The sequence below is a fragment of the Cyrtonyx montezumae genome, unplaced genomic scaffold, assembly GCF_038088225.1.
Source record: "Cyrtonyx montezumae isolate F1298 unplaced genomic scaffold, pur_monq_1.0 scaffold_8, whole genome shotgun sequence".
Classification (NCBI taxonomy): Eukaryota; Metazoa; Chordata; class Aves; order Galliformes; family Odontophoridae; genus Cyrtonyx; species Cyrtonyx montezumae.
Genome location: NW_027072089.1, coordinates 105,494,152 through 105,638,330, shown reverse-complemented (window position 1 = coordinate 105,638,330; position 144,179 = coordinate 105,494,152). Strand labels below are relative to the sequence as shown.

The 144,179-nt window shown below is 37.3% G+C and overlaps 2 protein-coding genes across 2 annotated transcripts; one reads left to right on the top strand and one right to left on the bottom strand.

Moving 5' to 3' along the window:
- The first annotated feature begins 28,542 nt into the window (after window positions 1-28,542).
- Window positions 28,543-71,847, top strand: CMC1 (C-X9-C motif containing 1). Its single transcript, XM_065752351.1, has 4 exons — window positions 28,543-28,634; window positions 38,128-38,220; window positions 68,442-68,532; window positions 70,866-71,847. Exons 1-4 carry the CDS (start codon window positions 28,610-28,612, stop codon window positions 70,978-70,980), a joined length of 324 nt encoding a protein of 107 aa, XP_065608423.1. The 5' UTR covers window positions 28,543-28,609; the 3' UTR covers window positions 70,981-71,847.
- Window positions 71,848-77,149: 5,302 nt separating this feature from the next.
- AZI2 (5-azacytidine induced 2) lies at window positions 77,150-96,643 on the bottom strand. The gene is made up of 8 exons (XM_065753695.1): window positions 96,474-96,643; window positions 90,030-90,253; window positions 89,153-89,278; window positions 88,766-88,865; window positions 87,331-87,479; window positions 83,981-84,042; window positions 80,616-80,731; window positions 77,150-78,016 (listed from the first exon to the last, which is right to left on the bottom strand). Exons 2-8 carry the CDS (start codon window positions 90,246-90,248, stop codon window positions 77,649-77,651), a joined length of 1,140 nt encoding a protein of 379 aa, XP_065609767.1. The 5' UTR covers window positions 90,249-90,253; window positions 96,474-96,643; the 3' UTR covers window positions 77,150-77,648.
- Between the last annotated feature and the right edge of the window lie 47,536 nt (window positions 96,644-144,179).

The window sequence follows — 144,179 nt, the reverse complement described above, 5'->3', positions numbered from 1 at the left end:
TCACAGGAGCTCTGCATTTCCACTCTAAACTTTCTTCTCTGGGAGCCAGTTGTTCCGCATCAAATCAAAGGCTGAACATGAGCTGCCAGTGGGTACTTCTGGGGTTTGCAATCAAAGGTGTGAGCTTGCAATCTAAATCATCGTGACAGCACAGAGAGCAGTATTAAGTCTAATCAGGTTCTTACTCTGAAATAACTTCTGTTTATATCCACACCAAGGTTCCCTTAGCCCATAGTATCCAAACTTTTGGCTTGCGTGTGCTGCATTGAGTGAAGAGGAATTGTCTTGGGCTGCATATAAAGTATATAATGTAGTTAATGTAAACAACATATTTTAAATATCTATTTACTATTAAAATACTAAAAAAAAAAAGATAACATAGAACTAGTAGGATATTTTAACTTGTTTTTGTGAAACTAACACATCAGTTTGGTTCAATGGAAGTGGTTGCAATTCTTAATGAGCTCTCAAGGTGTTCAACAGAGATTTTTGATGAAATTTTACTCTTCCTGTGATTCATCCTTGAAAATTTTACAAATGTACATACTGCCAAAAAGCAATGGCATTAACAAGGTGTGATTGTGAAGAGAGGGGTATTCCTCTCTGATAAGAGAGGTCTTATAAAAATCTGGTCAAATTTTAACTTGAGTTGAATATCTGACTGCAACTATATACATTTCATTTGAAAATTTGCAGGTCATGTGTTTCTGTCAACTGAAAATGGAGTTGCAAATACATCAAAAAACTAATGATTTTTTCAGCATTATTTAAATCTATTCTTTAATTCCTTTATCAAAATGCAAAACATGACTGCGTATGTTTCACTCTTCACAGGACTATGTTTAGCCAATGTATCAAAATGCATACAATTATTTGACATCACCTGAGTTAGCACTGCACTTCACTCTCCTTGTGTCCTGATTTCAGCTCAGGCAGTGCTGATCATACACTCCTGTGAGATTGGTGTGAATGATGGGCACACACTCAGGGCCTGGCCAGGCTGACTGGCAGAGCAGAGCTGCACTGTGTGCAACCTGCAGGCCATAGGTTGGACATGCTTGTCTTAATAATTTCTTTACAGTCAAGAACCAAACCAAGATTCCACCACAGCCAGTTCAGTCATTTGACCATTCAACTATATATTATCATTTTTGTTGCAAACACGTTAAAGAAATAGTTGTTCATTCTGTTTTACACAGCAGCTTTGGCATGCATTTCAATACCACACATCCTGCATATTTTCTAGAACAACCACCATAGAAAATCCATTATAATATAGATAATTTTAGTATAATTAATACACAGACAGTGGTTAATTGGAAAAGAAGGACAAGAGTAGAAAGAACAATTTAAAGGAACAATGAAAAAAGTGTTTTAATTGATTTTATCCGTCACCAGACTTGCACTCGAGGTGACTTTAATGACTCAGTTAACACACATTCATAATATTAGATTATAACAGACCCACCACATCCTGGCACTCATTTTCCTATATGAGTATTCTATTTCCTAGACAACTGCCTTGTTAAAATACTACTGGTGCTAAATAGTAATTCATAGACTATTATAAAGGTGTTGATGCTAAGTACTGATGTTCTGCACTAACTATAGCCGAGAATCAGGTTCTGCATTGCTTCTGAATTGTCAACTGCTGCCATTATGTTCCATGACTATTATTGCCAAATATTTATTTAAAGCCAATTCAATATATAATTAATTAGTTTTTCAGGTCTTCATCATTTCAGTACGAAATGGTGGGAAAACAAAAACATCACAAAGTTCCAGTCAACAGGAAGCTTTCTAGCAGTCACAGGAAGTGCTTGTCTTCAGCAAGCAGTCAGATAAGGCAAAGAGCATACAGTAGCAAAATACTAATTCACATGAGTAGGGTCACACTGACATCAAGAAATACTAACAATTCAACTGGGAACACAAGCAGATTGTTAGCTCACAAAAACTTAATTCATTTAATATTAATCTGTTATTTATTGAATGCAATTTGTCCAAATGTTTCTTTCTCTCAGGTATCCATAATGGTCCCTTGAGCTTACAAAATTACAAAATCCCGTGCATTCACTGTGTACATTTCTATCATAAATCATTTCCAATTAAGTGATATATTTTCCTGCACTGGGCCTTTATCTAGGAAAAAGTAGTCAAATGTGCTTAAACTTAGGTATCACTGCTGAAATCACTCCTACTAGTATTAGTTTTAAGACTTGTTTCACCTGAGCATGCAATAAATAAATAAATATATAAAGTAAATGATACAGGTGAAGACAATTACTTAGAGTGACAATTATTTGAAATACAATGAAAGCAACACAGAAGGAACTAGGAAATATCAATTACCCAGTATACGAAAGTAGAAGGTTAGTGTTATGAAATATACCCAAGAAAAAACAAAATCTAATGAAGCAGTTCTGGATTCCGTATTGGTATTCACAATGGATCCTAAACCAAATTAATTCAAGAGGCTAAAATACAGTAGGATTATCACTAAGATTAATAAACAAAAGATGTAAGAAATGCAATCTCATCTCCTCTTACTTTCTCTTCTGTTGAGGAAAACAGAAATCATGATCCAAAATGTTTGCTTTTTCCTTATTTGGGGGAAATTCCAAATGAGCACAAGCTGGAAACCCACGGGAGAAAACTTTAAAAAAAATATATAATCATTAGGTTGTAATAATTCAAGACATGGATGGCACTGCTTTATTGATGTAGGCAGGCAACTGAGGAGGGCTGCTGTGAATAGTCTCTTATGAACATGGGAGGGTTTTGACAAGGTAAGTAAAGATGGCTATATCTATATTTGGTGCCTTCAAATAAGTAAATGTAAATATGAAGTAGAATATGTTTATTGAAAAATCACAGATACGTAATTTGTTATGTAGAATTATCCCATTCAAAGTCTACATAAAGCCAAAATCAAAAGTCAACTACTATTGCCGCAACAACCATTCATTTCTGTCTACTTTTTTGAAAAGCAGATGGCAATAATGATAAAAATATAACACATTACTTATTCTTCCTTAGCTGACACTGGAAGCCGTAAGAAAGTAAGTTGAATACTTCTGCATATAAGCTGATTGACTTTGAACATGAGGAAGAGTGGTTGCTGACTCTCTTTTAATGACACAGTCATCTAAGAAAAAATGCAATGCCTTTTTATTTATTTGACATGTTGGCCTGGTTTATACCAGATACAAATAATTTGCTCACAGTGATGACGGAAGTGAATGAAATGTGATCTGACGCAATACATACAAATAAGACAACATATGCCACAGTGAATCGATCAAAATTATATACCTGTTCTTAATCAGCAGATGAAACTTATTAAAAAGCATGTTTCAAGTTAACTGAGAAATGCTCAGGTAATTGACTATATATGTATTTCAGAATATTTTTATTTCACAACTCACAGCACTGTTTCCAACCTACAAAAGTCACAATACTAATATAGTAAAAGAATGTTATTATTTTTAATGAAGAAAAAATATATACAAGCAGAGGGATAGGAATAAAAAACTTTTTGTTTATTTCATTATCACAGGAGGAAAAGGCTCAAAATAATAAATGATCTCAGTCCAGTCTTCTGTATTCCCTTTTGTCAAGAAATATGGTGAGATAAACAAACATAGCATTTCAACCAAAAAGACATTTTATGCATTCAGCACAGAAATGACATTTGGGCCCACAAATTATGAAAGAAATCAACAACTAAATTAGTTACCTTATTAGTAATATGCTTTTTGTCTTATTCTTTATTTAATTATATTTTATAGAGGAATAAAATTTATAATACTTATAAGTTATTATTCTACATAAATTAGCACCAGCTGCTTGATACACATTTTTTCTCTTTTATCTTGGGCAACCAATGTTTACCTATGGCTTCTGCTACACACAGCACAACATGCATATAGGTCATTGTGTTGAGATTCAACTCCATTACATCTTGATGAATGGGATCTACAATATAGCAATGAACAAAAGACAAGAAATAGTGTGGGCTTTTTTCCAGTTTGTTTTTTTTTCCCCAAGGACTCACAATAGGTCCCATTGCCTAGCTTTGGCCAAACTCACATAGGTTACAAATGAATAAGAGAAATAGCTCTGTATGTACAGTTTTCAAAGTTCAAAAGCATCTTTATGTTTAAAACAGAGTTTGAGTCTATGAAGTCTGCGGTTTTGGATAATTGTGGTTGTTTAGCTAAGTGAACTCAAAGATACGTGAGAAAAAAATTGCAAAATGTCAATGGGAGAGCATTTATACCACTTCCTCTGCCATAGTCAGTAAATATTTTTCTTAAAATATGATAAAGAAAATTCAAGTATCTGCAGTAACATCAGTAACTCTGCTGAGTTACTGTGTTGTTTGGAGACTGAATTCATTCTTTAATGTGTAAAACAGTAGGATTATAACTTTGCTTTAAAAGCAAGTATCAACAGGATTTAATTATGGAATTGCTTATGATGCTCCATTTATACTGACTTTACCATATAATGCAAAACAAAAGATTATCTAACAAGTAAGGAATTATCAGATATCTTGGCTTGGATCTAGAATAAAAATACTGTGACCATTTTGTACGCAACTTCAGAAGATATTATCTATCATAGAATCTGTGCTCTCAAAACCTCGTAAAGCACCAATCTGATTAACATTTTTTTTCAGGAAAAGCCCTGATAGAAGGAAAATCACTGAGAGAAAGAAAGCCATCAAAGATTCAAGTTAACCCAGCTTCACTATTCAGTAAGTCAGAATCTAAACTGTAACAAATAAACCCTAGTTAATTGTGGGAAATAACAAACCATTTGGCATTATGCTACTGTACTTGCTCATCATTGATCCAGAATTTGGGAAATGCTGCAGCAAGTCACACAAAAGGGCTAAAGGTTATCAGCCACACAGGTAGCCTGCTGTGAAAAGTTAGAGCCAAAAGATTACACTCCTGTGTGTAGGACACCTGTGGGTGAATCCACCAAAAGCTGCTAGCGGGCAATCAAATTCAAACACCTGATCACTAGATAAATGTGACCATCTGCGGCACAGAACATGTGCCAGAAGTTTCACTGAAGGTGAATAAGAAAGGAACAAAATGTGTGTTTAGAAAACACTCTGTTCGCAGATTTCCACTAAGAATTGTATTACTTTTCTTATTAACAATCAAAACGCACCACAGGCAATGGAAACATTGGATTTCCATTTATGGCCAAAGGGATTTAGAAGCAATACTATTATTATTATTATGTTTTGGAGACTGATGTTACTGTACTTTTCTCAAAACCCTTATAATATCACAGTATGAGAAACCTATGAAAAAACAAAGCTGAAGTGAATAATTCCCTTACTGATTCATAAATATTAAATCTGTCAGAATGTGTTCAAAAGTCAGATGAGTGGCACATGCAAACTTCCTGGTGCATATGGGTGAGAGGAGATCTAATGTATGATGGAATAAAAAACTGCCAGTCTTGTTAAAAATGGGGATTAATCTGAACTTCACTGAAGCTAATGGGACTTCCCATTACCTTCTACAGTCTTTGGATCAGGTACTATAGTTTATTTTTCTCTCTCCTTTTATCTTCTCTCCCTTTCAGATTTGTTTTTCTCCTTTATATGTTACAAGAGCAGCACTGAGAGCTGAAATGGACAATGCTTAGCTGGCAGTCATTCTCTGGTAATTAGACTGAGTCTCAAACACCTGACCTGCACATCTATGGATATCAAGCACATATGAGTGCCCAATTACCCAGGAGTATTAAGAAATAGGTTTGGAGGATGGGCAAATGATTTGATTCTTAAACTCTTCTGTCGTTGACGCTGTGTGTGCCGCTTCTTCAGCATAGCCTAGAAGACCCAAAGAGAGACTGAAGGTCAAATCCTGCCTGAACCATCATGTACTGTGAACAATTTCTTCAGTCTGTTTAGGATCTTTGACCTTTAGAAAGTCTACAGCATTCATAATTATATCTAAAGCAGCTCTGATGATGTCTTCCTCTATAATGGATTCACAGACACGAATAATACTCCTTAATTTTCAAGTATTTCTTTTTCAAATTAATATTTCAAAGAGAAAAACCCTTATCTTGTTAAGAAGATGAGTTTTTAGGTTGTAGCTCTTGCATAGGATGATACAGTTTGGTGGCCTCTCTTGTTAAAAATGTTCTAGTACCCATCTAATGCCCACTTATTTATGGATTTTAGACTAAAAGCCCCTTTTTTGCCAGTTTTCTTCACAAGCACTTATCTCAACACCCTCATTAGATGGTTTTTCTCTTTTCTTTTTTTCAAGGCCTATCCATGCCCTTGGTACTTTCTTTTGTTCCATTCTGCAAAAGAAATGGCTTTAAAGGATCTCTCTCCACCAGTTTCAACTTTTTTCCTTTGTAATTAGCCTTATTTGAGGAGCAGAAAAGTAGAAGACCAGAAAGAAATAATAATAATAAAAAACCTGGTGAACAAAGGAGATGATGTTCTTTACTTCAGTCATATGCTGTATAGCTTGAGTCAAAGAACTTGCGCATCCTTTTTTTCTATTATTATTTTTTATTTTAAATTTGACTCAGTTGGTACATATGATCCCGATGAAGTAAAATTTCAGAGCTAAGGAAGAGAAATATTTTATTCAGTTGATTACAATAATTACCCAGAACATACTTAAACATAATTCAATAATCATTTTGATACAGTGATATAGAAAAGAAAGATGTTTGCTGTCATCTGTTATGAAGGAATATATTGGCAATATTAATGTGGTATGTGAACAGAGAAAAATATATTTTTTTATGTTAATGCAGAAGTGTATGTATATGCATATTTGAAGCGCACTGAAGCAGTGAAATAATACATCTGAACTAGAGTGGAACCTGAATATACAATACTGCAGCAGTCTAGAACCACTTGTATCATTACCATAGCTAACTGTAGTGTCAGTTTTAATTTAAAGAATCAGGGAGAAGATACTGGCATTTTATTTCAAGATGAAATAAATACTGAATTGTGTGCTTGTAGTTCTGATGAATCTTAAGCTTTAGAAGTCATTTCAGGATGCATAAAACATTTACATATCTGGAAATATAAATAAATCTGAATTTGGAGTGGTTCTGAGACTCACTTCTGAATGAATCAGAAGAACAAGGAAAATGATTGGTTGCCTTTATTTATGAAGAAAGTGAAGAGATTTGTATTTTAATGGTTTTTTTGGTTGTTTGTTTGTTTTTATTTTTATTTTTAAATTTCCCTTATAAAAATAAAGAACAATTTTTATCCGGTCTTCACTTTCCCAGGTTTTGTTTGCTAATGTTATCATTTTCCCTTGGTATACAGTTCTTGCAAGGCAAAAATATATAAATAAAGGAACATCTACCACCTGAAATGATAGACGAATCTCCTAGACTGCTCTAAGAAAAGCTTCCAAGTATTTCAATTAAGATGCATAGAACACCTTTTACTATTGGAGGTCTACAACAACATTTTTTTTTCTATTATCATCGTTATTATTAGAGAGGTATGTATTTTTTCATTACTAATATGACTGAAAATCTTCATGAAATTTCATCTGACTTTCACCAAGAAGTGGATTAGGTAACAGAATCACAGAACAGGTGAGGTTGGAAAGGATTCTAGAAGCCATGTGGTCCAACCTTCTCTCAAGCAGAGACACCCACAGCAAGTTGCCTGGGACCACATCTAGGTGGCTTTTTTTCCAGATCTCTGAGGAGATCTTGCAACTTTGTTGGGCAACTTGTGCCAGTCACCTGTACAGTATTATGTTTCAGTTTTTGCCTATTGCCTCTTGTTCTGTCTCTGGCAGAATAGAAATGCATTTTTATCTACAAGCAAGAGAGGAAATCTACAGAAGGATTTATGGCTTTTTCCTTAATAGTGTCAATCTAATGTGCATAGCATGAACAAAGTAATTTTTTAAATTCTGTTTTGAGAGATGAACCATAATTGCATCTAACTTTTTTTTCTCAAAATCTTTTTCATTTGTATTGGACAATAAAGTTTCATGTAGCAGTATATCATTGATAAAATGTGTTAAATATTTTATTTTATTTTATTTTATTTTATTTTATTTTATTTTATTTTATTTTATTTTATTTTATTTTATTTTATTTTATTTTATTTTATTTTATTTTATTTTATTTATTTTATTTTTCTTTAAGTTGTTTCACTGTTTAGTTATGCTTTGGAAAAGAGGCAAAACTTGTTGAGCATTTGAAGCAGTACCATATTTAACTCTAACCATGCTGGCACTTCAGACCAGTATCATCACACCAAGCGTTTCCCTAGCACCTCTTCTCTAGATTTAAAATCTTGTAAAACAAGACTTTCAGGTGCCACAGAGAAGCAGGAAAGAAATATACTTCTGAATTTTGCATGTATAGAGCATCTATATGAATCAGTCTCAGCCCTTCATACTAGCTGTCACATCATCAACATTAATTTTACAAAGACACTCTTCAACCCTCATAGTATCACCATTGGCCTGAAACCATACACAGTAAACCTTATGCAGTAAAGTCTGAGATGCAGACATACACTGCCAATCTGTCCTCACCATGCTTTACAAATCTTGTAGATACCTAAAAGGGTTATCTCAAGTCCTCCTCACAGTAAATAAAATATTTTCTAAAAGGCTTTTGGGGATCCTCAGGGCATTCCAGTATTGCCAAGAAAATGCTTTAGCCTACCTAGTAGGGAAATACATAACAATGTGCTTTAAAAATTAAAAATTTAGAAGAATCTGTCAATTATCTAGGTTGACATTGTGTAATTCAAGAGTGAACTATCTCAACAAATCCATTTGGAAATGTCTGTGTAGCCTGTGGAAAAGCTATGTAAAACTGTGTACAAAGCACAATATATAATCAAGTTTACACTTGCTTTGGGTTTGTCCTGAGGAACATACAGCAATTCTGACATGTTATCTGTCACTGTTACAAGATGCAGCCTAACAGCAGAGGAATTTATTTCCAAATCAAAGATGAAAACAAAAATATAAGTTAAATAGATAGGTACAAGTCAGATAATTCAAAATATGAGCATTTGGTTCTCTTTGAAAATAAATAAGTAACTGTGTCCTCTGAATAAAGGAAAAACAAAGAGTTGTTATATGGATACTCAAACTCAGGATGGATATTAGGAAAGACTGCTTCTCAGTAAGAGTGGCAAGGCATTGGAACAGGGAAGTAGTGGAGTCCTGGGAGGTTTTCAAGAAACTGATGTATGTGGCAATTAGGGACATAGTGGGTATGGTGGTGATGTAACGGTTGGACTGGATGATCATAGAAGTCTTTTCCAAATTAAATAATTTCACGATTCTATGAAACTATGTCAGGACAAAAAAAAAATCACAGTGAATTCAGTGCTTTTTTATTTGCTTTTCTATGTGTGCATATGCTATATTCTCAGACCAAGTCCATTCATTTTGATTATAGGAATGAGTGATGCTAAATTCATGCTGATTTTTTCAAATAATTGCATAGAGTTTTCTGACTTGCGCCAACAAGAACTGTGTGCAGAGGTAGAGATGAATATACCAATAAACAAAAAGATTCCTGTGTATTTCTTTACCAATCTGGTTCTTGGAAATAGAACTTCGGAAAGAAAGTGAATCGTTAAGACATATCTGTTTAAAGCATACCTTCCTTAGATGCATGCACCAACTAAATGCCACTGAACTTAAACAGATTTGTACATAGCAAAACCTTTGAAAATTGCAAACTGCTGTTCACAGACATCGAGGTAATGGATTTGTCACCAAAGGAACAGTTAAGAAAACAGACAAATAAACACAGTGAAAATAATATTTTTATCTACTCTTCTTCCAGAAAACAGATGGATTTTGGTTTTTTTTGCAACTTATTTTAAAAAGCAAGCCTTAAAGATGATCCTAACAGGGAAGAATTTCAAAATGTATGGCTTTCTACATCTCAAAGTTAAAGGCATGCCTGACGGTCCTAAATGGAAGCACATCTGCCCAGTGACAAGAATACTATACACAGCAAGACATTCCTGCTGTGACTGTAGTATAAATAAGATTTGTATTAACCTGGAACAATGTTAAAGACTTCAGAAAAAAAACTGTGCCTAAATAAAATGTAGATAAGACTGTAACAGGGTTTTCTCAAGAGCTGTAGATACATCTCTACTTATACAAGTATTGTCAGATCTCATGTTCAAGGTGTGTAAGTAATCTAGTGCAGGTTATACACATTCTTCCTTAGTTTAATATATTTATACATATATTTTTAGGGAATTGTTCTGACTACTGTGGCTGACTTCCTATACAAAAAGACTACAACTTCTGTTTGAACAGCATCATAGGAAGTAAAAAAATAACTATTATGATTGAAAACTTGTCAATTCTGAACCCATTTCTTAGCTTGTTAAAAACTGGAGCACACCACTCATTTTCATTTGACTTACTTTGGCTTTTAGTCTCTGACTCCTGTAATGAATTTCTCTAGTGGGTACATCCAGCATGAATCACTTCATATTATCTCCAAACCTCTTAGTTTTCTTTTTCTGAAAAGATAAATATACCAAGGTATTCATAACTACCATTATGAAATAGTTGCTGTTAATTTCAAATATGATTATGGCTTTTAAAAATCCTCTCCAATTGTTAATATTAAAAAATACCAACAAGTAAAATGGACACAAGCTACCCAGATTCTCTATCACACTATCTCTTCACTCCGTTCCTATCTTCGAATTGTCTTCCCATTTTTCATCTATGCCATGAACAATGCCATGAACAAAAATCATTCCACACCTGCAATAATTCAATATTTCTCAGTACACTTTTCAGCTATTGGAATGGCCAAGTGTTGCACAGGATAGTTGTGTTTAATAATTGTAGTAGATATCCATGCAATATAATATAAATTTACTAATCAACCAAATCAACTTTGAAATACTTGACAGATCTTGGCCTTAGCTATTAATCCTATTTGAAATGAACCTAGGGAAATACAACTCAAGAAAATCCTCGTCTTGAATCCCTGCTAGTATGTTACTATATTAAATGTATTCATTTCAAATTTTGATGTTATTTAATTTCTGCCTGGTAATATTTTACCAGACAATAAGCTGGAGATTTCCCAGAAGTCAGCTCAAATCTCAGTAGAAGTCAAAATTTCCCTACAGCTATTCACAATTTGGCTGTTCAGTGTATGCCTCATTCAGAAACAATACTTTTTAGAAGATGTTCTGCCTCTTCATATATTTTAACTAAAAAAATCGGAAACAACACTTGTGAATCAGTATAAATATCATGAATAATTTAGAAATGGGCTATAAAAATTGTTAAAATTATGACTGTTAGAGGTTTTGAATAAGCAATACTTTTAAAGCAATACTCAACTCATAACCTTGACATCTTGGATATTACTATTTATACTATGCATAAGAAGAGTTCAACAAAAAAGAAAGAAAACAAAGGGGAAGAGAGAAATGACCTCATCACTTTCCAAAGAAAGGAAGAGTAGAAGTGAAAGTTCAAGAACACTGTCTTTTAGGGGATCAGAGTGGGAAAACATTGTTTAATCTTTTTCTGTTGATCCCTCAGAGCTTAGTGCTCCTAGCTTCAAGGCAACATGGGCAGAACTCAGTCACAAGCCATACAGGGACGCCCACTAACTATACTCAAAACAGTGTTATTTATCCCTTTCTCATAGTTCTATGTAGTACATCCTGTATTTAAAACTTATAGTTTTCTCTGCAAAAGCCCTGTTGGAAAGCCAGAAGGCATCCTGCAGAGAAGCACAGCTCTTCTGTGCCCATAGTCCGAACACTGAGGCCCCTACTCAGTCTTGTGTACTAACAGGTGTACCCTTGCAGCTCCTTAACATTTCCCTTAAGTACTTCTCTACCATCTATCGACTCTCTTGAATCTCCTACCCAGCACTGGCAGCAGCTTCATGTTGACTCTCCTCAGCCTGCCTCAGAACATTCCTTAGGTGCAATGTGCCACAAACACGTTTTAGGATAATGGCCCATCTTTGCACACTTGTAGAAAATGTTTCAGAGAAATTATGAATCGTAAATGTATGACTGTCTCCTGATTCATCTGACCCCCAAGTCTAGCTACATTTAATGATAAAACACCTCCAAAGAATTATTTTGCAAACATTAAATTGAGACTTCTAGTTCAAGAAGGGAAATTTGAACTCCCACTTTTATCCAAAGCCAAGCTCGTCAGCCAGGAAGACTGTAGTAACCCTGATATCTGGAGCTCACTTCTTTTTTAATATATTTTATAGTTTGTATTTAGTTCAGAGGCACAAAAGCAAACAAGGTGGTCCACCATAGTGTGTATAATTATATCAGCGGGTGCTATGCTCATACGTAACTAAGTTAAGATCACCTCCTACAAGGAATGCTTTTTAAATTGGAAACTACACCCACTAACAGCAATGCCAGAAACTGGAGAACTAAGTAAAGAAACAAGAAATAAATTTACACAAAATTTGAGTTTATAGAATACATGAAACCTTTATAAATAACTTGAGCAGTTTCTTTATTATTTTATTAGACATTTGGAATGCATGCAGATGGCAAAAAAAAAAAGAGCCAATACTTCTTTTTAAGTTAACATAAAGTTGTTAATGTTTAATTTTGAACTCTACCTGTGTGCTTTAGCAGATTTGAAGACAGAGCTTGACAAACTGGAGTATTTATCCAGACAAAAATAGCCACTCAGCTGTGCTTTAGTGCCATTTTCTGTCACACCAGCATGACAGCACTAAGTGTTTAGTTCAAATAAGTGGTTCCATGTCCTCTGACAATACAACATGGTTCCAGCATTCTGTTCACTACAATTTCAGCTCCATCAGGGGTGGCACAAGACAGCTCAGTATTCCCAGAGATTTTCAAACTGTGGTGCATGTGTTCTATTATGCACTCAACCTGTCTGGTCCATTTGGACTGGATTCACCAGGGAATACAATTAACTGGCCATTTTATTTACACAGTCCAGCCTGCCAATTCATCTGGAGTTTCAGTTATTTTTCTTCTTTTTTCTTGCAGTTTGGAATTGTTTTTGATGTGGTAACTATCTGCAGTACCAACTCCTTTTCTACTGGGTATTCATGTGTAATGCAACCAACTACTGGGGACTCATCTTGGGATGGTTAGGATCTTCAGATTAGAAACAGTAATTTCCTCACCACACACAAGTACACTGCTTCTTTTTAAATGATCCAGTAGATAAGACTTTTATCTAATATGCTGCCAAACGGAAAACAGAAAATAGGGAGGCATGGCAACAGAAGAGTTAACATACAGAAACAAATTTTGCTCCTGACTGTATGACAAATCAGTGGTCACAAATCAGGGTGCTATCGTTGCACTGGAGATCAGAAGTGCTATTCAGCATTTTTGGAAAACAGATATTCCAAAAATGAGATAAAAAATGATCTTATCCATAGGATACAGAATTTAAGTAATTTCAGCTAGCCACCATTGTTACCACACTTTAAGAACACTTTCCAAAGTTCACATAGCAAGTGTAACACAAAAAATAAGGTATGTAAAAAAAATAAGGACAGATGGAGCCAGATAAATATAAAACTAATTCTCGATGCACTCTTCAAATTTGAAACGGTTAATTTATGAAAATCCTGTGCACTTACCCAAACTGGGAGGTTCCTACATTACCTGATTTTACGATATCAAATATTGTTTTCTGCAAATATGTTCACTAGTTAAGATATTTTTCACTATTCTTCTCTTCCTCTTTCCCTTACCCCTACCCCCTTCATATCAAACAAAAATCTGTTAGCCTCCCAAATTTTTATCCTGAGTCAATACAAGGACAGTTGTATGCAATTAAAGTAAGAAGAAAAGTTGTACCATCTTTCATCAGACACTGTTTATTCCCATTCTGCCACTCAACACAAATAGCTGGAATTACTTATGACTTTTTTCTAACTATCCTGATTATCTTTTTCTGAAAATGTGCTATCTCTGGATGAGCCCGTAAAACATGTCCTAAACTAACCTCTTGTCAGTTTTCTTCCACCAGTTTTGCTAAACAGCTTTGTGTAAATTTATCAATTTTGCAACAGTTTATAAATTAACTTTGATAGGAAGACTACACTTTGGCAAGTTGACCATAAACAATTCAAATTACTAAAACCAAAGTTTTAGTAATCCACTGTAAACACAAAATGACTGATCAGATTACATAACCTCTCTTTCAAGTCTGAATGTTTCCATCACTAAGCCTTTCAAATGAGTAATTATGAATGAAACTGAAACTAACACAAAATTAATGTTAATAATAAAAAAGTTATTGGTGCATTTGTGCTGGCAAACAGCCATAAGCTCACTAGAATGCATGAAATGTTCAGTCTCCATACCAAAGCAGCATGTTCCCATTTATATTAAGATCTCCGTGAGAAAGAAGCTTGAGTGTTTATCTCAAGTGTCCCTGATTCCTGAAGTCATTTCACTATTTGTTGTAATGTTTTCCCTAAGCAGTGCAGGTTACTAGCCATAGATCAGGGAAAAAGAAATTCCTAAAATAGCTTTTCTCCATTCTGTAACTTCCTATTGTGTTCAAAAAATACTGTTTATTTTATTAAATCCTCAGCTATGCTTTTTCACAGTCCAGTGTTCCTCCCAGCCATTCTCCTGACCTGCCAGGTAGAATTCTTTATTCAGTCTTAAAGACACTACATTCAACTCTTCTGCATTTGAAAACATTCAGATATTTTAAGCAGCCAGGGAAAATTAAAAAGCAAGAGGAATGAAGGATGCATGCAAGACTACAGGGGCACAGCAACCAGCTTCATGCACTACGAGGACATTCTCATGCCTATGATGGAAGCATTCAGCAGTGGAATCTGACTGCGAAATAAACATGGGAAAATAATCAACAGCTGCAGAACTTTCCAAAGATGAATGGCCATTTCTCTGAAATTTTGAGATTCTCAACCTAGCCTCTGCTCTCCAGATCAGTCCTTAAAATGTGTCCTTTCTGTAGCAGGGCAACTTCTCTGAAACTGTCATTGATTTGTCTGGAAAGGTGACTAGCACTAGCATCAGAGGGCCTTTACAAAAGCTGTTTCAGGCTGTTTTTTATACGCTGGTAGAGTTTCAAAGATGATAGCCCTCAGACGATATCAGTTCACTTTTAGTAACACAGTAGCCCAGCTAGTGAAACTATGCAAGTTCACTATTTCCAGGGCAGTTGCTGTTTGCATGGACTGATCTAGCAGCTGGAACCAAACTCCTGTTGCTTCCTGCTGCATATTAGGTTTAAAACATTGGTGAAGCCACAGGAGGAGAAGGGCAGATACATACAGTCAGTACAAATTGAGTGATTGCTCCGGCAGAGCACAGAAATGCTGTGAGGTCTTAAGAGCAGTGACAATGTGTTACAGTCAAGCAACATATCTCTTAAGATTAGTTTTTGCAACTTCATGGATACACTTGCCTTGGCATGTTCTAGATTTTAGATCTATATTTGTAAATTTAACATGCAGTAAAGACTGCCCTCGCTTAAAGACAAATGAAAGAACCCAGACAGCTGCTAAAGGTGGGCAGTTTACCTTGCTGTTGGATTCTCTAAAACAATGGTGTTGTCAAATCTCCTTCCCAAGCAGTCAAGAATAAACATACCCATTTTATTCTGTGGGTTGTACTGTAAGTTCCTTAGGAAGGTTTGAATAGCTTTAAAGGATCTCATTCTACTGAGGTCCTCTTACCAAAGAATCACTTGCTGGCCTGCATTTCTGGATTTGCAAAATATGCCATGCTATTCAACGGAGAGAGGATAGTTTTCCCACCCAGAATGGCAGTCAGTGCTGCCTAATGCGGTGGCTTTTAATGTGCATCTGTTGGTTTTCTTTCTTTCTATTTTTTTTTCCATAGGACTGTGGCAGTTCTTTCCTACCCCAGCTTCTATGGTGAAGCTCAATGCAGACTTATTAATAGAACTGTGACACAGTTGAGTTTGTATTGTCTCTCTTCCGATAGGCTGTGATTCTCCATAACTTTTAATAAACTAAACATCAACACAAACCTAAACATTGTGTCTGGCCGCTTTGAGTGGCTTCATTTAAATGCCTCATTACAGCATGCTAACAAGAGGAGTATTCACAAAAAAACAATGGGAAAATCAAAGGTGCCTTCAGTTGCCCCTGTAAGGCACAAACCAAGATCAGAAAGAACTGAGTTTGAAAGTCATGTGATTAGTGTTGGAATACTTTTTAAACAACAAATATAATAGCAGAAAAGCACTCATAGTGCCAGCCTGTGCATGCTAGGCAAGGGAGTTTAACTCACCTGAAATAAATTTGAGGTTTCTTTCACACAACAAATGCAAGCATGTGACCACTAACGTTCTCAAGCTTTAGCAGTAAAATTTGAAAGAGTAAACCTGACCCAACTGGGTCAAGTGCTGCATTTCAAATCCATCCATGGTACCTTAAAACCCTTCATTAAGTTTTTATTAGCTAAAATGTTTAATTAACTTTATCATTTTCTTCCCCAGTAATACAAAAATAGCACAAGTTTAGTAGAATATAAGGTATTTCCTTGCAAATATGGGTGAGAACTTTAACTCTACTGTAAGATTTGGACAGAAATTTATTTAGCTAAAAGCTTTTCATAAAACCTTCAAAGTTTTCTACATTTCTGATTTATTTATACAAATATTAAAGATAATATCATTTCATTCTTACAGACTTCAATAGTTTGACATATTTTTCTCATCAGTCATCATCATTTCTGCAAGAGAATAACCTTCCCTCTCTTGATGTCATTTTTTTTTTCTTGAAGTCACTAATACTATCATTCCAGGAATTATCTGATTATAATAAAATAGCAAAAGAAAAAGTAAGTCGTTTATTGAGTTTATCTTGGAAATATCAAAAAGAGAAAGAGAAAAAAAAAAGGTTATACATGTGAACTTTCTATTTTCTAAACTTCTTTGAACAACGTTAAATCTGGTTACATAAAAACAGGAGGGCACTTCTGTTTCTCTGGCAAAATCACCTATCTCTGCCCTGCACATCCCAAATACTGGGTTCTTCAATACCCATACCAACCCAGGAAGAGACCTAAAACTTGACATTGACAAGAACAACATCTGATAGTTCAGAAATCAATAAGAGCAGTGACCTGCTTTCATGTGAGAAACAGGAAGGATCTCTCCCAGAGGCCCCAATGGCTATATGTCTTTCCAACTAATGGTCAAAAAACAAGAAAAATGTAGAAGCTTCATACATGTCTAAGGAATGGAAAGAAGAAGTAAAAATTTCTTGCTTTAAGCAAGTATTGTTCATGTTTATATACACAACAAGTTTTTTACCACTGAAGTCAGAAGTGTTCTGAATTAAGTGATGGAACAGAGAGAAACAGAATGAAAAAGTGCTAAAGGAGTTTACGGCAAAAACATCTTGGCAGCATAGCACAGCACTTACAGAATTACTGTTGTCCTCTGACTGTGTGAGAAGCTGGGAGAAAAAAGGGTATTTCTGATGTACATCAAACACTGATGTACTGAAACGAGACCACAAAGCTTTTTTTCTGAAACAGGATATGAATTGAAGTCTGCAGAAATGTAACTGGTGTGTGCATGTCTTCTAAGGGGGGCCTTGAAGATGCTTCCTAGAAAATGAAGGTTTCTTTACAGAATACAGCTTTTAAGTCCAATGAGATGCAGTAAGTCAAAGCCCTAAGATATGCTAGTGTTGCCAGACTCTCTTCACAGTGGAATCCAGCTCCTTTAAAAGGAGTCAGATTGAATGCATCTCTTTGACACAACTACTGAGACAGTCAGTTCATCCTTTCTCAGGGTCTAACGCAATTTTCAGAGCCTCTCTATGCACTCTAAGGAACATATTATATCCAGAATATGCCTGGAACCAACAATTACCAATTTTTCCCTCCTCTGTTCTCTCCCTGTTTCAGCATCAGATTCTCATTCTTGTAAATGCAAGTATCCTTCACAATAAGTAATAAAATCATCTCTTCATTTCCAACAAGACTGTTACAAATGATCACCAATTCTGGCTTCATATTGGATATTACCATTGCTCTTCAAAGCAAATTTGATACTTTCTCAGCAGTAGCATCAAATTTCTTTAATGCATATTGACAGACAGGTCAGTAACCAGTGACTTTTTTTAATGACTGTATTCTTTTGTTCTCTTTGCAGTACCCACAAGGACTTGAGTGACAGAAAGTTCATTTTTCTCCGACTGAACATCTGATTAGAGTAGCCCATGCTTTACCCCCCTTTGGGATACATGCTGTCAGCCAGCAAAGCCATGGTGGTTGTGGTAACTGTCACTGCATATCCAACAGCTGCTCTGTTACACATTCCCTAACCTGGCAAGGACTGTGCTGCAGAGATTCTGCCACTTTCTTCCACTCTGGCTCTGTGCTACCACAGCCCCATACCTCCAGCAGGTAGGTTGGCGAGCAGCACTCACTGCAGCTGCTTCTCAGCTTCATAGCGCTGGTTCACAACCAGCAGGAGCTCTCCCTGAGGTGTCTCCCATGGCCTTCACCCTGGAGGCCCCTGTCAAGAAACCAGAGCTCCTCATCTAGACACCTGCAGGGGCCTAACCTAGTTGGTACTCAGATTTTGCAGACAGCAGTACACTGTGGGATTTTTTTTTTTTTGCTATATCATTAGAATGAAATTATGAGAAAACATTATGCATAAGTGGGCAACTTGAATCCTTTAGTCTCACAGAAGAACATGGGCTGCTGAGTAGGAAGTAAATAAACTGAACAGTCTATGTTCACTGATAGCAAAATAATTTTGTTCTCATGTTCTAACTGAGATTTAGCTCAGGCAGAACTTCAGCTATGTAAGACATAATTCAGTGTCTGTAGGTAGACATTCTCATTACCACCTGAATGGTCATATTAACTTTAAAACTAAATTATTCAAAACATTCTTAATGATAAAAATCTAAGTGCAGTAATATGATCTTTGGAACAATATATTTCCATTTCTGTTGAAGACATGGTAGGAACATGAATGGGGCTTAAACTGACAAAGCTGGTTACATCTTCCTACAAGGTCTTTGCTTGCACTTACACAGGATGGTGCTAGTAGCTCCGTCTTTCGCAAGGAAGTCTACAACTGAAATTAGTATCAAACATGCTAGAGCATCATGATATTCTAGGAGCTTAAATATACAGCAGACAACTCCAAATATGGAGTTGTCGGTACAGGAGAGACACAGACCTGCTGAAGTGTGTCCAGAGGAGGGCCATACAAGTGACTCAAGGGATGGAACACCCCTCCTATGAGGACAGGCTGAGAGCACTGGAGCTGTTCAGCCTGGAGAAGAGAAGGCCCTGAGGTGATCTGATAGCAGCCTTTAAGTATCTAAAGGGGAACTACAGGAAAGAAGGGAACAGACTCTTCAGTAGGGTCTGTGGTGATAGGACAAGAGGAAATGGTTTCAAACTTAATGAGGGGAGATTTAGGTTGATGCAAGGAAAACATCTTTTACAGTGAGGGTGGTGAGGCACTGGAAATGGTTCCCCAGAGAGGTAGTGTATGCCCCATCCCTGGAGACATTGAAGGTCAGGCTGGATGGGGCTCTGAGCACCTGATCTAGGCATGGAAGTCCATGATCATTGCAGAAGAGTGGACTAGAAGACCTCTGAAGGACCCTTCCAACTCTAAGGATTATGTGATTCTATGATTCTACATATTTCTGCTTGTGCAAACCATAATCATGAACTTAAAATAATAATAATAATAATAAATCTAAATCCCAATTTTCCCCCATTTTTTTCACCATCTAGTCTTAATTTCTTGTCAATTCAAGGAATGCAGGAGCTGAATGAAAAGATTACTTATTTACTCTCAGTTACAGCTGAACCAGTGCACTCAAAATTGGAACCATAATGAGAACAACATTTGCTAGAGATTTTAGATCAAGTTTTGCCATACACTGCTTCTTCTCCCACTAAAATTGGCAAAAAGTGATTGTTATGCATTACAAAGTGCCAAGCTGTTCCAGTAGCAATAAAAAGAAAAAGAGTAATAAACATTTTAATGCATGAAATAGCAATGGAAGGGAGATGAATGAGAAATCCATAAGGAGGTAATGATAAAACAAAATATTGTGATTATCCAAAAGTGATATGATTTCTCTAGCTAACTTGGCTGCCTCCATTTTGCTATGATTTTCTAGCTGAGGAAATAAACACTGAGCTAAGTAAATTTCTACTGTGGAAAATCTTTTCTAAACAGAGAGAAAGAACCTTCAAAACAAGCAAAACCTTTATCTCTATAGATGCTACCAACATAATACAGCACAGCCAAGTGAAAAATAGTTATTCTGAAATTATAACTGGTTTTTTTTAGAACACGAGGGTTAAAATCTTGTTGTTACTCATAACCTACTGTTCCTTATTAGACAAGGATAAAATTCATATATTCATATATTCATAGAAACACTAGGTTGGAAAGGATCTACAAGATCACCTAGCCCAACCATCCTCCTATCACCATCCCTACCCACTAAGCTACTAAATCATTCAAACTTCAACTTCCCCTTGCCACAGCTTATTTCAGCATGGTGATTGATTCATCACATTTTTCAATCAATTTTTTGTATTTTACTGAATATAAATTATGATACTGAGGGAGATTTTATGTGTTACCAGTGCTAGGGGGAAAAAAAAAAGATGATTTAACCTCTAAAGTGGATTAAGTCATAGTTCCAAATTCCTATTCAAAGTAAAAGACAGAATGATTTGGAGTATGGGTGTTTTCATTGATTTTCTATTCTTTACATCTTTTCAATGCTAATTTATATAATTAATATTTTTTATAGAATAATTTTGTTTGTTTCAAGCCTTTGACTTACCACAAATGTGAAATTTTCTCCTCCATAATTTTGTTGTTGAACTTCTGGGAAGTGTCAGAGATGTTTTCTGAACCTTACTGAAACGTTAGAACATAGTAGTCTTTTCTCTAAAATCTGAATCAGTCACTTAAACTAAATAGAAGTTGTTACAAAAAGTGGGGTGAAAAAACTGACAAGAAACAATCAGTCTGAAATAGCCTGACCAAAAAATCCCTGTTCTTCTGAGCTGATTAACGCTTAGCCCTGGTTATGTGAAATCATGACAGAAAGCTCAACCTTGGTTACACTTTTTTTTTACACATTTCTGTTCAGTCATGTCTTTTTTGGTGCTATGCTCCTTTCCTAAATTCTATGGGATATGTATAAGAGAATTATATACCTATATGTAAAGCACATACATTACTTTTTACTTGTATTACTTATACAGAATGTTAAAAGATAAGCAGTAGATTTATTCATACTGAATACAGAATTTGTAATGCTTTTTTCTTTTTTTGCCACCAGCTGTCTTCTCAATCATTTTCACAATGAGATTTTTCAAATAGATATGCAGATGCCTGAGGAAACACATTCCAATCCCAATTTTGACAAATTAATACATTAATATTGTGCAATGATCACACTAATCCAGAATGTAGACAAAAAGAAGTACTTAAGAACAATTTGTAACTCCAAACTGCAGTTTGTTATTAAGTTGAGAAATTAAATACCTTGAACCTCTATTTAACTGAGCAAACAGACAGACTATGAAATCCCAAATCATACTATTTGCATTCAACTGCCAGTTGCACTTTGCCAAAAGTTAAAACTGCCTCTCAAATTTCAGAACTGTCCAGCACTTCCAAGATCTCATAAGATTTGTTAACTAACTTTGCCAAGGCTTTACAGTGAGTCTGCATTTTTGAGTACAGCACCATTACATTATATATCCTCAAACACCTTTTAGTCTACCTTTTAGTGAACAAAGGTTGAACATACTTTTGTAAAGCATAAGAGATGGTTAACCAAAAGCTTTGTAGCAAATGATCCAAAATAAACTTCAAATCAATTTGAAGCTGTCAGACTCTTTACAACCTACTAAAACCAACCGCAGTTAACTGAGATATGTCTTCTGAGCTTTCAGTTGGATTCTATGTATTACAGTGTAACTTTAATCAATATAAAAAAAATCACAAGATTCTAAAAATGACACTATAGTTTGCCATAGTAACTGCAATTAACCCTTGCTGCCACCTTGCCAACAAACCATCAGAACTTGAGTTGTACAAAACATCTACTACTTCAGAATGCAAATATCCCCAGTAAGACTGATACTGAAAAACATGCCAGAATCATATTATGGGGAAACATAAGTCAAGAGCTGGGTTTTGAAATCAGACCTTCCCTCTCTCAATGTGGTAATCTCTTAGCACTGAAGTATCAGAAGACAAAAGTACAGCAGATATAAAACCATACTCAGGAAAATAAAGAACATTAGGAAGGGATAGAAATTGCATTCATTTGCAACCAAAGGGAGGGAAAAATCTTTTATAAAAACAACACATTTTGATTATATCAGTCATGGAAGGAAATGCATCTTCTTCTACTCACATCCTGTTTATCTGTCTTTAAATGCCAAGTTGGAATTTGTAACAAGAAAGTGCACTGATATATTTAAATATTATAAGCATTAAGAAATTTAAATCATAGTATCTTTCAGCTATTACTGGTCTAACTGTTTCTTTTTCCATACCATTAACAAATCCGGACACCAGTGATGGACTTATAACACACGTATGCTGAGGAATAGATCAGAAAGCAGCTTTGGATTTCAGAGCTTGCCTACGTAAACATATTCTCCGCTGTGGCACAAAGAAACCAAAATTATTTCAGGGAAGGATTAAGAAATGTTCAGGCCAGTAGCAATAAAAAGAAAGTTAGATGGCTCAACTCCAAGCTCATATACAACGAACTATACCAGGCAGTGTTTATTGCTGCAAAGAAGCCAGACTGAAATTGGCCTTTAAGCATTTATTGTGAGGAAGTAGTCCTTCTCTGTATGGCATTTAAAAAAATGTGGAAGCATAATGCAAAAGAACTGCTAAGTCGCTTTGTAAAGAAAATAATGAACAGAAGGAGAACTTTGCAGAAAGAAAGAAAAACAAAGTAACAACTTAAAAATGTCTAAATTAAACCTCCAATGCAATTGAGAGTTGCCCTATGATTGACGTGACTGTTAAGAGTCTGAAAAGTCATTGTTCTTGTAAGAAGGGTAGATCAGACAATGACAGATTATAAAAACTGTCTCATTTTAGTAGTGGATCTTCCCTCCTTTTCATGTTACTGAAGTACTATTATTTGGAAATCTAGATGTTGATCCAGTTACCTGTATCAGGCATTTGTTTTTTAGCTTTGGGTTATATCTGAATTTGTTGAGGTAAAAGAGGCAGTTTTAAGGAAACAAACGCCAGAGAATGATTGTGCTTCTCTACACAGACTTTGCAGAAGGAAGGAAATAAAAGTGTTTTTCTCTCTAGCAATTGTATCTAGTAGTAACTGGAAAATGTAATTATTATTTGATGCGTTTTTTTCTAGTTGAGCAGATGGCCAGCTCCCTAGATACTACTTCAGCAACTTCTTGCTAGGACAACAAACAGAAATGATGGTAAATAGTCACATTGACAAGATGCTTCCAACTTCCCTAAAACATGAGTAGAAAGGCCTACCCTATGAAGGAAAATGTTTCATTTTTGAAGAAGTGATAAGAGACAAGGCACAGAGGTCTGGAAACAGTGCCACTGAAGAGCTTGCCACCCGATGACATGTCAACTGCTGTTCTTGGAGCAAGAGAGAGGCCAAAGTTACACAGCACTAATGTTTGCACTGTAAAGATATCATTCCAAGAGTCTTGTGTGTAACTTCACAGCCCTGTTGGCTCAGAGGTCTGCAAGCTGCTAGAACAAGCAGAATAAAAGACTGATTGAACAGGACAGAAGTAATTCAAAACTCCTAGTGCTTCCTCCTCCTTCAATAGCATATTCTGCTAAAAAGGTCACTGGTCCTTAAAAATTTAGAAAGCAAGTATTCAAATAGGATTAATTTTCTGTGAGTGAATAGCTTTACAGTGTTGGAATATGCACTACAAAAGAGACTACAAAATTATCTCTTTTTCTCTTCTAGAATAGATGCCTCTAGTCAGCAAAAATCTCAGAACATAACTGCAAACGAGACAACTTGAACAACTTTATAGTGGCTTTTGTAAAAGTATGCCATTCTTAAGCAGAAAAAGAAATGTTTTATTTGATTCTAAATGTTAATTCTCATTTAAAATTCCCTCACTTTTCTCACCTATCAGTGAACATTTATTTCACAGGGGTAAGTGTAGCAAAGTATCACAGCCTTTTACTGTAAGTTACATTTCATGGAACAAGATCAAAAATGTTAACAGCAAACACGCTGAAGAGGTGCCATTTGAAAATATTCATCTGAACTAATTTGACAAGGCTATTGTTTGGAGCTTAAAAAAAAATCACACCTGTGTGCAGAAAGATTGAGAGTCTTTATCTGGTAAAAAAATGGTGTGGAGACTTGTGCGACAGATAATTAATCTCTATTGTTATTTATAGTTTCATTGTTAACACTGTCTTGGTTGATGTGTGAAAATATGTTCACACCTCTGAAAACGGGCGATTAACTAATCAAATGACAATATGAATCTTAGAAATACAGAACTGACTGCAATCCAGCATTACTTATGACTATTTTTAATCTTTTAAGAACTGCTGAAAACCAAACATCCCCATTATCTCTACCATCCTTCAGGACTACTAGGGAAATTACAAGGCTTTCCCCACTATAGTAATCAGTGCAGAAAACCATGACCACAACAATGAGTCTCTTTTTACTGGAGTACCCAGTATTTTACCCTCAGGGAATTAACTGCATGAAAAATTGCATGAGAGTTTTCCTGTTTTCCTTGTAGCTCTGGGAGACAGTAATAAAGAAACGATGCATGTCGAATCAGAAAATCAGGGGAAGATACTAGTATGGTAATTAAGTTAAGCTTACAGTACTAGCTTCCATCAATGTACCGCAAAGAAAAAGCCCCACACATATCACCTTAACTTCACAGGATTGCAGAACAAATGCAAGATTCATACTTTAAAAGATCTGACTAAACACAGATTATATTATCTGAACGTCGTTTCAAAACTCTCTCCAGCAATGAGATGCAAGTAGGATTTCTTGTTTATTTGATGCTCACTTTCCAGCTTTTTTTTTCTTTTCTTTTTTCTTAATGAGATTGTCCCATTATACAAGAGTATAATAATATAAGGATGCTCCTACAGAACGGAGCTCACCTAACTGGTACTCCCATCTGAAGGAAGACAGTAAATCTTTCCTCTCTACATAGAATGTTGATCTTATTTGCATCTACTCAGCCTATGAAAATGCACAAAATACATACTTACAAAGTACTTAGCTTTTTTATCCATTACTAAAATCCTTGGCATGGCTTTTATCACATTTCTAACATCATAACCTCCTCTCTTCTGTGAAAATCATTTTGTTCATATTCATTCAAATAGTGATTAAAAAGAAACAAAACCTTTTTGTGTCACTGATTCAGTCACTGTGCCTACCTTATCCAGCCATCACCACACAGACTCCCAAGTCTGTTACTTCTAATTTAAACCCTCTTCCTAGATGGTTTCTGACCTAACTTCTTAGTTGTCATTTCTGTTACCCATAATGTCAGTCTCATTCAATTATTTGTCAAGATTTCTAATAAACTGTATGACATTTTATTCTGATACTTCATTTCCAGTAGTTTATAATAGCTCCAAACAGAACAAATCTATTTTCAGATCCACATTTATATATTCTCTCACTCAAAACCTGTTGCTGCCCTCAAACCTCCAGAATGAAGATTTTGTATCATAATTTTTCCATTTCAATTTATTTTTCATTGACAAAGTCCTTGTTTTTTTTGTTTGTTTTGTTTTGCTTTTAGCATTTGACATTTGCTTCTGTCATACATGAAAATTAGAACTGCAGAATTTTTTTGTTGTTATCCAAGCCTGACAGCACTTTGGCAGCAGGGTAGGACAGGTTGCCCAGGTTAAAAAGTTGTTGGATATTTTTGTGTCTATTGTCTTTATGAAAAACCAGAAATATTCAAGATATTCCAAAGTGAAGCTGTCTCTAGCCTAGTATCCTGTATCTGAAACAATCATATTAACACAATACATAGAGCAGAAATTTAAGTTCAAGGGTCTTGAATTTAAAGAAATCTTAATAGTTCTAATTCTGCAAGGCATCTATAGATAACAACAGCCAAGAGTCTAAGATTGGCAAAGATGACTAACTTCAATTATTTTTTATTTATTTCAACTTACTGTTTTGAGTTTTTAATTCTCATGCTGAAAGCTCCTTTTTGCATCATGCAGGGTTTGTTTTTTATATTGTCTTGTTGCAAGTATGTAACTCTGCAGATTGGCAGATTATTTTTCTTCCCATCACTTGCATTGATTGTAGGAGAAAACACCAAAATCCTTCGAAAGAAAAAAAATAATAAAAAAATTATATATAAATATGTTGCATTTTCACAGCCCTATTCAAAAAGTATCAAATTGGTGTATAAATATTAACTAAGAGTCGCATAGTTTAATATTACGAAAAACAATTATAATATCCACATTCTACCCTAACAAATGAGAACAAACTCACGGTATAAAAACAAAACACCACAAAGACTCTTAATGCTCTGTAACAGAAATACTCTAGATCAGTAAGGCCAAAGGCAATCGTGTGGAAGATTTTGCCTACATCACGCTCTACTAATTTCTGTGAATGCTTTGGCATGAAGAACTTAGCTTGCAGTGTGGCCTCAAGTTGAAAAAATCCATTTTCAAATAAAAGCACTGAATTATCATATGGGGAAATCATGTATATCTGGAAAACAAAAACAAAAAAAGAAAAAACCACAAGCAAACAAAAAACTGTGAACTTGAAAGTCAGATCTCTATTTAAATGATAATTACTTTTATGAAAAAATAACCTGAAATGGTGATCAATGTTTTTTCCCACTGAGTTTTTCTAAATTGCTGTTGTCATCTTCCGCAGGCATACAAGACTTATCTGGTGTTTGAGGAAGACTCCTGGACTTCTCACTTATCTGAGGATGTAATGTTTAATGCTCAGTTCATTTGCACTAAACAGGAAGTAACAAGCAGGATAACAAAGGAAATGTTATACTGAAGAAGAATTTTTGCCACCTCATATAAGAGGCTGGTGTTTAAATGGACTGATTTTTCATACCACTTGTCTGCCAAAACAGTTGAAGAGGCTGGTAGGAAAAGGTCTTTGGAAACTCTGGATTCTGTCTGTTAAAAAGTCTTGACTTTCAGCTTTCACTTTGTCTCCTTGTTTAAAGATTTTCTTAATTCTTGAGGAATCATTTTTGCAGCTTTACGAATATAGTACAAGGGCTGCTCTGAAAGTAATGCCTCCTATCTTGTTATGTTGTCACATGACATCAGAGGTGGATGTTGGTGGTATAGTAGTAGAAGCTGAACCTTCCCACCAAGATGCTGTTACATTTTACGGCTGTGTGACAGATGGCAGCAGAGGGGCAGTGAGACAAAATAGCATCAGACATGGAAGAGAGTCTCAAGCAAAGAAGTGGCATTGAATTACACTGTGTGGAAAAAATGGCACCCACTGACATTCACTGATGCTTGTGAACATTTATGGAGACCAAACAGTGGATGTGAACACAGGGAAGTGGTGGGTTTTGCAATTCAGCTAAGGCAACAGCAATACACAGCTGCCACATCACGAAATTAACAGCATCTCAATCTGCTCATCAGTGCATATCGGTAGATTGAGAGCAGGGAATTGCATGTGGAGCTGAATACTGGCTTCAACGCATTGGAAACTATGGTGGCAACACTGGAATATCATTGCAAAGTGTTGACTATGTTGAAAAACAGCATCTCGTAGCTGAGAATTTTCTCTAGCAAAATACGTTATTGTGCTCTTTATAGTTGTTATAGTTTGTATGGAAATAAATAGGATGTATTTCTTTCACACCCATGTACTTTCTTACAGATTTTCATTCTGAGTTTTGTTTCTCAAAGTCGTTGGCCGTATCACTAACAGATAAAGAAAGACTGGTCAGTTAGATATACTGGAGACTTACAAGTAAAAGACCAGAATTATTCCTCTGCCTTACATTACGCCTCAGATATGTCTCAATACAAAGGCAAACCAAGGACAGGCAGATCAGATTGAACAGCAATAAACTCACAGTGACAGTATGCAAAAAGCACTGTGTATTCTTTCCTTAGACCTCCTAGTGTGATTATACTTCAGTAACCACAATTAAGCAGGAAGCTCTTTCTTAAAGGCTGCAAACCAACTAACCAATGAAGGCAGCCGCTCCTCTCATTCCCGTCCTCTTCTCCCAGCCCCCCACATCAGACACCCCAAAATGGCTCCCATGCCTCAGACAGCAGCTGTGCCCTCACTTAGAGAAGCTGATATCCTCTACTCCAAGACAAAATTTGAGCCTCACCCCCCGGCACCCACAAATCCGCGCCCCACTCCGCCAGCCCTTCCCGCCTTCCGCTACGCATGCGCTCCCGCTCTGCTCGATTCAGGGGTGGGGACAGGGTTGGTCCGCGCCTGCGCGGCAGCGAGGTACGGCCAGTTACGCAGATTGCGCAGGTGCGAGCGTAGCGTGGAGTCGCTGATGGAGCCTCCCCCCGGCGCAGCAGGTAGGGGCCGCCGCCGCCGCGGAGCGCTCACCCCCGCGCCTCCTCTTCCCGTGGGCGCCACGCCGTGGTTTCCTGTGGGAAGTCCCCGCGGGCCTCTTCTGCTATCCTCCACGCCGCGTGTGGAGGAGGTTTCACCGCGAGAGCCTCGGTGGGCTCGGGTGCTCGTGGTGTGGGGGCTCCGGCTCCCCTCAGCGGCAGAACCCGGCCTGAGCTCCGGGGCATCGCGGTGCCTTCCCTCGTGCGCACAAGTGGCTGATGGCTGCGTCCTGTGACTTTAGTTTTAACCTGTGGCCTAACAGTAGTATAAGTTACACGTGACAGTTGCGTTCCTGGGGCATGTGCCTATTGCAGGCAAGCCTGTGTTAAAAGGCCGAGCCTCGCTAAGTGAGGCTTTGTCCTCAAGAGCCAAAGGGCGCTGGCTGTTTCCTGCTCCTGATGGCAATGGCTTGGGCCCGGCTTCCCAGGCCCTGCTGATAATGCACCGCTGTGGTGGTCAAGATCTGGTTTTGTGGATAGCTCATCTAAGTGACAGTGTGTTAGAGTTAAGAAAATGACATAAAACTTAACACTGGTTGTTGTCAGCAGCACAATTTTGCTCTCACTTATCCATTAAAAGTTGTTTATAGTAATTACTGTAGCTGAAATCAAGCTATTGTTCATTTGTATAGCAAAAACTATACTTCCAAAGGTATAGCTGTGGTTTGCTTCCCTGTTTATTCCTGTTGTTACATGACATGTGGTTCCCATCCTATACTGTAGCTGTTGTTTTTTTTTTTACTCTGTGTTAGTAGTCCCAAGGAGGTAGATATATACTCTATGACACCAATACTGAGATTGATCTGCTAAGCAGCAGCATTGCTTACTGACACCTCGCTCAATCTGCAACCTTGTTATACTCTAGCTTATCTCCCTACTAGCCCTGCCATCAGCCCCTGACTGTTACATCTCCGCTGAAAACCTCAGAACGTGTATTGAAAGCAGAGATGTCTATGTGAGATTGTGGAGAAAGTGGAACAATAGCTGCAAGAGGTGTGAGCTGCTCTGTTTGTATCAGTAAGGTGTTAACTCAGATACCCCATGCGGTTGTCATCATTAACTGCTTCTTTGCTTGTGTATGAGGGGAAAAAAAAAGAGGAAAAATCACAGTTGAGTTAATAGTTACTGTGAGTGATGCTCCATTTATGGTTACAAAACACACAAATATTCTCATGCCTTTGCCAGGCAGTAGGGAGCAAGTATCAGGGAGTCCTCTAAGGCTCAGGATGTGGAAGCTGTGAATCATGTCACAACTTTTGTGGAAGGAGGCTTTTTGACAGCCACAGTTTGGGAAGGAGCTGAGGCTGTATTAGTAGGTGATTACATTCACAGAATGGCTTGGATTGGAAGTGGCCTTAGAGATCATCTAGTTTGAACTCCGTGCTGTGGGCGGGCATGCCACCCAATAGATCAGGCTGTCCAGAGCCCCATGCTGGCTGGCCAGTAAATGAATTAGTAGATAAGTCATTTGAGAAAATTCTGCGTTAACGCAATTTATGTGTTATCCCTCTTTAGAATAAATGTGCTACAGCCCAGCATGGAAGTTTATTTATTTAATTATTTTGTATGCACCACTTCTAAAATTACCGTTGTTAAGATGCTACTTCCATTTTCTTTTTAACATGCACATTTTCTTTTTAACATGCATTTGGTTGTAGCTGTCATTTTTTGAATAATGATATCTGAATCCCTTTCTGAGAACTCACAAATGCTTAAAAAGAAGAGTAAGGTTACTGGTAGTAGCTTACATACACAGTACAAAGTTTGGCACCTACCTTGGCCATTTTAGGGGCTTTAAATGACGTGGACAGTAGGGCAGAAATAGAAGAATATACGGAGATATATTCATATCTTCAAAAGATTGGAAGAAATAATAAGAGAGACAGCAATGTCAAATTTAAAGGAGAAAAATAAGTAAAAGGAAGAACAGTTTCACCTCTTAATTAAACTTCCTTACATAACATTGGTGATTAGCATGTAAGTTACCCTCATCAAGAAGGTTGTTAAATCAGACCGACCTTTCTGATGTTCTTCATGTCTTTGGCCTGTGTCAGAAATGTGAATGGAAAGGATAGTAGTGATTCACTGAAGTTGTTCAATAGCCCATTATAGAGAACCGTTCTGGAAAAAGAACTAAAACATGGATGATGTACTGGGACACTCCAGTTAGTTTTAGAACATTGAATAGTTTGAACGGATTCTTTAAAATCCAGAGAAACATCTTCAGTCGTTTTGTTAATGTAACCAAAAGGCTTTCAGTCTTCTCTCTGTGACAGAACACTTCATGCTCTGCAACTTTTGGAAAACTGAATAATCACTTACGTTTCTTTGATCACGTGTATGTGATGTTGGTTTGTAAGGTCTCCATTCAGTTGTTTGATATGTGCTGATTGTTCATTAAATCTGTTAGTGCAGAAATCAAAGATGAATAAAGCAAGCATTTTTTGTTGTCTTTTTAATCCTCACTTTCATTAAAAACCAAAATAAATGTTAAATTAAAAAAAAACAACAAAAAAATGTGTATTTTGATTTTGAAGTAATTGCTGCCTGGTGTCTTTGTTTAAGTGACAAGAAATTGTGATTGGAAAAATTTTACATCAGCTTAACAAGTGAATAATTCAGAAGTAATAGAATTAAGAATAAGTAGAATTCTAAATAGTAACATCCATAGTTGCTGCTGCCTTCTTATTTTGTGTATTTGGCTGGAATTGTCATGTACAATTGTCTGAAGGGGTTTGGGGTGGTTTCCTTTTCAGTAGCTCACACCCTGTGTTTCCCTAACTGGCAGTTCTGTTGCTGTGTAACAGTTCAAGATAGCGTGAATGAAGCAGCATAGTAAATACTAAGCCCAGATCTGCATTTGATTCTTTGGGTCCTGACTATGTTATGAGGAGTGAAGAAAAGCAACAGCCAAATCTCTCTGCATCAAAAATCTCCACAAGCAACTTCAGACTTGGCTTTACTTATTAGTCAGTAGATGTATGAGCATTTGGAAGCCACGTGTAATTAACAAATAAGTGTACTCTGTCAGGTTTACTGTTCCTTTTCTTTCTAGATATTACAGACTGTAATATAGCCATTGCTCATTTTTAGCGAACAGGCTTGTCAGTATTCTTGTAATCCAGTACTGCCATATTGTAAGAACACATGAGCCCCAAAGCAAAATGTAAGATAACAAATTCAGCCAGTGAAAAAGGTGAAAATTGACTTTGAGGTGATGATAGAATGGTGAGAAGTTAAAGCTTTGGAAATTTTCCCTGGTGTTGTCATCCCTGTACTCCATCTTAATTTAAAATGATGTGAATATTAGATAGAAAAATCTCAAAATCTGTAACTTTTTAAATACAATGAGATTTATTCATATACAGCATAAAAAAAAAGGCTACTGTATAAAGGAACTACACCAATCAGCTGCTTTTGCTTTTCAATCAGGATTTTGGGAAATCATGTTTCTTCACTTTGATTATGACACTTCTATCACTTTACGTTGTCCTTCTGTACTTTAAAACCTTGGTAGAAAGCAAAATACTTAAGACTCCCAATTCCTACACAATCACCGATGTGCAAATGAAGTTACCAAACTTGGTAGTGTTTCATGTACACATTAAAATGTTTGCTCCTGGTCCATCGTGAGCTGCTTCACACTGGATGTTTTTCCCTTTAGCAGGATCCTGAACAGTTCTGTGGGACCAAAGTTGCAAATGAGTATGCTGAAACTTTTTTTGTTTTGGCCCCATGAGCTTCTCGGAGTGAGAGCACAGGAGTTCCCTCATGGGTTGTATGGTTGGGTACTTAAAGTATTAATTTAATCTTTAAGAAGCATTTTTTAAAAAGCTACAATTGTAGGAAAAAATCCTCAGATTTTTAGAAGCACTTGCTTTTTTTTCTCTGCCCATGATTTTAATAGATCTAGCTCTAAATTTGTTGCAGTGATGTGTGGCTTTATATTTCAAAGCAGAGACTTCAAGTAATTGATAACATATTTGGTGATATAGGTCTTTTTTGATGACTGTTTTTGTGGAGTGCATATATACTCACATGAATTAGCATGAATTAATATAAGATCTGTAACTTGTTATTTAATCCAGATTGGATAAGCTAGGCAAAATAGCTGAGATGAAAATCTTGAGTGCATTCTTTTCCTGAAGGAGTTTTCTTTGCCCATTCAGAACGCAACTGTTAAGCTACTGGAATAAGTCTGAAGTGGATTTTGAAGCCAATAGTCTGATGAAAGGAACATTTGCCTGAAAGCATGCAATTAACGCTGCACTGCTACTTCTTTTATTAAGAAAAGTATACTTTCCAGGCAGCTTTATAATCAGCCCATAGGAAGATACAGTCTTTGTAAAACAAAATAATCGTATGCTGTCTTTACAGTGTAGAAATTGTTTTTGTCAACAGATAGAAAACAAGACTAAACCCCCAAATTTAATGCACTTTGTTAACTTATTATCCATTGCTTAGCTCATCATAAGTACTGTGTTTCTTACTGAACCACCTAATATATTTAAAGTGCTAGTTTGAGTTATTTTTAAGAAAAATTGACAGTAGATAAATAAGGACATCCAAATGACAAGCAGAGTAACCAGAAGTGCATGTTTCGAGAACTTTTACTGGAATTGCTTAATGCATTTCCTTTTGGATGCTAAAGGTGTGAGGCTTCTTCAAAGATCTGGCACACGTTTTCAACTTCTCAACTTTTGAGTAATCTGTGTCCTTGCTACCTAAAGTAGTCTGAGAAATGAGGGCAGAGCTGTAAATACCAGCAGGATGCAGTGACAGAGAGATGAATAGAGTCAGTAACCAGTGATGCTGAGTGAGGGAGGAGAGGTAATAAAACATATACTGGGTTGCTGTTCCAGGAAAGATTTGATCTTGGTGTCTCCTTTTTATAACAGGCTTCAACATGACAAGCTGATGGAGTTGCTTTCATTATTAAGACTGTAGAACAGCTTCATATTCCTTCCATCTCTTGTCCTTTTAAAGGCTTTCTGTCCATTGCACGGGACTGTGCCATGATCCTCTCTCCAGGACTTTGTGGATCCTATAGCTAAAGGCTTGAAGGCAAAGAGAATTTCTGTCATTTCCTATCTTCCATGCAGAGGGAACAAGATACGTATTCTCTACTGTTCTAGTGGTTGCATCCTACTGGTGCATATATTCCCTGGCTTTTTTCTGAGTTTTATAAAAACAATGGAAACTATTAAACCAAAAGTTCACAGTGCTTTCCATGGCACTAGATAGCTTTTGCAGTTAAGGGTTTTAATCAGCCACAGTAAACTTACAAATGTAGCCTTGTGCCCTGTGTATTATGTACAGTCAGAGCTGTTTCAGGCATTGAGATTTGCCAGAACCCACAGATTCTGTGTTAAGAAAAACAATGCTCTAAAATTGTTCTTAATGTTTCACTGAATAGGGGTATCTCATGTACTTTCATGAGCCTCTACCCTTAATTCTTTACAGTAGCCTGAAGTGGCACAGAGAACAATTTCAGAGGGATCCTTACTTACCTATAGGTTTTGTTCTTGTGTCTTCTATTCTGGCAAATGTAAGTTTAGATCTTTGAGCTGTTTTGTTCTGTGTCCCTGTGAGACGTGACAGTGTTTTGGAGCACACTGATACTATTTTGTCTAGTAGCTTTACTTCACTGATTCCTTGGCTGTAGCCTTTCCTTCATTTTCAAGGAGCCAGTGGCCTAGATGTGTTAACACCTGCAAGCCTACATTTGGTTTTGGCTTAACTTTTGTGTCTATTTGTACAGAGTGCTATTTTTCTATTGTTAATTTAACAATACTGTACTATTGTTACTTCGGAGTTTCTAACCTATGCTTTATACTTATATATACTTACTATATATTTATATACTTTATACCTATACCAGGAACATAATATGTTGCTTATGTTCCTGGTTCTTTCTTCGTAACTTTTGGTTCTAATAGCAAATTACAGTGACAAATCCTATAAAGGATTTTAATCTGCTTGCATATGGTAAACAGAATGAATAATGCAAACAGTATTGTAGTTGAGATATTTCTCAGATGATACAATTAGAAAGATTATTGTTGGAAAGAGGCAGTCAAAATAAAGGAAAATTCTCACCCATGTCCTAGTCTCACAGTAGGAAACTCCAAAGGAGCTATCTCCAGAGAGATCCTTCCCCACTGTTGGTCAGCCCTTAAGTGGGTTCTAGGAGAGGTGGAGTCAGACTGTGCCCCTTCTGGTCACACAGGTGAATTGCCTTCATCTGTGTTCCCATGGCTGACTGTGCTTGCTTCATGTGATCCATCAGTGGTTCAGGCCGTGATCGAACAGCCCCTATACAGCTTGCCCAGATTTTGGCTGGTGAAGATGTGGAGTAGAAGGTGCTGCTAACACTTGTTTGTCCTGCTGGCAGCTGAGAAGTAGCGTGTTCAAACGCTGACAGTATCTTGAGCAACCTATGTGGAAGACCAGGCAAAGTGCAGCGAGGATGTGGATAGGAACCAAAGGTATCAACTTCAAGCAAGAAGGGCAAACTGTAGGAATACCTATTTCTTGCTTGCCTAGCAAGAAATTAGGTATTAATCTTCTTAGCAAGAAATATTCTATTGATATTTTGAAGAGAAAATAAAACAGTAGGCAAAATACGTAGTAGCTGTATTGTAAGGCAGATTGTGTTGGGACTAGTTGGCAGCAAATCTGGTATTGGAGTAAGAAATATATTTCTTAGTGCAGACAAGTGAACTGTCTGAAGGGAAAACACTACTTATTATTCTAGAAAATGTAATATAGTTGAAAAAAGGCAAAAGGAATTGGTGGCTTCAAATCACGGCTGTCTGATGTTTTTTGATGAAGTTTTGCTTCTAAGGTGTTGTTTCTTAAGTTCTTGCTGTGTAATGTTAACTGCAGAGCTGATTTAGTTAGCCTGATGATCTATTTGCAAGCACTTACAAGTCGCTATCAGAAATGCGATTATTCCACACAAACTTTTTTCTATGTGGTATCTGACATTGTTAGTATTTGTGCCTTATTTTTCTTTAATGTTTTGTATAAATGCTAGGGATACCAACTTCAGGAATGTGTTTTGAGATCCTTGACTGAAAAATCACTATTCATATAACATAATGAATAGTTTAGAATCAAGGAAGGATATTGATATGCTTTATATGTTCCAGTTGAAAATGATGAGTGAAAACAGTACTGCTGAAGCCGAACATCTTCATTTGGCCTATTTGGAGATACAGATGCAGGTGGGTGCAGAAAGCTACCACTTGACTGTACAAGATGATTTGAATTGCTTGTACTTTAAATGGTTTAAAAGCTAATAATTGCCAACAAACTTCTGAATAAGAAAACGCCCATAGATGAGACCGTAAGTGGTCTTTATTCTTTTTTCCCTTATACTGTTCCATAATTGCCTTTAAATGACCATTGTAACTCTCTTCTGGCTTGTCTTACTGGATGTTGCCCTGTGTCCTGAGGTGCCCGCAGGTGGTGATGTGATGAGGGTGCACAGTGCCAACTGGGGACTGTCAAATCCTTTGCTTTGGTGGCAGCTGATGTTCCACTAGCTAAGAAAAAACAACTGCATAGGCTCTAGTTTGAGCCAGTGGTGCTTGTGACAGCTGTAGCTTTCCCTCCACTTGTTCCTACTCTTGCAGTTATTTCTCATGGACCATGGAAGTTTCATACTGAAATAGACTGGAGAATTTATCTAGCTGAAAAATTGCCTAACTAGAAATTTGTGCATTGCTTAACCAAATTCAGTTCTCTTTTCAGTCCACAGGCTGTGGAGGACATCTGTGTGTGCAGAGGGAAGAGCATTGCAGGCACTGGGATAGGGCAGGATTGCAGTAGTGCCAGTTGTTTTGGCTGAAGTTGCTCAAAGCAGAGCAGAGGCATGTAGTTTGGTGGTGCTGTTTCCTGCTATACCATTTGGCTGAACTTATTTGTTCTGCTTTTTAAGAAATGTGCTTTAAAGTTTAAAGACAGCTTGTATTTTACTGTGCAAATGCTCTGTACAGTTGTACTGATATTTGATATTAGTTGTACTGATATTCTGAGGAACTGTTAGAATTGTATTCATTATTATGTTCTCAGTCATGAAAATCAGAGCATAAAAGCAAATTTCTGTTTAGTATTTTTGATGCTTGAGAGACTTTGTTTCCTTTTTTTTTTTTTTTTTTTTTGCAGTAGAAGTTTCAAACAAGAATTTTTTCTGGGAGAAAGATAAGCTTTTAGTTCTGTGTATTGGTCATTATAGTGTTTCGTTACCAGACTCCCCTGGTAATATCACAGATACAATGCTGCGAAACCTCGTATTGTGGCCTCATAATGTTACTAACCTTTAAAAAATGAGGCATTAGAAATGACTAAAGAAACATTCATCTGTTTGCTTTAGATCTAGAGAAAACTGCAAATGTTCTGAAAATTAGTGTATATGAAAAGATCCTTTTTTTTTCTCTCATTTCTTTGATTTATACATCACACTTTTTCTTCCGGTTAATCTAAATATTTTAATGTTATTTTGAAATTGTATGATTGTCACTCAGAATAACAGCATATCTAACAGTTTTCATAATGAGAACATCACAACAGATTCTGTGTTGAATTATGTCAACATCAAAAAGTAAATAAATAGTGTGTTTGAGAAGGAAAATAAGGTATTTGGTTTAAGGATATTGGACTCTACAGTGTACTGAGCAAATGTTCTGTACAGGGCTTTAACTCAGAAGTGAAGAAGGAAAAAAGCTGTGCTCAATAAATTCTCATCCCTTCGTTTTGAAGAGAGTTGATTTAGAAAAAAATTATTGCATTCCAGGTGATCTCTGTTATCCCTAGTACTCAATAGTACTGAGTCCTGTTCAGAGCCAACTGAATGCAAACCGTGGCTCTACATGTAAATTCAGAGTTCAGGTGTCAATGTTTTCTCTTGTTGAATTTCTAAATGAAGAAACTCACAGGTTCTGTATGTAAGAAAATGATAACTTCAGTTTCATTTCAAAGAACCTAAGTCTTCCACATTAAAATACAAGTTTCAGGTTCTGCTCTAACATGCTATATTTCTCTATTTTATCACAAGCTGAATAGCTGTAGCTGTATAGCTAATGCAGATAGAAAAATATTAATATCTTGAATTAAACATAACTAAATCATTTTGCTGTCTTTATGCAGATATTTTATTTAGTACGGTAGAAAGAGGAAAGTGCCAACAGATTTCTTCGTTTCTTTCATTATTGTTGGTTCATTTTGCACATCGAGCAGAACAGAAAATGTTCAGGATAATGCTTGTGCCTGTATCTGAGTAATTTCAGATCTTGGGACTTTCCTGCTTTTCAGTGTGTATGGTTTCCATGTTATTTTCTGCTGCTGATTTGTGGTGGATTTAGTATATTACTGTCTGTTCTATAAACAGTGCTTGTTATTTCTGTGGATCAATTTTATTTTTCTTGATTTTTTTTGTTTCTATCTCTTGCAGAGAATTCTAAGCTGAGACATGTAGAAAAAGATGTCTTGATCCCACAAATAATGAGAGACCGAGCTAAGGAGCTATGTTCAGATAAAGTGCAAGGTAAGAGTCAAATATGCATCAGGAGATCTGATGTATTCACATTTGTGCCCTGCATATAATCCCTGGTTTTGGAGACAAGTAGTCAGAATTAATATGTATGTTCAGCATCTTAACTGTTCACTGTGAAACCAATAATAATACGTTGTATATATAAAAATCTGCCAGCTTGGCTTTGGCTTCATGGGAGTGTGGAGTGTTTATCAAAACGGCATGCTCTTGGATAGCTTCAGATTGATGGAAAACTTTCCATATTTTGATCTGGATTATGTAATGGGAGAGCAACACAAGTTACTGTACATATTTGATATACTTGCATAGATGAAGTTGCTTCATGTGAGCCTTCAGGTAGGCCCTCCTTCATTATTACAGATTTATTTACTAAAATGTATCCATTCCCTCATCAGTGCTTTAGTGGTACATGTACACGATGATATATTATTAGAATTTGGATTAGGCTGATGCTGTCTGCTTTGGTACTTTTTATTTTATTTTGAAGATTAGTGGTTAAAAAAAACCCAGCATTTGAGCACACTCTCCCAAAATACGTAGGCTTAGTTATTAATTATACGTATGTTCACTATACTAGTGTATGCATGCAAAAATAAAGATTAAAAAAGAATGAGATAAAGATGAAATAAGCTGATCAGATTGTGTTGCATGTGTATATCTTTAACAGATGGATTCAAAGCCTTCTGAAACTTCCTGTGATTTTTAAGTTGGTTAGAAAATTCAGTTTCCAAGTTAAAGTATACCGATATATGAGAGGGTTTTATAGGTGAGACACTTGCATTGATTTCCATAATAGTAACAATGGACACATTTCCAAACATCCATTTTCAAAATGCTCTTTCCGTAGCACAAATACCTTTTGAAAAGCAGTTACTTTCTCCCTCTTTGCTGAAGCATCAACTTCACCTTGAAGGGACACATCAAGTGGGTTTATTTATTTATTTACTTATTTATTTTTGTTGAAAATGTCTGCCAGGCAGCAAACTACTCACAGCCACCTGTCATCAGAGAAAAGGTCACCAAATCTGAAACACTTGTCTTTATGTGTTAAAATAAATAAATAAAAATAAATCTAAAGAAAGAAAAGACAAGAAAACAAAAATGCTTGAAGTTGGGCAAATCGTTTAAGCACTTTGTTATGAGATAACTGGCGAACCTCCGTGTGGTGTGGATGATTTTCATCATTTCCTGTCTCATTACAGAGTTCTGTACAGATTCTGCTACTTAAAGGGCTTGTTTTTTGTAGAGATAATTGCATTTATGGCATCCTGCAGCTCTTTGTGCTCTTCTGGCTCCAATGTCTTTGCTGCAGACACATGGCTATGAGTAGTGGGCAGGAAGAGTTTAATGTGTGGTGTTCTCTGTAAACTTTTCCAGGAATCCCATTTTTTTTATTCCCACAGAACTAGATGCTTTGTCAATGGTTACACTTGCACAGTTCTTCCCTAAGTTGTTTTTAAGCACAAGTGTTTCTGTGATGTGTTTTTTTGTCTTTTGCTGTTGTAATAGTTTTCTACGCTTCAATCATGAGGCTTAATAGGATAGTGAAATATTGGATTTGATATCATGACTTTAAGTAACACTGGTTAGATTGTTGTTTTTTTTTTTTTCTTGTAAGGTGGCTGGACGATGAGCTCTAACTAGAACAAGTATCAACTCAGCCATTATTATGTTTGGTTGTGGTTGTGTTGTTTACACTATCTTCAATTCACATTTTCTTTACAGAAGTTTTTTTTTAAACCACACATCCGTTTTCTGAGGATTAAATTTAGTTACAACCAGACAGTGTAGCCCATAAATCAACTTAACCAGGCTCACACAAACTACCATACATTGCAGTGCACTGAAAGCAAGCAGATGAGCAAGGGTACCACTGTCACCCCTTTTACCTCATGAAACGCTCACTATTGACCCAGAACACCTCATTTATCTTGTGTGTCCATCTGATACCATTTGGACCAAAGGAGGGCACCAGCGTCATGCTGTGTATTATATATTACCAATATCAGTAATGTGGATCATTGATGAGGGAATATCAGTTAAAAATCTTTTGGGAAATAAGATTTGTGGACTCACCTGTCTTGCTGTTAGCTCAAAGCCAGTTTTGATCAACCTCTTGAAAGTTATAGGTGGAAACTGAGTGTTTCCAGTGCTTTTTTTTTATTTTTTAATTCAATGAATGAACAACATCTACATTCGTATCCCTTCTGAAAAGAGGTTATTGCATCACTTCAGCTACGCCTTTCCATCCATATAGGGAGGTGGAGAGCAAGTCAAGGGAAGCGAAGTTTAACATTTTTGTCAAGAGGAGAATTTCTCTCTCCAATCTATTGTGAAACTATTCCTGGAATAAATTTGTCTTGTTAGTACAGAAGTATAGTATTAATCATGGTAAATAGGCAGTGGCTTTTATGCTGTGAAGAATTACAAACTATGAACATAAGCTGTGTAATTATGTAATCAGAACTCCTGAGATCCAGTTGCTGTTCTACAGAATGCACTTATATGAAATGGTGCTGTTTACACTAAGTAGCATAGGTTCTTGTTTAGCTTGTTTTTGGTTTAGTTTTTTCTACTGTTTGTTAATTTTGTTTGACCAACTCCTATTGGTATAGCTTTGTTTCATTTTGTCTCTAGGAAATTGTGACAAATGTATTATTAGTATAGGAGAAAAAGCTATTCTACAAGTGTGGGCTTTTACAATTTTCTTGATCATGCTGGCTTCCTGTCTGTCCCTACAGGGAGCCCCTGTACACTCAATAGTTCTCTGCATGAGCATGGGGTCCATCTGTATACAGGCCGTTACCTTAGCCTGCAGCTATACCACCTAGAGATGTGTGCTTATCAGAGCTAATAATGTGAGTAGCGACAGCCTGTCCAGCACGTGTTCAGGAGGCATCCAGAGAAAAAGAAACCCCAAGGGTTAAAAATAAAAAGAATAAATAAGAAAAGGTTTTGTTAACTCAAGAGGTGATATTGCTACGCCAGCATGATTACATGGGTGACCCATTGCTGTGCTGGGGTACTAGCTTAACAGAGTAGCTTGTGGATGAAATAATTGTGAAAACTTGTCCATTTTTAAGATAATTTTTAAGAACAATTAAGTAAGCCAGTTCTATTTCATTTTACTTGTTTACATTTACTTTGATTTTATTTTTATTTTCAAATTGTTGTAGTGTAGCTCTTGTAAGTGCTGCATGTTTCTCAAGAATTCAGGATGTCTTAATTGCAGAATAATTTGTGTTCTGTGTTTAAGATTTAAGTTTTTTTCCAGTGAAAAATACGATGTTAGTAATTTTGTTAAGAGAGTAAATGTTCTTTTTGAAGAACAGAGATCAATTTTCCTTGACCAGAATGTCAGCATGTCCGTTAAGTGTATGTTCATTAAATTGTGGGCTATTATTGGAGTATCTACAGAGAACATTACCTTGTTTAAATGTTGTCAAACAAACGGAACAACCACAGCACGTTGTCATGCAGGAACATTTCAGAGTGTTTAGGCAGACACTAGTATGAGCCATGTTATACCCATGTAATTCTATCCGTGTATTCTTGGCATATAACAGAGGTATTAATGAACTGAAGTGGCTAAGAGGAGTGCTTATCTGCTGCTGCTGCATCCTTTTATTTTGTACAATAATTTCTTGAGCTTTATTCCTTATAAATCATCAAGTTTTTGGTTTTAATTTGCAGTTATAAAATCTAAATTTTGAGTACATTTCTTAAAATCAGCAAATATCAGGGGCCTCAATTGATCATTTTTCATGGAAAGATTGTCTTAAGCTTATCAAAACATCTGCTGTTTCAGTTTCTTGCACTCTTCTTTCCAGGACTCCTCTCAGTTGTGAAACTAGGAACACTCAGCTCTAAGGGCTTTGGTTGATTTTGATTCTGTGTACATAATAAATATTTGTTCTGTTACTTAAGAGCACTTATTCTGCAGTTCAGAGTTATTGATTCTGAAATTTTTAAATTCTCAGGGTTAGATAGAAAAGAACCATTCAGGACAGAAATATATAAAGCATAATACTGTATATATTGTACATTTAGATAGCTTTTTATTTTTATTAGCTTGCTTTGGAAATCTAACAAAAAAAAACATAAACAGTTAACTTTTAGAGGTTGTGGGTTTTGGTTCTGAATTTGTCTTATATCATTAGATCCCCAAAAGAAAGTGCTCAGGTTATTGAGTCATTCATGAAACTTTAATTTTGTATATTTTTTTAATATGTTGTGTATTTGTTGTGTTAGAAAATACCTCTCCCCCACCTTCCCAAACCCCACAATCCTTTTTTTTTTTCTTTCTTCTTTCTAGTGACAAGAAGTGTTAGTCTAAACTTTCTTTTTGTCTTTTTTGTTTTGGTATCTGGTACTGATCAGTGGGTTTGGGCCTTTCACAGTCAGCAAGAGTTGCAGATGTCTTCTGTCAGGTTCAGAGGATTTACATAGGTAACTGAACTATATGCTTTTCAGAGTGAGTACAGGAATAGCTAGTCTGATCAGTTTGGTTCTGCCGTTAGGAGGGCAGTGAAGTAAAGGAAACAGTTTGGATGTTTGAACACTTGATCCTACCTACAACTCCACAAATAAGAATGCATCTGCATCTTGTTTGAAGTTTTGTCATGGGAGGAATTAATTTGGTCAAGAAGACAGGGTGTTCTGTATGCTTTGTTTTTTTAAAGTAGAAGAGGGAGACAAAAGGAAGATAGTTTCTACCTGTGGTGAGATGGGAATCTGCTCTGGAGCATAGTTAAGTTGGTTCTCATGTCTGTAGGAAGTAATTAGCAGTATGAATCCGTTTGCTCTGAAAAATCTTGTAAGATACTTGGCAACGCTTTAAAAATTGGTTTGGAAAGTGTGGCTGGAAAAGGACATTTCCAGGCAGTCACCCTCCTCCCATTCTTCATGTTCCCCATTAGCCCTCTCCTCCTCAGGGCTCATGTTGATACTTAGTGGAAATGATGGGATGCAACACTACTGCAGGCTTCTCTACAGTAGAGCATGACCAGTGTCAACCAGAGTTTTGATAATGTGCATTTACTCAACAGTCCTGTCACTGACATTATCTCTGTCCCCGTAGGGGCCACCTGCTCTAGACCATGACCCTTACACCTGACAAATCAAACTCCATAAAAAGGAAGAAATTTCTGATTGAGGTATATTTGATGCTGCACATTTAAGTACCTAAGTACGTGCCTGGATATTTGTCCTTCCTAAAACAAACAAACAAAAAAGGTCTTACATATATATTCTTCTATAAGAAATGCAAATTATGAAATATATGAAATAGTGAATTTCAACTTGATATGTTACTAGATAGCATTGCTTACTTTCCTTAACTGATGCAGACTATGCATAGCATGAGCCTGTTGGTTTCTGTAGCCTGTTCTGAGGTTAACATTGGCAGGTGCTGTGGCTGATAGCATTGGGAAATTAAGTGACAGCTCATATTTAAAACTGTTGATCAATCATATTTTCTTGAAGCAAATTGAAACTAAAAATGCCATTCATAACTGAAATTAGCTCACCTGCTTAACTTCACAGTGGAAAATACAGTCCTTTTAAAAATTTGCATATTTAAGGAATATATGGAAATAAAATCATCTGCTAATTGACTGAAGCAAAAAGATCAAGTAACTGTTAAAAATCAGTGAGATAGCATGACATTTCCTGGTAATATTTTTATTGACCTTACTGTGACCAGAAATGTCTTACACATGCTTTCATACACACTGATGAGAATTTGATGGGAAGCCTAAAAGGTTGCATGGGAGCAGTCATAAACTTTGATAAAATAAACTTTTTCTAAGGGAGGGGAAAAACTATGCTGCCTTGTCACCTACAGCTTCATTTTTTGGAGGAAACTGAGTGACAACATTTTGGATAGAAAAGGGGAGAAATACGTTATCCTCTGTTCCTGTATTTATTATCTGCATTTTAAAGTACAATGTAGTCATATTGTGTGATCCTCTCACCTTGTATGAAGCTACTGAGAACACTGATTCACATACTGTGTAGTTGTCAGTTATGTAAATGGTATGTATTGATAGTACTACAGCTATATTTAGTATTGGTAATGAATTAATAGGTGTTTTCCCCTGGTAGGTGTTTCTGAGGATAAAGTGCTGAATTTTCATGATGTTCTTGTCTGTGCATGATAGCTTTTCTTTTAGGAAGAGATTCAGGTCAATATATTTCCAGCAAACATTTACTCTTGTCGCATTTAACCATGTGAGTGAATTAATACAATCTCTAGAGGGATTATGTTATATTGAGGTTTGCTTCAACAAACTGAGCAAAGAGAACAGCTATATGTAAATTATAATTTGAAGAAATGAGATCATAGATCTCGTGGGCTTTTTTTTTTCTCTTTTTGAATGATATTTGCAGTATTAACTAAGCAAAGCTGATTTAGAAGGTTTCATAGAAAAGAAATATGAGAGCATATTGTGTTGGTTGGTGATGGTAATTTCAAGTATCCTAGCTAAAGTTAGGACTTCCAATAAAATGTTTGGGGAGGGAACTTCATTTGATTCTTTTTTCCCTTCGTGTCACTTCAACCCAGCTGATCACAAGAAATGGGTCAGACTGCTAGCTTTAGCATTGTAACTTAGTTGTGTAGAGGTTTTTATATTTTTTATTTTATTAGGGAATGGAACAGCTTTTACAGGGACAAAGAGAAATGAAATCACTTTCAATGAAAGAAAGAGGCCTCATTATAGCCACCAACAGCAGTTATTGACAGCTACACTTCCTATTAACAAGGAGCATTTAAGAGTTTGGCTGTTGGATCTTTGGACTTGATCTAATTTGCTAGCATTAATTAGTTTCTTTTGAGCACAGACACTTGGTGCTCACAGCTATAGATTTGGAGGACTAATTAGGAAAGAAAATTGAACAGAATGGAGTAAGGCATTAACCTTCAACCATTACCAGCTGGGGCTCTGATAAAGACCACAGAGTCCAAATGCTCCTATTCATGCAAAGAGTACTCTAATGAATATCAATTTCAGCCAGGTTGCCACGTCCTGCAAGCACTATCTTAATTTTGATTCTCTTACCTGTTAGAAAATTTTATGTATAGATGCTAAAGTGATGGTGATAGTTTAGAGCTCATACCGTGATAGGTTATCTGTGTTCTGTCCACTCCTGGTTTTCTCAAGTTAGAGATTTTATTGGTTTCCAGTTAAGATCCTGAATTTCAAATTGTTTTCCCATTCCAGCATAAATATATTAACACAGCATAGATTAATACAGAATATTAAATAATGCTTTTTTGAACAGAGGATGCCTGCATGGATTTGCATTACTGTAGCACATGAGCAGTAATACACATGATAAGCACAGGCCAAGTTAACTGCTGAAGTTTGAACAATGGGATAACTTATTCCGCAGCTCTTAGAAGTAGAGGAAGTATTGTATTGTGGTGCTGATCATATTTCAGGAGTAAAGCTAGTCTTTCAGACCTTGGATTTATAGTGTTATAACATATACACAAGTACCTCCCTTTTGTACATCTGTGTATACAAACAGTTTTCTTCGTACCTTTCTTGGATCATTGGAAGTGCTGAAGTTGGAACCAAGGCCTGAATCCTCAGCCATCTCACCTTTTAGTCGTGTCACTGCATGCTGACAAACTGCCTGTCAGCTCTAGATCACTGTGTGCCTCTCCATTGCTACTGCTGTGCCTGGAGATTCCTTGCCTAGTAATAAGAGGACTATCAGTCTCTTTTCTTCAAACTTTTTCTTTTGGGAAGCACACTAGCACTAATGTGCATCCTCTGACTTCGTACCAGTTGTATTTGATCGTGTTATGCCTTGTGTTTTGCTCTTTGAGGCTAAGATTGCCTTCTCTCTGGTCCAATTATTGCGAATTCTCTTACTGGTAAGCTCTGTACTATTAGGTTGAGTAGGTGGCTCCATTTCAGAGGTCAGTTTGGTGCAAGCTGTCAAGGTAGAAAGACAGACTTCCCCTTGACGTTTATGTAATGCTGTTTAGTGTTAATGTTTAGTGGTGTTTAGATCAGCCTTTACAGAAGTGCTGGCTGAGCTGGCCTGGCAGCAGCCAGTGGTTAGGAGAGACATAATCAGTTTCTTTCTCCGAGTCCTCCCAAAAAAAGAGAGTTTATAATTGCAGCCTCTTACTGAGACCACATTTGTATCTTTTATTAGTTGTTAGATATGCTATTGGCAGATCCTTGGTTTTCTTTCCTAGTTGATACATCCTGATTCTTCCTTTTCAGTTCACATTACTGCCAGCAAATGAGAATTAATCCTGTAGATATTTTTTACTGTCTATTTGTTGATGGTGGTGATAAACTACAGGCACCATAGTTATGTATTAGAGTATTACAGTATTATATTACTGTGGCAAAGTTGCACATATTGTTAATAGTAGTATATGTGACTAATTGTAACTTTCATATTAACCGTGTGTTCTTAATTATGTACTTCAGCAATTGCTTAGCTGTTTCAGATTATAAACCCCTCTTGGAGTTACTGTAGAGTTGCATTCAACGGTAAGACAGTCAGCACTTGTGTAAATAAATCTAATACTTTGAGGTCATACTATATTCTCTGTGCACGTGTATGAATATTTTAATTGTATATGAATTATGAATATTACCCTGGGGTTACTTTCGCACAGAAAATAGGTTATTTTTCTACTGTTAACATCAGAATGTGTTGTGTAGATAGCATTAGGTGCAGTAGTGGAAAACAGAGCTTAGTTTTGTCAAAAAGCAGCTACTGTGTATTTGGAATTACAAACCAATCAATAGTGAGCTTTCGGATGGACTGCGGGCAGTGTTTTGATGTTTTAAAGAGTGTGTTATATTCAAGGAAAGGTAATGGGGAAAAATTCTAATTACAGCTGTGCTAATTGGAGTTTAGAATAATAATTGCACATTCATCTGACCTGCTTTGATTTGAGGAGGCAGTGTATTGTGAGAGTTTTGATCTCCATTTCCTGTTGACTGGAGAACTATACCTGTTGAACATATTTTCATGGAACACTGAGTCAGCTGAGCAGTCCAAAAAAAATCCCAAAAGACAAAATCCAACAAAGGACAGGAGTGATAAACCTCATCAGGCAACAGGAGAAAGTGAGTTGAATTATGGCTCAGTGAGTAGGCATACTCTTAACAAGATGTGGTGTTCTGACTGTTCCTCATGCTTTGTTGCTGTTCTGAAATGTGGTTTCATTAACCTCAGAGTGTGGTTAATGAAATCTCTAATTTTCATCCTTCTTTGGGACTAAACCATTCTAAGCTTCTTCTTCAGTGTGGAATCTAGATCTAAAGATTGTTTAAATGGAGTGAAGTGTTCCTCAGGCACTTTTTTTCATTATTATTTTTTATATAGCTGTGGTAATTACACTGACAATATACAGCTTTTTTAGTAGTAACTGTTGTATCTCTTGCTGAATAAAACAATATTTCTGTGTGTTATTGTTCTGGTACTTGGCAACAAAAATAATCCAGCTTTCCTGCTGCAAAATTTAATTTAATTTTGGTGCTATTGTAATTGTTTTCCAATAACTGTCTGTGTAGTGCTGCATAGAAGAGAGTAGAGGAAATTCTTGCTCTGATGAAAGTTCTTTTTACAGGCGTGATTGAGAGAGGAATAAAGGCTAGAGTAATAACAGGTCAGTAAAGCACTTCTGCTTTATTGTAATTCCTCTGAGTTTTATTTGTAACATTTTAACACTGTCCAAAAAAAGAAGAAAGGTATCATGCTGAAAAGAGTGCTTGGAACACGTGCTGCCTAAGGTCAGAATACCTGTACATGAAATGCGATTATATGACAGGACGTGAGAAGTACTTGGGATGAGGAATCAAAAGCTGCACAACAGGTCAGAAGTGTGAAGGGGGATGGACAATATTAGAGCTGTGCAGATAGAGCATTGGAGATGTGAATGAGGCCTTATGTTTATGGAATAAGAAAATTCACCTGCTGCAAAAGAAATCAAGCAGGGGTTGGAAGGTGGCTCTTATGGGGCAATGAGTAGGACAGGAACTTGCATGAGGAGTTTTGAAGATGATAATGTGCACTTGGAATGGGGTAAATGGATTCTTCTCTTGAAATCCGTATTACTGGGAAGGAATTGAAAAACTTGTAGGCATTTTTAAATATTATGTGTGGTATTTAAGGATCTGCCTTCTTACTTTTTTCCTAAAAAAAGAGTTTACATCATGATTTCTTGAAGTTGAACAGTTGGGCTCCCTTGGACATACTTATCAAGAACAAGAGGAATGCAGGGCGGAATTGGACTTGTAAAACTTCTCCTGTGGCCATGTTTAGTGTATCTGTCATCTGGTTAATGTTGCAGCTCCTGGAGACAGATTGTTCCAATACTTAGTTATTCCTTACCATTCAGAGATCAGTGTGTTTTCTAAGGTGTTTTATGTTAGAATGTCCAACTTTTCTTAGTATGCCACAGCATTGATATTCTCAGTGTCAGCTCCAAAGAGAAGCACAGAGGAAAAAAAAATGAATGTCTGTCTGTGTTTGTGCTTTCAATTGATCCTGTGAAGCAAAGTGTATTTTTGTATGTATGTGTGGCATGCATACTCAAACACATCTATATACACTATTATGGTTAAAGAATTTTTGATTTTGTTCTTGCTGATTTGCACTGCTTTTTCCAGATTTGTTTTTTTTTTAATGTTAAGAACCTATTGAATACTTTTGCTGTCCTCTTTCTCTGTCAGAATATGGTCACTCAGAACATTCAGTGGCTCACAGAATGACATTAATCTTCACTGAGTATAGTGTTTGTGCATGACAATAAACATCTTAACTGTATACCTGCTGAATGTAGGATTTTTACAAGTAGGTAATTCTAAAAGGTTTGCTGTGTGTTTAAAGAGGAAGTTTTTCTGTAATTTGTATTGCATCCTGCTCCTGATCCACAGCAACTCATCAATACCAGTGTGTACTTTATGACATCTGCAGTTGAAAGAGCAGAGTTCCTACTTCTCTTCTGTGTTTGTGAATAGAGAAGAATGTTTTTTATGCTATCAAAAAAGCAAGCAAATAAAAAACCCCATCCCAAACAGAAAAAAACAGCCTGCCATTGGAATGGCGATGTTCTCGTGAAGACCTTCAGACACAGGGTAGATTCCTGGTAGCGGCCTAAATAAAAGTAGCACTTTGAATGGAATAAATAAGGCAATCTGCTTATCTAAAAAAGGGAAAAAGGGGTGAAAAGGAGAAAAAAGTTTAAGGGGAGAAGCCTTTTCAGTAGCTGTTCTGGAGAACTGTTTCTACTGTGGAGTCCCTGAGATTGTTTAGGTAAGATGGTGGGACCTAAGATTTAGGAACTGTTTTCAGGAGCATGGCAAAGTGAAGACAGAAAGCACCAGAAAACATCAGCATCACTAAGTTAAGCATGATGTCCACATTTACAGGGAAAACCTTCAGGTTGAAGAAAAAGATGGCCACTGAGAGTACCACCAGAGTCTGCAGATCCAAATATACTTTGTTACCTTGGTATTTTTTCTGCCTTTGGAGTAGTAATTTTCTACAGTAAATCTGGCAGCTAAGTCGAAATAATTCGTAAGGCCAATGTTGGAAAGTACTCTTTATTTTTTCTTGTGTAAATAATCTGTGTCATTCATCTGTCCTGATTTCTTCCTCTTGTTTCTTTGCTCTGTGTTTTCAGTGTGTTTTTCTTAGTAAAGCTTCATGATGTGTATAAACTCTCCGACTTAACAGTGTGCCTTCTGTTCATTATTTAAGAAGCATAACAAAAACATAACCTAAACATCGCTGAAGAAATTGAACTCTTCAGTATGGAAAATCTGTGTGTTGCAGGATTTACACAAACACTGATTTATCCGTGATATAACCCTGGGTATGCTTATGGAATAATAACATTAACAATATTGTGCCTGGTTTATGTGCCATCCCATTTCTGATCCCTGCCAGTGCAGCTTGCACAAAGGTTGAGTCGAATTATACTTTTATTTCAGACGTGAAGAAAATTTTCCTTCTGTTTATTTCCAGATTTAAGAGCAGCTCAGTGAGAAGGATATTTGGAAGCAAAAGTCAACATGATAGAAAACGTTTGGCACGCTGAGTGAGCCTGTAGTGCAGATAGACTGTCATGGATTCAAACAGACATATCCTTTCTGCCTGACAGGAAGTTCGGGATAAAATTCTGGCAGGATATAATGCTTACAGATGTTCTCATTTTATTTTAAGGCCTGTTCTGCCTTATTACCTTAACGTATGGCACCTGTCTAGTTAATGAAAGGAAATTTACCACTATTTTTTGTAGAATCAGAGAATATACGGTGTTTTGAGTTTTATAACCAAAGATTTAATTATTCATGTCTTGAACAGAGTAGGACCAAATTCAGACCTTCTGCACTGTTTTCAATGTCTCTATCCAGTATTCTAAGTTTAAAATATTTTATATTATTTACATATGATAGTATGTCATTACTGTTGAATGACAGTAGAAATGAGTCTTCAGTTCTGTGGAGAACTTTGTAATAGAAGTGTCTTCATCTTATCCTTTTGAAAGCTATCCCTGGTGTAACTAATTAGGAAATAAAAAGCATCTACATTTTCATGTGATATATATATATATATTTGAATTTTATGGATTTAAAACAGCTTGAGAAAGATTGAAAGTCCTTTGTGGGGGGTGAGAATGGTGAGGGAAGAGATTCACCTTCTTTTAGCAAGAGCTGTTTTGACCATGATATGCTTCTGTAATTATGAAACGAGCAGTTTTTAATCAGAATATTACTGTCATTCCTTTTTTGTTTTGGGTAACTGTCTTGCTCACTCTATCAAGTTCATATACATGCTAGTTGCTGACTGTGCATAAACTTTGAGACATTCATTGTTGGGCAGAGGATATTCAATTGAAACTCCCCTGAAATAATTTCTGCAATTCTGTAGAAGGAAGGTATTTAGCAGATTTGGTGGTGTTTGCTTTACCTGCATTCTAATCCCAGCATAATAGTAAATCAAGCTAATAGTTCTGATCTCATCTTTTGTCATCTGGCTGCTAGGCATCCATCAAAGCATGTGATACGCATATATATATTTTTAAGTTAAATATACTCGTTCAATTCTCTTGTAGGTAGCTTCTTACATATTCAAAAAATGCATTTATTTACCTGAATTTAATTAGTATCTCACTACTGCTATGGCTAATGAAAGGTGTGCAAAGTTGAAAGTTTGAATACAAAAATGTGTTGGTTGTCTCTGTAGCAGAAATGCTGAATGAGCATGACAAAATTATCTTCGGAGTGATAGCTAGTTGTGCTTGGGGAAACTGTTGGAATGTCTCATAGGGAATTCTATTGCTGCAGCTGTCCTGCTTTCAGTTGGAACAGAGCTGATTTTCTTCATAGAGGCTGGTGAGATTCTGTGTTTTCATTTTAGAAGAAAAGCGGTGTATGTAACAGAGCAATGTTTTAGTTATTGATGTAGTTGTTGTTGCTGAGCTATGCTCTACAGAGCAAAGGACATTTCAGCTTCTCATACTGCCCTGCCAGCAAGGGGCTAGGAAAGGCAGAAGATGCTGAAAGAGGACAGATCCAGGACAGCTGACCCAAACTGGCCAAGGGGATATTCCATATATAATGGCATCATGCTGAGCTATTAAACTGGATGATGTTGTCTGAGGTGCTGCTGCTGCTTTGGGAATAGCAAAGTGTCAGTGGATGTGTGGTGAGCAATTGTGCATTACTTGTTTTATAACTACATACATATTATATAAAAAGTTTTATATATATATTTATAATATTATATATATTAAAAAAACTGTTATTTTTGTCTTCCATTTCTGTTTCAGTAAAGTCTTTACCTCAACCTGTGAGTTCTACTTTTGTTTCTGATTCTCTCCCTCATTCCTCTGGGAGGGGTGAATGAGTGAGAGGCTGTGTGATGCTGTGCTACTTGCTGGGTTAAACCACAATAGAAGCCTGTTTCTGAACTCATGCTCTTAATCAAGGCTTACAGCTCAGAAACATATTTTCTCTGACAAATAAGCTGTGGTCTCATTGCAGAGCAGTTCATTGCAGACTTGCTGCCACTTATCTCCATGGTTCTGATGTTTGAGTTGCAGTAGCCTGACTTGTCTGAGAACAAATTCAGCTGCTCTGATGAGTGGGGGATGCATTTCACATCAAGGGTAAATCGTAACAATGATAATAGTTTCATTAGGAAGGACTGTTGTGGTCAGTGAATATAGAGACAATTTAATAGACTGACCCATCATCAGTATTCATAAGGCACGGATGGTTAGGCTGCCAATTTTTGTGAACAAAAATTTGTTCTGAAAAAGATATGTAGAAACCCTCCATCCCTGTGAGAGTTTGCTATGGATTCCTTTGAGCTATTTTTAACTCCTTATTTCAGATCATTTCTTATAGCTTGGGAATCCCATTGATTTGTTAGTGCCTTCTGTAGCAACACAAACATTTGTAGACTGGCAGGACAATGTGCTTCAGCTCACACCAAGATTTGGTGGAAAGGGAGAGGCAGTCAATGCCTGCTGTGTCATTACAACAGGCTCAGCTGGACACAGGAGTTACCACGTCAAAATTTGAGAAGTACTGTTGGAATTGGATGAAAGTTTTTTGACTTTCATTGCACTAATTACTTTCCACTTCTTTTCTTTTAGTGCTGTCAGCAGACCTGGACTTTAGTTAAAGACTGAAGAGCAAATGAAACTTCCAGAGCCAGACTAATTTAGTGTCTTATTTCCTGCTTTATTACTTTTTTTTTCTGTTTGTCCATGAATACTTACTGAATAGAAGGCTGAAACCATAGTATGAAGGGGTAAACAGGCAAATAATCGCGACAGTATAAACTTAAATTCATAAATCTGAGACTCATAACCAACCTTCTGTACAAGAAAGCAGATGCCATGCAATACATTTATACTAGGCTGAATAATAAAGGGCTTTAAGGCAAAGAAGGTGATTTCAGACTTTCATATGCTTGTTTTCTCTTTGTTTAAAGGAGGTCCTTGCATGTGTTTTCTTTCCTTTATTCTTTTTTTGTTCACGTTTAAGCTTTGTGGGTTGAGCACTCAGTCTCTGGTTGGGCCTTTGTGATTAGCTTACACTAAATAGGCAGCAGTAATGTGATTTGAGAATGAAAAGGATTCATTTCTTCTAAATGAGGGGAAAAAAACAAGGTTGAAGGAAATAGTTTACATAATCTGTAAACTAGTTAAAGAGGCTGAATATTTATGCAGGTTGAAATTGACGCTTAGTTGCCCTCTAGGGGTTTTACATTAATACAGCATATGCTAGCTTTTGGGTGATTTTTTTCTTTCAGAATAAAGGTGAGAAGAAATCTTTGGAAAAACTTACGTACTGACAAGTCTGGGGGGGTGGAGGCATGTGTGCATCTGCGTTCAGCAAGGAGAGCTTGTATTGTTTAGAACCCAGCAAATGGAGAAAAGATCTTTGGTCAGATTGTGCTCTTAGAATTTCAGATCAGTGGAGAAGCTATGTGTGGTAGTCAGTCATGGTTCCCAGCATGCAGAAGGAAAAGTGCACTCCAAAGAAAAAGAAGATCCTAAGACAAAAGGAAGTTGCACAGAGATGTAATACTGCTGCTGGGAAGGTCACAACTCTCAGTTCCTGCTTGTATCCTAGCCTGAGTGCTGCTGGTTGAGTTCTTGGTGCCTGCAGCCTCTGCTGGCCAACGTGCAGGACTCTTCTGCCACAACTGATTTTCGCACAGTACAGAGCAGGCAGAACAGTTGGTCTTACACAAGCAGCCTCTTCCAAACTTGAGCACACGTGCACACAGCTGGAGGAACACAGCGTAGTCTCAAGTTGGAGTACGTCCCTCAAGGCTTCATTATACTTAAGTCTAGGTTAGTCTCATTAAGGTTTATGGTATACCAGTTTTCATGCCAGTTGCCCATTAAGCCTAACATCGAACAGTTCCTCCTTTTGAGAGACTTCCACAGCTGACTGATAATTCCTGGTGTATTTTGTTTCACAAAGTGTTTTTGTCAAAAACTTGTTTGTAAATCCTCTCTCCTCAAGTATTTTTTTTACTGGCCCTGAAATTATAAATGTAGCTGTAGAGAAGTGGCCATGTCTCTTAGTGTCTCTGTATAATCCAGTTTAAACCCATGACACATGGAGAATTCTTTAGCCTGGTGCTGTTTATGACAGCCAGCATCATCACAGACACAGTTACTTGGCTCTCTCTGCTGTATGCTTGGGTATGATGGCTTCCAACTGATGCTTCCTTGTCAAAACAAATGAATTCATGAGCAGAGCTTTGTCATCAGCTCTGTTTTCATCTTCGTTTCTGGTCCATGCCCAATCTGTCTGTACAGTCAGTGATTTCTGGAAGCCACGCATCAGATAACAAGGTGTATCAGTGTGCAGGTGGTGTGTGTTGGGTTGTTTTCCTCCTTTCCTCGCTTGGTCGGTTTCCCTCTGTGAGGGAACAACTGAGGTGCTTGCCTTCTTTTTACAAGTTTTTGCTCCAGCATGGCAACCGCTCTCCAAGTAGGACTGTGATAAAGCTGCCTGTCTTACATTATTCTAAATAGAAGTAGCTTCATTTGTTTGGCATAGTATCTCTGGAAAGTTTGAAGATAGTGTGCATTCCTAGCTCTGGTAGGGTGTGTGCCAAGAGGGAACTCCTGAAGTAGAGAATCATGATCTGTTCCTGTAAGGCAAGTGGGAAACTCCTTGTATAGCAGCTTGGCTACCTGAGATCAGTCAAAAGGCAGCTAAGTGAGCACCTTCTAACTCCAAAACTTGATGTTTTACAGTCTGTAGCAGGTCTCATTGATAGAAAATGTGTGTAGGTGACTGTGCAGTAACCAGGCTGATCAGTGTTGGATTAGCACAGGAGATGCAGTCGCTCTGTGGCAGGAACCCTGTGAGCATCTGTGTTGATCTGGAAGTGTGGAGTAGCTGAGGGCTGAGCACAGCTGCAGTGCTTGCAGAGAGCAGGACTCAACAAAACAGAGTTATAATACTTTCTAATTTTAAAAGAAAGCCCTTAGTGCAACAATTTCAAAGGTATGGGGAAAGTATGGGGACTGGATTATTTTCTGGTATTAAATTGTTTTTTAATATTCTAGTTATCCTTGTTACCTGGCTTAAAACAAGCTCTGATGTATGGAAAATGGGAAATGTGCATTAAACAGTTAACTTGCAGATTCACAAAACTGGTGTATTAAAAAGCATCTGATCTTGCTGAACTTGGATAGTGTATTTTCATATCATTAAAAAGTCACTTTAAGAACGTGACATGAATAGGGAAGTGTGAAATTCTGTCTGCCTACCTGGTCAGTGATACATACTCTTTTGAAAAAGAAATGATACTGTGGCCAGCATTGCAAAGGGTCTTCAGTATAAAAATCAGAATGCAGAAACACCACTAAACCTTTTTTCCACTAAAACCGTGCTTCTGGTTAGATCATCCTTAAGAATGCTGAGTAGTGCCTTATTCAGCACAAATAGTTCCCACACCTTCACACCTGTGTGCACCGAAGAATACCAATACAGCAAAAAGGAAAAAAAAGAGAGACTCTAAACATATATTGCAAAGTGCAGTTAAGTCCTGTTCTGAGATGTTGGAGTGATGGTTGAGACTATAGGCAGAACTGTGACCTGTAAGGAAGGGTTGCTTCCTCCTTCTGAGGAGTGTATTTATCTTCAGTATGGTACCCTTGTGGGAGTTTAGCTGGCCTGCATTTCTGGTCCTATTTTGTATCCTTCCCACCCTCCAGCTGAAAGAGTTCACTTTTGGTTAAAGGATATTTTATTTCATTCGGAGAGTGGAGGGAAATAAGTAACAACAATTAAAAAAAAAAAAGATATTTGAAGTTAGACTTAAAACTGAATTTTTTGAAATGCAGTAAATTGAACTGAGGGGGAAAAATGCATCTCTGGAGGAGCACGCTGTGGGGTAGAGCTGGTGTCATGGTGGAGTTACTGTGTAATTGCCTCCTTGAGAGTTACATAAACGACCTGCTCTATCTCCACCGTGTGGTAGAAGGATACTACTGCTATTCGTGCTACCCACAGTGAATCTGGCTTATTTATAAATAGCTCTTTTTATTTAAAATCAGAGTTCAGCTAAGGAGTCAGTCGTTATGGGGTGTGTTGTTGCTTTGAATCATCTGGTATGTTAACTTCTCAGCTGTCCCCTTGTGGCTCAGCAGCTCCTGAAGGAGCTGGGAGGATGAGCAGCGGCGAGGCGACTCTGCTGCTCAGGCTGGATGCACTTGTTTATATAGGAGCAGGCAGTGACAGACAGTAGCCATGGGGGAACTTGCATTTGTTCCAGTTCTGCCTCTTCCAGCGTCTGGTATGGTAACGCTTGATGTCAGGGATACTTACTACAGGCTGGAAGGAAAATTAGATCAAGTCAGTCTTAAAGGAAGCAGTTGTTTAAAAGCAGTGTAGTTTAAGTGGGTGGCTGTGCTTGCTGGGCATGGTTTACCTGAAACTGTAAGTATAAGGCAGTACTTGTACCTGACAGGAACACTCCTAAAGCAGCTATCTTTAGCAGACAAATCATGATTTACCCACACAAACTGTTTCACAGCGATGCATTTACTTTGCTTCAAAGGATATATGTATTTTTATTATTATTATTTTAATTTCAAGGGGAGGACAAAAGGAATTATTTGTCCTGATAAATCTACTTAAATAGCCTAGCAGGTTGTTATCTTTGAGCACTTTAATCTCCCTTGCTGGAGATAGCACAGTCACTGTAAAGCCTTACATGGAATAGTTATGCCCTCGTGATTTCTTTTTTGTCTTTATTCTTATTTTTTTTTTGTGAGGACATAACCCATGCCTCTGTAATGCTGTGCTCTGGGTGTGTTGCTTAGTCAGAGGTGGGAGGACATATCTCTTACTGTTTTTGTGTTTGTTCTACACATGTACATTATGGATATTTATAAACGTGTAGTTATGCATGTACATTAGAGATGTGTGATATACACGTGTACATACGTATGCATTTACAGTTATGTGTGTATGTATGCATATGAAAATAATACTGACAAATGTGTTAATCCAGGATGAGAGATCAGATCAGGTCAAGCTTGCACCCACTACCCTAAAGTTAGCAGTAGGTAGTTCACTGTGCCATCTCTCCCAAAGCTCTGTTTGCTGTTCGAGTCCATATTCTCTTGAAACAGAGGCATGTTACTTATAAATTTTATGTATGAATCAGTATTTTGTCAACATTCAGCAACAGCCAGAAAAGTACTACCTGAAATTTGAAGGTGTACTTTTTTTTTCACCTTTTCTTTTATCTGTATGATTTCTTAGAACATTATTTCTGGTCAGGTTTCATTTGTGCATTCAGAATTCTTATTAAACTGAAAACTTAACTTTAACCTTTTCAGCAGTCATACCTCCCAAAATCATTGTGGACAGACCTCGTGGGTGTTGGTACTGACATCGAATGCTAGAACAAGGAGAGCTGACCTGTCCTTGTCCAAGCATTGGGACTGAGAGCTGCAGACAGTATCATGAGGTTGCCTGTGTATATACAAAGATTTTTTCATAACTCTGATTTTAACTCTAATTACTCCATTCTGGCATATTTTTTGTTATCAGTTGAAGGATTTACTTATTTTCAGTTGTACTAATTGTGCTGGCTTGAGTTACTGTACTTGGCTGTATTTCCGTTGGCCTTTTTGTTTGAAGTGAAATAATTCCCACCTTTCTTACAGTTGCTGCTTTTTTATTTTATTACTATTTACTGTATCTTATTGCTCACTATGAAATTAGGAAGAAGAGATTCCAGCACTCTCCTGTGGGCTAGTGTGGGTTAATTGGTGCAGACAGAAGTTCTCTCCTGCTGCTGCCTGAGGCACTGCCTTGCTTTGGGGTTTCTGGCTATGCCTCTGACAAACAACCACAATTCTCAGTCTGAATGTGAGCAAATTTTAGATGTCACAACATGGATAGTGAGTCCAGTGAGAGAGGTTCCCTCAGTGCAAGCCTCTGCATCATATGGGAATGGACATATGGCTTTGTTATTTGCTGCTTCCTTCATTTATGTATGATTCTGTGCTGCTAGTTTCATAAACTCTTTTTATTCTCCCCCCTCCCCCCTCCACACACACACACACACACACACAGAAATTCAGTCAGAAATACAGTCTTTAATTATTGTTGGGTTCAAAAATAACAAAAGTCCCATTGGAGTTTCTGTAACAAAAGGCAAAGGTATCTTTTGGGATTTAGGTGATAGAGGAGAATCCCTACGTGCTCTACATGTGTTTTCAGAATTGACATGGAAGGCTTTTTTTTTTTTTTAATGCTTAACTTTAGGATAGCTTTAAAAACAATTTAAGGCATTGATTTCCTGTGTGTATTTGAACAGATCTGTATAGGCCTTAATTTAAGAGAAGAGTCTCTCTTGCCATATGACCATACCATGTAACTTATACTTGTTTAAGAGATGAACATTTGGGAGCCTTCTTAAAACTAACTTTAAGGGCCTTTTTTTCAGCTGATCTCTGAGACTTTAAGGCTTGCTGCTTTGGGGTTACTTCAGTCATTTGCACAGCATTGTTTGCTCTGTCTGTGGATCCAGCCTGGATTCTTGTTTTGGAGAACCACCTCTCTTAGTTAACTGCGCAGATCATCTCTTGGTGTTGCAACTACAGTTGATCTGCTGTCACAATGCTTCTAAGAGAAAGTAAGTGGATTATTTGAGGTGTGAGGGGAACAGGACAACAAAAGCAGATATTTCTGATGTATACAAAGTGCCTTTCTTGCCTTCTGCTCTGTCCTGTTGCAGCTACGCCAAAGAATTGTCAGGGAGATAGTGGCTGTACAGGCAGGTCTTCTACATCCAGCCAAGGGATACTTTGAGTCCAATTAATTTTTGCAGCAGGATTTTGAAAACTTGCTAATGAAAAAGGCATCTGTGGTATGACAAATAACCACAGTTGCAGTAGTTGTGACTTCAGCAGTTATAACTCAGTAGCTGAGACACTGACTGAAGCAAGCCAGGGGCAGATAGATGTTGAAGGAATTCAGGCCAGCGTATGCCTTTTTGATACCAGGGTAGTTTTTTTTTCCTCTTTCTTCCTTCCCTTATCTTAGTCTAACTGACAAGTTTCCTACTGTGCAAGTGATTGTAAGTGTTTTGAAAGGCATGTGAGAAGTTTTTGCTTCAAGGTATAAGCCTAGCTTACAGTTGATAGGGGTTAGGAACAAACTTCACTCAAGGAAATGCTAATCCATAACGTAGACTTTCTGGCACTTTTTTTTTTTCCCCTGTAGCAGCTGTTACTGACTTCTGAGAGAGATGGTATGCAGGACAAATGGGCCCTTTGTCTGATCCAGTATGTCATTTTCTCATCTTTAATTGTAAATGTCCCCTAAAGCAAAGTCTTCAGCATTGTTTCTAGGATATTGCTAACACGTCTTCCTTTACCCCAAGGCAGTGTGTTTAGAGAAACAGTTTCTAATTTGGGGGAAAATACTTGCCCACTGTGTATCACCAGTTGTGCTCTCTGCCTTCATGGCAGTTCTCTTCGTGTATGTTTACTTCTTAATCACAAGATGAGCAACTTTGCAGCATTCCCAGCAAGGTTAAGGTATAATGTACTGGAGGATCCTGCTTGCATCGTGTACTTCAAGGCAGAGCTGGTGTTTTCCATAGTGAGCACTGTGAAGAAGATTACCCAGGAGTGATCATTCACACTGTCAATATCCCTGTTCTAAAATGCCTGGATTCCTGCAGTCATGGCTTCTTCCCAGTCCTGGAGTGTATGCTACTACCTATAGGTCATCTGCCTCAGTATAGAGTTGGCAGCATGCTGGAGCTTTAAGAACTGAAATGGAGCTGGTATTTGGGGAGGTGGTGATGAGCAGGATAAAGGAAAATATATGATTATTTGTATTTTGTATCAAATATTTGTGGAGGCATAGTATTTGATCTGATAACAGAGGTTCACTTGAAAGAATCGAGGTTATTTTATGTCAATTTTCTCTTTGCCCTATATAAGATGCATTTAATTATTTCTTGCTGTCTCCCTCTATTCAGATTAATCTGAGTCTTATATATATTGTTGCTCAAATTAGAATAATTCTTTAATCAGCTGTGGTAGGCATGCTGTAGTAGGCTAGAATAGGAAAGCTACTCCTGGCATACTGTCGATGCACGTATTTTATTTGTTATTGTAATTTAAAAGTAAAATCATAAATATTGATTTCTACTTGACTGGAGAGATGATTTACTTTGAATATCAGACTGATCTTAATCAGGTGAGAATTAATTGAGTTGGAGGTATTAGATATTCAGTGATGTTAACTGAACCATGATCAATCTGCAGAGAAGCTTTCTTTTGTACTGTGTTAGAAATATCAAATAGCTTGTACTCCACTATGTAAAGCAATCTTTTCATGTTCATCCTACTTCTTCCTCTGGCTCATTAAATACACCAATAATCTATTCTGTGCATACTCAGTAATTTTCAAAGTAACAAGCTAATAAATCACAGTTTAATACAAAATTAAAAGCATAACAATTTCACTATAAAATGCTGCTGATAAAGTTTTGTCATTTTAATGATTCTGTAGATGTTTCACAAACATATTTAAGGTTTTGTCCTTATTTATATTGTAGCAGAACCATTTCATTCTTTTTCTACCACTCCCAAATCCCTCTTGTTACTTCAACACCTTTTCTCCTCCTGGTGGTAGAGCTCAAGGTCTGATCCATCCCGCTGCTGGGTGCAACTATTCCCTCCTTTTCACAGGGGAAGAAACCTACCCCAGGAATAGAACTAAGCCTGGTCTGGATCACGATACAAATCAGGGTTTTTTTTGTAATAAAAAAATATATATATTTTAAGAGTGTGATAACAGTATCATAAGTGTTGAGAAAATATAAATGGTGAGATAACACCTCTGTAGGACTTTCTCTTAAGTAGTAAAATTGTAAAATCTTTAAATAAACCAGAGCCAGACCCAAGAGGATCAATTTATCTCTGTAATGCAGAATATTTTGTTTATCTTATGTGCAAAAACATCTGCAAGAGAGATACATAATGATGACTGATAAATGGCTGTTCTGATGTTATACTAATCACACTACATTTTTGCAGTATGAAGGAACGGATGTTGTTACCATTCTGCAAAAAATGGACCTTCAGAAATGGCTTTCATCTGACAGTTCATACAGGAAAAAAAAAAAAAAAAGGTGATCCCTCAGTGTTTTATTTCCAGCGCAGTTTCCACGCTGCTCACTGACTGGAGATGTCACAGTTTTTGTTCTTTTCTTGCTTTTTGTGTGGGAAGACTTCTGTGCTTACCTAAAGAAATGATTATCTGTTTTTTTTTTAAACTACTTAAAGTGTGAATGAATGAAATAAATAAAAAAATACTATGCAAAATAATCCCCAACAAATATACTTATTAACGTTATCATCACAGAAAATCAGAACTTTCTGATTATTTTAATGCTTGGGACAGAGCACGGATTTTTTTTCTTTTTTTCTGTTTCTTTTTTTTCTATTAAGTCTTTATATGTAACTGAAACTTTTGCTACAGTCTGACACAGATTCTGCCAGCTTATTTTGCATGCAGCACAGGGAAGAGATTTGTCTGCCTTTATTTGAGGCTGGAGGGGATGGTGTTGATAGGCTATATAAAAAGCACTTGCATTTTAAAAATTGTACTTTGTTGTTGTGGTCCACTGTTGTGTATCTGCAGACACTGATTAAGAATATTGAATTTAACCTTTAATCTGGATTAATGGTGTAGAAGATGATCATTATCTTTATGTCACAGAGGTGGGACAAGTTATGGCGGATGTTGATTTGTCCTTTGACTTAAAATCCTCAAAGTTTTTATTCTCATTATGTAGAAGCAAATATTTCTTGAAGCTATGAATACATTCTAAGATAAAAATGAGCAGTGCCCTCAATTATTGTTTTCTTTTTTGTTAAATTATGAATTGTACATCCCAGGACAGGTGCTGGTGGACTTCCACCAACTCTGTTGTAACTAACTTTGTGGTAATGTATCTGATCCTTTAAAGTTTGAAAATTGTGTCTTTAATGTGGCAGATATTGCATGTGTTTCTGTAACTGCTGGAGTAGATGGGGAAAGAAAACCACTTATCACTCTGTCTTCCGTCTGATGTAAAAGAATTACCCTGTTTCACTTTGATTTCCATTGGTTTCCTGTCTTATCCTGTAGTCAAGCAGTAAGAGAACTAGAGGAGGGGACGCTGCTCAGAAATACTAAAGAAAAACATTCATTTTAAATACTAAGTATTTTTTAGCAATGATTTATGTGGATTGTGAGGACCTTTGTAAATGAAGTTATTTAATGTCTCAATTTATCCAACACTACTAAAAGGAGCACTCTGTGAATTAAAGCAAATAGTTCTTGATACCTCCCAGATTTTTTGTATAATTCTGTTTAGAAATTATTGGCAAAATAGAATTTCATTTAAAAATAAAAAAAAAATCACTTATGTGTCCAGACAGCTTTAGACGAGTTTTAAAAGGTTTCAAATGCTTTAGCAGAGTTTTAAAATCTAATCTCCCTTGACCATTCTCCTGCTGCTTTACTTGTGCCAGGACCTACAAGGTGCTGTGCTTCCCTAGATCTCTGTGCTATATTTCCTGAAGTTGGGATAGAGAGAGTTGGAATACTGAAGTACTGCTCACTGGTGGTAGCATTTGCAGGTCTGGAGGCATGGGCTGCTGGGGACGGAACTGGGGAAGTTTGCACAGTCTCCACTGCCCTCTGTCCACTGAGGGTTCAGCGCAGGCCCTGGCCTCCTGGCCCTTGTGTCTGTCCCCAGAAGTCATAGGATCTGAATGCTCTTCTCATTATAGCTAGATTATCTTTGTGCCCAAAATTTATTTTGGGTTTGCTTTGAATGAAAGTGCAAAGTTTTCTATGTGAGAGAGTGGAAAAGGGGAAAATATGAACTTATATCAGTGATGGGGTGCTGAAAGAATAATTGCTTGCCCAGCCTACATCCCCTTAGGTACAGACCATTGCACTGAGAATAGTGTGTGGCAGAATTGCTTGAGCATCTGGATCCTGCTGGTGAATGTAGGTGTTTCATTTGTCTCTTGCACAGATTGCTCCCAGTGTCTGTTTCTCATTGTTCTTTGGTCCTTACCTATTCTAGATATTATGTCATGAACCATAACTTGCCCATTACTGCACTGCTCCTGGCTTGGAGCAAAGTGCCTGGATGCATGGAGGAAAAGGATCTGGTGATAATAGTAAACAGCTAACTAAACATGAGCCAGCTTTGTGCCCAGGTGGCCAGGAAGGCCTACGGCACCCTGTTTGTGTCAGAAATAATGTAATCAGCAGGAGCAGGGAGGTGATTGTTCCTCTGTACTTGGCTCTGTTGAGACCACACCTTGAGTGCTGTGTTCAGTTTTTGGCTCCTTGCTGCAAGAAGGACAGTGGGGTCCTCGAGAGTGTCCAGAAAAGGGCAGTGAAGCTGTGAGGGGTCTGGAGCACAAGTCTGATGGAGAGTGTCTGAGGGAGCTGGGGTTCTTCAGTCTGGATAAGAGAGGCTCAGGGGAGACCTCATCACGCTCTACAACTGCCTGAAAGGAGGCTATACTGAGGTGGGGGTTGGCCTCTTCTACCTGCTAACAGCGACAGGACAAGAAGGTCCTGAAGGTGTTCAAGAAATGTGTAGATGTGGCACTAAGGGATATAGTGTGCATGGTGGTGATGGGTTGATGGTTGGACTTGGTGATTTCCACAGTAAGTGATAAGCATCTGCAGGGTGTGTTCTTAACCCTTGCATAGAGGGTTCAGTGATGGACACATGTATGTACCATGAACAGAGCCTTATTGGGGTTCATTTTGTGGAGCACAAGCTTGTTCTTTCCCTTTAGTAAGGCATTTTCACTCCATCCCTCATTTCATTTAACGTGGGTTGTGTCTGGTTCTGCTCCTCAGCCAAACACTGCCAACATTGAAACAGTATCTGTCTTTATTTTTGATCTCTTTATAGCTCAATTTCCGTATAGCCATATTGTGACTAGAAGATAAAGCACCCCAGTTCCTAAATATAGCTGAAAACTCATTTGTTTGAAACACATTCTATTTTTTTTGTTTTCTTACAACCTGCACTGAAGTTCTGGATGACCTGAACTTGCATCTAGTTTTGCTGCTGAGGATCTGTTGTGGTAGATTGCTGCTTGCATGCAGAAAGAAAGCGTTGCTTCCCTGCACAAGCTTGCAAAGTCATGGAAGGCTGTTTGCCAAAGTGGTAAAAATGGGATCATGCGTAGGATTTTTAAGAGGTCAGTTCTGCTCTGGAAAAGCACATCCAGTGGTGTCAGGAGGTGGGCTCATTTGAAGCACAAGGTTGGTGTCCCTGCAGGTCTGAGTTCTGCTCGTGGCTGTTAGTAGCATGTCAAACTACAGTGGGTTTGTCATCAGATCCTGTGCTGTGCGCTCCCTTTGCCATATGTTGTGCACCCTGAAGCTTTGGTCTACAGTACAGGTATTGCTCAAGTGAGGAATGTGTTCATTGTGAGATTAGAGATGGAGATGAGCCCTTGGTTTGAGATGGTATCTGGAACCATTGTGTGCTGTGCTGATCAATACTGAGATGTTTTGGTCAATGAAAGCAATGTGAGCAATACAGAGCATAATTAAAACAATGTTCTCCAGAATCTGGCAAGGTTTCTGGTAAACATTTGTAACTAGACCTGTCTTGAACCACAGCCCTTACGTGGCTGATAAAGGGATTTTGAAGCTCTGGAAACGAGAGAAGAGGGCTAAGTTTTATTCGCTCACATGGGAATGCTTGATACTTTTCAACCTGCTCTTTCTTTGCCTCTGTTGTGCATCTGCCTTGCTAAAGCATTGCTTTCAAGCAGTGCTACTACTTGCTAGCACTGCTTTTGCTTGCCTGGCTGTAGCTTCATGCAGGGCTCCTGAAGGCAGGCAGTGCTTGCAGTTGCAGCTCAGGTTCTGTTCACCAAGACATTACGCCTGTAGCCAATCAAGACGGGTGAGCTAACAAGTGAGAGGGACCTCCCGTTGTCTGCAGTGTTGTTTTTACTTCACAGCTTCCAGAAGGAATGATTACTACAGAAAAAGTGCACAGCACTTAGGGCAGTGCCTGTGGAGAGCAGAAATCAAAATGGTCACTAGATGAACCGTAAGCGTTCAGAGGCTTCTGATGTTTTGCAGAAAAACGGAGGACATTTTTAGAAATGTGATAATAGGTATGAATTTTCTGAGATGCTGATGCAGGGACATTCAGTGTAAGCACTCCAGGAAACAAAACAAAAAATAGTCACCTGTAAAAGCCGAAGAATGTTTTGATAATGTAATAGTACACTTCTTATATTGCTCTGAGCTCTGCTTTATAAGCTTTAGCTATTCCTCGAAGTTGTGCTCGTGCGTTTGGATGATGTGGGGTCTGAAGCTGAATTGCACACCAAATGAGAGTTGAGAAATCAAGTGTGAATATTGATACATACCTTTCAGCACGAGTTACTGTGTCTTTCCAACTAATAATTAATTAACTAGTTAATTCAGTTGCACTTTTTTTGTGTACTTCTATCTGGTACGTTTTCAAGTGGAGCTTGGTTACAGAGCCAGAATATACAATATTAGGAGCTGTGTATGTTTAAGTGCTCAACAGTAATGTCTTCAAAGTGAGTAAGATGTCAATAATTCGCTGCGTTTTGCAAAGGTGAATTTAAGTTTGGCAAGATAATGACACACTGTCATCAATGCTTTGAGCACGCAGAGGGTTGTGGGTCTTTGTTTATTTTTTGTAGGTTAATTACCAAAAGCCTCCTACAGCCAAGGGCAGGCTGATTTGCCTCTCCTGGGGTTGCTTGCCCCCGTTGGGTCTCTTCCAAATCGTCAGTGTCCATGATGCTAGGAGGTGTACTTTGCCCCACTGACTTCAGAGGTACCTTAAATTCTATTTTAGAAGGGAAAGGACAAAGATCTGACCAAAAGATAGAATCCTATCTTGCTGTTTTTTATAGGCAGTAATCTCTCTTTTCTTGTTTATCTAGATTCTGATTTACAGAGTCATTGTACAGGATCAACAGTTCCTAGGCAAATCTGAAACCTCAGCTAAATGTCTAGAAAATATGGAAAAACAAATACGGGGCTACGCTGAAGTTTTATAGCTGTGTACATATTTTCACATGGTTAACTTGCAGGTGTTGGAGGGCTCTTGATTTCCAACATGAGTTGAGAAGGTGTATTTATACACACAGTTGAAAGAATGGTAGTGATACCAATGTGATTCTTGTGGTTTAGCCCTGGCAGCAGCCCAGCACCATGCATCCGCTCGCTCACTCTCCCCAGGTGGTACAGGAAAGAGTACCTGAAAATGTGAGAACTTCTGGTTGAGATGAGGGCAGTTTACTAGGTACAGCAGAGGCTGTGCATGCAAGCAATGCAAAACAAGGAAATAATTTGGTACATCCCATCAGCAGGCAGGAGTCCAGACGCTTCTAGGAAAGCAAGGCTCCTCATACTTCATGGTTTCTTGGGAACACAAACACCATCACTCTGAACATCCCTACTTCCTGTTTTAACCTTTAGCTGTTATTGCTGAGCATAGCTCCACATGCTGTGGGACATCCCTTTGGTCAGCCTGAGACAGCAGTCCTGGCTGTGTCCCCTCCCATCTGCTTGTGCACCTCCTTTGCTGGCAGCACAGCTGGAGGAGCCAGAAGTCCCTGGCTCCGTGAGCCCTGCTCTACGACAAATAAAACATCCCTCAGTTACCACCACTGTTTTCATTGGAAATCCAAACACAGCATCACGTGAGCCTCTGTGATGAAGATTCACTCTCCCAGCCAAAACCATGGAACTGATCAACATGCACAAAAAGTGGATATTCTAGTTTGAATAGATGAAATACAAGTTTTGTGACAAAACAGGAGGAGCAATGCATTGAGCATATATATACACATGTTAGGTAGAGTATTTGTATGCACAGTGTATGTACGCAGTGTAAACATATACTGATTATAGATGCAGTTTACCCTTTGCATTAAGTTTTGATGTTACTGCGTTAGCCGTAAGTTTTACTAAAGATGTGTGTCTGACCTAAATTTGTTGTGCTTCTAGTCCTAATAAGAAAATAGTTTGAAATCTCCTAATACGGTATAATAGCTAATGATCGTCTAGTTCATTATTTAGTGAAACATCTGTACAGCTTGCTGGTAACAAGGCATAATTTAAATTACTCCCAGATTTAAAAACAAAACAAAAAAGCCCTTGGCCTTAAGCATGACTTGGCTTCCTCTGCAGACCCCAAAGCTGTTTCTGTCTCTGCACCTCACAGACTTGTTCTTTAAGTCTCAAGGCCCTTGAGTCTGTGTACTTACACTTCATTGAGCAAATAGGTGCAAGATCATATTTCCTGGGAAGAGACAGATGATTGTCCCTCCTCTGTTTTGTATTCTCTTGTTCCAAAGATCATGATCCCAAGAACTTTTGAAGGTGATAGGTATTTTCAGGGACATTACTCCTTTCTTGGCCATTTGTTCTTTGAAGAAGCTCTGTATGTGAACACCTAAAGGCTGCCACATGACACAAAGAAGATGGAAGTCCTCCTTGGAGCAGCGTAGCACCCCCAGCTGATCCAGCTGCTGGCTTTCTCCCTCTGCTCCAGGGGAGAATCATGACCTCACTGTTTCTTATCTTGCACCCCAAAGATGCGTTCTCAGGAGGTGATTGGCAGTGATATTTCTTTGAAACAATAGTCACTGGCAGCACTACTGTAAATAATTCGTAGATATAAATGTGCTTCAATTATTCCAAAACGATTCTTTCATTAAAGAGGTAATGCTAACAACCCTGGCTTACCTAATTCTGCATGCTTCCTTTTGTTTTGCTGTGGTAGCCCTGAATAGTCAATATGAAAAGCAGCATAAGAATCATGGATTTGCTGCAAGAATAGCTTCATAAATTTGTTAGTATTAGCCACAGCAGTGTGTGCACAGGTTATTTGATATCAGGGGAGAATCCTAATTAAAATCTTGTTGCTAAACAAGCCACAAAGACCTTATAAACAGTATGAGGCTCCAGGCCAACTATAGCTATGTTAATAATAAATCACATCTGATTTGTGTTGTTTTTTTTTTTATTTTTTTTTTAGGTTTACTTTATCCTGTGGAAAAACATACATACGGGGATTGTTTTTTTTACTGTTATTTTTCTAATTGCACTGCTTTTGTTTTGCTGTAGCATTTACTAAATGTTGCAAAGAAACTGGTCTCCTGATGGTGGTGAAGTGTCGGCAAGAGAACACAGCTCTGAAAGATTGCCTCGTTGGCTAGTAAGTCCCTCATGAGCTTTTGTTTCATTCCATGTTTTTGGCAGTGCTAATGTAGAATTGAATAAAAATATTATATTGCTTTCTAAAAAGGGCTTTGCTAACCTTGTTCCTTTGTTGTTGTTTTTTTTTCCTGAAAATTGTGCCTTCACATTGCAAGAAAGGATAGTGGTCAGGGCTCTGCCTGATAAGGCTTAATTTCATTAATAAAACTGCCCTAAAAAGAACTTCTTGCACTTAAATGGTGCTAATGGATCCAGAATCTCAGCCCCAATGAAATGCAGCCCTGTTCTCAGTGTGCTGAATTCATTATTTCAGGCGTGGGTGAACAGAAGCACCTTCATACTCTGTTATAGAGACAGGATAAGTTCATTCTGGTTTTGCTTCTTGAACTGTCTTTCAACACTGCGTCTTTACTCTGAGAGCATCTAACTGCTGTGATCTGCAGTAGGAAATCATTAGAGAGATTGACATAATGCCATGATAGATTGAAATGTCTTTTTGAAGTCTAATATTCCCCCACAGAAGTCCAGTATACCCCCATTAGGCTGAGGTTATTTCTGCATTTCTTAGTGTGGAGTTGGTGTTCTCTGAGCTTGATGCGGGTGCAGGTGGTTTGGGTTGTGATAGAATGCACATAGTACCCTGTTAACATTAAATGCCTTTAATGTAGTGATAGGTGGTGTCACGTGTTTGAGAAACGATGAAAAAATGTGCAGCTACACAAGAGCTGCAGCCTAACTGCAGTGGGAGCTCAGTCACTTAGTTTTATTTGTCTGTAACTTCATAACTTAAATTCTACAACAAACAGCACATAAAGCATGTACTGTGGCAAAATACATAGAGGTTGAATAATTATACTTAAAATTACAAGTAAGCTGAATTAAAATTAATGGTCAGGATACTGTGAGTACTGCTCTGAAAGTAATGCCTGCTAATTTATTATGATGGCCCATGAGGTCAGACGCAGATGATGGTTGTATGGCAGTAGGGGCCGAACCTTCCCACCAATATTCCCTTACATGTTGTTGCCATGTGACAGAATGGCATCTGACATGGAAACGTGTATGAAGCCAAGGAGTGGAAGTGAATTCCTTCATGCAGGAAAAAAATGGCATCTATTGACGTTCAGTTACAGAGACCAAACAGTGGATGTGAGCACAGTGAGGCAGGGGGTGGTGTGTTTCAGCAGCAGTGACAGTGATGTGAAAGACAAGCCACAGTCTGGATGGCCACACACCATGAAATTAAGAGCATCTCTATCAGCTCATCCATATAAATCGTGACCAGGAAATTGTGTATACAGCTGAATATTGGTTTCAGTGCATTGGAAGCAATGGTGGCAACACTGGAATATCACAGGAATGTTTGTGCCAGGTGGGTCCTATGAATGCTTACACAGGAAGAGCACCATAAGCAAGTTTATTGCTTCCAATGGTCCAGATAACGAGGCTGAAGGTGACAATTCCCAGATTGCTTCATTACCAGTGATGAGAGGTGGTGCCACCATTATCAGCTGGAATCAAAACTATGTGTTCACAGAGTGGCAACACATAAATTCCCCATCGAAGCAAAAGCTCAAGCTGCAGTGAGTAAAGGGATGTGCACTGTCTTGTGGGAGCATGATAATGCTAATCCCATACTGGTTGGGAGACTGTGGAGCACATTGCTGATCTCAGCTGGATTATCCTACCACACTCACTGTATAGTGTGGGTATGTCACCTTCTGACAAGGAACTGCATGGCAATATTTTCCTAGCAATGACATCATCATAGCAGATGTGAAACAGTACAGATTTTAACAAGTATGACATGCAGGCTGTTGTTCATCACTGGCTAAAATGCGTAGCTAACAGAGGTGACTGTGTTGCAAGATAGTGTTTTGTAGCTTACAACTTTCTCTATCAAATAGCATCATTGTGCTCTATCTGTTGTAGTTTCCCTGGAAATAAATAGGAGACATTACTTTTGGAGCTACTACCTACATATGTGTTTACTGTTCAAAGCACAAACTTGAAATTGTTCCCATGAAATTCATGGTAGGTTCTCAGGTGCATAAAGATCAGTGCTCTCTGAAGATTCGTATACCAAGGAAACTAACTGCAAATGAGGAAGAATAATTCGGCTCTACATGTGGTTTCACTGCATAGGCCTAAAGAATGAGGACTATGGCTCGAGAAAGAGTGTTCTTAGAAGAGTGCAGGCCAATTCACTATTGAGCTTCTTAAACAAGAAGATATCTTTGGGTGGGAATGAAGATCAATTTGATTGCTGTTCATACAGTATCTATTCTATAAGTTCAAAATGTAAAATAATGATGTTTGTCTTTCTTTTAGCTATACTGATCCATCATTCTATGAAGAATGCAAAGCAGAATATTTGAAGCAGAGAGAAGAATACAGAGCAACTGGAATTAAGAAAAAAAGGCAAAAGATTACTTCAAATGTATAGTTAAAATTTAAATTGAACTGTTACAGTTCTGTATCTAAGTTAATGATTTGACTTGATTTAATCAGACTTACTTTAAGTCATCGGTACCTCTTGGTAAAATTTAGGAGCAACTCAGTAAATGAGGTATGGTAAAGAAGAATCTCTGAAGCTGAAGGTCGACATTTCTCATTTTCTGTACTTAAGGTTACAATACATGCGATTCCTCTTGCAAACCATGACAGCAAAGGCCTGTTCCTCCATCTGGATTTGAGATTTTGTTACCAATTAACAAACATCTTTTTGAAATTCAAAGCTTGTATCTAGTTATATGTGGCAGGCTACCTAAAAATTTAAGGGTAGATAAATGTAAGCTCTCTTAACGAATCTTAAGTTGGGTATATACTAAAACTGGTCTCTTTGTCACCTGAAGTTGAGGGTAGACGGAAATGGGTTTGGTACTCTGGCTAGAAGGGTGGCAGATGCAGAAAAGAAGACCTTATTGGACCAATTTGCTTTTTCATGAAAATGTTGAGTTGTAAGAGCTTGACAGTGCTTCTGCCTGCTCCGTGATCTACATTTTGAGCCTGCAGTATCAAAAGAGATGGATGCTCCGTGCCTTTGTGTGGCACAACTGACTGTTCAGCTCCAGAGGAGAAGTCAAGAGTTGTCCCATCTGGACTTCACTTGAGAATGGAAAGAGGCACAATGAGGGCAAAGAAATCACTGAGAAATCATCTTCCCCCACTGTCATTTTTTCAGCATGAAGATAATTATATACACTCCTGCACTTCAGGAGTGACCACACTTGCAGAATGATTATGGATGAGGAAACAACTAAACGACATACTTAAGATGCAGGTCAGTTTTTAAACGTCTATTAATGCTGTTGCAGAAACAAGGCCCTGTACAAACAGGGCCACACAAAGGAGTTTTTGCATACAGGTACTTGAAGCTGCATAATTGTAGAACTCTTAAAAAGTGCAGTGGTTAATCTATAAAACTCTTCATATTACACTTCTGGGATAATCTGAAAAGAAATTTCACATGGTAGCCTTCATGTCATGATATAAAATATGAAATAAAAAGATCTTTAGCCCTAAGTAATACAGTTTGCTACATTTACATTTACCTTAAGTACTGTTTCACCACAAAACTAGTACTGCTAGTTACTCAAGTGGAAAATTCAAATCAGACCTTAAGATATATATACACGAGCTCAAGTTAAACTTTGAAGGTTACTCCTTGCTTTTGCTGTGTGTGTTGGAATAATGTGTAATATTACTTCTGCTGCTGGGCAGCACATTGTCTGGAAGAGCAGGGAAGGCTTCAGAAAGACAGGCCAGAAGATGTATGGCGTTCTAGGTTAGTAGGCAAACTTCAGGGGGAGTCAGCTATTTAACTAGCCAACTTAACTTAGGTGTCCTACACACATACTTGCTTTTGTCTCACGCATTAAAGTATTTTGGAAAACAAACAAAAAATACTTAACATCAAGTAATAGATTTTTTTTCCCCAGATGTACTTAAATAGAGGAAAATGAAGGTAGATGATGACTTATAAAATTTATTATTGTTTTTTCAAGACAGCAACTGTTCTGTTATTGCAGTATGAAAACTTGCTATGCTTAGAAGCAGCTGGAGAGAGAGCCTGTGCTTTTGTCATTTTCATCAAAGGATCCTGTTAGAGGCAGTGTGGTGCACTACCTGTGGTAGGTAGGTGCCAGCACAGAGGGCACATGGGAAGCTGTCTCACTCAGGCTCACACCACAGCCAGTCAGTATGGACAATCACACAGCAACATGATCCTTCTTTTCTGGCTTAGCAGAACCTACATTCAGCAGGTGGCAGGAACCCCAGTGCACTGATTGATTGGTACTGGTGGTAGAATTAATACAGATAATGGGACAAAGTCCTGTTTAACCTATGGGTGTTACTCCTCTACCATTTTGTTACAGTTTATGTGCAGGGCTGTAACCAATCCATTTAAGCTGACAGTAAGCAAGCAAGCTCACTCTATCAAGCCTGAAATTGCCATACATCATTCCCTGTAAGCCATTCACTTCTCTTCACAGACACTTGCATGTTTAAGAACTGGGTACTCACAGCTCCTTTGTTTGCTGTAGCATTGAGAACTGGGCTCAGCACTTTACTTTGGAATCAGCTTCCTCTTTACACTCATGGCCTTAATTTTATTTTACCCAGTTTTGAATTCGTTTCACATCTTTTATACTTCTAGTGCATTGCACAGTGTCATGTATCTTAATTGCATTTACATCTTTTAAAGTTGAAGTGAAAATATAAGTGAAGTGCTATGAAGTGACACATACTAGTAAATTGCTTCAGGGTTTGTTTTCATCTCAGTTGCAGCCTCTCCTTCCTACTCAGGTTTACAGGAAGCATCCCTTGATTCTAATGCAGGTAGTTAAGCAGCAGTAGTACTGATAAAGCCTTCAGCTTCACTTCATCAATAAACTGGAAGTTTTTAAAATACTGAACTTAAAAAAAACAAGCAACAAAAACACACTGTACTTGTCAAAAGCCAGTGAAGAAGGGTGAGAGGCAGGCTTGCTCTTTTACCTCTTAAAAAAAACCACTGTAAGCACATTCAGCTGTCCTGTTCTGATTGAGGGTAGCCAGCTGAGGGTGATGAGGGAGTTGCAGTGCCTCTTGTAAGCAGAAGCTTACAGCAGGTTCTACTGTAACTGCTTTTAAGGAGAACCACATGCTCCAGCAGTGTAAGACCACCCACCACGTGGCACTAAGAACATTATTCTATCAGTATAACTCTGCAGCTCTTGCAAACTACAAGACTGTATTCTGGTTGTAGGTTCTCCCCACAAAAAAAGTCAATTAGAGACGAAACACGTTCCATCCACTTACAGTTCAGTAACAATAAGTGCCTGGTTATTTTTCATGCTTCTCCCCTAGGTCAAACTTCATACTCAAAAACACCATTATCCCAACAACTACAGCATCCTCCTCCACCTTGCTGTTAGTAACACTTCATCTCGTTGATTTCATGATGCAATGAAACGAGGTCTGCTCTGCTCAGGAGTTCACTGAGGGGCACTGATTTCAATTTGTGCCACAACACTTTCTAGAGACAGCAGATTTTTAAGAAAAACAGTTCAAATCCTTACCAGACTTGGGAATGTGCAACACAATTAAAGTGAGTTTACAGTTACTGTCAACAATAATAAATACATTTGTCCACTACCTAGAGTTCATACAACTGCAAATAGCATGCTCTTCCCCTGCAAAGAGGGGCAAAGTCTGAGCCTTAAAAAAAAAATTAAAAACATTTTTGTAGTTGTGCTACACAAAGCATCAGGGAAACACCTTACCTCTTCACCACTTTTCTTCTTACTTTTCCATCTCTAATGCAGCTCACTTACTATTATTTGCAATGGCTTTTGTTTTAGTGTACCTTTACCATGTGTCTTGTACAGAGCTTGCCTTGTTCCAGTTGCAAAAGTGTAACAGCACATTACAGCTCATTTGAGAATTTGCTTTTCTTCAGTATGGATATTTCATATGGAAGGAAAAACATAAACATAAACAAAAAAAAACAGCAGGGAGACTTAAAATGATGAGATTTAAAAAATACTTCAGAGGAATCAAGCAGCCATGGAAGTTTACACATGCGTTATTAGAATGTTAGTCCAGCTCTCAAAACAGTCAAATACATATTCATCAGTGTGCCATATGCTCACAAATGTGCAAGGCAACAACTGCTGCCTGCCCAAAAGCTGCCTTTCATTTCTGCTGAATACAAATAGTGCTTTCTTATATTAAAACTGGCAAACCTGTGGTTTTGGTGAAGTTCTTGAATGTTCAGTTTACATTCAAGCTCAAAAATTGACAAAAGTCTTTCATTTGAAGGTACTGGTCCTTATCTCATGCAGTTTTACTGCTTGATGCAACAGATAACATGGTGTGCACACTAATCACCAGAACCCCTTCGCTACTGCTACTTCTGCATTTCATTTGCTGTGACTGCGATGAAAAGATTTCACTTCTGAAAATGGAAAAAAGTACCTTAAGCCGCCAGTGGGATGGATTGAATGGCAATCAGATTTCAACTCAAGATGGAAGAGTTGCTTCAGACCAACAGAAGCTCCTCAAGTGAGCTAGCTACCGTGTCACTTCAGATCTGGGGACTTCCTTTCAAATGTTACAGTCTCACCACAGCCATGAGTGACTGCACTGGAAAGGCAGCCTCAAGTAAGCTCTGTAATCCCACCCTCCTCTCAACACTTCTCAAGGTCCTCTCAGCAAACATCCCTTTCCTTCACTGACACCTTCTCCAGCATGAGAAGCAGCACTGGTAAACCAAGAGTTGGAAGCAAAGCCTGGAAATTCTTACACATTGCCCAGCAAAGCTTCATTTTTGAGTCTCCCTGTTACAGGCTGCTGGGGTACCTTCAACACAGCAGCACAATCCCAGGAACACACTGCAGCTAGATGTAACTACGTCCTTCAGGCTTCAGCATCAAAGAGAACGCTGCTCCCAGAATACACCAGCATGCTCTATGGGCAGTTTTGTTCTTGAATGGGAGAAAACAAATTAATTCCTTCACATTTGGAATGACCTTTATATAAAATCAGTTATTTAAAGCCAAGTAAAAAGTTTTCGCACCAGATTCTAAAAGAGATTTAAAAGTTAAATCAATGTCAATCAAAAAAATTATTTTAAAATCTTACACAGTAGAGCTCCTTCATTTAAGTAGTGATGATGTTGATGGCTGTGGAGTAATGCACTCCTTAAATAAAAGATCTCCATGAGGACAGGTTGGGGGAACCCTGGGAAGTAAGCTACATTGGAACTAGACACTGCGTACTCAATGCAGCCACATGAGAAACGCTTCCTGCTGCTTTGTTATTACACAGGTAGTTGGTTCTATCAGCTAAAGCCGAGTGACTTGGATTTGTTTTATGCATATTGGGTTTTGTTCTATTACTTTCCAAGAGATTGTACTCCCCTGAGTCAGCTGTGTTCATTGATCAGAATAAATTCCGGCATCTGACACCATTTCCATTAATCACAGACAAGCCACTCTACGTGAGCAAGATAATAGAAAGATAAAAAACAGTATCTGGTGAATGGGAAACATTATTTATGTATGCTGTTCACTAATACAGTAGAAGGTATCTGAAGGCATTCTTATAACTTTAATAGACAAACTGAAACAGGAGAAGATGGGCATCATGTGAAGCATTTATTCCACAGGGAAGGAAGTGACTGGAGTGAGTGGAACCACACAGATCCTGCAGCAGCTTGCCTAAATAACACCTTTACAGCCTGTCATTACAATGGTCATACCTTTCCCATGGTTTGTCAGGCAATTTTAAGGAATTTGCTACTAAACAACTGTGGAATTATTATTACATTTTTTTTTTTTTTTAATCACACTGCCCTTACGTAGGACCTGTGAAATTGAATACTTAATCCCCCCACACACATTTTTAGTAACATTTTTAGTACCACCTTCCCACTCATTACAGGTTAAAAGCACCATGGATCTAAAATACAAAGCCTTTTCCTTCAAAGTATTGAGCAGTCAAATCATTTACTAAACCTTGTTGTACTTCACTCAGATAAGAAGCAAAAGTTTTTTAAAAAACTAGGTGTAAATTGTATTTGTCTAAAAACAGTACCTGGCCTTAAGATGAGACCCCAAAAAAAGTTCTTGGACATGCAATCAAAGCAGACAGTCATAATCTGAGTAACTTCAGTTCTCAACAGAGTACTAAAGATACCACAATTATTCTATCGACACCATGTCCAATTAAATTAAGGCTTTATTTCTTGTATTAATAAAAGAAAAATTAGTAGCTTTAACAACCACACAAAAATAAAGGTTCTGGTGGAGTGCAAAGGAGGCACGGTAAGGATAACTGCACCGTGAACAGGAATGATTCTGCAGCAGGCACAACTGTGTGCACAACTCAAGCAGCTTCCCACAGCCTGAACAGGCAGGGGGAACTGTGCAGTCAGAAGTCACTGCTTTTAGCAGCGTTACGTATGATCCTTTTTAATTCATAATGCCCAAAACCGTGATCCAAACAGGAAAGCCTAGAGGTGATTCTTCCCTTGCCACCATCTCACATAAATAAAGACTTTAACAAAAATCTCACTTTTTTGATGAAAACCACATAAAAACACATTTCTAATAGAAAAAAAAAAAACATAGAAGCAAGAAAGTTAATTGAAAGGAGAGTGGGAGAGAGAATCCAATCATCATTTCATGTCTTAATCTGCAAAAAAAAAACACTGTGAAAAACAAGCTCAGGGCTGTCAGAAGTTTAACGTGATACCAAATACTTTCCTGAAAACATAATAATAGCAAACAAATACCAAATGAGATTGTTTTGTTTTATTTCAAGAACTAACTATTTGCTGTAATCTGGAAACATACTCCATTTGCAATACAAGTCTGTCTAAGCTCCGTGCTAGATTTGTTCACATTATACCATCACTGCTTTAACTTCAAGGAACTTGCTTCTTACTTACAGCAGAGGAAGACAGATTTCTGTTTTAGAAATATAAAAAAAAAACAACAACAAAAGAAACCCACTTCAACCAATTTAATACCTCTTCAAAAGTACAAGCAGTAAGGTGCCTATTCAGAATCATTCTAAAATGCCACAGTTCATTCTAAAAATGACTTAGTCCTTGTGCAGACAGTTTTAATTACACTGATCCAGGTAATCTGCCGGACAGTTTGACAAAATCTTGCTATTTGTTTCCCAAAACATGTTCTCATTAGGTTTTGGAGGACTTGGGAATACCCAGGAATTATCTTCCAGAGAGCTCCTTCCGTAAGAATGGTGTTCCTGAAATGTTTTACCATCAACTGGAATGGGCCTCTCATCTGTCCACGCTTGCAGAATTACCCTTTCAGATGGGATTTTGACATGTCCCAGCAGAGGGGGTGCTGCAGCACTGCAGTGTACTTTATCACTTTGTGAGAGTTTTTTATACACTCCCCCGGACGTCAGATTCTGCTTTGTAATAGTCTTCAACTCAACACATTGCACTGGTGCAGAAGAGGCAGCTGAAATAGATTGAAAAAGGTTTTTAAATTGCACTGGATTATTTAGTGCATTTTTCATATACTCTGATATATACAGCAGTTTAGCAGGTATATTGAAGCCTGGCTTTTCAACCTACCAATTTTCAAGTCATCTTTTGCTTTAGCAACTATAATTAAGCGTTACAAACTGAATACGCTAACTTCTTTGGTCAGAGTTTGCAAGACGAACCAGAGATCCTCAAATCACAGCGTCTAAAATATACCCAACACCATCACCCATTCCCCACTTCCACACAGGCTGACTGAAGAATTTTTTTGACAAGACTGGAACGAATGCTGTAACAGAGGACTTCCATGTGCTTGGAAAAACGGACCAGATTCAGAATATTGCTTACACAAGAGCACACGTCTTCCTCCTTTACTGATTCTTTTAACAAGTCGTGTTCTCAGGCTGCCAAGAACCTGAATTCTCACAGTCCATGAAGCAGAAGGAGGAAACGCGTGTTCACAGGTTCCCTGTACTTCAGTATTATCTTTGAAAGTAAAGCCACAGACTGCAACCTTCAGCCACCTGAAATTCCAGGCAAGTTTTTAACTACATTAGAAAGGGAAGGATTTTGAAACGGGACAACGTTTACCTGAAAAGAAAAAGCTACGTCAATACATATCTGAACAGACAAAAAATGCTCAGGTCCCGTTTCTGTAGCGCTACCTCAGTGGAGTAGATAAATGATTCCTACAGTTAAAAAAACTCACGGGCAGTTTTCCAGAATGATTATGAATTTGAAGTAGGAATGGTGATCTGTATCTTTAGCTCTTAAAAGAGCAGCCAGTATCTTGGTCAAAGAACGCAAGTGCAATTTGTCACTAAAAATTAAAAGCTGTTAGCCAACTTGCAAATGTCAGCCAAAAGCCTTTCCAACAATAGAGACACTGTATGTGATTGGGCAAAAATGAAAGCTGAGCTTCACATGGTCTATAGAAAAGGCCTTTGAAAATGTAACAAAAATCCATCAGCAGAAACACATTTGTTGATGTCAGCTGTTATTTACGTTGGGAGGCAAGTAGAATACGCAGGTTAACTGACAGTGTTAACATAAAAACAGCAATGAATAATGTTCTGCACATTTTACACACCTTGAAAGATGATTATCAGTAATAATAAATAATACAAAGCTTCCCACATCCCTCATATTTTATGCTTACAGCAGCAACTAGTTTGTTTTTTGTAAAACAGGTAGCACTACAAGACTTTTAAGTAAATTCTACCCCTGTTCAACTAAGCCAGTGTTTTTCTACAAATGCCAGCACAAGTATACATATCTGCCTTGCATTTCTTAGTGTGGCAAACAAGCAAGGTATACAGAAAGAGTTTGAATTTCCACCAGAGTTGTCCACCTACTCTTACATCCTTCTGAAAATGTTAATAGTTTATTAGCCAAGAACCAGAGAATGATCATTAATCACTGTGGGCTTCAGATAAGCCAGCCATTTCACCTGGAGGTGAATCCTGTCATTCAAAAAATGAATTCATTTCACAAACTGAAGCATAGGAAGTTCTGCACAAATGTGCGTGGGAACTTCTTCCCAGTGCAGTGACGGAGCAGTGGCACAGCTGCACAGAGAGGTGGTGGAGTCTCCTTCTCTGGAGACGTTCCAGACGCACCTGGACGCCTACCTGTGCAACCTGGGCTAGGGAGCTGCTTTGGCAGGGGGCTGGACTCCACGATCTCTGGAGGTCCCTTTCAACCCCTACAGTTCTGTGATTGGGTCACTGAGCCCAAAGCTGCTAAGGAACAAAAAAGGAACACTCAAAACTGTCACCAAGTTCAGTTTCTCTGACCAGTATCTTCTGTATTCTCAACACAGTAAAATACCACAACTCAAGTGAGCAGAAAGCAAAGGAAGAACACTGAAATAAACAGACTGATAAGTCATGCCTCAACAAATAAGAACCTTCCTGTAAAGCATTTGGCTGAAGAGAAATATACATACAAAACAGAAAAAACATCTGATGAACAGCTCACAGAAGTTACTCTCCTCTAACTCTTTGCAAGGCAGCAGCAAAAATAAGTCAGTTTTGTGTAACCAGTCAGAAAAATTCATCCTGTACAGCACTTTGCTTGAAAATGCGACTTCTCAGAATGCTAACAAAATATACAAACAGAATAGGATTTCAGTCTCTTAATGGTCTAAATTTAAAATGCTGCCAAATTAATACTGTATTGGGAAAATGCTAAACTGGGAAAATAAGTCAGCAATTGAAAGAAATGATATATATCTTTTAATATGAAGTAGTTGTGGTAAAAGGTCAAATACAAGTAAACTTAACACCTCAGCCTTGTGCACATAAGCAACACTTGACTGAGAAAAAAGCCACAAGGGGAACAGAATACAGTACCGAAGGAAAAACACATCAGCAACACCTTTATGTGTGAAGTTGACCAGTATAAGACAGAAGCAAAAGCAGAAAATGGGTAGGCTGGAACCATAGTATAGGCTTATCAACTTCAATTGATGAGATTCTGATAAGATATGATAGCCAGCTTCTTTCTCAAACAGTACAGCTTGGTTCTACCATTTGTTTTTGTAAGGTCTGTTACTGTAAACACTGACTTGCCTTTCTTGGTCGCTGTTAAGTTTGTTTTCAGTTTTCGTAGAACCTCAGTTTGCACTTCAGTCACTAGCTGCAAATTAGACATTTCTCTCTTCAGTTCCCAATATGCTTGCTGCATGCTTTCAAAACAAAAAAAAGAACATTCAACATTAAATATGTGCCATCTCCAAAGCACCCCAGTGCTCACTAACATTTCTGAGGCTTATTGACTGGCTTCGCCTGACATATATTGCCCATTTTACTACAGTTCCAGAATTCAAAACAAACCAAGCACTTCTGATGATTACCTTAAAGTGAATGAACTTCTTATATGACAGCCTTTGAATATTATACTCTTTTGTATTAGAACGTATAACATATATTAAGATAGACAATATGAATAACTTCAAGTTGCCCAAATGGAAATAAGAAGCCTATTCTCCAGTTTCATTATCTTAAACTCTCTTCTCATAACATCAGTAGTCCAAAAGGAATTGTTTTATATATATATATATATATATATATATATATATAGAGAGTGACCACTAAATTGTAAAGGTACACTCTTTCAGAGCATAAGCTCTGAATGGCTTTTAATAAATGACCATACACACCACCACATGTTACAATCCTGGACACGTCAACTGATCACAGTCTTAAATACTCAATCAAAAATGCATCCTTGAGGTTTTACACCATTCACTTCTCTATGATGATTTCAGACTCAACAGTAGAGATACAGAGAGCACACACACATGCAGATCAAACTAAAATAATTCAGCGCAGTGTTTCAGATTTGAGTCACCTAATTTATATTAATATACTGATTTATCAGAAAAGATAAAAATTAGAAACATCATTCATTATCTGAGTAGGAAACAACAGAATTAGCAACAGCAGCACTGCTTCAATGCTGAAGTTTCAAATAATTAGCTAGTAAGAAAGTGAACATGAACAAAAATCCAGAAAATCCACATTCATACTTTAAGAAGTTTAGCTAAACCTCAGGCCTTTAACTGCAGAATCCTTTTGGAATTGAATGTTTAATATAAGAAAATCTTAAAATAAGAATTTAATAATAAATAAAAATATTTATTTACAATAAATATATTTTTAATAAGAACATTTTAAAATAACCTCAAAAATAAGCTCAAACATTAGTTATATCAGAACTGTCCAATAATTTGCTGTATTTATACATAAAACTGGTAAATATAGTACAGCACCATCCAGAAGGAATTCTGTGACGTAAGTTTAGCTCCTTTAAAGGATCTTGCAAAGGGATGTTAAGTAACAAAGTTCCACTTAAATCACACATTTTTATTGCTTTTGTAGGTACTGACCTAGAGCCTCATTGCAAAGACCGATCTTCAAAAAGACTGAGAACCAAGGGCTCCCAGGTGTTTGGATGTTTACCTGGTACTGCCTTCTAACACATAATGGGACATAACACATAAAAGGGATGAGGCTGGACTCTTCTCTGCAGTGTGTGTTGATAGGACAAGGGGAAATGGCCACAAACTGAAGCATAGGAAATTCTGCACAAATGTGTGTGGGAACTTCTTCCCAGTGCAGTGACGGAGCAGTGGCACAGCTGCACAGAGAGGTGGTGGAGTCTCCTTCTCTGGAGACGTTCCAGACCCACCTGGACGCCTACCTGTGCAACATGGGCTAGGGAGCTGCTCTGGCAGGGGGTTGGACTCCATGATCTCTGGAGGTCCCTTCCAATCCCTACAATTCTGTGATAGTATAAACCTTGAGTATTTCAGCTTCTCTTCCCATATGTCATTGTGTATTCTGCCCACTCTACACTTTATGGGAAAGCAAAAACTTTAGCCACAAATACTCATTGTTTTTACTGTTCTCACTTTTCTCTTAATACAAAGCTAGATTATTTTTCTTAAATACAAAGCTGGATTTAATCAATTTATCTTTTATTCCCTTTGTTCATATTACTACAGTAAAAGCAAAAGAACACATGAATTGTCCAACTCTCAGAAGCACGTTCATTGCCAATGTTTTGCCAACAGTCCCCTGCCTGAAAATCATAATATAATCACCTTAAAAAAGAAGGCTGTATTATATAAGAAGATTTTAGAACCACTACAACTAAATCTACAGAAAAACAGTGTTGAAAAGTGAAAATCTAAAGACACACTAGGTAGATGCTGATAAAAGAGAAATATTTACTTTCTAAGCTTTTAACAAGCTGTAGTTACCTCTATCCTTCATAAACAGGGCAATCACTTACTACAACTAATGTTTCACATATGACTTTTTTCAGGGATTTTTTCTTTCCTTTTTTTTCTGTACCCCACAGGTTTTCAGATGCATTTACCTATTCCAAAAGCACTATATGCTCATTATTTATATCACAGTACAATAAACACTATGCTGTACACATGTGAATTCTGATGGCTGCCACCTAAACGTGACTTCTTGAAATAAATTTGCTTTGTAGGATCAAAGAGAGAACCGTTCTACCTTGAGCTAACACCTTTTTTCAGACATGTAAGACTATGAAGCTCTGGCAGAAACCACAAGAGTGCAAATGGTACCGTGTGCACAGCGTTATCATTATTACCCCAGAAGAGATATGAAAGAAATATCCGTAGTGTTCTTTTGCAATGGCTGATTTCCTCTCATCTCTTTTGTAGCCAAGAAAGCTAGGAGATATTCCTCTCAGCAGCCTGCCATTAAGAAGGAATACTCTACCCTCTAGTGGAAAATCGGGGAAGTGCACGAAAAGGCATAACTGGGTGTAGGAGATGGAGGTAGCGTTTCATTTCTTTGAGGCAGAATATTCGGGAACTTCTATACAATCACAAATTGTTTGTTTCCATAAGAACTTAAAAAATATTACTACGTCCAGTTCTGGACTCCTCGGTTCAAGAAAGACAGGGAACTTCTGGAAAGAGTCCAAAGGAGAACAGCAAAGATGATGTGGGGCCTGGAGCATCTCCCTTATAAGGAATGGCTGAGAGAAATGGGACTGTTAAGCCTGGTGGAGGCCGAGGGTGGATCTTATCAATGATTATAAATACCTAAAAGGCAGGAGACAAAAGGTTGGGGCCAGGCTCTTTTCAGCAGTGCAAGGGCCCAGCAGCAGAACAACGCCAATGGACACAAACTAGAACACAGGAAGTTACATACAAACACAAAGAAAAACAGTAGCGAGGATGACAAAGCACTGGAACAGGCTGCCTACTCATTCTTCACAGAACGCGAGAGAAAAAAGACAATGATTTTCCTAAATGAGTATGCCTGGACTTTAAATCAGATTATGTTATTTGAATTAACACATTTGAAGAGGCGATAAGAATATCTACTCACTCATGTAACTCTCAGTAAGCTAAGTATATAACATGAAAGCCACTTGATTTTCATACCTCTGAATGGCTTGCCTTTGATGAAGGTCTCCATTTAACGGATTTTCATCTTGGTCCTGGTCCTGCATAACAGAATGAAGAAAGCAAGAAAATTAACAGAAGAACTCAAATCTGTCAAAAAATACTGCAATAAACTACAAGTTAGCTAACACTAAACATCACAAGTCTTCATCTGTGTTGGCTGCAGTAGTTTTCAAAATGAGCATAAAGAATTCTACTAAGAATTTCCACTTAAAATTCCTAAGCAGTCTACTTACATGAAAGCATTCTTCAGTCATGAATTCATTAACAAAACAGCATAGGTAATCCTATAACATGCTGGTTATATATGGCAAGAGACAAAATGCTTCAAACCAGCCACCGCTATATTTTTAGTATTTTCTGTTACAGCTGAGTCCTTGGAATCTGTGCTTCTCTGAAAAGAAAGGCTTGACAAAAATTTTTGACTTCCAAAGAGTTTGCTGTCTAGGTATGAGAACAGTATTTTTTTTTCTTCCAATTTTCAAAATTTTCAGTAATTTTCAAAAAAATGCTGACCTGTCATTACCATATTTCTTTGTATTACACTTGAGAATGTCCCTTCTCCTTGCTGCTAAAGGCTTTCCTACTGCTCATTGGAGATTCAGTTTCATTGTTCAGAATCTCAGTTGCACTATGTTACCCTACATTTGAAAACATTTTTGGTTTCTATATTAAGTAGTTAAAATGAACAAGTAGAAATGATATTAAAATGAAGTTTTTTCCTTCTGTTTGTTCTCTGCAACAAAAGCTGCTGGCATAAGCATTATTTCAAGAGAGCTATGTCAAGTATTCCCTACAAATGCTATTTTACTTTGTTCATTCTCGGAACATTAATTCTCACAATGAAATCTACAATCTTCAATTATTTTTATAAAAGTAACCGAGGACATTAAAACTGCAGAGAAATTTAAGTATGCCTTCCAAATTTACAAGTTATTGGAAATATCTAAAATAATACCAGATTTAAGTGAAAGCAACAAACGACAGCAGTGAAGAATAACAAAACACCTTATGTACCTTCCAAGTAATGTGCTTTATCCCCACCTAGTGGAACAAACAGACTACAACTGAGACAAGACGATGCATGTACGTAACCTTGGATTGTGATGGCAGCAGATTTCAGTGACTTGTCAGGTGAGAACCCAATGCTCCAACTATACATGCTCAGAGAGCAGCAAGGGAGAAAGACATTATTTGAGACTAGCTGTGTCTAGTCACTGAATACCCAAAAGAAGTTGGGGTATTCATTAGTTTCATCAAAAAGGAATCTAATTACCATACTCCAGACTGCTCCAGAATGCAAGGCACAGTAGGCAATGATGATTAGAAGATTTGCTTCAAAAGTACATTTCTGTAGTAATGTAAACATGCCCATAAGAAAAACAGCCAAAGAAACGTTTCCAAATTAAAACAAATCCTGTTAGAAAGCAGAATAATGGCCATGCAATTATTCTAAGTCTTAAGTACCCTGCACATGGACTCATAAATACTACATGAAACAAAATTTTCTACTAATTTGTGATCACAGAAAGTCTAAATAATCATCTTCTTGAAACAATCACATTTATTTCCTTTATGGCCATAAACTGAATCATAGGAAGTTCTGCACAAACGTGTGTGTGAATTTCTTCCCAGTGCAGTGACAGAGCAGTGGCACAGCTGCACAGAGAGGTGGTGAAGTCTCCTTCTCTGGAGACATTCAAGACCCACCTGGACGCCTACCTGTGCAACCTGGGCTAGGGAGCTGCTTTGGCAGGGGGTTGGACTCCATGATCTCTGGAGGTCCCTTCCAACCCCTACAGTTCTGTGATTCTTTAAATCTGTTGTATAATTTCGTTGTGACTGCAGAGTCACAGAGACTGCCACTATAATATATAAGTATTAAGTATTCACGAGTTTTTATGTCCTTTATCTTAAATTACTTAATGTATTTTATTACTGTTAGAGTAGCTTAGTGTTTCTTTCTGAGATCCTAACCACATCTGTATTATACAACGATTTCCTCACAGCAGCTACCTGCCCGTAAAACAGAAGAACATCAGAGAAGCACTGGCAAAATTGTGGAAATCTGTATTACACTTCAAGTCCTGATGGAAAATCTACTACTAAAAAAAAATTATTTTGCCATTTCCTTCCCTCCTCACCCTCTGTATTGGTCCTTTTTACTGTCCAAAAGACCTATAGGAGTGAAAAAGAGGAGGGAAAGAGCAGAAACTGATACTTATCTTGGACTGTATTTTCCTTTTCTGTCTCAGATCTTCCTTTCATTTTCCTATGCAAACTATCAACTCCACCATATTAGTTCCTGCTTTCTCATCTTAAATTCATCATCCTATATTAGGCTTAACAGATCTTTGCCTCCATGTCTGTCACACTCTTCAGGTAGTTGCACAACTAGTTCCATTCTCTTCTAGTACTTCACATTTTCAAGTTCTTTCTATTCCCAGTTTTCTTCTGGCGCTAGGACATTCTCTTCTAGCCTCAGATGCTCAGATCCTATTGTGCCTGCTATTTTACCTGTTTCTTATGGGCATCTCAAAGTAAGACCCTCAACTACCAAATCCAGTTCTCACCCATGATCTCATCAACAGCAATCAGTTTACACAGCATCAGCTTTGTCCCCTATAACTGTGAAAGACTAGGCTCAATTACCCTTGAAGATATGCCAGACCTAAAAGATCATTCAACAAGCTGAGGCTTCCTCATGCAGACAGAGCCTTAAATTATTTCATGTGCTAGGGAGGAAAAAAAAAAAAAGAAAGGAAAGTGATCTAAAAATATCTGAACTTGACAGTGTGGCTTAAAGGCTGAATCCCGTTACAAAAAACAATCTGCCTTCCCAAAAGACCTCATGCCACTACCCTAAAGATTAGTGCCAGAGTACACAGCTCATGATGTGTACTCTGACTCATGATGTGTATTCTTTAATACAAACATTCCACTGTTGCTTTTTAACAAAAAAAACCCCACTGTTCCACTGTTCTTTTTAACAAAAAAAAAAAAAAAAAAGACCATACTTTCCCCAAACTTTCACAAAAAAATTTAGCTCTAGACAAATTGCAGCACAAACCACTTCGGTCTGAATGGGGTCATAAAAGGAAAAAGCCAGCTTTTCTTTCCACTGTTACACTGTATGTACATGCACTGCTTCCAGAACTAAGACAGACTAAGAGAAAATGTAGACTGACTTTACTAAGATTTTCATCTTGCACTAAGTTATTCTTCACATCTATTTATTTATCCTTCATGTTGCTTGAAAAGAGGATTCAAAGTAATGCTGCAACAAAGTCAAAATTATTAAAACAAAAAATACTTAAAAATGCAAGTACCTTCTGTTTAGATCTCAGCAATTCCTTTCTGAGACTATTGCACTCTTGCTTGAGGTTCTCTAGATCCTGTTCCAGACTCTGTACTTTCAGGTCACAGTTCATCTTCTCTATTTCCCAGCTGGTCTGAGTACAATTCAGACTTTTCATAACTGTAAAAGATAAAAAAAAAACAATTGGATTTTAGTCCCAGTTCAAGGACTCCCATAAACCTACGGTTTCACCTCAACCAGTTCACATCCTCTAACAACCTAATTCTGGTAAATACAGAAGTCAGTCAATGACAAAAATACATGGTATATACCAACTTACACAGTTCTTTCAGTGCTTTGAAAACGTGAGCCTTTTCTCCTCAGGTTTATACTGCTGCACAGTTTACCCTTTTTTTGTTTGTTTGTCTTCTTCCAAGTTTGCATCTCAAGAAATTACAAATAGAACATCAAAAGATGCAATCAAAAGAAAAGGAAAGCCTTGAAATTACATAAGCCTTTATTTGACAGAAATAAGATCACATATTTACTATTTAGAAGCAACCAAGGATGACTGTAGCCTCTCACCGATTTTAGGAAGCTCGTTAAAGATGACAGAACAACAGGAAGAAAATCCCGTCTTCAGCTACATAAAAACGTGCAATGGAAGCAGTACATCACGTGTGTGGAAAGTAATGCAATTTAAGCACTGCAGTTTTTAGAAGAACTTCTCAAATGTCTGCATTTACAGAATCTGAAGCCCTATCTATACTTTTAACCTTATACAGATTGCATTTTCTCATTGTCTTTTCTTGTATATAAATAAAGACATTTCCTCCCACATTTTATCTTACCCATCATCTAAACAGCACTTCTAACAAAAGCAGTAACATTACATGGATTTTGGCTTTTGGAACTAATGAAGTATACAGTTTGTTTCCACACCTGCTTTCCAGCAGGATCTCTCCAAATTGCATTTATCCACCCTTCCTCATCCTCCAGCCCTTTAAATAGCTGAAATGCAATGCAGCTACAACTATACATACACCAACTGCCATATACAAACAGCGAGATAAAGCACTACACCAGATCATCTACAGGTGTCAAAGGAAGTGACACCAACTGCCATATTTGATACTTGAAGTACTATGCCTCTGCTCCGCTTGATAAGAAGGTGGTGAGGTCCTGAGATGTATGTCATTAGCCTATTAAAACTGTCAAATAGCACACCTTTCTCAAATTATTAAAATAAAATGCAATGCAAGAACATGATAGCCTCAGCTCTTTACCATGGAGCTCTGTGCCCCCTGATAATTTAAGATACATGTTATCATTTACAAGACAACACAAACTCAAAGTACAGCATTTCACATTTTTTTACCTAACTTCTATAATTAAAATTCTTACTGCCCTTAGTTTGTAACATAACCAGGAAAAATAGGGTGTACTACAACAGAGGAATGGAGTACCTTGCTGCGTTTCCACTTCAGTTTTTAGTTGTAAGAGCTCTACTTCTTTGGACTGCAACTGTTCATTCAAGTTTTTCAAGGATTCCGCAGTTTCTTTCACCTGTTTTCAGAAAAGAAAGCAAAAAAGAAGGTTTTCTTCTATCATGTCTGACCTTTTTTTCCCCTAAATAAAAGATAATTATTCCCTTGATCTTTTTAGCCTAACCTGGTATGAAAATTAAGATACTTAACAGTATTGTTTTCCCACACACAGCATCACCAAGTATTCAACTGAACAAGTGATAGAAGAACCACCTCAGATATTCAGCAAATTAAAATTGATACCACAGATAACACTTACAAACTATGCTGCATTCACTTTTTAAAATCATTACATAAAAGACATACCATTTTATCCAGTTTGCTTTTCAGATTATCTCTGTCAATGCAGGCCTCTCGGTAGGCTTGGTATGCCCTATTGACTTGCTCACGTCCAACTGAACTGCATTCCTCCTCCAGACGGGAGCCAAGCAGCTGCAAGTTTAAGGTGAGATGAGAAATAAGAAGTTCTGATTATTATACAGAAAATCACAAATTCAGCAAGTGCTTTGTTTGAAGACTAGAAAAGAAATTAATGAAATACACTGATATGGCTTATTTTTATTTATTTACTTTTCAAACATGAAAACACATCAAAAGCCATTTATGAATTCTGGTATCTCCACCCATACTCAGCACCTGCTAGCACAGTGCTAGAAGTACTTAAAAACAATCCACAAGTCACTGACAATTACTTTATTTTTCAAAGTTCAAATCATACCTGCTTATGTAGAAAGTTCTAATTTTAACTCTCACACCATCCTCTTCATTGTTTCTCCTGCATACTTGTTTTAAAAGTATTGAGGCATTTGAAAGCACTCCATAACTGACACAGATGTTCAAGACATAGCTATAAATATTTCCTTAAAAATTAAAAGAGCTTTAAAAGACAAATACAAAACCAAAGCAACTTTGAGTATCTCCTCTTTCAGGTCTTAATTTAATGAAAGTATGGATAAGCCAGTCATAAAACCAGTGCATCTCTGCCCCTTGCTTTTGTATTTACCCTCAAAGTATGCACTCTACTCATTTTGCCCTTTACATTTCTCTATCCCCACAAAAAATAAAACAGAAGATAGAAAATGTGCCTTACCAAACTTTCTAAGTTTCCATACACTTTGAAATTAAGAAAGAGTAACGAACTCATTTGTTTCTTGGTAAAGCTGCTAACTGCCCTTTTTCTTACCTTCTCTTCTAAAATTCTCACTCTTTTCTTTAAAAAGGAATTCTCCTTTTCTGTCTCCTTCAGCCGTTTCTTGATGTCTTCATATGCAGTGACAAGTGCAAAGTGTGAAGCAACAGACTCATCTCCACTGTAAACAGGAATCTCTCCATCTCTCTTATGACTGTTGTCTGCTTTTTCATGGTTCAAAATACAGATGTCATCCTCTACCAGCTCCTCCATGACACCTGCTTAAAAAGAGAGCCTGAATATAATTCTCACAAAGGCAAACTCGTCTTGAGTCTCAATCTCACAGAAAATCTTAGACTCATTTTATATCTTGAAATAATTTTAGGAAAAAAAATCACTGCTACTTTATAGAAATATTTTGAGTATGCATCAGATTTATGAGCTCCTCATTTTTATTAAAATGTAACATAATCTGATAATCTTCGTTAACAAATACCTCAATTTCAAAGAAATGTCCGATTAGAGTTTTTGCAAGCCAGTACTGAACTATAGTAAAAGGTTATAGTTGTAGGAAATCAACTATGCTTCCTGAGCACAGGCACGCCAAAAAGAAGGTATCTAATTTGATGTGTTCTTCAGTGTAGATGTCTATACACTTCCCAAGTTTTATAATACAACACGTGAATTACAGCATACCTAGTGACACGATCTGTCTCAACATGCATGTAAAAAGCTGGCAGAAATCAGAACAGGCAAACGCACCTGGATGACAAATACTGAGTAATCATTACACTGAGTTTTTGTTGCAACACATACTATGCTATCTTAGTCTCTAAGCTTTAAGGCAAAAGTCTCAACAGCTTTCCCTTAACGTTACTAGCTATCACAAACAAGTTCAAGGCTATTCAGTACTGATTTAGTTACCAAGATTCCTTGCCTTTACGTGCTGTATTAATGAACACAGAATTTGAGCATGTTTCCCCCAACTATTAAACAAACTATGGACATTACCGGTGTCAAAAGTAATTTCCTACGCTCTCCCACACAAATCCTCGGGTTGCTGATTAGACAGCAAACCAACATAAATGATGGAATGAAAGAAATGAACCTACTGAAACCAGCTGGTTTCTTCCAAAAGAGCAAGCCTTCCAAATAAGTTACAGACTCAGCATGCACAAATATTTTATAGATCCAAGCGCGCCCTTGAACGGCGCTCACCAGGAGAACCAGTTATACTGACCTTCACTTAAGAGATCTCGTTTAGCTTACAGTACTAGAGAACTCTAGACCTCTGATACTCCTCTCTAAAGCAGCACTGGAAGCTATTTACAGTACAGATAATCAACCTCCACAACGTTCAAAAGGGTTTTAAATGCATGCTTTTCTACACGTCAGTGCACAAGTTTTCAGAAGGATCTCGTACAGGTATTTTGACTGCTTTTATGGCATGCTAAGAGAAAATAAAAGGTTTCCACAATACAGAAGTTCTCCTGCAAGACAGGTGCTTGGGAAAGAGTTTCTTCCATCACAATTTCTTCCATTCACAATTAACTATAATAGTAAACATCACTGCTGTCTGTGCTTAGTGAGTATTCCTTTTCTTGTGCATTTCAAAAGGTTTCAAATCTCACAACCTCTACAAGCATCCAATCCAAATTTCTAAGGAAAAGAGGTGCTACAGTGCCTGCGCTGGATAGATGCATGATGTTAGTAGTAACACACACTGCTAAGTGCTGCATACATTAAATGTGCACAGGGAAAAAATGCTGCAGAACAGATTTATAACAGCACTGCTAAACATACCTAAATAAAGAAACAAAACCTAATAATAAAACAAGGTCAGAGAAGTGCATTTCTGCTGCAAAAACCTATCTGAATTATTAAACAAAGAAACAAAAACTCACAAAACAAATCCCCAAGTTATTTCTCCTGTGCCTACTAAGCTGGTATTCAAAGGACAACAGAAGATAGAAGCTCATACAAGAATAACCCTGGCTATTAAACAGTAAGACGAGCAGTTCTGTAAAGGTCACCACGAAACACTTCACACAGCTTTGCTGCACTGACAGGGAAAGGAGAAGATGAGAAGACCAGATAAAAAGTTCTGCTACAGTGTTTAATCAATGGGCAGAAACCCATGAAGGCAAAACTTAATACAAATGGGATTATATCTGTATGAAATCCCTAGCCGTAGCCTTTCATTCCGCTGTTTACAGATAGGAATCAAAATTCAGTTTTTCCACTACTACACTATATTATTTACAAATTATAAGCTGCAGGAGGGTAACTGAAGAAGAGCCTTCTGGCACACTATGTGTAATTAGGATATTGCACAAGTGAGGGCTCCCCAGGTCTGTCAGGGCAGAAGGGAGAGCAGCTCACAGAGTCTCAGCGCAGCCTCTGCCTTTCATTCTGTTCGCCTTCCCCAGCTCAAAGCTACACATGAATGCTCTGCTGCAAATGCCACACAGCTGTCACTCCAAAGCACTTGAGTGAATCTGGAGCTGTGTGGAATTCCAGTGCATAAGATAATCTGCTATGGTAAACAGTTAACACGAGAGCTTTTCCACTAACATATTTAAAGCCATATGCAATATCAAGCTATTGATGTTTATGATTAGAATTAATGTCCATCTCAGCCTACTTAAAGGAACTTTACAATCCCAATTACTACACACTCCACCACAAGGAAGGTCTCCCCAGTACACGTCTGTCCATATCACATTTATAATTTATAGGATGATCTGCACATGAAACAGCATATTTCAAAGGGTTCTAATCTTTATTTCGTAAAATAAAAACATTAAATGAATAGCAGTATTCGCTTTTGTAGGAAATAATTCATGTTCTCTACAAAAAAAAAAAAAAAAATCAACCAAAGCACGCTGTTGACAGGATGTAGTGTCAAGTTCTACTAGAAGAATGTGCACAGCTTTTAAGTGTATATGTTTGAGCAGACAGCACACGTAAGCCTTCTTTTGGCTGGTGCTTTGTAGAAACCACTTCTGTTGTTCATTGGCACAATGAAAGTTCCAGAGCAGCTTTAGGATATAACACGTTCAGTATTTTGAGAATAAGAATCTTTTCCCATTTCTTACTAATAGTTGGCAGAAACACAGCTCTTCTCTTTGTGGAGCTTCACAAATATCAATCAGCACCATGGGAGGTAGTTAAATATAAAACATATTTTACATATGAGGAACACCGTTTAAATGAATGCCAGGATGCAAAGGCTCTAATAGCAACCAGAGCACTGCACAGATTGTGTAGTTTGAAACCCCAACCTCATACGTGGAACAGGAGGAGAGATGGTAAAAGCAGGATTATGTGAAATTCTTCTTAGTTTCAAGCAGATTCCCATTTTGCCCTTTCTTGTGCTTTGAAGGAGCGTGGAACAGTTTTCAAAACATTTCCAAGCATCAAATGAAAAAAGACTAGAGATGGTATTTTCCTGATTTCTTTTCCTAGGCCACTGGGAATCAGAACCGTTTTACTGTTTACCTCTCAGACTTGAGGACTTTGACTTCACAATGGCAGTAGGAACAGCCTCCAGATGTTAATATTTAGTAGAGAGCTTGTACTGGTTTACCCTGCCTTACATAAAAGGGTGTGTTTGTGCACATAGGCATAAAAAGAAAACAATTCAACAAATATATTTGATCCACAGAAACCCTGAATAAGGGTGTTGCAGCCCCTACCTTCATTTCAGAAAGGCTAGTCATGTTTTTTACTTTTGAAAGAAAATCCAGCCAAACAATGGCACTTAAGCAAGCAAGACTTCCATTCTCCTTAGCAGAGAAACAGAGTACTCTGAGTTGGAAGGGACCCACATGGATCATCAAGTCCAACTGCTGGCTCCATAAAGCATCACCCCAAATGATCAACATTTTGCCAGAAAGTCGCACGTAAGGATAAAATGAAATGTTCTGACCTTCTCCTGAAGTTTTGTTTGCAGAAGAAAACCTTATGAAACTACTTCCATGGCTTCCTGAAACAGTAGTTGTCAAGAATGTACGTTCACAATCTACTAACAGTCTACTAATGCTAACATATCATAACAGGGAAAGTAGATTAAATATTGAAGGCTCAATAATGAAAGTGAACAAGTATACATCAATTTGAGCTTGGAGAATGTTAACTACAGAAATACATCAAGTACAGATTCAGAATAAAAACACCAAAAATAAAAAGGAAGTGTAAGGACAATCACAATAAGGACACACTAAATAGGGCTAAAATAGATTGAAATATAAATAGGGTTTATTCACAATACTAATTAAGTGGATTAACTGTCTCTCCTTAACAGAGGAAATGAATGCACTGTAAACCATGGCTTGGGTCAGAAGGAACCTTAATTCTCACTCAGTTCCAACTCCCTTCCATGGGCAGGGTTGCCAACCCTCCCCTACTATTTCACATCAGAGAGCTCAAGTTTCCTCCAATTACAGTCCCACACTACAGAACAGCTTTTTAAAATTCATTTTTTTTAACAGACACTTCCTCCAGTTTCAGAACAAAAACTTTTATAAGCACATCCCGGTAGCTGCTAGCTTTGGGCACTGCTTATTCTTCCATATGGACAAAGTCCACAGCCCTCCCTCAGAGCCCATGCTGACAAGGACTCAGCTCTGCAGTTTCAGCACACCCAGTGCTCTTCACAACCACGTCAGCTAAGTGAGACCTTCCAAATACTTTCACTTTGCTGCCTTCAGGAAACGCAAAGTTATTGCCTGTATGCTCTCAAACCAGAGTTCATCTGTCATGAAATCTGCCCAAGCTCAAGCATACACCCAGATTTCCTCAGGAATAACAGGAAATTTTTTTTTAAATCTCAATGAATTCCATAATAAATCATCACCTACAAGAGCAAAAGAAGTAACATAAAGCCTGTTTTATAACAACAGCACTAGATAGATTACTTTCAATCAGAATCCTTAGAGTTGGAAGGGACCTGTTAAGGCCATCTAGTCCAGCTCCCTTGCAATGAACAGGGACATCACAGTTACATCAGGGTGCCCAGGGCCTGATCCATCCTTGCCCTGAAAGTCTCCATGGATGGGGCATCATCCACATCCCTGGTCAACCTGTTCCAGTGCCTCACCACCCTCACTATAAAAGATTTTTTCCTTATATCTAACCTAAATCTACCCTCTATGAGCTTGAAACCATTTCCCCTTGTTCCGTCACCACAGACTCTGCTAGAGTCTGTCCCCTTCTTTTCTGTAGCTCCCCTTCAGATGCTGAGAGGCCATTATCAGGTCACTTCGCAGCCTCCTCTTCTCCAGGCTGAACAGCCCCAGCTCTCTCAGCCTGTCCTTGCAGGAGAGGTCTTCCACTCCATGGATCATTTTTGTGGCCCTCCTCTGGACACACTCCAACAGGTCCATGTCTCTCCTGTACTGAGGACTCCACACCCGGATGCAGTAGTTTTCATCCGACATTATCTTGACTGCCAATTTGCAAATACTATGCACCCTCAGCATAATACATTCAGCTCACCATTTCATGAATACTGCCCCTCCCTGCTTCCCCTGCCAACTATCAGAAAAGGAGAAGAAAATGGAATTTTCCAGTCTTCTAATATTGTCCTCCGACATTTGTGGCCACTGCACCATATAATCCTGTTTATTAAACAATCAGATTAATCTTGAAATTCATCAGAAGCACAGTGCCAGAGGAATACCAGAAAGAGCACTGTGTGTTTTTCTCGCATCAAACATAAGTATATTCAAAGGTTACCGAGAGAATCACATGTTCTCACACTAACATTATTTTATTAGACATTTTTTGGTGTTCTCCATTAAAAAATATTAACTTTTTAATTAACATTAAAAAATATTAACTAATGCAGCAACATTTTAGTAATTGAAGAAAGCTGCTTTTAGTTGTTGTTTGTCTGATTTGCTTTCGCTTTCCAAAATGTCATCCTCTGTAAAACACGCAACAGGTCCTAGCGTCCAATTGCAAGTCTCCTCCCACTAAACCGTCAGATAAATTCACATTCGCTAGATTCACACATTCAGGTGTGGTGAGAGCCTTGAGTAATTGTACGAAGTCAAACGGAAAGGCCTCACCTGTTGCAGCTATAAAAAGCAGAGTTCAGCTGAATTGCAGTGACAGCCCTTTGTCAGCTCACTGACATAGGTTTACCTCCGGTAACCTGGAGCAACCACGATCCTTTGAAAACAACTTCCCGTTCGCAATCTGCAAGCGGATATCTTCCAACATTCAAGTTACGCTTCCCAAACATCATTTTTTCCTCCACAGACGCGCTGTCAAATCTCATGACCATCCAACCATTTTCCACGGTAAGAACGCCACGTAACTATTATCGGGACGCGCCAGAGAAGACTACTGTGACAACAGCCCTCCCCTCACTGCACCTTTCCGCGCCCTGGAGAAGCGATGCGTTTAAGGAGATTAATTCCCCGCCAGGTGAAGCATGAGGAGTTTAAGCAGGGGGTTGGCACGCGGAGCCGCCCCCCACCCAGCACCCACCTCTCCCGGCCCCGCTGGGGCCAGCCAGGCGCTCAGCAGCGGCCGCTCAGCTCGGCGGAGGGGCAGCACCGACTGTGGCGGCGTCCCCGCTCGGCTCCCTTCGCGCTGCCATCGCCTCCGCACGCCGGCCCGGCCCCCGCGGTCACGGGGAAGTCCCGGAGCGTGACCGGGAAGTCAACACGCGCGTGTCGTGACGTAGGACCTCTCCCCGGAAGGAGAGAGGCGTGCGGCCGGACTCCATGTCCCGGCACGCCGCTGGGGCGCGGAGCACGCCGGGCAGGGTGCTGAGGGGCGGTGTGCTTTCTTGTGACTTTCAGTGACTGCCTCTGTGGTGTGTTTGGTCTTTACACGTCCTTATTAGACTAGGATATTTGCTAGTATACTTCTTAGTATACTTAGCACTACTAGGAAATAAAGGGTTCAACCGCCTTGGGGCTCATCTTTGTGGGTCAAATTTATCTCCCTTTTTCTTAGCGATCAAAAAGTTACACAGGCCGCAGCTGTGTAGCACAGATAGAGATGAATAAAGGTGGCAGCCTGTTCATGTTAAATAGGTAGCAATGGGGTCACAACAGTAAGAAATCTAAGTGCAAACCAAAATGGAAATGGTTATCTTCGGAAAGTAAACAAATGCCTCATCTGGAATAGTGTGACCTACTCACCTATACTAACCCCCATGACTCACTTAAAATTGACCAATTTAGAAGAGTCTGTAGGACCCTCTCGGAACTGGCTGACTCAGAACTGACTTAGAACAGTCCAACGTAGCCAACCGATTTAGAACTATCCTGTAGATGGATTTGGAACCATCTGCTGGAGGTATTTAGAACTGACCAACCTAGATCTGAATGAGTGACTGGCTTAGAACTGCCTGATTTAAAATCAACCGATTCCCTCAGAGCTTGACCTGACTTAGAACCAACTGACTAACTCAGAGCTGCCAAGCTCCTACAGAGCCTTCCCTTCAATTCACTTAGAGCTGCTGGACACAAGTCCAATTTAGAACTATTTGTCTGACACAATCAATTTGAGTTGTAACAGACCATCTCAACTGGAATACACTGTCTGACAGACTACAATGGACGACCCGACCAGTTCAGGACCAACTAATCAACTCAGAACCAACGGACTGAGAGAGAAGCATCTATCTAACCGACTTAGAATGGACACACATAGACCAACCAACCCAGAGAACCCTCTTACTCATACTGAATAGTCCTTTAAATTCCCAAAATGCTGTCTGAAACAAACATCCATCTTATTTAGAACAATTGGTCTACTGAACAGGCTTACAACCAACTGACCAACTCAGAACGCACACAGAACCCATCATCTTTTCTCCGTTCTTGTTGCAAGAGGCCTTCATTGTTACCATTGAAATGGAAGCAGCCTAGAACACAGCTGAGAACCGCCTTGATGGAAGGGGTCTTCGAAGATCATCTAGTCCAAAGTCCTGGTCGCTTGAAGGCTAACCAAAAGTTAAAGCAGTGTGAGCCTCTGTTGGCACAGCTCTGTGCCCTTCCCCTATGCTGTGTTCAAAGGAAGAGGATCCCAGCACCTCCCTCTCCACTTCCCCTCCTCATGGAGTTGAAGAGAGCAGTGAGGACACCCCTCGGCATCTTCTGCTCCAGAGTGGGCAACCCGAGTGTCCTCAGTCTCGCCTCATAGGACTTACCTTCCAGCCCTGTTACCAGCTTTGCTGCCCACCTCTGGGTACAATCAAGGACCTTAATGTCCTGTGCAAGAAATTGCATACCATGTTGAAGATGAGGCATGTCAATGCTAAATATAGAGGGAGAATCACTTCTTTTGATTGCATCAAAACAGGTAAATTCTCAGTACTATTCACTCCAGTGGTTTAAGTCAGTAGAGCAGTGTGTTATTTACAGAAACTAATTATACAAGTTTTTTTTATTTAAATAGACAAACAGAAAAAAAGTAATTTTATCATGAGAAAACACTGATCAACGATAGAATACAGTTGTTTACTATAAATTAAACTAAATAACAATATATTTTCCTTTAGAAGAGAAATTAAATAAAAGATATCAGATTAAGAAACATTAAGGATACAGAAGACAACTGAATTGCAACACTGATGCATTAGAAATGTTTGCCTGGAACAGCTTATTCCCTGAACTCTATTAAATTCTCTTGACTATTCCTACTAATGTAGGATTTAAATAACATACAATTAGAGTGATTCCAAATGTTTTTCTTTATAATTATAATAAAATAAGCTTGCTATAAAAATCAGCATGCTCATAAGAATGTTTAGATTCACTTTTGCTGGCGCAAAAGCTGCTTAAAGCTTTGCATCTTTTGATTCAATTTAGCTTAGCCTTCAAAATAAATCTCATTCCTCATTCTGTGCAAATTCTTGAAAATACAAAAACAAGTCTCAGCCACTATCCTCAGATGCTTCCCTACACTTGGCATCACACGGAAGTATTGTAAAGATCATAAAACACATTGTTCACAAAGGCAGTGCCACAGCAGACTTTCTGTTGTCTTTGCAATCCTTTTGTATCACCACAGTAGGGCAGAAGGGTGCATTACAGTAAGGAGAAGAAAGTAAATAATATTAATATGTGCAATTAAATCCTCACTATGTATTTCTCTTAACTGTTGTTGAACTCTCTGTCACATTTAAATACAAAGGACATTTGCTTAATTTTACTTATGGGTTTACTCTTCTGCATTATGTTAAGCACAAATTCCTTTACAAGAGTCAATCATTTCTCTTTCAAGATAAATTACTGAAACTGAAGACTGAACAGTTTCCAACAATATGGCAAGATTTTTACTGAAACAGCCATTTCTTTGAACCTATATCTACAATATTTTCATCAACTCATCAGATGTTCTCAGCCCACTCAACTTCATTTGCTGTGGGTTTCTGTTTTAAGTCCTTCAAATAGAAATAGCTTACACAGAGACCTGTGCAAAATGTCAGGCCACGCCATTAATTCTTCAGGCACCACAGAAGTAGAAGAGTTGTTCTGCCTACAGAGTGTACTTCACAGAGAGGTAGGTGGTAAGGCAACCACAGCCACGAGGTGTGCTAAGCAAGATTAGGGTTTCAGCAGCATGGATTTATTTTAACTCAGAAGCTGGCTCCAGGGGTAAAAATAAAAGCAGAACAAAACTAAACCCTCCTAGTACATGAAATGGAAGATTTAATATTAGTAACATGCATTAGAAGAGAAGTTATTAGGGAAATAAATAGTTCAGAATGTCTATACTTCAATCCTTTATCAAATTTATTGTTAAATACTAAAATAACGAAGCCCAGCTAGATGATATTATGACTACCAAAGCTTGAGTAAAAACTAAGAATAAAAGAAAAAAAAGTCCACTTTTGTTTTACAGTTGTAGGTGGTACTCCTCCTACTAGTGTTTTTAATCTGTAAAGGAAAGAAAAGCCCTAAAGATGCAGTACTCCAAGAGGAGCAAACTCAAGCAATGCTTTTAACAAAGCAAGCCACAAGTGAAAAATACTTTACAGACACTTCTGCAATAAAGAGCAGCCTGCTTTTTAACCTTGCAGTCTGTATTAGTATTTTAATCCCAGAGTAACAAGAGAAAGACTAGAAGGACAGGAGAGTGAGGAAAAGGATTTTAAAAAATGTAATTTATGAAGAAGTTACAGTCTTGTTTCTATCTAACAGCTCTTGCCTGACTACCATTGAAGCAACTGTAGTTTGAAGATAAAAAGTTATCAAGCTTGTGACTGGTAGCAGCACAGCCACTCAAGCAGATGGACAGGCTACCCTACAGCTAAGAGAAGAGAGCCACAACCCACCCACCTCTCTGCTTTTCAGGTACTAGTAGCTATCTATCTCCAGTGTCTTTTATGCTCAGGTGCTGTTTTTCTTGAGGTAGTACCTGTACTTTTAGCATTTTGCCTTAGTGCTGAGTTTCCTGAGCTGGGTAAGAAGCTGTGTTTGCAGAGATTTTGGGTTTTTTTCCTTTATCCTAGCTGTAGTAGATTAATAAAAGCTGTAGTTCCATGTAAAAATGTAGTGTTTGGGAGCTTTAAAAAAATAAAAGAATTTATCTTATGTCTTCCTAAGAAGTCTTTCTGTGAGTTTACTAGCCCTAGTAACAAGCTTCTCAGGGAGTCTGTAGGCTGAGGAGTGCTTTTAGTCACAGTTGATCTGCGTAGCTTACTTTCAATATTGCTGCACTGGAAGCTGTTCATCAACTGTTGAAACCTTGTGAGAAAAAACTGTATTGGTGAGTGAGGAAAATGTTAGGTATGTTAGAAGAATGTTAGGAAAGCATCTTTTTTAAAAAAGCAAAAAATTGTAAAATATCTGAATTATAGCTATTATTGTCATTTATATCTTATGTTTTTTTTTTTTTTTCTGTTGTTGACAAGTTGATGGTGAATCTTTGACTGGATTTAGCTAAGATGAGTTTCTTTTGTGCTCGTTATACCTATGTGTGTTAAAATGCTAAATTGTTGTATGCATTAAGAGTATTTATGTTTTTATTTGTGCTTATGTATTATTTGTAGGTGCTTCTACTTTACAATTTCCCAGTTTGGGAGTTAAAACCAACAATTTGCATTCAGAGACATTCAATAATGTTTTTTTTCCATGAAACTAAAATGCTCATGTTCATCAGACACATTCTAAGCATCAAAAATCTAGAAAGAACCAACTATTTGAAGCTTCATACGATTTTACAGCTGACTTCAAAAGATTTCTAGAAGTCACTTTTTCCTCCAGTTTAGTGTTGCTAGGAAGTAAATATGCATTTGAGTGAAAAGAGGTAGGAAGTGGTTTTGTCCAGAACTAATTTGGTGGTGAATGCTGCTTTAGAATGCTCATTTTCGTGAAGGAAGCACTGTTCAGACAGACAACTTCTGTTCTGAATATGGTAGTTAGAAACTTTTATTCCAGCTCATAGAGAAGTAGGTTTTAGCTTATAAAGGAGTTGGGGATAGGGGGAGGAACACGAGTTTCATGAGTTTTTTCATTGGCTTATTGAGCTTAGTGTCTAACTAAAGGCTAACAAAGCATTTTAAGTAACATTTATCTCATCTTCCTTACCTGTTTAATGTATGTATTCAGGTTTTTTTTGTAGTTCAATTAGGATATGATGCAAATAGGTTGGAAAAAACTGAGTCAGGTATTTTCATTATGATAAAGAAACAAATGTAATGATTCATGGTTTTATTATGATATTTGTTTTGTTTGATTAAGAAATTCACAAGTGGAGTATTAACTCTGGCTCAGTGTCTGTCAGGTTTCTCCTAAAATAAGGCTGTGCCTTACCTGCTGTTAGCTTCAGTGATTACTGCAGAAGAAGGAGGTAAAAGCTAATGGTATATGCAGGGAAATCTCATTTTGCTTTGACAACTTCCCATTGTAAACTATTCTTGTTGTCACTTGACTCCACAGTTAGAATTTGTACGGCTAATTTTTTTCTTATTTTTGAAATAATTTTACTGTCTTACATCATTCTTAAATGTATTCCATAGGTTAATTACTTGTGGATATGTAGCATAGTATCTTCTATCATCTTATTTAGAAGCTGCCTTATAAATCTTTACACTGTGTGTTATTATTTCCAAACCATTTTCTATTAAAATGTAAAATACAAGATAAGAATCTTCAGTACTTGTAGCTCTATGAAAATACTGATTTCTATAAATTAAAAAAATAATGCTTTAAATCTTTCATCTCTGTACTTTCACTATCCCCTGATCTAGCTAGTGTCTAACACTTTGTTACTCTTGAACAGTATGTAATCAAGGTAATGGAGCCAGATTAATCTCTGGTCTGTTGGCCTTCTGGTAGTTTTGCAATCCTGCAAATTCCTTAGATGTTTCTTGCCTTACTGGGGATCTAGATTACCCAGCACAAGTCTGCAGCTTGTTTATAAGTGAGCCTTTTCACTTGATCTACTTGAAAACCCATAGCCTTAAAATAAACAAATGAATAAATAAATAAAGCTTGGGTCAGCTCTATTTTTTTACTGGATTGCATCTTAAGTAAAACTTGAACATATCTTCTAATGGCTTTACCTTGATACTATGCCAATGTGTATCTTTAGGACAGAATTGTCTGTGGTTTAGGGTATTGTGCTTAACCAACCCAGCAGCCTTCTATGTCATCACTGGCTGCATGGATGGGGGGAGTGCAGTGGATGTAATCTGCCTTGATTTCAGCAAGGTGTCTTATAATGAAGCTGAGGAAGTATAGAATAGATGAGGTGATGGTGTGGTGGGTTAAGAACTGGCTGGGGTTGTCATCAGTGGTGCAGAGTCCAGCTGGAGGCCTCTATTTAGCGGTGATCCTCAGGGATCGGTGCTGGGTCTGGTCTCATTCAACATCTTCAATGACCTTGATGAGGGAGTAGTGTCCACCCTCAGCAAGTTTGTTGGGAGGAATGTCTGACACACCAGGGACCTGGACAGGCTGGAGAGTTGTTCAGAGTGGATCCAGATGAGGTTTAACAAAAGCAAGTGTAGTCTTGCACTTAGGGAGGAATAAATGTATGTACCAGTAGAGGTTGGGGGTTGACCTGCTGGAGAGGAGCTCTGCCGGTGTGCCCTGGTGGCCAAGAAGGCCAATGGCTTCCTAGGGCGCATTATAAAGAGCATTGCCAGCAGGTCAGGGGAGCTGATCCTCCCCTTCTGCTCTACCCTGATAAGGCCTCACATGGAGTATTGTGTCCAGCTTTGGGATCTCCAGTACAAAAAAGACAGGGATCTCCTGGAAAGAATCCAGTGGAGGGCCACGAATATAAGAGGCCTGGAACACCTCTCTTATGAGGAAAGGCTGAGAGACCTGGGTCTCTTTGGCCTTGAGAAAAGACTGAATGGACATCTGATCAATGTCTATAAATATCTAAGGTGCAGGAGGCAAAAGGATGAGGCTGGACTCCTTTCAGAGGTGTGTGGTGATAGGATGAGGGGAAATGGCCACAAACTGAGGCAGAGGAAGTTCTGCACAAATGTGCATGGGAACTTCTTCACAGTGAAGGTGACAGAGCAGTGGCACAGCTGCACAGAGAGGTGGTGGAGTCTCCTTCTCTGGAGACGTTCCAGACGCACCTGGACGCCTACCTGTGCAACCTGGGCTAGGGAGCTGCTTTGGCAGGGGGTTTGGACTGGATGATGACTGCAGGTCCCTTTCAATCCCTGTAATTGTGATTCTGTATCAAACTGGAATTCAACTGTGAAGGTGATAATATCATCTCATGCTTTTAAACTTTAGGAGTTGTTCAAACCTTGACCAAAATAAAGCGTTCTTCATCAGAGTGCACTCTTCTTGGAAAATGAATAAGTGATAGTTTGCTGCTTTATTTTGAAGGAGATCAGAAGAGTTCAGTCTTTTTCAACTGGAGAATGGAAAATGCTGACGTTCTCAACTGTCCTGAGGAATTCTGTGCTTGAATTTAATCTACCTTGTAGTGCTTAAGTAGGAGTAGTAACACATTTCTTGAAATGTAGACTAGATTTGGAACACCTTGGTATTAAAATGGCATTAGAGTCCTTGTTCCTGTTTTGTTTCTGAAGTTGACTTTTTTTAAATGATTAAATTTACTGTGGAGTTCTATCTTGACCAGCATATTTCAGAAGAAGGAAGTCAGCTTTCTTAAATAAAGCTGATAAAACTTTTATTCTTCCTGATGAATGCTGATTCTTTTACATGCATGAATTGAAAAAAAGATGAGGATGTGGTTCTAAATTGAAAACCTTTTAGTACATACTACCCCAGCTGTACAATCTGCTGTCCAGAGCATCTTTGTGCAATAAAAACTCCTCTTTCCCAGCAGTTCTGCCTTGGCCTTTGTTCCCAACTCAAGAAATTGAAACAACTGCTCTTAAATATGCAAGCTTGATAAGTTTGCATAAAATTAATTATACATATAAATATTTTACTTTCTTTTGGATGTAAGAAATTAAGAAATGCAGACATTTTATGTAATTCTACCATTCCTCCATAGTGTTATTTTTCTTAATTCTACTTTCTTTGACTTGTAGATTGGTAGTTTAAGTCAAGTGATGATGCTATGTAAGTTCATACAAATCAGTTGTGGTATGAGTATTAAACCATGGTTGAATAAATATTTGATTTTTTGACAAATTTTCCTGAAAAAGATGAACTCCATGAAAAATGGAAGTGAGTATATTTGTCTGACTCTTCCTCCAGGAAGTAGCTTTGATGAAATTGTGCACGTGGCCAAGATAATGCTACAGAAAATGCAATTTAACTGCTTTTTGTTGTTGTTGTTGAGATGTGCGTGGGACTTCTTTGTGTTCTTTTCCCAAGTATGCCTTAGCCTGAAAAACAGGAGCTGGGGAAGACTAAATGAAAAATTGCAACAACAAACACTTAATGTTAGCTAATGTTTAACATCAGCTCATTCGTTGTTGAATCCATGCTAAGTTATTTAGGGAGAGATGATTTCTATTTAATTTTTACCACCCCTGATATTTTATCAGATAATACTTCTTGTTTCCATTGATATCTATTTAACTTATGGCTAATACTTTGTAAGACATCTTTAAGATTTCCACTTTCTAGTAGTACTTGTCTTTGAGGAAAGACAGCTTCTCTGATGACGTGATGTTTTTAAGCTTAAAGAGACAACTAATGTTCTCAAAACAATCATAACCTTTTCATGGACCCAAATCTGCCAGTTCCTTCTACTTAGGCCTCACAAAGTTCACTATTCCTTTTGGCTTTCTGTTTATTTTACTCTCTTAAGAAATGCACTATTATCTTACCTGTAGATTAATTTGTTGAACTCTACCAAACCTTTGTTTGATGCTGTCTAACAGATTCAGAGCTCTTTGCTCCAGAAAACAGAGCTCATTGCTCCAGAAAAACTTGTACCAAACACTGCTCTCTCTCCCTCCTTAAACACTGCCTACAGCGCTGCTTTTTATAGTGCTTGGTCATATGTCCTGCCTTAAAATTGCCAAGCCTGTTTGCATTGATTCTAAACAGCTTTGGCACTTCTTGAAGCAAAGGTTAGTTCTAGCTTGCCAAATGCAGCACGGACAGAGTGCATTGGGTTTTGCTGTGGAACATAAACGCTTTCCCATTTCTTTTGTGGGTTTTGCTTTTATAGTAAGAATGTTGAAATTATAAAGCATGTATCTTGTATGTTATTTCCAATGGAAGTTCTTTTTATTGAAATTAACCTTTGCTTGTTTTGGAGCATAGCAGAAACAGTAAGTCATGGCTTGAAAAAGTGACTGAGCACCTGGTAAGAAGGCAGGGCTGGGAGTAAGAATTTCTGAGTGCCTGTCAGGACAACTGCAATTAGAAATTGTGTTATGGAAGGATAATCTAAGCTTTGTCTGTGTTTCAGTGTTACTTTATAATTAAAATATGCAAATTCATGATGTCAAAAAATGAACGGTTAGTATCCCATCATTGCAGGGGTATCACTGACACTGAAAAATAAACTCGTTAAATGTAACAGATTAAAGTTGTCTTATGTTGATACGTTGGTTTACCACAAAATTCAGATTAAGATAGTGGAGGTGTTATGTTTATTATATTATTATGTATATTATATATTTATATATTAACCCATACAGAGCTTTTGAAGTAAGATAAATACTGCGTTTCTTCTTCCTAATGAATTGCACATGATAAATAATGGTAAAAAAAATGTGAATACTTGTGAAGTTGTATTATCTGTCAGATAACTTTTTGATTCTCACTTTACTACAGTCTGTCAGTGGACAGTGATTACGTGGTATGTTTTTTATGGCTCTGTTTTGCGTTTTGGTCATTGTTCCAGAACTTGGTTTGCAACATAACAGTAAAGATTATTCCAAACTCCCATTTCAAATATTGTAAATTTTAACTACATTTTAGAATTGGATTCAAACTTCATTTAAAAGTAAAAATTAAAACCAAAGTAGATTTTAAAACTGAAGTCAAATGTACATTTTTAGATGGACCATATTTATCATAGAATCACCGAAGTTGGAAGAGACCTCCAAGATCATCCAGTCCAAGTGTGCACCTATCACTGGTATTTCCTCGCTAAACCATGTGACCATTTCTTGAATACCTCTATACACATCTGTATATCTAGAGCAGGTGTATGAAATAGTAGTATGATTGAAGCTTTACGTGGAAGGGTAGGAGAGAAAGTGTGGAGATTGACTGACTTTTTAATTTTTTTTTCTATGAGTGTGAAGGCAGTGGGTAATGGGAACATGGAGCTGTTGTTTAACAAATCACATAGTACTAAAATTTGGCAGCACTCCAAGTAATAGGAGATGGATGTATAACAAAATGCTGCTTCATGCATTGAATTTTTAGAATTTTCTGGAGATTGTAGACTCAAGTAGCTGGTTCAAAGCAGGGTTGTTGTCATAAACAAAACAACAATTTTATAATTAAGGAACTAGTCTAAGCAGTATCTTCTGATGTTCATAACATTTTAGTGGATGCTGTGGGAATGCACTGGGAGAAACAGTCTAGACCTGTGTGTTATCCCTAAGCAGCATTTCTTTTTCAGTGTTCTTTACTATTTTGAAGTGCTGTGCAACTTGGACCTGTGGCTGACAAGGGAAGGCAAAGTTCTCCTACGTGAAATGTTTAATTTTAATTCAAAAATTATTTTTTTCTAAGTGATAAAAATTATTTTATCACTTCCTGGTGGTCATAAAGAAACTTAAAATTGATATGAAATACTCAGATCATCTTATTCTCAGTTACTTATGATTATACTATTTTTGCTTTTTTATAGGCAGTCAGAACACTGGTATGCATTTTTTTTTTTTGCCAGTGTGTACTAATGAATATATCTGATATTTACCATAAAGCTATTACATGATTCTTGATTTGACTGTTTGAGTCCTTGCCAGGAATTAGACTGTAAGTATAATTTTAGGAGCTCCATGTTCCTTTGCTCTGGTTAAACCAGAACAAATCAAATATGAAATAGAGTCTTATTTTACATTCAGAATTCCAAAGTAGCTTACGGATATTTTGAGAATGTTTTGTGTCTGTCATCAACTGTAGTCTTCCCTTCCTCCAGTTAAATATATTAACACTCTTTCCTTGTAGATTTGTATTTCTCGGGAAGATGTTATTACTTTATTTTCAATAAATCAGTAAAGCATTTCATGGCATTTGCTATATTACGCAGTCTAGCTAGTGCTTACTTTTTATTGATGGAAATGACAGAATGCTAATGAGATGTAATGCTACACAAGGGTTGGCAAGCCTCAATGTACAGTTTTTTGCACTGAAAACTGTTGCTGCCATTTTTGAGTGTTCAAAGCACAGTATAGCTTTGTTTATATATGTAGGTAAATGACTATAAAACCATGCATATCAGCAAACTGGAAGTTTGATAACTGAGATGACAAAAGAAATTGCTTTTAAATAAATAAAAGTATCTCTGAAAAATATGTTGTGTGCAGGGATTGGTTTCAGATTAGTTTTTAAAGCATCCAGTATCATTACTATGGATTTTTCTTTCTTGTGCAACTTTACTAATCTATGTATAAATATCCTTTTCAACTTTTAATTTTTAATATTTTAAGGCTGCAATTTTAAGAGAAGTCTGAAAATGCATCTGTACCTGGGTGGGGAAAATAACATGTTGTCCCAGTCACTTATCTTTGTACCTTCAAAAGATCATTAAGTACGTGGTGCGAAATGTGATCAGAGGTGCCCTCAAGTTTCAAGCAGCACTGACTATCTTATTAGTTTCCAGTTTGATTTAGATTGGATGAAGGAATTTTTATGTGAAGGGAGATGATGTGAACTTTCTGCTGGACATAAAGCACTTGCCAAATACCTGATATGACTTCTGATTAATTCACTTAACTTATTCAGATATTTACTAATAAGCCTATTTATGTTACTTTCAGGAACTTCAGTTCCTTCTTTCTATAAATACATGCATGTTCTTGTAAATCTTTCTTAATGGAATCACTGTGTCCTTGTCTTTGGCTGAAGTGTATCTTTCAGTTAGGTTTGTGAGGAAGCTGTCTAGGCCACCCTGCAAGAGAAGCAAAATTGTATCTGAGATCAATAGTCGTGTTGATTTCTTTCATATTTTCCATAATACCTTTCTGAGAAGGCGATTACTTGAAACACTGATTGGCAGAAAATTGAGTATGTGTGATACATGAGCTCTGTAGACTATTTCTCCAAAGTCCTGAGAACCATTCGCTAGCCAGAGCTCCAAGATTCAGGACTTTATTTCAATTTTCACATCCATCTGTTCTGATCATTAGACACATCTGATCTCCCTGCTGGAGACACTGTATCTGACAAAGGGGGATGGGTTGAGTGATGCAGCTTTATGTAAGTGTTACAGAGCTCGGCCCTTCTCCTGTCCTACCCTCACAACTGTGCAAGAAGGGCATCTTTCAGCATCTAAAACAAATAAGAAAGCTGCACTTTAATGAACATAAATGAGCATATTTACTTTCATCATAGCACTTTGGGATTATCTAGCTTTTTCAATTACCTCTGATCTAGGCTTTGCCAAACATATGTAAAACTCCAGCAACTCCACTGCTTATTCCAAGATTTCAGGAGCAATTGACTGGATTGTGGTATTTTGGTATATTCAATATGTAAAATGATCTGTTTGCAGATAGAATTGGAACTTGTGGAGTAGAAATTATTTTCAATTGTTGCTGTCAAATATAAGTGAATGGGAACTTGATAATAAAGTTTTTTTAATTTGTTTTTGCAAGTTTGTGTCAAATAGTAGCATCGTTCAGATTGTATCTGTAATGACCTCTTGTGGACCTAACAGTACAGTATGGTGATACAAATGTTTTCTCCCCTCTATTATTTCATTTCTGTATAGCTAACTCAGAAAAACTTGTCTGATACTTGTCTTGATCACCTTAGTTCATACGGCACTGAGCAGCTGGCTTATTAAGGAAAGGTACTATCTGGGAATCCAGGAGAAAGAACTATGCCACTGTTCTACAAATCCTGCTTCATTTGTATCTATCCAATTGCCATGTACATGAGATCATTGTACTTCCTCTTGGCTTCCTATCTGGTTTCTTCTGTCTGGTCTCTGCACTTACTTTAGTCTTGTGACTAAGAATCTTTTGAATGATCTTAGTAATACTTCATTCCTTGTCAGAAAGTCATTCTGTTGTGGAATCTCAGGGTAATGCCAAGAACTACATTTTAGCTTTTTTTTTTTCCTTCTAAAATGTTCAGAATGGTTTTTTCTTTAAACGAGTTTTCATTTATTTATTTATTTATTTATTTATTTTTAACTTCAAGTGGTGGAAGTTCAGAGAATGAATAGAGTCTAAGAATGGAAACAAATACAAAACTTTTTCTCTATGCAGTGGAATTGCTGGGTCACAGCCTGAAACAATGGTTGAGCACCAGGTGAGAAGGTGTGGCTAACCCAGGGAACCCAGGTGCCTGGATTCCCTCTCCTCACCCTCATTTAAGGATTAGAAGCTGAGGTAGTGTTATCTCCCTGAATAGTGGCTGTACTTCTCTTGAGCTGTCACTAGTCATTGTAGGGGTGAGCAAATTTTCCATTTTTTTTAACATGCTATTGTTCTGTAGGGTTTGTATCCTCCTAGAAGGCACTGTCATTGCCTTCTTTAGCTTTATGTTCTGCTACACTCATTCACAGAGATGTCTGCTACTCATACACAGAAGGTGAATTTTCTGAATGATTTTTAAGTAGAAGAAATATTTTCTAAAAATAGTTCTTGTTGCTTTATTCACCAAGACAGATTCATTTTCTGTTGTAATGCCAGCTAAAGGGACTCTTTGGCAGGTAATTTAGTACATAGATATTAGGAAATAAATCTAATATTGTTTGTCAGGAAATTTAGAAATTGATATATCTGCATGTTATCAATACATTTGTACTTCAAAATAGCTATATGAAATAGTTACTTTCATAGTGAAATGTTCAAGCATCCCATAACTTTAAGAGTAGATAAATGAAAGTATAAATGAAACTAGTAGTTGAGATCTCATACTTCATATGCAATGGATTCTACGTACATCTTTCTATTAAGCCACCCAAATTAAAGTTATTATTTCTGCAATGCTGAACTGAACTTTCTGAAAAGGTGTACAGAGCTGAAACGTAGGATAGAATGAAAGTATGTTCCCAAAGAGTTTCTGTATGAAAAGATACGGCTTATTTCCCAGGCACCTTGTCCTTGTCTGATAGCACCATGTCACCGTGGATTCACTGTAACTGAAATCCAATTGTGCTTGCAACTGAGGGAGCGTTACTGTAAGCCAGGTGCTCTATGCTTCTGAGGTCAGGTAAAGGTTGCAATTTAGTCTGCTTTCCTCAGTGTTTGAGGTGCTGTGTTTAACAGTGTTGAAGCATGTCTGGTTTAATGGTGTACCAACATTTCAACTAAATTATTTTTTTCAAATATCACTCTAGAATTTGGTACTTTGAGACTGGGGATCTATTGGGCACTACTAATAACGCCCTTCTAAAGTTTCAGGAAAAAATGTATGCACAGAATATAAGTAATATATACCTTTGATTTTTATTATTCCCCTCCCTGTCATCAGTATTTTGTTTCCAAATTGTAAATATCTGTTATTGATGGTGACTTCAGGCTCTTTCCTTTAAACAATACAGCACAGAAGTGCTCTTTTGGCATTGTTTTAATGCATTTAAAATGTCTGACCACTAGATGTCATGCCCTTATCTTGGAATGTGTGATGCTGGCTAACAGCATTCATTGCTTTCTTCAATATCCACGTGCAAAGATTTTTTTCAGAACTCTAGTATTGTCTTTGGAATAGTATTTGTTTTTCACTGGCAACTATTTCTTCAGCTGACTTGAATATTCACCATTTAATAACTTGGTAGTTAAGCTACTATTATTTGTTGACAGATGTTCATTTGGATTCTTCTTAGCTTAAAAACTAGCAAAATATACCACCAGGAATCCTGAAAGTTTCTTCTATTTTGAATGTAATGCATTTCTCAATGAGCTGCTACCTTACCAGTGTTTTTGCCAATAATTAAGTTCTTCAGAGGCCTATTGCTAGTATTCAAGACAGGATTTTGTTTCTGGACCCAGAATACTTTCTATAAAGCTTTGCTACTAAGAAATCTGATCTTCCTCACCCGCTAGTTCTTTTCTACTGTTAATTTTTATTACCTCTTGAAAGAACAGTGCATTTCCTACTTGGCTGCTCCAATACATCAATGTTCTGGGTTGGGATTTTTTTTGTGCAGTATAATGTACATCCTTTTCTTCAGAATTATAATTTTTTTTCCTGTCTTCCCATTCTTCCAAATAATTTGACACTCTTTCCAGAAATAAACTAGGCTATGCATACGAAAATGCTTAAAAGCATGAATTTGAAGAAGTGGGAAAATGGATATATATATATTTATAACCCAGTTATAAGATAAAAATGGGTCACCTAGCAAACCATCCCTTTTCTGGTTAGTTGATATTGAATGTCTAGCAAAGAGTATGGAAGCAATGCCAACATGCAGCGATGGCTCCCTAGGACACTCTTCTAGCTGTCAGCATTTTATTGCTGTATGGCCCTCATCCACAAATAAAGGTCTTAGTCATTTGTTCTTTTCTAGAAATTGTTGCTTTTGATCCTATGTAAACTCTTATGTGATGTTGCGAGATGTTCTCCAGGGTAGTGTTTTTTATATAGTATCTTCCTTTGATAGCTTAGAGACCGTGGTTCACAGAAGTTGGTGTCAGTAAATCCTCATGCTGCAAGACAGGGGAAATAATTGTGCTCACTTTCTTTATGCTAATTGAAATTTAGTATGTCTCCATTTTACCATGTCAGTAATTCCTTTTCTAACCTAAGGAATTCTACCTTACCTTGAAAGTAATTTTATATGTTAATTGCTTACTGCCTCTGTTTTCTTTACTGTTGTCTGGGGCTGTGATTGTGGAATTAAAATGTGTGTAGCACCTAAGATATGTGTGCGCTGTGAAATTACACAGTGACATGTTATCTTCTGCTCCACCCTTAAATCCTAAAAACTAGTTTACTCTTCATTGCTACTAAGCACTGAACCAATTGTACCAGTGTTCTTGTAGAGCTGTTCTAACATTAAGGTCATGCTTGAGTGGCAATTTTCTATTCAGAGCCTGTCATATTTGTGAACTTGAGCTTTTCCATATTGACTTTTTTTTTTTTTTTTAACTTTGGGTTTACGCTGGATTTGTTTTTAGTTTACACTGGATTTTACTGCCCAGTCAAAACTAGAAAGGCTTCTGCAGTTCCTTGTCCCTCTGCCTCTCATTCTTCTGGAAAGAATTAGAATCAAGAGACTTTATCTTGGTGTTTACTCACTTTTCTAGAAGACTTATGAAGACGTCGCACAGCTAAAGCCAAGCATAAACCATTCTGGCATTCTGTTATGGAAATGCCTTTCCTGAGTAAATAGACCAGATTTTTTTTGCTGTTTACTTTGTCACTGATATACTCATTTGAGACATTCCATGGTCGTCTTGTTTTGAGAGCTTATGGTAAGGAACTTAAGATCCTTTTGGAAATATGACGGAATGGTATTAACCTGATTTCTTTCTGCTTCCAGACTTCAGAGAGTTCCAGTGGAAGTAATAATCTTTACCTTTATCTTCATTCTCCAGACCATACTATAATTTGTTATTCGGTCAGCTGAAGGATCTCACAGTGTTTCTTCAAAGCAATGATTCAGCAGCACTGCTTTTTACCTCTTTTCTCTGTACTAACCATGTATGTTATGGTAATATATCCTGAAATTCACCAGGTACAGCTTTTTCACTGTCATTGTGATATACCCTCATCTGTGGTATTTCCTAGTAGCACAGCTTCAATATTAAGAAAAAGTAAGAAAGCAGGAAGATTGCATTTGCAGGCTTTTAAAGAGGAAAACATTGCATTAATTGATGGTGTGCTGTTTGCTGCCACCATGTGTCAGTCTTAACATTTCAGTGTTCTGCAGAGGTAAAGTCTACAGTCAGGAAACTTGCATGAAAATCTTCTGTCGTATAGTTCAGAGGAAATCTTCCTTCTGTTTAGGAGCTCTGTTAAATCCCTAAGTTCTTTTGAGTGGTCCACACAGCTGCTAAATGAGCTGCTTCCTTTCCTCAAAAATTTAAAACACAAAAAAAGCCTCCCACAAATTAAAAATATTCAATTCAGCTCTACCTGCATTATTGTCTGAATGCAGTGCTAGTAGAATTGAGGTACCATTTTGACTATCCTTAAGACGAAGTGCTTAGCTCATGGAGTGGTAGTCTAGCCTATTTCTCTTGGAAAAGATGGTGTATTATCTAAAGATTTTCTTGTTGTAATATGTCTTTACGTATAACTCCTAGCTATAGTTTCTATCTTGAATTGGGATTATTCCAGGTGCTGATGCCTTAATGGTAGGTGCACAATTTAAACTATGTAAACAGAATAGAATGAACGTCAATTTTTCGGTAATCAGTACCTTAATCATTAATCCTGTCTGTGTTTCATTTCATCTTTTGTTACACTTTTTCCTACATTTAATGAGAAAATGACTCTCACCTCCTTATCCTGTGCAATGATTGTCTGTATTCCTCTGAAAATGTACAGAGGTCCTGCAAAAAAAGGTGAATTCTTTATCAATAATGGTGGTTCTCTCTGAATTATCACCATATTACAGTAAATCACTGCCTCTGCATCTCCTGAAACAAGGTTCCCTTTGCTTTAAGGTAGCATCATAAGAAGTAACTTAATATTTGACTACTTCACTCTCAGGTATTCTGAAGTCAAGTTTTAAGAATCACTTGAATGTGGGCAGTGAAGGAGGAATTCCAGTCTTTCTCTTTTATTGTCCTAATCTCTAATCTTCTTGTCTTTGCTCCAGCATTTGCTCAATGAACTAGATAAATTAAGATTGAAATTCAATTGGAAAAAAAAAAAGTAAATACATAGGTAATGTGGAAACAATAGAACACATCCCTTCTCAGTGAATACTGATGGAAGATGCATAGAAGATATTGCTGAGGATTTGAAGAAGCAAGTATTAGAATGAACTACGCAGTGTGGTAGATTACCTACATGCTGGATGAACATACACTTTTCTAACACTTTTTTGCTTAGGCTGTTTGCACTTTAATAATCAAATGCATGCAGAACTCTTTTTGTGAGCCACTAAAGGAAAGTAGAACTACATATGCTGATCTTTATGGTAAATGTCATTTTCATTAAAAAAACAAAACAACACAACATATTTATGGGAGAACTACACAAGTCTAACCATTGACAGAGCAGCTGCTTTGACTGGAGTAAAATAGGATTCCTAGGGAAGGTTACAGAGAACATTGTACATTAAAGTTTTTCAATGCACTACTTGTAGTCAAGCTATTTACAACTAAGATTTTGGAGACAAAATGCTACAGGATGTAGTTAGCTCTGTAAGAACCAGCCTTTTTAGCTGCAGAATCTATACAGGACTTTCTATACAGGACTTTGTAATGGAACTTTGAGATGAGTGACAGTGTATGTCTGCGACTGCAAAACAGGCATTTGCTGGTTATCTCATAATAATATAGTTGTCCAACTTTAAGCATTTGTTTTTGTGGTTTTTGTTTTGTGTTGTATTCTTTTCTAAAGACAAGTGTTGCAGTTTTGCTGACCTTTTCTCTGATGACAGGTGGCTGTGTGTAGTTTGCTACCTGGCAGATATTTTTAAAATAAACCCACTTAATGTATCCCTTCAAGGTGAAGTTGATGTTTTAACAACAAGCGAGAAACTGCTTTTCAAAAGTAACTTTTTCTATGAAGAGAATGTTCAGAAAATGGTTGTTTGGGAATGTTTCCATCATGTGATTTTGTTGCTGGAAACAGTGCATGTGTCACCTGTAAAACCCTCTCATATCTGTCTACACTTAAGCCTAGAAGCTGAATTTTCTAAACTGTTTCAAGATTTGCCAAGCAGTGAATTTCAGTGGGCTTTCAAGACTCTTGTTATCAGCAAAAACATGCAATACCTTCCAGTAAGTTTAGAAAACAACAGGTTTCCAGCAGGGAAAACAGGCAAGTGAGAGTAATAGCAAGAAAAATATTATTGGTGTTTTTAGTGGATGGGATTGAAAAATGAGCAATGTGGTTTAGTCAGCACAGGCAGCAATATGCTTTCCTTTGGACGTGCCTGTTTCTGAAGTGACTTTTTCATCAATGTCCACTGTTAAAACCAGGTAACAGAATAAGCTGAACTTAGAACCAGACCTTTGGGTTACTGCGTCACTAAGTGTTTAACCAAGGTTTTAAAATATAATGAACTGTGTTCAGTCACATAGCTCTGGCTAAAAATATGCATATACTTATTTTCTGAATTATATATACACTCCTGTACTGATATATTTTGCACATTAGAAAACAGACAAAAAGTAAAAACTAGAAAAGTGAAATAAAGATGGAATTAACAGTATTATGAAGTATTTTTTTTTTTTTATAGTACAAAAAATTACTTTGATACTTAAGATCTGTAATATTTGTAGGAACCAATGGTCTCTATGTCTAAAAAGAGGCATCTAAATGTCCACATCAAGTTGAAATTATTAATTTGAGTATGATTTAAATATGTTACAGCAGCTGCATTGCAGCAGCAGCATTAATACAGTTAATTTCAACAGGTGGAGAATACAGTAGAATAATGAATAATCAGAACAACAATGTTTTGTCATCAGTATTTAGCTGCTGCTTATTTTGGTTTTGAATTTCTTTTTTTTTTCTTCTTTTGACAGTACCAGACAATTTAACAGCTGATAATTGCACAATACTGCATTAGAAAAGACTGAGACTTTTAATGAACTATTGCAGAATTTCCAGTCATCTGATTAAAACTGATGGAGATCATGATCTCAGGTTCATACTTTTGAACCGTGATATCCATGCCTTTCACTGTCTAATGTTTTTTTAGGCTTTAATCTCTTTGTTATTCAAAACAAATTCAGTTGCTCTTTATGCCAGAATATGCTTTAACGGCTATGGATTTCTCTTTAGCTTATCTATTGAACCATAATAATGTGTTTCAAGACGTGATCAAAGCTATTGTCATTTGCAGATATCATTTTGGTCTTGTATTCCTTTTATGTCGCTATCTTCCATGTGTTTTTCAGATTTTTCACATGCTCTTTTCTATGCTTTTTGTATCCAGAAGTAGATACTTTAAGTGTACCAGTAGGACTGAGTCACAAAAGTGGCATCCTTTGAGGGGGAGGAAAGCGATGTCAAGTGTGAAATCTGAAGACACGATTACCATTTTTTTATGTTAGATATAGTTCAAGTTTATATGGTTTCATATGAATGCTATTTAACAATGAGTACATAAATATGTGTCTTTCAACAGTCTAATTCAGAAAACCCTTGAACTTTATATTTCATTTGTTTAATTGGTTAGAATATGTTTAAAATGGTTACAAAAAACTTTTAAGCATCTGGTAATCGTGATCTGTAGTAAGTAACAATTTTTTGGTAGCAAATTAATGATTTTTTTTTAATTATTTCATTGCAAAGAATGTGGAAAACAAAGCAATGCACATTTATTGCTCCTAGTGTGGACATCCAAAGGAGCCGCTGTGCTACAAGTCGGTGGTATGAAAAATAAGAGCTCATGTGTGGTTAAATGTAAATGATTTTCTGTGGTTTGAGATGCTTTGAGACCTTGTAGTGTATCAAGCTTTTGAATGCAACATAATGATATCTAATCATGTTCAAAATTTACACTGAAGATCTTGGAGGATGACTTCTTTTTAGAAACATTAAGCTCCTATTTAAAATATATCAAAACAGATTGTCAGCATCTGGGGATTTTTTAGTTTGTGACATTTTTTTCCTGACATGGCCTTTTCTGAATGAAATAAACACGAACAAATTATGAAAATAATTCCAAATGCAGGAGACGAGAATCTCTTAAATATCTTATCAGAGGTATTGTACTGGTTCTCAGAGCACAGGGGGCACCTCTGAAAGTCTCATACCACATATAGGTCATATATGTTACAGAAATTATACTCAATCTGAAGCCTACTTTAACTTTATTAGTAAAAATTTATTCTAGTAACAGATGTATGGATTAATAAATAAAATAATAAACTAATAAAATATATTTGTGCCTGCTAGCAAAAGAAAAAACAACAAAACAGTTGTTAGATATGGGATTGAAAAAACCTTTTGAAGTACTGGTAGATAGCCAGTTGCACAACTGTAAGAATTAGAAACGCTTTAGTTTCTTAACATGAGATTAAAATTGCAGCCTAGTTTTAGAAACTTTCTAATTTTAAGCCCAAAGTCATTTATAGCCATTTTCTTTTGCCTTGTGTTGTTTTTAAGTTTAAAAAATTTCTTTCCTACCTGGTAGTGACATGCAACATATTTGCAGTGAACAGCAAGATCCACCTGCACTATGAATTGGCATTACTCTTACCTATGCTTCAGGCTCTGTATTCTGTGTCTAAACACCCATGCTCAGAAAATAAATCTTATGAAGAAGCTAATGATTTTAAGCTTTTCTTTAATGAAGAATTGGTTCCTTGGGCTGTTAAAAAGTTGTACAAAAGCAGAAACTATCATGGATTTGGGGGTGAGGACCTAAGGTTTAAGGCTGGGATGAAAGCTGGTCTGTCATTGCTTTGTGCAGGCAAAAACTGTTACTTGGTTCTTATAAAAGGGGATTTTTCCATTCTCTGAATTCATCCCAATAACATTTCTCTGCATGTGTCCCAGTTAAAATTCTTCTTTTTTTTTTTAATGTAAATTGCCAGAATTCTGCATAGTGCTATTCTCAGGAACTTGGTAATGTAATGTAAAATAGCATAAAGACCTCTCCTACTCTTCTGAAATAATCTTTACTGATTTAAGGTCATGTTTGCCTTGTAGGGTTGCTTCACAATTGGGACTCAGTTGTCTTGAGATTGATGAATATGTTATGATCTTCATTTCTCTAGTGTATTAGCTTCTGCAGAGCTGCCACAAAGCTGGATTTAGGCATAAATACTTGAGTATGATCATAGAATCGTAGAACCGTTTGAGTTGGAAGGGACCCTTAAAGGTCATCTAGTCCAACTCCCCTGCAATGAACAGTCACCTACAGCTATATTAGGGTTCTCAGTGCCCCATACAGCCTGACCTTTTCTCCAGGCATTGTGCATCCACCACCTCTCTGGCATCCTGCTCCAGTAACTCAACACAGATATTGTAAAAAAAAAAATGAAATAAATAAATAATAATAATAAACCTTATTCCTTATGTCCAATCTAAATCTCCCATCTTTTAGTTTGAAACAGTTTCCCCATTGTCCTGTCACAACAGGCCCTACTAAGGAATTTGTCCCCTTCTTTCCTACAGTCCCCTTCTTTCCTACAGCCCCCTTTAGGGTACTGAAAGGCTGCTACGTAGATGACTGCAAAACCTCCATAGAACCAAATTGCTCTCAAAGCTTATTCTTTCTTAGCAGTTCAGGGTGCCAAGGTTATGCAGGAATCAGTTTCATGTGACTGTTGCTCTGCTGGCAATGTACTCAGCTCCTTGTACTCACACTTCCCCAGCCCTGTAAGCTCAGCTGCTGGAGGGGATAACAAAATGGAAAGCAGTTCGTTCAATTCAGCGTATGTGAGCGGATGATAGGTTTAAATGTTTAAAGCTGGCCCCTGCTTTTAGCAGGGCTGGGTGTTACTGGGTCTCATAGCCATGTATTAGGGAATTCTACTCACTTTGGCTCTTTTTCCCTCTTCTTCACTTCTCTTTATTAGAGATAATGGTGTCCTAGGAGAGGATTTGGTTATTCCCATCTGCATAGGCATCCTCTGGCGTCCTGTGTGTCTGATAATGGAGCAGGAAATTCTTCTGAACTGGGATGTGCTTGTCTCACCTCTTGATGTTCACCAGTTGTGTTCCCTGTCTGCCTGAGACAAGGTACACAGACTAGCACTGAGTCAGAGGGATTTTGTGCAGTGTGAGGAAACTGCAGCCATCTATTACTGGTGCTCAGGATGTTGCTTAGCTCAGCAACTCACAAACTTCTCGTGGAAGGTGTTCTTCTGTCATTACCATGAAGTATAGTTTTGATGCCTACTCATGCTGAGAAAATAAGTAATTTTATCCTTTCCTTGAGGGCATCAAAATCTAATTCGGTATTCACTGTTAAGAAGCCTAGAGTGCTGAGCCTGTGCCCAACCTTATACTTTGTATTATTAAATGTCATGACACTTCTGCTACCCCAGTCCCAAGTCACCCTCTTTTTGTCCTTTATCATATTTCAGTTCACTGTATTGATGCATGATTAGAAGACATTGGGATCGTTCCTATTCATTATGCCACAGAGTTCTAGAAGTCTTTAGTAAGATGCTTGCGTGAAGATGGTGTTTGAAGGACTCTACCACTAACCTCACTCTAGCACGTAGGTCTAGCACATAGCAGCTTCTTACAATTGCAGCATTAATTCCTGTTTTATATAAAGCATCTTTGCCAAGTATGACAGCAGTTGTCAGTCAATCCTATCCTGTATTTTCTTTGACCAGAAAATTTGTCCTGTTATCAAAGACATCTAGTCATTATAACATAATTACTTTGATAGTCATGTCACTTTATCTCATTTTTCATTTAGCTTTCTTTACTTACTAGTTACTTCCTTTAGAATTTTAGATCTCTTGTACTCTAAAAACGGAGTTATGTGTTCAGGTGCATAGATCACTTTTTTTCTTCTCTGAAATAATACAGCACTGGAGAAGTAGAGCAATGTTAGCTTATGGTAAAGTTAGACTATTCCTGAAATATTATCTTCACTTATGGTTGTTGTATTTCAAGAAAGAAAAAAAATACTATAAGTATTCAGAAATAGCAATGAGAATGATTGTGGTGTTCTTGTATTATGATTTGCAATGAGAGCTTTAAGAAAGCTCAATCTGCTTAATATATTGGATTGAAGATTCAGATGTAATTTCATCACAGTCCACAGCTCAGGTGCATGAAAATGAGATTTCTAGTATTTGATAGCCTTAAAACAATAAAAAATATGATGAAGTCCAGAGACTCAAAAGTGAAAGTAGAGAAATTCTGATTAACAAACAAGGCAGATATCTATTAACAGTGAAAATAACTCACCTTTGGAACAAATGATTTAGGTTGTCATAACTTAAAATCCTTAAATCAGAACTAGATGTCTTTGTAATGACTTATATGAGAAGTATGGTCACGCTAATGTAGTTATAGTCCATTCTGAGCTTGATGTTTTTCTACTTCTCTGTTAAAATTCTGAAATAAAATCAAGCCCCTCCGAAAAGAAAGGAAATAACATTAGCCTCTTTTCAGAATGCCACGTACAATGCATGCATTTTGAGTTTTCTCAACTTAGGAGAATTACAGAATGAAATCTGCTTGCTCTCCTGTCTTGATAATCTGTACAAGATGGCATTTTATAGTTGTAAACTATTGGAATTGAAATCTTACTTTTATGATGCAGCAAAATTTATCTTTCAATCAAAAATTAATTCCCAGACGTTCTATTTTCAAGTAAGCTTTGCTTTCTTTGTGTTACGAGAACTATAAAATAACAATTGTAAATACATCAATGGCTACTAGAAAAGGCAGAACATTTTACTTCCTTTACGTGTGGGAATCCAGTTGTAATTTATACAGGGAAGTATTGAAATATTTTTTGGAGTCAAGTCTTATGGAGACTGATGGAAAATTCATGGAGAAATATAGTGGACATAAAGGATTGCAGTCGTATGACTGATAAAGTCCTGCACAAAGTGCAGGAGTAGATGGGCCAGTGCTTGAAAGGGACTCTGGTCTGGGGGCTCTCTTTTCATTTAGGAAAAAAAGAACTAGAAGTTCTATGTGTTATACTTTAAAAATATTCATTTTTACATTGGATTTTAAACTTTCCTTATGTCTCCAGTCTGAACTAATTATTAAGGAACGAAAGTTTATTAAATATAAAGGGAATAGGAAAGTAAGTGTGAGCAAGCTTGAAAAACATAAGTTGTCAAAATAATTTTTTCCTGGCCTAAAGGATACTAGTATTATGTGGCATGAGGGCTATAATAAATGCAGAACAGTTGGACTATATGGAAACTAGGCAAGTTTCCTGAAGACAAGTATTAAAAAACAGCATGAACCTGTAGGTTCATATTGAGTCTCACCAAGGATTAGGTACTGTGCAGCAATAAGGATTCTGTGTTTGTACAGTGTCTTTATATATTGCAAAATACTGCAGAGTAAAATGGAAGAAGAAAATATAGAAGTGTCTGCTCAAGAGAAATCTTTTAACATTTTCCACCTAAAAGTTAAATATTTTGTGTGTAATACTTCACAGGTAGATTAAGAGGTAGGTGCTAGAACAAATATTATTGTGACAGTGACAAAGAACAGTTAATACACATTTCAAATGAATTAGATGTTCCGATTGCTTTCCTCTCTTTCGGGGGCTTGGCTTCTCATGTGCAGTCAGTTTGAGATGTGATGTTGTAGGACAAATGGTCCCACAAATGGTGGAAAATACCTGATGTACTAGAAAATGAAGGCAAGGTAAAATGCTATCTATTTGCTATGTGTTTATATTTAACAAATTAACAATTCTCAATTCCTGCATAAATATTTGTAATTTTATAGAAAGTAACAGGGCAGTAGAAAAAGGAATACATCTTGTAGTAGAACCTTGTTGTAATAGAAAGATGTGAATGAGTTTCTGTAGGGACCTGTTATTAGTCTGGTTTTGTTCAATATTTACACTAAGGATATGAAATAATAAATAAAGAGAACCACAAGTGAAAATGATCTTAATGAAGACATATTTTATTCAGTGCAAAAGAGTTATGAGGTTCCAGGCTGGGATGACCTTTAGGTATGGGGCTGGAGAAAGGGGTGAGTAAACAAGATTATAGCTGACAAAAGCATATAAACTTACACTGTGGATTTATTTATCTGATCTGGGGTATTGTAATAAACACATGATCTACGTGGACAGAATCCAGAAGAAAGTACTAGGAGGTATCAGAGACTAGATGTCCTGAGCTGTGAAGAAGTACAGGTGTTTGATGTAAAGAGGTCTGAATCTGCTGTCTTCAGAGTAACTGAGGACAGCTGTCATGAATTATCGAAAAGGCTACAGCAAGTAGGAGAGGAAAAGCTTTTTTCATGTTAGGTAGGAAAAGGAATTATGAGCTCGGAGTATTGAGAAAATTAATGTATATTGACATAAAATAGGAAAAAAACCAAAAGCAAACACAACAAAACACCATGAGGATGGTAAAACACTGCATCTCTGGAATTAAAAAGAAAGAAAGGGTGGGGGGGGAAACCACCTAAACTTATTTTGTTAATGATACTGATCCAGTTTATCCTGCCTTACAAGAGAGGAGGTAATGCACATGTCACTGTTCCTTCTGCTCCTGTTTTTGTATGGTTTTGTCTTCTGGAGAAATAAAGCTTTAGTTAGTTAGGGTTTTCTTTTATGATTTTAATCACTGAGAGAAGAATTACCGGGTTTTCCTTGAACTGATGAAGGCTTCTTTTCCTTTTCCCCTCTGTGTTATTCCGTGAAACATATGTACTATGGTTGATGTCCTGGAAATTACCACAGTACTTTGTTCTGTTCTTCTAAATTTGAACATGTACATCAACTACAAAGACTTTTCCAACAGTTGTAGAGAGAACTTAATGACTGCAATTTGAACAGGTTTTGGTGGTTGGGGGGGAAAGCTCTTGTTCTCTGTTAAGTAAGACTCAGTAATGTTTCCCTTGCTATATTTTGTCTGGTGTGTACTGTGTGAACAATTTAAAAGTGATAATCACTTTAGGAAGAAGCAGCTTGAATGGAAACATGACAGTATATGGCATTATGTAATTTCAATCTGTAAAGGTGAAACTTCTAGAATGTACGGTGTTTGTCTGGATTGGTAAGTTAGAGCACATGAGCAGATGACTATTTACTTTAATCTTTAAATGGGAAGTTTACAAAGCTTTACGTTTTTGGTTACACTGGAAAGAACTACACAATATTGATTTGATTGTTGGAGAAATGTAAGTGGGCTCTTTTCTGTATGTATGTTTTTTAAATTTAGAGTTGTCATATTGCTGCTGTTCCATTCCCAGCAGCTACTGTGTCATATTAAATCATGCCAAATTAGTGGGTTTTTTTTCTTACAATAATCCATTAGAGGACAGACGATATTCCATTCTTAAACTTTACACAGTTGCTAAATAGTAGCATATTGCTTCAGAAATTTTTCAGTGGACCTTTTTTGCCCTGTCAGAAATAAGCGTGGAGGAAACCTACAGTAGCTAGAAACAAGGAATTGTATTAATTGATCATATATATGCTCTCAGTAGAGATTTTAAAAATAATTGACATCTTGGTATCAAACTTAGATGAGCTTTCTTGTTAAGTATAAAATGTATTAGAGAACATCTCAACCTAAACATGGAATTTACTGCACCAGTTACTGCTGCTCTTAATTGAAAATGTTTTTGTTCTTTTTTTCACACACCTTTGCTCTGTATGAGATAGAATCACAGAACTGTTCAGATTGCAAGAAACCTTAAAGACCACCTAGTTCCAAACTTCTGCCCTAGGCAAGTGTGCCCGCTCGCTAGATCAGATTTCCCAAAGCCCCATCCAACCTGGCCTTGAACACCTCCAGGGATGGGGCATCCACGGCTTCTTTGGGCAGCCTGTGCCTCACCATCCTCTGAGGAAAAAAAAATCTTCCTAACATTTAATGTAAATCTCCTGTAAACTATACCTCCTTGTCCAATCACTATGTGCCCTTTTGAAAAGTCTCTCTCTATCTTTCTTACAAGGCCCCTTTAAGTATTGAAAGGGTGCTTTAAAGCCTCCCTGGAGCCTTCTCCAGGCTGAACAGGCCCGACTCTGCCTTAGTCAGAGTAAATTCCTTTTCTATTAAATCCATCAGATCCATCTCTTTCCAATTTAGTGAGAAAGATGCTGTGTGGGACTGTGCCAAAGGCCTTATAGTAGTCCAGGTGGGTGATATTGGTCGCTCCTCCCTTGTCCACTGATATAGTCACTACATCATAGAAGGTCATTTGATAGATCAGGCATGATCTACTTTTGGTGAAACTGTGCTGGCTGTCTCAACTCACTCACTTGTCATCCAAGTGTTTTAGTATAGCTTCCAGGAGAATCTTCCATTGTCTTCACCAGTGTGGTGGTAGAAATACACTGAAAGGTAGCAGTTTCCAAATATTTTAAAATGTGTGCACACAGTGCCTACAGATAATCAGAAGGCACGAGGAGGCACAAATAAATAAATGCCTAATATTTCAGAACAGGTCAATGATAGTGTCAGAGGTGGGAATCACATCACCAAACTATCCTAACAGAATGACTGTGCTTTATTTTTTCTTTTATTTTCATTCAATTCTAGTAAACAATTATAAGGAAAACTAGTGATGAAGAGCAATTTATTATCTTATGTAGATTTTCTTTCCTTTGATATTAATAGTCTAATCATCTCATTTGGTCAAACATGTATTTATGTGATTCCTCTACCATTCCTTTTTTCCTATTTACAGAGAAGCAAAAAAATTCCTCTATGTCCCAGTCAGTTTATGAAGACCTCAGCCATACTTGTGAGATTTACAAATCTTGACTTTTTACACAGACATATAACATCTCATTACTTTTTAATTAGGGAATCTTACATAATAATAAATGTAGATTGAAGATTATTTTGTAGTCAAATTTATTAACGTACAACAGAAACAAATAAAGCGTTGCAGATAATTAATCACTTAAATACCAGAATTTATTTTTACTGTCTTAGGAGGTTTTGGAGGGTGCCTTTAAATATGTATTTATGTAATCTTATAAACACTGTGAGTTACACAAAGAATAATTTACTAAGCTCTATCTGTATTCTTCAGCATAGAGAACTACAGAAGGAGTGTTGGGCTGTGGGAACAGCTATAGTCATATTTATCTGTGGTTTATGTGGATATAAGTGTGCATTAGTGTATTGTAGTGAGGATAGTAGTAAATAGCAACAGCTTGAAATGCTGTTCTGATATATAGCCTCACTTTCTTAGTAGTCAGTCCACATCACTTGAAAGGAAAGTTTTCTGTGGTTGCAAGATCCCTGAACAAGGAATTTTGAAGTAGAACACACAGGCAAGGTAATTAAAAAATTTAAAGATCCCTATAGATGAATCTTTATTTTATTATCTTAATATAATTTATAAATTATATAATGTAGTATATGTAATAAATCTTTATATTATTTTATAAAAATATTTTATTTACAAGTTAGTAACTGTGTTAGGTAAGAATTCCTTTTTCCATCTGCTTACCTGGACTGGTACATGGGTGGTTGGACACCCACCTACTAGTGACTAAGTAACAACTATCTATTTTAGCATGATCTGTTTTGTTTGGCATCCTAAACTGGTTAGCTTTGGTCCAATTTGAAAATATTGTCTAGAACGTTGTGAAAACAGATCCTGAGGTGGTACTTAAGGATATATGGAATAAAAGCAGTCTAAGGAAATGAAATTAGGTCTCATCACAAGCACGCACACACACACACACACACACACACACACACACACACACACACACACAAAACAGACAACCACAAATCAAAGAATCACAAAGAAAATAAAAGTGGAATCCCAAGCATCTTCCTCCTTTGCTTTTCAGATTTTCTAGGTATTCTTAGTAATGACATTAAAAGTGATTAATGGTATTAAGATAGTTGTATATAGTTATGTTTCCTTAGCTACAACTTTGGGGAACGCTTTCACAAATATTAATACTCTGAAACAGCCTGAGTGTAGCCTGCAATAAACCAAAAATAGTGAACTTTTGACTTTTTTTTTTTTTTAGTGTTTCATCCTGTTTCTTGGTATGTAAGTATTACTCTGAAAGAGAAACTTTTTTTGATAAGGAAGAAATAGTACATAAAGTAACTGGCTTTTATTCTGATAGCTGATGTTCACATAAACAGCACGAAGCTGCTGTAAATTAAATGTTTCCTGCTGATACACTTCCTTTTAAAACGCAGTAGGAGAGGCATTAGTTAACATTAAGGCAAACACAATTATCTGTTGACTAAACTGTATTAAAAATAGCTAGCAGTGATAATTCTTTGGCTTGTTCCATCACTGCAGGTATGTTATGAAATTAGCTCATGTAAACATGTTGGCCAGAAGTAAAATACTCTGTAATGATTTCCTGTATTCCAGTCTGATCCTTAGCTGCAGAGGTAATATTCATTTGTGAATGAACATGTTAACCACGTTTAGTATGATTGCTATAAATTTATCTCATTTTCAGTGAAGAAGTATTTTTGGTAAATATGAGTAAACCTGATATTTCATACTTCATACACAGTATGAAAGATAAACTACCTGAAGTGAGGCTGTGGTGAGGTGGGAGTTGACCTCTTCTCTCATATAACTAGCAATAGGACCAGAGGGAATGGCCTCAACTTGCACCAGGGGAGATTCAGGTCGATGATAGGAAATGCTTCTTCTCTGGTAAGGCACTGGAGCAGACTGCCCAGGGAGCTGGTGGAGTCACCAACCTTGGAAGTATTCAAGGAATGTTTAGATGTTGTACTGAGGGACATGGTTTAGTGGTAAATTTGGGTGGTTGGACTGGATGATTTTGATGGTCTTTTCCAACCTCGGTGATGACAAATCAAATCCGTACCTGTGTTGAACTTAGGAACTTTACTGTCTCATGTTTTGTAGTCTTTGTTCCGGAATATTATGCCCAGAAATCTGAAGTGATCAGTTTTGATTTGTTTAAATAAATAAAATGTTAGCATCAAGTTTCTACTTTTCGTGGTAATTCTACTAATATCAGCTAAACTACTTAAGTAATTTTATATTGAAATACAATTATTGTCATTATTTACTTTATATTATGTATTTCAAGTAAGTGATGACTTTGGGATAAATTATGTCCTAACCTGAAACAAATACAGATAATCTGTACTCACATCAGTATCAATGTGAGCAGAGCTTTTAGCTCTGTATGCTTTGACAATGTGAAATCCATTGTTATGATTGAAGTCATTATTTTTCTCACAGAGAGTCTTTCTAAATGACTACATTAAATGATCAGCTAATAGAAATAATATTGCATAAAATAATGTATGTGCTAGGTAAATTTTGCATTGTAGTTATTTCTGAAACAGCAATTATATTAAAAGAGCTGGAACTAATTTTGAGACTCCGCAGAGTAAGATATCTTGTGAGTCACGTAGAGAGAGAAGGAAAAGGGATGAGGAAAAAAGTTACAAATTTCAGCTGTTTTTATTGATAACTAATGACTGAAGACACATTTTTGGTAGTTTGTTCATACTCATAAAATGCTTTTTTAAAGTTTATGTGCAATTAGTAAAAGCTAGTCTGAGGAAAATTTAACGCTGCTGAATATTCTGAGCACAATGTATCTGATAAACAACTTCACCTATGAGGAACTCTATGTTTTTTACACCAAAATTTGAATATCTTCTTGCTGGGATCTGTTAAATGGTGCAGTGATGCTCGTTCTAGGGCTAACATACTTATCTGTCTGAAAAAACAGACAATTATTGGCCTAGACAGAACTTGTACTCTATCCACACGTTTGGTTAACTAGTGTCTTAGTTTCAGCTGGTTTGTTTTCCCTTCTTCAGAGTGTCTGGTATGATGTCATTTTGGTTCTAGGAGAAAAACAATGTTGATAACACACTGATGTTTATAGCTGCTGCTAAGCAGTGTTGTACAGAGCCAAGGCTATTCTTAGTGAAGGGCTCAAGGAGTCGAGAGGGAATGGAGTTAGGACAGCTGACTTAAATTGGCCAAAATGATATTCCATACCATATGGCATCATACAGAAGGAGTTTTGAAGGAAACATGATTTTATCACACTCTCTTCCTTGGCTTAGGGGACTAGCTGGGCATTTGTTGGAGTGCAGTGAGCAATTGCTTGTGCATTTTATATATATAATACGTTATGAAATTAGCTAATATGAAATTAGATAATATATATATATATATATTATCCTTTCATTTTCTCCTTTTTGGTAAATATTTTATCTCAACTCGAGTTTTTTATTTTTTTTAATTTTATTTCTTTATTTTTCTGATTTTCTCTCCCATTCTATTGGGAAGAGTGGGAGATGAACAAATGACTGTGTAATGCTCAGCCACCTGCTGGGTTAAACCACAACAAGTAGTTATGTTTTATTGTACCTCATTTGATCGGTGAGAAATTGTTGCTTTGAACTCCCAGAGATGGAGGAAATCTGGAGTACTGCAATTCAAAAAGCTCGTACTGTCTGTGATTGTTTTTGAAACAGATATATTGTATGCCAAAAATTGTATGAAGGAGAGTTGGATGTGGAAACTCATCTTCACATTGTATTGAGTTTCGGCAGCTTTTCTCAGACAAGACAAACTGGAATGTTCATGTGTTTGTTTTTTGTAAGCTTTCAAGTGGACCATTGCATCTTTAATGGAGGTCTTGGATGCACTCCAAATTCAGACCTTCAGAAAAGAAGTTGAAACTATTCTGTCTCATTGTCTGAATATTACATAAGAGATCTGTCTTCTAAGTCTCAGCTGGATTGATGCAAGTTCTATTTTGTGAATAGGAAACAAATTTAGGAACTGCAGAGATTAATAGCAACATATAATCTTACTATATGTTGGTATGCAGAAAGTATGAGTTCTAACAGTTAAATGAGAATAACAATCTCATGGCAAAGTTTTTGATTGTACAGTGATGTTCCAAAGGTAGTTACAAACTTAATTATTAGCACACATTTGAATACAAAGAAAACTTTTGAAATGGAAAAGGTAATGCTCAAGAAGGTTGCTGGTTTGTTTGTGTGGGGTTCAACCAACACTTCGATTGACAAGGAGATTGGCTATTAAATGTTAGGAGTCTGGAGAGATGCAAGTTGGGATGCCATTTTTTTTTCTTCTATTTTTTTCCCCATGAACTCTATTTGAAAAAAAATTATTTGGATAGTGACAAACTAACTCTTCAGTAAAACGATGCTTATAATTTCCTGGCACTTTTTAGACTTTTCTGTTCTGTTTCTTTCACAGCCCTTGAAACCATTGAAAAGCACTCACTGACAATGATTGTAGAGCCTTCAGATTGAAACTAAGAACTCTTTAAGGCAGTGAATCCTAATTTTTGCTTTAATGGAAATGTTAGATATGTACAGTGTCTATCAGTGCATATAGCCTGAGGCGTTTCTTCAACTCAAATTTGTTCTAAATCTCTTCCAAAATGCATAAAACCAAAGAATGTCTTTTGAGGTATCAAATAGCATGTATTTCTGACTTAGTTGAAAACAATTATATATAATTTCATCTAGTTCAAATCAGTTATTCTGAAGGCATTCAGTTGAAAGCATTATCCAGCACAGGGACAAAACTTAGAAAAGAGTCCAGAAGTGACTGACTTTTAGGCTCTATCTACTCACACATTAGATATGGAGTTTGTTAGGATTCTGAATTTGTGACAGAGGAAAAACTGTAACAGTGTCTGAGTTAGAGTAAACTAAATTGGTGATAGTGGTGTGTCTGATGTTAATAAGGAAAGTATTTTGTTATTTTTCAGTAGAAATAAACTGCCACCAAGTTTTAAAAGCAAAATGGGATAAAATGCAATCTAACATTCTATTTAAATCTTCTTCTCAGTATGTTTCCTGAAAGGCTTTCTAACAGTCACAAAATTTTCAGCAAGTTAATAGAACTATGGAATCATTTGAGTTGGAAGAGACTTTAAAGGCCATCTCGTCCAACACCCCTGTAAGGAATAAGAGCATCTACACCTAGAGTTATCTTTGTATTTTGGATGATTTTGTTATTTTAATTAGAGTATAGTCTCTGGATTGTTTTATTTCTCAGCTTTTCAAAACAATTCTGCAAGAGCAATAGTACTAAATTTTTATTTAGATTCATCAGACTGATGATTTATTCAGATATTTAGATTCATGATTCATATCAGGCTGATATTTATTGAAAGTTAGGGTGTATATGGAAAGAATTAGTGATCACCTAAAATTTGTTTAGGAAGTTGCCTTCCCTCGAACTTTTTAAAGAAACTTTTTAAAGAAACTAGGAGGAGCAGCTATAACAAAAGGAGTTTAACTTTTATGCTTGGCATGTACATGACCTCAGTCATAATATACTGTTCAAATGAAGAATTATCCTTACAATTATCAGCATTAATTAGTGAATTTCATAAGGCATAGAATGCTGTTTAGAGTTACGAGTATGTTTAATTCACAGTGTATTCTCTCTCTTATTCGTATGCATCTTTGAATCTCTCATTCAAGAATGCTTAAATGTATTTTTGCTGCAGTTCTATGGTGTCATGTTTTTATAGCTGCAAATATTCTGAGAAGCTTACATATTTCAGGACATATCTGAGATTTGGGAAAATCTGGAAAAAAAATTCTGTTCTTTTGTATAATTACATTGATTTTTATTATCTAGTAGCACAGATTTGAGTATCTATCTGATGAGGAGAGGCTCAGGGATCTGAGGCCATGTAGCCTACAGAAGGCTCAGGGTTGATCTCATCAATGTGTGTAAAGGAAGGGTGCAAAGAGGAGCCAGGCTCTTTTCAGTGGTGCCTAGTGCCAGGACAAGAGGCACAAACTGGAGCACAAGGTTCCATCTTAATGTTGGAAGCGCTTCTTTACAGTGCAGGCAATGGGGATCTGATCAATGTCTATAAATATCTAAGGTGTGGGAGGCAAAGGGATGAGGCTGGACTCTTCTCAGTGGTGTGTGGTGATAGGATGAGGAGAAATGGCCACAAATTGAAGCACGGGAAGTTCTGCACAAATGTGTGTGGGAATTTCTTCTCAGTGCAGTGACGGAGCAGTGGCACAGCTGCACAGAGAGGTGGTGGAGTCTCCTTGAGACGTTCCAGACCCACCTGGATGCCTACCTGTGCAACCTGGGCACAGGGAGGCTGTGGGATCTCCTTCTTTGGAGATCTTCAAAACCCACTTGGACATGACTGTGGGCAGCCTGCTGTAGGCAACCCTGCTTGAGCAGCAGTTGGCCCAGATTGAATCTAGAGGTCCCTTCCTACCTTAACCATTCTGTGATAATCTGTGAAGGAGTTTTCTTTGTGGCTTTTTGTTGCTGCAGTAGCTCCAAGTCTCTCTTGTGGATGAGGGCTCAGAAATGGACCCAAAACTCTAGGTATGGCTTTCCCACTGTTGAGCATGTGGGAAGGATCACCTCCCTCAGCCTGCTGGCAGCATTTTGCCTGATACAGTCCAGGGTACCATTAACCTTCTTTGCAGCAAGGGCATATTGCAGGCTCATTACCACTAATGGAAGAACACTGTGAAAATGGAGATGCTCTGAGTTCTGTCTTCTACCAGAGTTCTCTTCTGAAATGTATGCTACATAAGCAGCTGCTTTTTTTACTCAGCTTTCTCAGTGCCTTCTTAAGAACCATGCTACCTCAACTTCGGAGAGTACTCTAGAGCACCGTAATGGAAAATTATTGCAGAGCAACACAATCATGAAATATAGTTATCAGTGTTTGGAAAATCAATTATTTTGCACAGTGGAGAATAATGGAGGCTTTTATGAGATATGCTTCACAGGCTTCTTGGTAAATATTATTTGTTTTTGTTTTATGCATTTAATTTTTCCTATGGTAAGATGGTACCAAAATAATGGCAGAATAAAAGAAATGTTGCCTTACTAGGTTTATTTTTCTTAGGTCCTTTCTATTTACTTAATAACTTATATTGGGATTCAGTCAGCTTGTATCATCAGTGCTATCACTACTGTGCTGTAGTACTCACATTCTCACAGATTGCTAATGACGTATAGCTGTTTGAACTACTCAAAGGAATAGATACTCTATATGGAAAATAAGCAGTATTTTTATCAAGGTTTTTCAAAATCTTAGATAATTGAAATCTAGGGTTAAAGTAAGACCAGAAGGGTTACTCTCTGATTCTAAACACATTTTCAGTTCTCAGTACATTATGACAAAATGCTGGATCCTCATACATATGTAAAGAACTGATTTATCCAAGTCTTTCACCAGTTAGATTCTAGATTTCAACGGAATAATCTTGACTACATGCCTTATTTCGGTATTAATAATGGCATTTCATTGTCCTTTGATCCTTGTGCATAATCCCTTTTGGTTTACATTAGGTTGAAACTCAGTACTGGAAAATTTAGCCCTGCAGACCTCCAAGTTTTTCCTAGCATGTTTTTTCTTTTCTTTCTTTCTTTTTTTTTTTTCCACTTAAGGAATACTATGTTTGTCCAGGGGGATACTAGCTGCTACACAGCTTTTAGATATGTAAGAGAGCATCCAAAGAATATCCATTTCCATGTCCAACAATTAAAATTATCGAATAAGAAAAAAATGACTGAATATAATAAAGATCAAAGTACATCTCTTCCCTCCCAAACCCAGGAGTGTGGAAAGAGAAGAGAGAGAGAACCAAGTGGATAAAAATGAAATTAAGAAAGAAGCAGAGACAGATAAAATTGTAAAATTAAATGTGAAGTGTTTCACTTCGCTATTTTACAAGATAAATGGTCTTTACTTCCACCCTCACATTTTTTTTTCCAATGAAAAGCCTTTTAAAATTATTTTCCACTATATTTGTAGTAATTAAAAATAATCATTTTTGGAGTTCTAAAAATATATATGTATTACTGAAACTATTCTCAAGATATTTCATTTCTTTTGCCAGTTGTTGAGTTGCTACTGAGTTTTTGAAAGTTTCAGATAATTACATACTAATGTTAAGAAATATTTTCAGTAATACATCCTCTCATTTAGGCTAGTCATAGTCACTTTTGTAGCCTCAAGCAAACCCAACTTGTCTTTGAATATATTCCTTCTTCCTACATTCCACTTGTGAATTAAAGGCAAAATAATTCCAAGAGCAGAGCAGCAATATGAAATGTGGGAGTGAAACTATAAAATCTGTACTTTCTTTAAAGCTTAAGTGTCTAGGACTGTCTTCAGGACTCCTGATGACTGTAGGTATCACAGTCTGGCAAACTTCTTGTCAGTATTAGAAAAAATGACAGTACAATTACAAATTAATGAATGTTTGGATAAATACATGCTGATAAGATCAAACCAGCCTGGTTGCGACAAATCATGCATTCTTGACTTGCTAAATTCTGTGAGTCAGCAACACAGCTTAAAAAGGGCATCTTGAGAAAATACTTTGACTTTCCGAAGGTATTTCTGATAAAATCTCTCATAAGAAACTAGTAAGAAAAATAAAGTAGCCATTCACTAATGCCAAAATTCTGAAAAGAACTAAAAGTGAGCAAGCCAACATCAACAAGCTTCTAGTAAATTGTTTTTTTTACAGACTAGGAAGGAATTCTTAACAGGCAATATGGAACACTTAAAGAAAATGTAAAGTCTTGTGTTTTTACCCCCAGTGCTAATAGTTTACCCTGATCTAGTAATGATATACTACATGCATAGGAGATATCCAGGAAATCTCTCATTTCATCAGAGCCTTTTCATCAGAATTAGCTGTGGTAGGACCACTGGTGCCTTTTTGGTACCATTTTATTTTAACTTTTCTAATGTTATCTCTTTGAAGCATCAGATTGACATGGCTATAATTCCATCTTTTTGACTTTGGTGCTTTGTTTCCACAGTATCACTTAATGCAGCTGAAGTATTTGTATGTGTATTTAGAAAATTTGATTGGAAAATCAATCTATCTCAAAATTAATCCCTCCCCTTCTCTAGTAAAGGGATATCAGCCTTCCAGGTTATGATGCTGATGCAGTTCACCATGTAGCTGCATAAATCAATCCGATGACTTGAGTGAGGGGGGATGGACTGTTGTGGTGGTAGGAGTAATGTCTGCAACTGAATGCTTCTTTTAATGAAAATTCTTGGCTGTGTTTGCTTCATGTTATTTTTGAAGCTGTGGCTAACTCTGAATAGGACATATAGTGAAGCCAATCATATCCAGTTTAAACTTGAATTCTGATAATTGCAAACATAAATCTAAATGCAAATGGTGAGAGATCTGTGATAGATGCATTGATGAGAGAGATTGTAAAAGTGTAATAATATGGCATGATACGTCAATGGGCTAAATCAATGTCAAGTTCAGGCAATTATACTGAGATGCATTTTACTTTACTTGCCTTTGCTTGACATACAGTCACACTGGTGACAATAAAAAAAACAACAAAACTTAAAAATGGTTTGAGCTAGAAGTTTTGTCTGTGTTTTGGATGGATCATAAAGTGGTTAGAAGTACTGAAAAGTGTAACCAAGCTTTATAGAATATTCGAAAGTTTACAAAGCAAAATGTAAGCATACGTGCCTTGACACAGCATTGTATCAGTCACCATTCAGATAAGTAAATAAATAGCTTAAATCACTTATATATATGTTTACAAAAAGAAATGTAGAGATGAGAAAGCTGTAACAAAAAATGGTTCTTTGGAATCTTGGTTACACATAAACAGGTGATGAGTTGTTGTGAGTATTAATGAAAATAGAGGTAATACAGAAGAGCAGTGATTACAAATACAGGGAGAAAGTAAGCAAACAAGGGAAAGTTTTGCCCACAAAATTCAAAGATAATTATATGGAGAAAATTAGTATGAAAAATGTTTAACATTAGAGATATGGGAAGAGGCAACTCTAAGGAAGGTACAGGGACAATAATTGAACTGCAAATTGGATATGAATGTGAACTGGAACATAAAAGAAAACAAGCTATTTGATTTGAGAGGCAAACTCTTCAACTCTCTGATCTGCAGAGCACATAAATAAACTGCATCATCTTTCAGGACTGTGCATCTTGTTCTCCCAAGTTTACCTTGCCAATTCTGTGAGCTGGTTGCAAAAGAGGATGCATCACCACAATGCAGCATTTTATCATTCACAAAGTTAATGCACCATGTGAGCTACATTCCTTATTCCTTTAAACAGATAAATGGTAATCCCTCACCCTATCTTTGAGGCCTGAGGTAGCTGCAGTACAGCTGTTAAAGGCAGGGGGGGAGCTGGGTTACATTTTCATTGTTTTAGGTCATTCCCTGAAGACAGGGTCAAACAGTGAGGTGTGCTGCCAACCTTAGAGCTGCAAAACACATTTTCTGCATTCGTATTTTCAAATGCTGCACAGATCTGTAGCTTCTCTTCAGCACTGGAGGAACTGGAAATAAATGGCAGTTCTGTGTGTAAGTAAAGGTTGAGTGAGTTAGTTGCTAGAGCAGTGGTGGTCAGTGATAGAGGAGGTAGAACATTACTAATAAAACTGTCAGTATTTACTATCATTGTTAATTTAAGGCTTGTAGCATCTCAAACCTTTCTTTTCTCTGCAAGGAAGAATTGAAAATAAGGCCTTTGAGATACTGGAAGAGTTGGCTTGTGAAAAAGAGTGGGAAAAAAAAACCAAACATATGTTCATGAATGTGATTATACCTATAGCGAACCTCAGGGTCTCGACCACAGTACTCACTGAACCTGCTGTTCCCCTTCATGTACATCAGTGCTTTGCATGGTCTACAGAACACCTGTAGCTTGGTATAATAAACTCCACAGGCTTTAAAAGACTTCTGGAGCTTAGATGACCTGCAGATCCATCTGCCTTTTTGTTTTGCGGAATTATGAATCTTCTTAGGAGAGTCCTTTGCCTGACTGGTTATTGGCCGTATCATGTTGCTGCAGGGGAGCTGGTATTGATGAGCATACAATAAAGACCTCAATGTACTTCAACTCAGTAGGGCTTTAGCTAAGTTTCCTGTCTGCAGCATGCCCCAAATTTCAATTAAAGTTCGTGGTAAATGTATAACTCATGTCCAAACAGTGGGGGCTATTGAGTACCTGCACAGTTTAGCGTGAGTAGTAGTATAAAGGAAAAAATGATGTTAGGAAACTCCGATTCTTTACTAAACCTTTGGTATGTACCCTGTATGTTGACCATGTTGGAAATTTCCACTGCTATTGTCACTAGAATATCCTGCAGTTGCATGTCATTTTGTTGTGCACATTCACACAAATACAGAAAGCCTGCACCACTATCATCTTGCAAGAATGCTGACAGGGTTGGGTAACTTTGTTTTGAGCCATGATTCCATTCATCCTTTCTGGCTGCAGGTATCTTAGGAGACAGAGGTTCATCTCGCCTCCTTAGGCACTGTGTACTTCATACCTTTCTCAGAATTGCACTTGACATTTCAATATTCAAAAATTTAGTATACATTCTGTGTCACCTTGATTTTCACACTTGAGTTGGAAATCAAGAAAAGTTCAATGTTCCTGCCCCAAAGAAACCAAGTATTTCAAAGAACTGAGCCTGAAAATAAATTTGAACTTTTCATGCCATGAAAAATATGAGGTAGAGTGAAGTATTTAAAAATAGCACAATGCAATATTTTGTAAAGCAAACAAAAAAACAACAACCAGCATATACCATGCAGTACTGATAACCTTGGCAGACAGACAGAAACCCCATCACAGAAAAAAAAAGAAGTTCTAAAAGCATAGAAAAATGTTAACGGTTGGCCAGCTGTTAGGGAAAAAAACCTTATCCAAGTTCTAAACACTAAGCTGCAAAGAAGCAAGGCTCTTAATGTGTCTGCTGCAGGGAAGCTGAGCACAAACATGAAATCAGTGCCAGTGGAATACTCCCTCAGGGAAAAGCCTCGTTTTATCATCTAATCACTAATCTGAAGCTGTGTGAGTACAAATGTGGCAAGTGGATATACCTGTTTTTGTCAGCCTCTCTCCAGCCAGACTAAGTCAAGCCTTAGACTAATTCAATTACTCTGAGATAAATTCTGGCAGTAGTGGAAAGTGCAGTGCTGCTTTTTCCATCAGCATTTCCTTGGACATTTGTTTTCATCCCACCTAGATTAAAAGTCTTAATATATCCAACGCGATCTCTAATGTCGAAACTTGTCTTTCTATAAACCATTAATGCCTACTAATGCCCAAATGCCTATAAAAATCTGCTAGCATTCTTACACACTCCTCCCAGTCTCCTTTTTAACATTTGTTCTTTGGAGGAGTCATCCTTGTTCTTTTCTTTTTTGGTACAGCTCCTAGCACAATGAGGCCTGATCTAAGACTGATTTTCGTAAGTAAAAACGTTCTGTAGGAGATGTATCGGGAGTAAAAGTTTCAAAATAGATCTATGCCATTTGAGCTTCTATACTTCACTGCATGCTTACCATTTTAAAGGCAGGGTCAGATTCAGTGAAGTAGCTGGAAAGATAAAGGAGGGACTCAATGAGATTTGTGCCAAAAATAAGATCCTTCGTCTGCTGTCCTGCCGTCTCTGAGACTGACCTATGATGCTGGGAAATTGTGCACCTAATGCCAGCCTTCATTTTTGTGAGGAGAAAAGGTAAGGACAGAAAGTTACAACTGTTTCCACGAAATAGAGTGTAATACTAAAAATATGGAAACATCATGTGGAACTTTACGATCACTTAAATAATGATTTCTTGACTGAGATTCAGTATCACGCAGTCAACAGTTTTTCAATCAAAAGAATTCCAAAATACACGAATCTTGTATTATTCAGACAGATAATATAAACCTAAATACGAGAGACTGGGAAATAAATATAGTATGTTAATAACTGTAAACTCTATTGTCAATTAATTTCATTTTATTTCATTGTAAAGGAATTTTTATGCAACCTCATTTCTTAAGGAACGGAGACATTTCATGTAGTTGCATAAAGTTTTTGCTGTTAAGCAATCCTTTGAATCTTTGAAAATCTCTATTCTTCAGTAATTGTATCAACCCTGACCCTTAAATACAAAGCAAAGCTTACTGATCTGATGAATTGAGAAATGCAACATTTGTTTAGTAAGGCCTAACAGGATATTATTCTGCATTTATTTTAATAGATGTTTGCAGGAATATACAATTTTTAAATGCTCATACTTTCATAAATATAAGAAAAAAAGAGCAAACAAACCTGAGCAAATGATACTCTTGATGATTCAAGATTCTGTAATATTTTATAACACTTTAGTAGGCATTATAAGTAGCAAAAATATAGAGAGGAAAAAAAAAAAGGAAAGGCCTCTTAATCCTAACAAGTACTTAATCTTTTGGAAATTCCTCAGTGGCACATTGCTGATGGCAGGCAATAAAGGTAGTTGACCTGTCCCCTGCGGAGCAAACCCAAGGCAGCCTGCCTAATCTCATCCTGGGAAACACATCCAACAGCACTGCAACTGCAACTGGAGAAATCACATGGGTATTTTTTCAGATGCCTTCCAAAGGCGTACACAAAAATTATTAAAACAAGCTTTGTTCAGTTCACAGTTTAGCCTTTCTGAAGTATCTCCCATACCCTTGAAGTATAAAGATGCTAGCTCTAGTTAAATTGTTTTTGAGATTGTCTGCAAAGTGACTCTCATCCCCTTGAGAGGAAATAACTTGATCCTCACTATTCTGTTTTTCAGAGGAAATAGTGATATAGTCAAAACCAAAAATAAACACATAGAAAAAGTGGTAGAATAAGGCCTTATTTTTAAGGCATTGTCTTTTTCCAGTACAAAGCGTCTTCAGAGATAGTACAATTTTGCTAAATTTGAAGTATTCAGGCTGAAGTTTCTTATGGCAGATGTCTGCCTCGAGCTGATGTGCATATTGTTCTCCACTTGTTTTGGTAACCCTAAGCAAGCAGTTCATTTATGCCTCCCAGTAGTTTTATAGGAAAATATTTTTTTGCCCTTATGAAAAATCTTTGCAGTTACCCAGGAAGCTACTATCTCCATGGTTTGGAGCAGTGGCCTCAATTTGGCATGAGCTGTCCTATGGAAATCTGCCTGCAGTTGGCTTTTATTTATAATCCACTGAATTTTCAGCTTCTGTGTTTCCAGCCATTAAGATTTGTTGCCTATCTTCTCCAGAGTTTACTTTGCACTGTACCTGCTCCTTGTCTGGACTAAAGGGGCTAAATGAGACTTTGTACAATTCCTCCTCTCTTTGGCGAGTATTTTAATTTGGGGTGCAGAACTTGTAGCCGGAGATTATCTCCCTTTTACTGTCAAAGAACCCCTGCTGATGCCACAGCAATGAGAAGAAAACTACCTAAGTGGAGCATGAGGGCTTGCAGCTGAGAGTATTAAAAGGGTGGGAGCAACCATGAAACATGAAGAGAGTGACTGAAATTGTTAACCAAGAGATGTGAATACAGGGGAAATAGTGAAATTAAAATATAAAACTAATAGAGAGGAGTAGAAGCACTCTGGATCCCAGAACAGAATTCTTTGACTGGAAAGGCTGGCAGGGAATCTTTGACTGAAGTCTGGAGAAATCACAAGTGGAGGACAATTGTTTGGAAAATAACAGATACAAGTTTACTTTTTCCTGCCACTACAGCACAGAGTTTTGGAGTTCAGCCTATTCTGCTGTTGGCAAATAATTCTGTAGGCCAGGTAGAACACTTGTCTCATCTGTCCCTTATGGGTGATGCATAGAGGGGTGACAGCTTTGCACCACTCAAGTATTTTTCCACACTGTGTGGGCACCCAAACACTCAAACCAATTGAGACTACATCCATTTGGTGTAACTTCTGTTTAAAACTTTTACTTTTTAAAAGCTAGGAAGTTGTACAGACTTTCCAAACATAGCCTTTTTTGTTTGTTTATTTCTCTTTGGGCTTTTATGCTTAACATACACTAATTTCATCAGTTCAGAATAACATGTTTTCACTGAAACAGAGTATGAGTTGGTCATTCTTAGGATACTCTCAGTGCCTATGCATGATACATTTCTATCATCACACGTCTCTGAAGAGGAAAGCTAAATCAAAATTTCCAAGGAAAGAGCACATCTGAAACATATTCAAAATCACAGAGCATAGAAGACAGGGTTATATGTGTAAGCTTAAATCATAGCTGACTGAAAAACATTCAGTGATGAGAAATTTGCCAGAACTGAGGACAGACATTCAGCAAATTTCTCCATGTTCACTCAGCTACCTTTTCCAGTTTGATAGAGGCCTGGAAAGAAGAACTGACCCATTCCCACACACCATGTGATACTCTTTACTTGCAAACTTTGGATGTGTAGGTGCACACTGAGGAGTTTGCTTTTGCACAGCAGTACTAACTGCGCAATTATGTAAGCATTATATATTTTTTATTATTGACTTACCCGTTTCTGAACTACTGTTATTATAAATAACACTGATATTTACTTTCACATAAAAAGGCAAATGAATTTTTAAAATGAAATAGAGAAGAATGTTTTGTCTACAGTTTCACTATGTACATATTTCTTTGCTTTGGTAAATATCCCCCACATATACATTGTCTCACGAGCACTGTTTCTTAGAATTAAGAAAAAATGAAACAAGCGTCCAAGTGATAAATTTTGTATCAAGATCTGTGGAACATAGAGAAACTCCACTCCAGCTAGGAAAACTGAGTCATTGCCAAGACTAAGAGAAATGAGGTGACTTTGCTCATAAATCCCAAGCAATCTTTATCTCTTAGACATCATAGCTAATGAATAACCATTTGTTTACAAATAGCTATATCATCCTCTGGGAGTTGGAAGTTTCTAAAGCTGGATCATATTTACCTCCTTCTGAAGCCTTCCATTGAAACCGTTCAAGATTTCACTTTAATTATGTGATATCTTTAAAAGTCAAATCCACCTTAATTCCTTTGGATATCATGTTAGGAACAATTTCTCCCAGGTCTTGCAAAAACTCTTGAAGCATCTTTATGAGAGTTTTTTAATATTGTTTAATTGTAAGTCAGTTTAAATAAAGTATCTGAATTTCCTTCAGCCGAACAGTTTCATTATCTTTGGCAGACTGGATAAGTAATTTTTCCTAAAACTTAGAGCTATCATGCAACTGACAGGTTTTCAAGATGGCAAACAATGATGAATGCTTCCTGATTATTAGAGCTGCTAAGCCATGAGAAATAAAAACAAAAGCTTATTGAACTGATGAACACCTGAACATCAAAAGGAAACTGTTAATCCAAATGAAACTTATGGATTTCAGAAGGTTTTAAAACTATGTTCCTCTTCGAACTATTTTGTTTTGGGATCTCTCTCTCTCTCTATTTTTTTTCTATAAACAATATTATGAACTATAATTTTAACATATATGCATATTATATATGTATTTACAAACTATAAACAAAATTTGTTCTGAAGAACATGGATTTCACTCACTGAACCACTACCCTCCACTGTAACATCTATCCTTTTTTGTTTTGTCTCTATGTCCCATTCCTTCATGTTGCCTTCTGAAGACAAAATCTCTCAAGTATTAGTGAGATGACAAGGGGCTGTATTTTAAAAAGTACAGTTGAATTGGCTGCTGGGCCAAAAATTCAAGTTTTCACTTTTGGCAAAGAAATTACTAAAGAGAATTCCCCCTCCCTCCCCCAACCTCTTAAGTTACGTACCAGCACTAAATCAGCATCCTCTCTTGTACTACTAGAAAACTTGATCCATGAAATTTCATCTCAAGAAATTATTAAGAATTCTTTCTGCTATGACAAGTAATAAATACTAAACTAGTTACAAAAGACTAGCCCAATGATCCAAATGGTATCCTCCAATATAATTGTATATTTACTTGTAGTAAAATAAAAATCTGTGATTTTAACTTTCCAGCTTTTCTGAATTTGTACTTGAGGACTTATATGGCCAAGATGGTCCTTTAAATTTACGTCTCCCCTGTCTGCTGCTCATGAATCCAGACTTGTTCTTCAGCCATCCTGTCCTACCCATTTCAATTAAACTTAATATTGGCTCTCTGAATCAACCTTCTGTTTTTTTAATACTTGCCCACAATCAGCTATACCAATTAGTGAGTTTCTGCTCAGATTAGTTGTTTTTTTTCCCCAGCATTTTAGAATTGTTATGGCAATCAATGTTTGATTTCTTTCTTTTCCCTTGTGACTTCTTTCAATTCTCCTTTGTCTTCCAAGGGAATTTTCCAATTTCCACTCATAAATGCTTCTTTTTTTGTTTTGTTTTTGAAAGAGGGAGAGAGGAGTATTACTTTTTCCCAATGCCACAGGGTTTCTTGCTCATGAATGCTTTTCTAGTTTGTTCTGAGCTATGGCAATGTAGACAGGGGTAAGAACAGAAGATATTTTGGTTTGCCATCTAACTTCTCTGCCTTCTCGTATGCGGGTGTATGTGTGTCTGTGTAATATGGAAATACATGCTTTACATATGCACATGCTGTATGTACAGATGCATGCCTTTGTGCTTAAATGAGCTCCTACACAGGACTGTCTAAGTGAATTTTTAATGAAACATGGAGATTAGCTTTAATATTTTCTTGTCCTCTTTGTTTTAATACATTCTGCAGGTGTACTTGAAATATACTAATTATTTGCTAAACAGAGAAGAAGTTGCTTCTCAGCTTGTCATTCTTGGAGCTACGTTGTTCAGGATGAGTGACTGAAAGACAATACGGTCTGCTTGTGTGTATTTAGTGCCCCCATCTCACTGATACAGGATACAGGTTTCTTTAGTAGGAGTCGAATCTTACATAAGAGCTGGAATGGTTATGTTGTTATGACAGGTAAAAAAAAATAACAAAATCAGGCATTAGATTTCACAGGAGTAGTTTAGAATCACTAGATTATATAGAATTGTAATCTGACTGGAAGATGAAGCTGTAAAAATCAAAATGTAAACGTAAACAACTCCGAGTCATTAGCCATGTTGTTTGAAAAAGTAATGTTTACTGACTTGCATTTGCTTTGTTGTAGCTTATCTTGGGCTTTGAAAAACTCTTAACAGATTCTTGAAGTATTACACCGTTATATGAGTGCAGAGAACAGTTGCAGCAGTAACGGTAAGAAATGTTCTTTAGGCAGTAGATAAAATGTGTTATTTTTGGCATATATTAATGACAATGTGATAAGAAGCAACGTGCAGCATGGACTAATTATTGCATATTTGTTCAATACTTTGAGCAATTTATTTTCTTTTGAAGAGCATTTGGCATTGGGCGCTGTCACAGCATTAGAGCAGGCGGTCTATTGGTCTTATCTAGGATGTCAGTTCCTAATATTCTTGTAATTTCCTTTGGAAAAGACAGAAGAGAAGTGCCTAATAAAGTAAACATACAAAGTAATTGTTCCAGAGCATTTATTGCAGGGTTAGCAGAATGGATAACTTGACATGCTTAGAAAATCTGTATTAATATGGTAAAGTATGTAAAATGTAATGTTCTTTATTAGAAAGTAATAGAAATGAAAATTGATTTCATAGAAAGCAAACAAAATACTTTTTTTTCTGTAAAATTGTTCTGTTATTGTGAGGCACCAGTATAATAATATCATCACCAACAGCAGGTGTCTTGCTGTTGCTTGGCTGGGAGAAGATAGGGGTTTTCTCAGTACCAGGTCTGCTTAGGTTAATGTACAGCTGCTTTATCTCTAATTATAGCTGTTTAGTTTTTTGCCTGCCTTCCAGACAAAGCTTCTGTCTTACTGAAAATGTTCACTAGATCAATTCAAGTGGACTATGTCCTCAGGAACATGCCCTCCAGCTCTCAGACTTGGGTTCTGTTTTTAAGTGTGCTAAATTCTGCTTCAGTGGAGCACTGTTTATCATATGTTGAGCTGTGAACTGACTTTCATGAGAACACAAGGTAATTTAAGAGATATTACCGCTCAGGGCTTGAATTCTGAATACTTTCACACATACACAGGAGGATATGAGGACTCACGTTTCACATGCTGGCTCAGGAGGACCAGAAT

Bases quoted from the DNA above. Each gene is read 5' to 3' on its own strand.
- CMC1 (XM_065752351.1), top strand. From the start codon at position 28,610: ATGGAGCCTCCCCCCGGCGCAGCAG. The intron at 28,635-38,127 runs GTAGGGGCCGCC...TATCTCTTGCAG, and splicing joins GCCTCCCCCCGGCGCAGCAG to AGAATTCTAAGCTGAGACAT. The intron at 38,221-68,441 runs GTAAGAGTCAAA...GTTTTGCTGTAG, and splicing joins ATGTTCAGATAAAGTGCAAG to CATTTACTAAATGTTGCAAA.
- AZI2 (XM_065753695.1), bottom strand. From the start codon at position 90,248: ATGGAGGAGCTGGTAGAGGATGACATCTGTATTTTGAACCATGAAAAA. The intron at 89,279-90,029 runs GTAAGAAAAAGG...TTAAACTTGCAG, and splicing joins TGAGAATTTTAGAAGAGAAG to CTGCTTGGCTCCCGTCTGGA. The intron at 87,480-88,765 runs GTACTCCATTCC...TATCTTTTACAG, and splicing joins TGAAGTGGAAACGCAGCAAG to TTATGAAAAGTCTGAATTGT.